This window comes from Pleurodeles waltl, unplaced genomic scaffold (assembly GCF_031143425.1).
Source record: "Pleurodeles waltl isolate 20211129_DDA unplaced genomic scaffold, aPleWal1.hap1.20221129 scaffold_69, whole genome shotgun sequence".
NCBI lineage: Eukaryota > Metazoa > Chordata > Amphibia > Caudata > Salamandridae > Pleurodeles > Pleurodeles waltl.
In genome coordinates, this window is record NW_027150390.1 from 1,059,329 (window position 1) to 1,182,469 (window position 123,141).

Here is a 123,141-nt window from a genome sequence, read left to right on the forward strand (position 1 = left end):
TTGGCAGCAAGGGAAAAACAGCAGGGTAGGGAAAGAAAACAGCTCCACGAAATTCACAGGAGATTGATAATAGCAGGACAAAAAAAGGGAATAATAACGTTCCAAGCAGGCTCAGAAAGAAGTGCGAGGGTCCCATCTTTCTTTAATGGTCATAACTGTGCATCATTTCCTTTTAAGTGTAGGGTTGATTCTCTGACCATCTGTCTCCCTGACTTTGAGCAGAGACCGATAGTTGAGCAGTCTCTTCCCACAAAAAGCTGGCACAAGCCTGCTGTTTTCCGCTCTGGCAGCGTGGAAACGAGAGAGTGGTCCTCACAAGAAAAAAAATCAATCCATGCTAGCAGAGGATGGTTTCGATCCATCGACCTCGGGGTTATGGGCCCAGCACGCTTCTGCTGCGCCACTCTGCTTCCTGTTCAAAATGCTGTGGTTATGCAGATCAGGAGCCTTCAGAGGAGTGGCATGGGATCGCTGGAGCTATTCTGGCAGGGCTCTCACCTCATTTGCCTAAGAATGTCACTAGGCATGCTGGGTGCAGAAAATCTTCGCCTTCCCCTCTCACAGTCAGTCATAGGGGAAAGTCAAGGCCCTCGCAGTCACTAGCCATGTCACGCCTTTGTCAAGACAGAAGCACCCCCACCCGCTCCTTCTCTGTGATCCTGCGCTACCATGCTCAGGTTTTGGCCTTACCTGGGAGCCAGAGGTGCACCCGGTGAGGGCTTGCCCGGTATGAGCGTTTGGGACGTGAGTGGACTTAGGACTGGAAGTTCTGTCCATTCAAAGCAGCCAACCTTCCTGCTGCAGACAGGGGCTGTTCCCTTGGGTTTCTTTCACCTTGCTCTCGGATAAATTTGGTTGTATGCTGCAGTTGCCTGCGATGACTACAAGGTGGCGCTGCTTTCAGGTAAGAGCACAAATATGCAGAAAATGTTGGGGACTTTTGCCACATTTATCGGTGGTGGGTCTCGCACATTTTTTCCAGGGAAGAGATATTGACCTGAAACACTTTTTACTGCAGAGATGCTGCAGTTCTAAAGGCTGGTCGGGCAGAAGGGCTTAGCCGTTTCATTGCCTGCCCCCCTGCAGCCCATTTATTACCAGCAGTTGTGAGTGGTGACTGCTGTTTGTAAAATATAAAAATTTCAGGACATAGAAAGTCGCAGACGGGGCTTTTGGGATGCCTGCCTATGTCTTTGTTTATTATTTATCTAATAGCTGAGTAATCTGGTCAAGATATTTCTCTTTTTTTTTAACATATTGCGTTAGAATAGCTACAGCTTGTTTAATGTATAAATATTAGCACTGCGTTGGCCAGGAATCGAACCCGGGTCAACTGCTTGGAAGGCAGCTATGCTCACCACTATACCACCAACGCTCTGTGGCATATGTTTTTTTTAAACTCTAGACATCACAACCCTGAGTTCAATGACTATATTGCACCAGTATCAGACGTATTTTTGGTTTACAGACCAACATGAAAATCAGGAAAAAAGTTCTTGCAACTGCTAAGGAACTGGAGATTGAAACCAATGCAAAAGCTGCGCAGAAAAGGAGAAAGGGAAAGCAGCAGTTCAAATCATTGAAATAAGCATATATTGGCAGCAAGGGAAAAACAGCAGGGTAGAGAAAGAGAACAGCTCCACAAAATTCACAGGAGATTGATAATAGCAGGACAAAAAAAGGGAATAATAACGTTCCAAGCAGGCTCAGAAAGAAGTGCGAGGGTCCCATCTTTCGTTAATGGTCATAACTGCATCATTTCCTATGAAGTGTAGGGTTGATTCTCTGACCATCTGTCTCCCTGACTTTGAGCAGAGACCGATAGTTGAGCAGTCTCTTCCCACAAAAAGCTGGCACAAGCCTGCTGTTTTCCGCTCTGGCAGCGTGGAAACGAGAGAGTGGTCCTCACAAGAAAAAAAATCAATCCATGCTAGCAGAGGATGGTTTCGATCAATCGACCTCTGGGTTATGGGCCCAGCACGCTTCCGCTGCGCCACTCTGCTTCCTGCTCAAAATGCTGTGGTTATGCAGATCAGGAGCCTTCAGAGGAGTGGCATGGGATCGCTGGAGCTATTCTGGCAGGGCTCTCACCTCATTTGCCTAAGAATGTCACAAGGCATGCTGGGTGCAGAAAATCTTCGCCTTCCCCTCTCACAGTCAGTCATAGGGGAAAGTCAAGGCCCTCTCAGTCACTAGCCATGTCACGCCTTTGTCAAGACAGAAGCACCCCCACCCGCTCCTTCTCTGTGATCCTGCGCTACCATGCTCAGGTTTTGGCCTTACCTGGGAGCCAGAGGTGCACCTGGTGAGGGCTTGCCCGGTATGAGCGTTTGGGAGTGTTCGGGACGTGAGTGGACTTAGGACTGGAAGTTCTGTCCATTCGAAACAGCCAACCTTCCTGCTGCAGACAGGGGCTGTTCCCTTGGGTTTCTTTCATTTTGCTCTCTGATAAATTTGGTTGTATGCTGCAGTTGCCTGCGATGACTACAAGGTGGCGCTGCTTTCAGGTAAGAGCACAAATATGCAGAAAATGTTGGGGACTTTTGCCACATTTATCGGTGGTGGGTCTCGCACATTTTTTCCAGGGGAGAGATATTGACCTGAAACACTTTTTACTGCAGAGATGCTGCAGTTCTAAAGGCTGGTCGGGCAGAAGGGCTTAGCCGTTTCATTGCCTGCCCTCCTGCAGCCCATTTATTACCAGCAGTTGTGAGTGGTGACTGCTGTTTGTAAAATATAAAAATTTCAGGACATAGAAAGTCGCAGACGGGGCTTTTAGGATGCCTGCCTATGTCTTTGTTTATTATTTATCTAATAGCTGAGTAATCTGGTCAAGATAGTTCTCTTTTTTTTAACATATTGCGTTAGAATAGCTACAGCTTGCTTAATGTATAAATATTAGCACTGCGTTGGCCAGGAATCAAACCCGGGTCAACTGCTTGGATGGCAGCTATGCTCACCACTATACCACCAACGCTCCGTGGCATATGTTTTTTTTAAACTCTAGACATCACAACCCTGAGTTCAATTACTATATTGCACCAGTATCAGAGGTATTTTTGGTTTACAGACCAACATGAAAATCAGGAAAAAAGTTCTTGCAACTGCTAAGGAACTGGAGATTGAAACCAATGCAAAAGCTGCGCAGAAAAGGAGAAAGGGAAAGCAGCAGTTCAAATCATTGAAATAAGCATATATTGGCAGCAAGGGAAAAACAGCAGGATAGAGAAAGAAAACAGCTCCACGAAATTCACAGGAGATTGATAATAGCAGGACAAAAAAAGGGAATAATAACGTTCCAAGCAGGCTCAGAAAGAAGTGCGAGGGTCCCATCTTTCTTTAATGGTCATAACTGTGCATCATTTCCTTTGAAGTGTAGGGTTGATTCTCTGACCATCTGTCTCCCTGACTTTGAGCAGAGACCGATAGTTGAACAGTCTCTTCCCACAAAAAGCTGGCACAAGCCTGCTGTTTTCCGCTCTGGCAGCGTGGAAACGAGAGAGTGGTCCTCACAAGAAAAAAAATCAATCCATGCTAGCAGAGGATGGTTTCAATCCATCAACCTCTGGGTTATGGGCCCAGCACGCTTCCGCTGCGCCACTCTGCTTCCTGCTCAAAATGCTGTGGTTATGCAGATCAGGAGCCTTCAGAGGAGTGGCATGGGATCGCTGGAGATATTCTGGCAGGGCTCTCACCTCATTTGCCTAAGAATGTCACAAGGCATGCTGGGTGCAGAAAATCTTCGCCTTCCCCTCTCACAGTCAGTCATAGGGGAAAGTCAAGGCCCTCGCAGTCACTAGCCATGTCACGCCTTTGTCAAGACAGAAGCACACCCACCCGCTCCTTCTCTGTGATCCTGCGCTACCATGCTCAGGTTTTGGCCTTACCTGGGAGCCAGAGGTGCACCGGGTGAGGGCTTGCCCGGTATGAGCGTTTGGGACGTGAGTGGACTTAGGACTGGAAGTTCTGTCCATTCAAAGCAACCAACCTTCCTGCTGCAGACAGGGGCTGTTCCCTTGGGTTTCTTTCACCTTGCTCTCGGATAAATTTGGTTGTATGCTGCAGTTGCCTGCGATGACTACAAGGTGGCGCTGCTTTCAGGTAAGAGCACAAATATGCAGAAAATGTTGGGGACTTTTGCCACATTTATCGGTGGTGGGTCTCGCACATTTTTTCCAGGGAAGAGATATTGACCTGAAACACTTTTTACTGCAGAGATGCTGCAGTTCTAAAGGCTGGTCGGGCAGAAGGGCTTAGCCGTTTCATTGCCTGCCCCCCTGCAGCCCATTTATTACCAGCAGTTGTGAGTGGTGACTGCTGTTTGTAAAATATAAAAATTTCAGGACATAGAAAGTCGCAGACGGGGCTTTTGGGATGCCTGCCTATGTCTTTGTTTATTATTTATCTAATAGCTGAGTAATCTGGTCAAGATATTTCTCTTTTTTTTTAACATATTGCGTTAGAATAGCTACAGCTTGTTTAATGTATAAATATTAGCACTGCGTTGGCCAGGAATCGAACCCGGATCAACTGCTTGGAAGGCAGCTATGCTCAAAACTATACCACCAACGCTCCGTGGCATATGTTTTTTTTAAACTCTAGACATCACAACCCTGAGTTCAATGACTATATTGCACCAGTATCAGAGGTATTTTTGGTTTACAGACCAACATGAAAATCAGGAAAAAAGTTCTTGCAACTGCTAAGGAACTGGAGATTGAAACCAATGCAAAAGCTGCGCAGAAAAGGAGAAAGGGAAAGCAGCAGTTCAAATCATTGAAATAAGCATATATTGGCAGCAAGGGAAAAACAGCAGGGTAGAGAAAGAGAACAGCTCCACGAAATTCACAGGAGATTGATAATAGCAGGACAAAAAAAGGGAATAATAACGTTCCAAGCAGGCTCAGAAAGAAGTGCAAGGGTCCCATCTTTCGTTAATGGTCATAACTGCATCATTTCCTTTGAAGTGTAGGGTTGATTCTCTGACCATCTGTCTCCCTGACTTTGAGCAGAGACCGATAGTTGAGCAGTCTCATCCCACAAAAAGCTGGCACAAGCCTGCTGTTTTCCGCTCTGGCAGCGTGGAAACGAGAGAGTGGTCCTCACAAGAAAAAAAATCAATCCAAGCTAGCAGAGGATGGTTTCGATCCATCGACCTCTGGGTTATGGGCCCAGCACGCTTCCGCTGCGCCACTCTGCTTCCTGTTGAAAATGCTGTGGTTATGCAGATCAGGAGCCTTCAGAGGAGTGGCATGGGATCGCTGGAGCTATTCTGGCAGGGCTCTCACCTCATTTGCCTAAGAATGTCACAAGGCATGCTGGGTGCAGAAAATCTTCGCCTTCCCCTCTCACAGTCAGTCATAGGGGAAAGTCAAGGCCCTCTCAGTCACTAGCCATGTCACGCCTTTGTCAAGACAGAAGCACCCCCACCCGCTCCTTCTCTGTGATCCTGCGCTACCATGCTCAGGTTTTGGCCTTACCTGGGAGCCAGAGGTGCACCCGGCGAGCGTTTGGGAGCGTTTGGGAGCGTTCGGGACGTGAGTGGACTTAGGAATGGAAGTTCTGTCCATTCGAAGCAGCCAACCTTCCTGCTGCAGACAGAGGCTGTTCCCTTGGGTTTCTTTCACCTTGCTCTCGGATAAATTTGGTTGTATGCTGCAGTTGCCTGCGATGACTACAAGGTGGCGCTGCTTTCAGGTAAGAGCACAAATATGCAGAAAATGTTGGGGACTTTTGCCACATTTATCGGTGGTGGGTCTCGCACATTTTTTCCAGGGGAGAGATATTGACCTGAAACACTTTTTACTGCAGAGATGCTGCAGTTCTAAAGGCTGGTCGGGCAGAAGGGCTTAGCCGTTTCATTGCCTGCCCCCCTGCAGCCCATTTATTACCAGCAGTTGTGAGTGGTGACTGCTGTTTGGAAAATATAAAAATTTCAGGATATAGAAAGTCGCAGACGGGGCTTTTGGAACGCCTGCCTATGTCTTTGTTTATTATTTATCTAATAGCTGAGTAATCTGGTCAAGATATTTCTCTTTTTTTTAACATATTGCGTTAGAATAGCTACAGCTTGCTTAATGTATAAATATTAGCACTGCGTTGGCCAGGAATCGAACCCAGGTCAACTGCTGGGAAGGCAGCTATGCTCACCACTATACCACCAACGCTACATGGCATATGTTTTTTTTAAACTCTAGACATCACAACCCTGAGTTCAATGACTATATTGCACCAGTATCAGAGGTATTTTTGGTTTACAGACCAACATGAAAATCAGGAAAAAAGTTCTTGCAACTGCTAAGGAACTGGAGATTGAAACCAATGCAAAAGCTGCGCAGAAAAGGAGAAAGGGAAAGCAGCAGTTCAAATCATTGAAATAAGCATATATTGGCAGCAAGGGAAAAACAGCAGGGTAGAGAAAGAAAACAGCTCCACGAAATTCACAGGAGATTGATAATAGCAGGACAAAAAAAGGGAATAATAACGTTCCAAGCAGGCTCAGAAAGAAGTGCGAGGGTCCCATCTTTCGTTAATGGTCATAACTGTGCATCATTTCCTTTGAAGTGTAGGGTTGATTCTCTGACCATCTGTCTCCCTGACTTTGAGCAGAGACCGATAGTTGAGCAGTCTCTTTCCACAAAAAGCTGGCACAAGCCTGCTGTTTTCCGCTCTGGCAGCGTGGAAACGAGAGAGTGGTCCTCACAAGAAAAAAAATCAATCCATGCTAGCAGAAGATGGTTTCGATCCATTAACCTCTGGGTTATGGGTCCAGCACGCTTCCGCTGCGCCACTCTGCTTCCTGCTCAAAATGCTGTGGTTATGCAGATCAGGAGCCTTCAGAGGAGTGGCATGGGATCGCTGGAGCTATTCTGGCAGGGCTCTCACCTCATTTGCCTAACAATGTCACAAGGCATGCTGGGTGCAGAAAATCTTCGCCTTCCCCTCTCACAGTCAGTCATAGGGGAAAGTCAAGGCCCTCTCAGTCACTAGCCATGTCACGCCTTTGTCAAGACAGAAGCACCCCCACCCGCTCCTTCTCTGTGATCCTGCGCTACCATGCTCAGGTTTTGGCCTTACCTGGGAGCCAGAGGTGCACCCGGTGAGGGCGAGTGTTTGGGAGCGTTCGGGACGTGAGTGGACTTAGGACTGGAAGTTCTGTCCATTCGAAGCAGCCAACCTTCCTGCTGCAGACAGAGGCTGTTCCCTTGGGTTTCTTTCACCTTGCTCTCGGATAAATTTGGTTGTATGCTGCAGTTGCCTGCGATGACTACAAGGTGGCGCTGCTTTCAGGTAAGAGCACAAATATGCAGAAAATGTTGGGGACTTTTGCCACATTTATCGGTGGTGGGTCTCGCACATTTTTTCCAGGGGAGAGATATTGACCTGAAACACTTTTTACTGCAGAGATGCTGCAGTTCTAAAGGCTGGTCGGGCAGAAGGGCTTAGCCGTTTCATTGCCTGCCCCCCTGCAGCCCATTTATTACCAGCAGTTGTGAGTGGTGACTGCTGTTTGGAAAATATAAAAATTTCAGGATATAGAAAGTCGCATATGGGGCTTTTGGAATGCCTGCCTATGTCTTTGTTTATTATTTATCTAATAGCTGAGTAATCTGGTCAAGATATTTCTCTTTTTTTTAACATATTGCGTTAGAATAGCTACAGCTTGCTTAATGTATAAATATTAGCACTGCGTTGGCCAGGAATCGAACCCGGGTCAACTGCTTGGAAGGCAGCTATGCTCACCACTATACCACCAACGCTACATGGCATATGTTTTTTTTTAAACTCTAGACATCACAACCCTGAGTTCAATGACTATATTGCACCAGTATCAGAGGTATTTTTGGTTTACAGACCAACATGAAAATCAGGAAAAAAGTTCTTGAACTGCTAAGGAACTGGAGATTGAAACCAATGCAAAAGCTGCGCAGAAAAGGAGAAAGGGAAAGCAGCAGTTCAAATCATTGAAATAAGCATATATTGGCAGCAAGGGAAAAACAGCAGGGTAGAGAAAGAAAACAGCTCCACGAAATTCACAGGAGATTGATAATAGCAGGACAAAAAAAGGGAATAATAACGTTCCAAGCAGGCTCAGAAAGAAGTGCGAGGGTCCCATCTTTCGTTAATGGTCATAACTGTGCATCATTTCCTTTGAAGTGTAGGGTTGATTCTCTGACCATCTGTCTCCCTGACTTTGAGCAGAGACCGATAGTTGAGCAGTCTCTTTCCACAAAAAGCTGGCACAAGCCTGCTGTTTTCCGCTCTGGCAGCGTGGAAACGAGAGAGTGGTCCTCACAAGAAAAAAAATCAATCCATGCTAGCAGAAGTTGGTTTCGATCCATTAACCTCTGGGTTATGGGCCCAGCACGCTTCCGCTGCGCCACTCTGCTTCCTGCTCAAAATGCTGTGGTTATGCAGATCAGGAGCCTTCAGAGGAGTGGCATGGGATCGCTGGAGCTATTCTGGCAGGGCTCTCACCTCATTTGCCTAACAATGTCACAAGGCATGCTGGGTGCAGAAAATCTTCGCCTTCCCCTCTCACAGTCAGTCATAGGGGAAAGTCAAGGCCCTCTCAGTCACTAGCCATGTCACGCCTTTGTCAAGACAGAAGCACCCCCACCCGCTCCTTCTCTGTGATCCTGCGCTACCATGCTCAGGTTTTGGCCTTACCTGGGAGCCAGAGGTGCACCCGGTGAGGGCTTGCCCGGTATGAGCGTTTGGGAGCGTTCGGGACGTGAGTGGACTTAGGACTGGAAGTTCTGTCCATTCAAAGCAGCCAACCTTCCTGCTGCAGACAGGGGCTGTTCCCTTGGGTTTCTTTCACCTTGCTCTCGGATAAATTTGGTTGTATGCTGCAGTTGCCTGCGATGACTACAAGGTGGCGCTGCTTTCAGGTAAGAGCACAAATATGCAGAAAATGTTGGGGACTTTTGCCACATTTATCGGTGGTGGGTCTCGCACATTTTTTCCAGGGGAGAGATATTGACCTGAAACACTTTTTACTGCAGAGATGCTGCAGTTCTAAAGGCTGGTCGGGCAGAAGGGCTTAGCCGTTTCATTGCCTGCCCCCCTGCAGCCCATTTATTACCAGCAGTTGTGAGTGGTGACTGCTGTTTGTAAAATATAAAAATTTCAGGACATAGAAAGTCGCAGACGGGGCTTTTGGGATGCCTGCCTATGTCTTTGTTTATTATTTATCTAATAGCTGAGTAATCTGGTCAAGATATTTCTCTTTTTTTTAACATATTGCGTTAGAATAGCTACAGCTTGCTTAATGTATAAATATTAGCACTGCGTTGGCCAGGAATCGAACCCGGGTCAACTGTTTGGAAGGCAGCTATGCTCACCACTATACCACCAACGCTCCGTGGCATATGTTTTTTTTAAACTCTAGACATCACAACCCTGAGTTCAATGACTATATTGCACCAGTATCAGAGGTATTTTTGGTTTACAGACCAACATGAAAATCAGGAAAAAAGTTCTTGCAACTGCTAAGGAACTGGAGATTGAAACCAATGCAAAAGCTGCGCAGAAAAGGAGAAAGGGAAAGCAGCAGTTCAAATCATTGAAATAAGCATATATTGGCAGCAAGGGAAAAACAGCAGGGTAGAGAAAGAAAACAGCTCCACGAAATTCACAGGAGATTGATAATAGCAGGACAAAAAAAGGGAATAATAACGTTCCAAGCAGGCTCAGAAAGAAGTGCGAGGGTCCCATCTTTCGTTAATGGTCATAACTGTGCATCATTTCCTTTGAAGTGTAGGGTTGATTCTCTGACCATCTGTCTCCCTGACTTTGAGCAGAGACCGATAGTTGAGCAGTCTCTTCCCACAAAAAGCTGGCACAAGCCTGCTGTTTTCCGCTCTGGCAGCGTGGAAACGAGAGAGTGGTCCTCACAAGAAAAAAATTCAATCCATGCTAGCAGAGGATGGTTTCGATCCATCGACCTCTGGGTTATGGGCCCAGCACGCTTCCGCTGCGCCACTCTGCTTCCTGCTCAAAATGCTGTGGTTATGCAGATCAGGAGCCTTCAGAGGAGTGGCATGGGATCGCTGGAGCTATTCTGGCAGGGCTCTCACCTCATTTGCCTAAGAATGTCACAAGGCATGCTGGGTGCAGAAAATCTTCGCCTTCCCCTCTCACAGTCAGTCATAGGGGAAAGTCAAGGCCCTCTCAGTCACTAGCCATGTCACGCCTTTGTCTAGACAGAAGCACCCCCACCCGCTACTTCTCTGTGATCCTGCGCTACCATGCTCAGGTTTTGGCCTTACCTGGGAGCCAGAGGTGCACCCGGTGAGGGCTTGCCCGGTATGAGCATTCGGGACGTGAGTGGACTTAGGACTGGAAGTTCTGTCCATTCGAAGCAGCCAACCTTCCTGCTGCAGACAGGGGCTGTTCCCTTGGGTTTCTTTCACCTTGCTCTCCGATAAATTTGGTTGTATGCTGCAGTTGCCTGCGATGACTACAAGGTGGCGCTGCTTTCAGGTAAGAGCACAAATATGCAGAAAATGTTGGGGACTTTTGCCACATTTATCGGTGGTGGGTCTCGCACATTTTTTCCAGGGGAGAGATATTGACCTGAAACACTTTTTACTGCAGAGATGCTGCAGTTCTAAAGGCTGGTCGGGCAGAAGGGCTTAGCCGTTTCATTGACTGCCCCCCTGCAGCCCATTTATTACCAGCAGTTGTGAGTGGTGACTGCTGTTTGTAAAATATAAAAATTTCAGGACATAGAAAGTCTCAGACGGGGCTTTTAGGATGCCTGCCTATGTCTTTGTTTATTATTTATCTAATAGCTGAGTAATCTGGTCAAGATATTTCTCTTTTTTTTTAAATATTGCGTTAGAATAGCTACAGCTTGCTTAATGTATAAATATTAGCACTGCGTTGGCCGGGAATCGAACCCGGGTCAACTGCTTGGAAGGCAGCTATGCTCACCACTATACCACCAACGCTCCGTGGCATATGTTTTTTTTAAACTCTAGACATCACAACCCTGAGTTGAATGACTATATTGCACCACTATCAGAGGTATTTTTGGTTTACAGACCAACATGAAAATCAGGAAAAAAGTTCTTGCAACTGCTAAGGAACTGGAGATTGAAACCAATGCAAAAGCTGCGCAGAAAAGGAGAAAGGGAAAGCAGCAGTTCAAATCATTGAAATAAGCATATATTGGCAGCAAGGGAAAAACAGCAGGGTAGAGAAAGAAAACAGCTCCACGAAATTCACAGGAGATTGATAATAGCAGGACAAAAAAAGGGAATAATAACGTTCCAAGCAGGCTCAGAAAGAAGTGCGAGGGTCCCATCTTTCTTTAATGGTCATAACTGTGCATCATTTCCTTTGAAGTGTAGGGTTGATTCTCTGACCATCTGTCTCCCTGACTTTGAGCAGAGACCGATAGTTGAGCAGTCTCTTCCCACAAAAAGCTGGCACAAGCCTGCTGTTTTCCGCTCTGGCAGCGTGGAAACGAGAGAGTGGTCCTCACAAGAAAAAAATTCAATCCATGCTAGCAGACGATGGTTTCGATCCATCGACCTCTGGGTTATGGGCCCAGCACGCTTCCGCTGCGCCACTCTGCTTCCTGCTCAAAATGCTGTGGTTATGCAGATCAGGAGCCTTCAGAGGAGTGGCATGGGATCGCTGGAGCTATTCTGGCAGGGCTCTAAACCTCATTTGCCTAAGAATGTCACAAGGCATGCTGGGTGCAGAAAATCTTCGCCTTCCCCTCTCACAGTCAGTCATAGTGGAAAGTCAAGGCCCTCTCAGTCACTAGCCATGTCACGCCTTTGTCAAGACAGAAGCACCCCCACCTGCTCCTTCTCTGTGATCCTGCGCTACCATGCTCAGGTTTTGGCCTTACCTGGGAGCCAGAGGTGCAACCGGTGAGGGCTTGCCCGGTATGAGCGTTTGGGAGCGTTCGGGACGTGAGTGGACTTAGGACTGGAAGTTCTGTCCATTCGAAGCAGCCAACCTTCATGCTGCAGACAGGGGCTGTTCCCTTGGGTTTCTTTCACCTTGCTCTCGGATAAATTTGGTTGTATGCTGCAGTTGCCTGCGATGACTACAAGGTGGCGCTGCTTTCAGGTAAGAGCACAAATATGCAGAAAATGTTGGGGACTTTTGCCACATTTATCGGTGGTGGGTCTCGCACATTTTTTCCAGGGGAGAGATATTGACCTGAAACACTTTTTACTGCAGAGATGCTGCAGTTCTAAAGGCTGGTCGGGCAGAAGGGCTTAGCCGTTTCAATGCCTGCCCCCCTGCAGCCCATTTATTACCAGCAGTTGTGAGTGGTGACTGCTGTTTGTAAAATATAAAAATTTCAGGACATAGAAAGTCGCAGACGGGGCTTTTGGGATGCCTGCCTATGTCTTTGTTTATTATTTATCTAATAGCTGAGTAATCTGGTCAAGATATTTCTCTTTTTTTTAACATATTGCGTTAGAATAGCTACAGCTTGCTTAATGTATAAATATTAGCACTGCGTTGGCCGGGAATCAAACCCAAGTCAACTGCTTGGAAGGCAGCTATGCTAACCACTATACCACCAACGCTCCATGGCATATGTTTTTTTTAAACTCTAGACATCACAACCCTGAGTTCAATGACTATATTGCACTAGTATCAGAGGTATTTTTGGTTTACAGACCAACATGAAAATCAGGAAAAAAGTTCTTGCAACTGCTAAGGAACTGGAGATTGAAACCAATGCAAAAGCTGCGCAGAAAAGGAGAAAGGGAAAGCAGCAGTTCAAATCATTGAAATAAGCATATATTGGCAGCAAGGGAAAAACAGCAGGGTAGAGAAAGAAAACAGCTCCACGAAATTCACAGGAGATTGATAATAGCAGGACAAAAAAAGGGAATAATAACGTTCCAAGCAGGCTCAGAAAGAAGTGCGAGGGTCCCATCTTTCGTTAATGGTCATAACTGTGCATCATTTCCTTTGAAGTGTAGGGTTGATTCTCTGACCATCTGTCTCCCTGACTTTGAGCAGAGACCGATAGTTGAGCAGTCTCTTTCCACAAAAAGCTGGCACAAGCCTGCTGTTTTCCGCTCTGGCAGCGTGGAAACGAGAGAGTGGTCCTCACAAGAAAAAAAATCAATCCATGCTAGCAGAAGATGGTTTCGATCCATTAACCTCTGGGTTATGGGTCCAGCACGCTTCCGCTGCGCCACTCTGCTTCCTGCTCAAAATGCTGTGGTTATGCAGATCAGGAGCCTTCAGAGGAGTGGCATGGGATCGCTGGAGCTATTCTGGCAGGGCTCTCACCTCATTTGCCTAACAATGTCACAAGGCATGCTGGGTGCAGAAAATCTTCGCCTTCCCCTCTCACAGTCAGTCATAGGGGAAAGTCAAGGCCCTCTCAGTCACTAGCCATGTCACGCCTTTGTCAAGACAGAAGCACCCCCACCCGCTCCTTCTCTGTGATCCTGCGCTACCATGCTCAGGTTTTGGCCTTACCTGGGAGCCAGAGGTGCACCCGGTGAGGGCGAGCGTTTGGGAGCGTTCGGGACGTGAGTGGACTTAGGACTGGAAGTTCTGTCCATTCGAAGCAGCCAACCGTCCTGCTGCAGACAGAGGCTGTTCCCTTGGGTTTCTTTCACCTTGCTCTCGGATAAATTTGGTTGTATGCTGCAGTTGCCTGCGATGACTACAAGGTGGCGCTGCTTTCAGGTAAGAGCACAAATATGCAGAAAATGTTGGGGACTTTTGCCACATTTATCGGTGGTGGGTCTCGCACATTTTTTCCAGGGGAGAGATATTGACCTGAAACACTTTTTACTGCAGAGATGCTGCAGTTCTAAAGGCTGGTCGGGCAGAAGGGCTTAGCCGTTTCATTGCCTGCCCCCCTGCAGCCCATTTATTACCAGCAGTTGTGAGTGGTGACTGCTGTTTGGAAAATATAAAAATTTCAGGATATAGAAAGTCGCAGACGGGGCTTTTGGAATGCCTGCCTATGTCTTTGTTTATTATTTATCTAATAGCTGAGTAATCTGGTCAAGATATTTCTCTTTTTTTTAACATATTGCGTTAGAATAGCTACAGCTTGCTTAATGTATAAATATTAGCACTGCGTTGGCCAGGAATCGAACCCGGGTCAACTGCTTGGAAGGCAGCTATGCTCACCACTATACCACCAACGCTACATGGCATATGTTTTTTTTTAAACTCTAGACATCACAACCCTGAGTTCAATGACTATATTGCACCAGTATCAGAGGTATTTTTGGTTTACAGACCAACATGAAAATCAGGAAAAAAGTTCTTGCAACTGCTAAGGAACTGGAGATTGAAACCAATGCAAAAGCTGCGCAGAAAAGGAGAAAGGGAAAGCAGCAGTTCAAATCATTGAAATAAGCATATATTGGCAGCAAGGGAAAAACAGCAGGGTAGAGAAAGAAAACAGCTCCACGAAATTCACAGGAGATTGATAATAGCAGGACAAAAAAAGGGAATAATAACGTTCCAAGCAGGCTCAGAAAGAAGTGCGAGGGTCCCATCTTTCGTTAATGGTCATAACTGTGCATCATTTCCTTTGAAGTGTAGGGTTGATTCTCTGACCATCTGTCTCCCTGACTTTGAGCAGAGACCGATAGTTGAGCAGTCTCTTTCCACAAAAAGCTGGCACAAGCCTGCTGTTTTCCGCTCTGGCAGCGTGGAAACGAGAGAGTGGTCCTCACAAGAAAAAAAATCAATCCATGCTAGCAGAAGTTGGTTTCGATCCATTAACCTCTGGGTTATGGGCCCAGCACGCTTCCGCTGCGCCACTCTGCTTCCTGCTCAAAATGCTGTGGTTATGCAGATCAGGAGCCTTCAGAGGAGTGGCATGGGATCGCTGGAGCTATTCTGGCAGGGCTCTCACCTCATTTGCCTAACAATGTCACAAGGCATGCTGGGTGCAGAAAATCTTCGCCTTCCCCTCTCACAGTCAGTCATAGGGGAAAGTCAAGGCCCTCTCAGTCACTAGCCATGTCACGCCTTTGTCAAGACAGAAGCACCCCCACCCGCTCCTTCTCTGTGATCCTGCGCTACCATGCTCAGGTTTTGGCCTTACCTGGGAGCCAGAGGTGCACCCGGTGAGGGCTTGCCCGGTATGAGCGTTTGGGAGCGTTCGGGACGTGAGTGGACTTAGGACTGGAAGTTCTGTCCATTCAAAGCAGCCAACCTTCCTGCTGCAGACAGGGGCTGTTCCCTTGGGTTTCTTTCACCTTGCTCTCGGATAAATTTGGTTGTATGCTGCAGTTGCCTGCGATGACTACAAGGTGGCGCTGCTTTCAGGTAAGAGCACAAATATGCAGAAAATGTTGGGGACTTTTGCCACATTTATCGGTGGTGGGTCTCGCACATTTTTTCCAGGGGAGAGATATTGACCTGAAACACTTTTTACTGCAGAGATGCTGCAGTTCTAAAGGCTGGTCGGGCAGAAGGGCTTAGCCGTTTCATTGCCTGCCCCCCTGCAGCCCATTTATTACCAGCAGTTGTGAGTGGTGACTGCTGTTTGTAAAATATAAAAATTTCAGGACATAGAAAGTCGCAGACGGGGCTTTTGGGATGCCTGCCTATGTCTTTGTTTATTATTTATCTAATAGCTGAGTAATCTGGTCAAGATATTTCTCTTTTTTTTAACATATTGCGTTAGAATAGCTACAGCTTGCTTAATGTATAAATATTAGCACTGCGTTGGCCAGGAATCGAACCCGGGTCAACTGTTTGGAAGGCAGCTATGCTCACCACTATACCACCAACGCTCCGTGGCATATGTTTTTTTTAAACTCTAGACATCACAACCCTGAGTTCAATGACTATATTGCACCAGTATCAGAGGTATTTTTGGTTTACAGACCAACATGAAAATCAGGAAAAAAGTTCTTGCAACTGCTAAGGAACTGGAGATTGAAACCAATGCAAAAGCTGCGCAGAAAAGGAGAAAGGGAAAGCAGCAGTTCAAATCATTGAAATAAGCATATATTGGCAGCAAGGGAAAAACAGCAGGGTAGAGAAAGAAAACAGCTCCACGAAATTCACAGGAGATTGATAATAGCAGGACAAAAAAAGGGAATAATAACGTTCCAAGCAGGCTCAGAAAGAAGTGCGAGGGTCCCATCTTTCGTTAATGGTCATAACTGTGCATCATTTCCTTTGAAGTGTAGGGTTGATTCTCTGACCATCTGTCTCCCTGACTTTGAGCAGAGACCGATAGTTGAGCAGTCTCTTCCCACAAAAAGCTGGCACAAGCCTGCTGTTTTCCGCTCTGGCAGCGTGGAAACGAGAGAGTGGTCCTCACAAGAAAAAAAATCAATCCATGCTAGCAGAGGATGGTTTCGATCCATCGACCTCTGGGTTATGGGCCCAGCACGCTTCCGCTGCGCCACTCTGCTTCCTGCTCAAAATGCTGTGGTTATGCAGATCAGGAGCCTTCAGAGGAGTGGCATGGGATCGCTGGAGCTATTCTGGCAGGGCTCTCACCTCATTTGCCTAAGAATGTCACAAGGCATGCTGGGTGCAGAAAATCTTCGCCTTCCCCTCTCACAGTCAGTCATAGGGGAAAGTCAAGGCCCTCTCAGTCACTAGCCATGTCACGCCTTTGTCTAGACAGAAGCACCCCCACCCGCTCCTTCTCTGTGATCCTGCGCTACCATGCTCAGGTTTTGGCCTTACCTGGGAGCCAGAGGTGCACCCGGTGAGGGCTTGCCCGGTATGAGCGTTCGGGACGTGAGTGGACTTAGGACTGGAAGTTCTGTCCATTCGAAGCAGCCAACCTTCCTGCTGCAGACAGGGGCTGTTCCCTTGGGTTTCTTTCACCTTGCTCTCGGATAAATTTGGTTGTATGCTGCAGTTGCCTGCGATGACTACAAGGTGGCGCTGCTTTCAGGTAAGAGCACAAATATGCAGAAAATGTTGGGGACTTTTGCCACATTTATCGGTGGTGGGTCTCGCACATTTTTTCCAGGGGAGAGATATTGACCTGAAACACTTTTTACTGCAGAGATGCTGCAGTTCTAAAGGCTGGTCGGGCAGAAGGGCTTAGCCGTTTCATTGACTGCCCCCCTGCAGCCCATTTATTACCAGCAGTTGTGAGTGGTGACTGCTGTTTGTAAAATATAAAAATTTCAGGACATAGAAAGTCGCAGACGGGGCTTTTAGGATGCCTGCCTATGTCTTTGTTTATTATTTATCTAATAGCTGAGTAATCTGGTCAAGATATTTCTCTTTTTTTTTAAATATTGCGTTAGAATAGCTACAGCTTGCTTAATGTATAAATATTAGCACTGCGTTGGCCGGGAATCGAACCCGGGCCAACTGCTTGGAAGGCAGCTATGCTCACCACTATACCACCAACGCTCCGTGGCATATGTTTTTTTTAAACTCTAGACATCACAACCCTGAGTTGAATGACTATATTGCACCACTATCAGAGGTATTTTTGGTTTACAGACCAACATGAAAATCAGGAAAAAAGTTCTTGCAACTGCTAAGGAACTGGAGATTGAAACCAATGCAAAAGCTGCGCAGAAAAGGAGAAAGGGAAAGCAGCAGTTCAAATCATTGAAATAAGCATATATTGGCAGCAAGGGAAAAACAGCAGGGTAGAGAAAGAAAACAGCTCCACGAAATTCACAGGAGATTGATAATAGCAGGACAAAAAAAGGGAATAATAACGTTCCAAGCAGGCTCAGAAAGAAGTGCGAGGGTCCCATCTTTCTTTAATGGTCATAACTGTGCATCATTTCCTTTGAAGTGTAGGGTTGATTCTCTGACCATCTGTCTCCCTGACTTTGAGCAGAGACCGATAGTTGAGCAGTCTCTTCCCACAAAAAGCTGGCACAAGCCTGCTGTTTTCCGCTCTGGCAGCGTGGAAACGAGAGAGTGGTCCTCACAAGAAAAAAATTCAATCCATGCTAGCAGACAATGGTTTCGATCCATCGACCTCTGGGTTATGGGCCCAGCACGCTTCCGCTGCGCCACTCTGCTTCCTGCTCAAAATGCTGTGGTTATGCAGATCAGGAGCCTTCAGAGGAGTGGCATGGGATCGCTGGAGCTATTCTGGCAGGGCTCTAAACCTCATTTGCCTAAGAATGTCACAAGGCATGCTGGGTGCAGAAAATCTTCGCCTTCCCCTCTCACAGTCAGTCATAGGGGAAAGTCAAGGCCCTCTCAGTCACTAGCCATGTCACGCCTTTGTCAAGACAGAAGCACCCCCACCCGCTCCTTCTCTGTGATCCTGCGCTACCATGCTCAGGTTTTGGCCTTACCTGGGAGCCAGAGGTGCAACCGGTGAGGGCTTGCCCGGTATGAGCGTTTGGGAGCGTTCGGGACGTGAGTGGACTTAGGACTGGAAGTTCTGTCCATTCGAAGCAGCCAACCTTCCTGCTGCAGACAGGGGCTGTTCCCTTGGGTTTCTTTCACCTTGCTCTCGGATAAATTTGGTTGTATGCTGCAGTTGCCTGCGATGACTACAAGGTGGCGCTGCTTTCAGGTAAGAGCACAAATATGCAGAAAATGTTGGGGACTTTTGCCACATTTATCGGTGGTGGGTCTCGCACATTTTTTCCAGGGGAGAGATATTGACCTGAAACACTTTTTAATGCAGAGATGCTGCAGTTCTAAAGGCTGGTCGGGCAGAAGGGCTTAGCCGTTTCAATGCCTGCCCCCCTGCAGCCCATTTATTACCAGCAGTTGTGAGTGGTGACTGCTGTTTGTATAATATAAAAATTTCAGGACATAGAAAGTCGCAGACGGGGCTTTTGGGATGCCTGCCTATGTCTTTGTTTATTATTTATCTAATAGCTGAGTAATCTGGTCAAGATATTTCTCTTTTTTTTAACATATTGCGTTAGAATAGCTACAGCTTGCTTAATGTATAAATATTAGCACTGCGTTGGCCGGGAATCAAACCCAAGTCAACTGCTTGGAAGGCAGCTATGCTAACCACTATACCACCAACGCTCCATGGCATATGTTTTTTTTAAACTCTAGACATCACAACCCTGAGTTCAATGACTATATTGCACTAGTATCAGAGGTATTTTTGGTTTACAGACCAACATGAAAATCAGGAAAAAAGTTCTTGCAACTGCTAAGGAACTGGAGATTGAAACCAATGCAAAAGCTGCGCAGAAAAGGAGAAAGGGAAAGCAGCAGTTCAAATCATTGAAATAAGCATATATTGGCAGCAAGGGAAAAACAGCAGGGTAGAGAAAGAAAACAGCTCCACGAAATTCACAGGAGATTGATAATAGCAGGACAAAAAAAGGGAATAATAACGTTCCAAGCAGGCTCAGAAAGAAGTGCGAGGGTCCCATCTTTCTTTAATGGTCATAACTGTGGATCATTTCCTTGAAGTGTAGGGTTGATTCTCTGACCATCTGTCTCCCTGACTTTGAGCAGAGACCTATAGTTGAGCAGTCTCTTCCCACAAAAAGCTGGCACAAGCCTGCTGTTTTCCGCTCTGGCAGCGTGGAAACGAGAGAGTGGTCCTCAAAAGAAAAAAAATCAATCCATGCAAGCAGAGGATGGTTTCAATCCATCGACCTCTGGGTTATGGGCCCAGCACGCTTCCGCTGCGCCACTCTGCTTCCTGTTCAAAATGCTGTGGTTATGCAGATCAGGAGCCTTCAGAGGAGTGGCATGGGATCGCTGGAGCTATTCTGGCAGGGCTCTCACTTCATTTGCCTAAGAATGTCACAAGGCATGCTGGGTGCAGAAAATCTTCGCCTTCCCCTCTCACAGTCAGTCATAGGGGAAAGTCAAGGCCCTCTCAGTCACTAGCCATGTCACGCCTTTGTCAAGACAGAAGCACCCCCACCCGCTCCTTCTCTGTGATCCTGCGCTACCATGCTCAGGTTTTGGCCCTACCTGGGAGCCAGAGGTGCACCCGGTGAGGGCGTGGCCGTTTGGGAGCGTTCGGGACGTGAGTGGACTTAGGACTGGAAGTTCTGTCCATTCGAAGCAGCCAACCTTCCTGCTGCAGACAGGGGCTGTTCCCTTGGGTTTCTTTCACCTTGCTCTCCGATAAATTTGGTTGTATGCTGCAGTTGCCTGCAATGACTACAAGGTGGCGCTGCTTTCAGGTAAGAGCACAAATATGCAGAAAATGTTGGGGACTTTTGCCACATTTATCGGTGGTGGGTCTCGCACATTTTTTCCAGGGGAGAGATATTGACCTGAAACACTTTTTACTGCAGAGATGCTGCAGTTCTAAAGGCTGGTCGGGCAGAAGGGCTTAGCCGTTTCATTGCCTGCCCCCCTGCAGCCCATTTATTACCAGCAGTTGTGAGTGGTGACTGCTGTTTGTAAAATATAAAAATTTCAGGACATAGAAAGTCGCAGACGGGGCTTTTGGGATGCCTGCCTATGTCTTTGTTTATTATTTATCTATTGGCTGAGTAATCTGGCCAAGATATTTCTCTTTTTTTTAACATATTGCGTTAGAATAGCTACAGCTTGCTTAATGTATAAATATTAGCACTGCGTTGGCCGGGAATCGAACCCGGGTCAACTGCTTGGAAGGCAGCTATGCTCACCACTATACCACCAACGCTCCGTGGCATATGTTTTTTTTAAACTCTAGACATCACAACCCTGAGTTCAATGACTATATTGCACCAGTATCAGAGGTATTTTTGGTTTACAGACCAACATGAAAATCAGGAAAAAAGTTCTTGCAACTGCTAAGGAACTGGAGATTGAAACCAATGCAAAAGCTGCGCAGAAAAGGAGAAAGGGAAAGCTGCAGTTCAAATCATTGAAATAAGCATATATTGGCAGCAAGGGAAAAACAGCAGGGTAGAGAAAGAAAACAGCTCCACGAAATTCACAGGAGATTGATAATAGCAGGACAAAAAAAGGGAATAATAACGTTCCAAGCAGGCTCAGAAAGAAGTGCGAGGGTCCCATCTTTCGTTAATGGTCATAACTGTGCATCATTTCCTTTGAAGTGTAGGGTTGATTCTCTGACCATCTGTCTCCCTGACTTTGAGCAGAGACCGATAGTTGAGCAGTCTCTTCCCACAAAAAGCTGGCACAAGCCTGCTGTTTTCCGCTCTGGCAGCGTGGAAACGAGAGAGTGGTCCTCACAAGAAAAAAAATCAATCCATGCTAGCAGAGGATGGTTTCGATCCATCGACCTCTGGGTTATGGGCCCAGCACGCTTCTGCTGCGCCACTCTGCTTCCTGTTGAAAATGCTGTGGTTATGCAGATCAGGAGCCTTCAGAGGAGTGGCATGGGATCGCTGGAGCTATTCTGGCAGGGCTCTCACCTCATTTGCCTAAGAATGTCACAAGGCATGCTGGGTGCAGAAAATCTTCGCCTTCCCCTCTCACAGTCAGTCATAGAGGAAAGTCAAGGCCCTCGCAGTCACTAGCCATGTAACGTCTTTGTCAAGACAGAAGCACCCCCACCCGCTCCTTCTCTGTGATCCTGCGCTACCATGCTCAGGTTTTGGCCTTACCTGGGAGCCAGAAGTGCACCCGGTGAGGGCTTGCCCGGTATGAGCGTTCGGGACGTGAGTGGACTTAGGACTGGAAGTTCTGTCCATTCGAACCAGCCAACCTTCCTGCTGCAGACAGGGGCTGTTCCCTCGGGTTTCTTTCACCTTGCTCTCGGATAAATTTGGTTGTATGCTGCAGTTGCCTGCGATGACTACAAGGTGGCGCTGCTTTCAGGTAAGAGCACAAATATGCAGAAAATGTTGGGGACTTTTGCCACATTTATCGGTGGTGGGTCTCGCACATTTTTTCCAGGGGAGAGATATTGACCTGAAACACTTTTTACTGCAGAGATGCTGCAGTTCTAAAGGCTGAGCGGGCAGAAGGGCTTAGCCGTTTCAATGCCTGCCCCCCTGCAGCCCATTTATTACCAGCAGTTGTGAGTGGTGACTGCTGTTTGTAAAATATAAAAATTTCAGGACATAGAAAGTCGCAGACGGGGCTTTTTGGATGCCTGCCTATGTCTTTGTTTATTATTTATCTAATAGCTGAGTAATCTGGTCAAGATATTTCTCTTTTTTTTAACATATTGCGTTAGAATAGCTACAGCTTGCTTAATGTATAAATGTTAGCACTGCGTTGGCTGGGAATCAAACCCAAGTCAACTGCTTGGAAGGCAGCTATGCTCACCACTATACCACCAACGCTCCATGGCATATGTTTTTTTAAAACTCTAGACATCACAACCCTGAGTTCAATGACTATATTGCACTAGTATCAGAGGTATTTTTGGTTTACAGACCAACATGAAAATCAGGAAAAAAGTTCTTGCAACTGCTAAGGAACTGGAGATTGAAACCAATGCAAAAGCTGCGCAGAAAAGGAGAAAGGGAAAGCAGCAGTTCAAATCATTGAAATAAGCATATATTGGCAGCAAGGGAAAAACAGCAGGGTAGAGAAAGAAAACAGCTCCACGAAATTCACAGGAGATTGATAATAGCAGGACAAAAAAAGGGAATAATAACGTTCCAAGCAGGCTCAGAAAGAAGTGAGAGGGTCCCATCTTTCTTTAATGGTCATAACTGTGCATCATTTCCTTTGAAGTGTAGGGTTGATTCTCTGACCATCTGTCTCCCTGACTTTGAGCAGAGACCGATAGTTGAGCAGTCTCTTCCCACAAAAAGCTGGCACAAGCCTGCTGTTTTCCGCTCTGGCAGCGTGGAAACGAGAGAGTGGTCCTCAAAAGAAAAAAAATCAATCCATGCTAGCAGAGGATGGTTTCGATCCATCGACCTCTGGGTTATGGGCCCATCACGCTTCCGCTGCGCCACTCTGCTTCCTGTTCAAAATGCTGTGGTTATGCAGATCAGGAGCCTTCAGAGGAGTGGCATGGGATCGCTGGAGCTATTCTGGCAGGGCTCTCACCTCATTTGCCTAAGAATGTCACAAGGCATGCTGGGTGCAGAAAATCTTCGCCTTCCCCTCTCACAGTCAGTCATAGGGGAAAGTCAAGGCCCTCTCAGTCACTAGCCATGTCACGCCTTTGTCAAGACAGAAGCACCCCCACCCGCTCCTTCTCTGTGATCCTGCGCTACCATGCTCAGGTTTTGGCCTTACCTGGGAGCCAGAGGTGCACCCGGTGAGGGCTTGCCCGGTATGAGCGTTTGGGAGCGTTCGGGACGTGAGTGGTCTTAGGACTGGAAGTTCTGTCCATTCGAAGCAGCCAACCTTCCTGCTGCAGACAGGGGCTGTTCCCTTGGGTTTCTTTCACCTTGCTCTCCGATAAATTTGGTTGTATGCTGCAGTTGCCTGCAATGACTACAAGGTGGCGCTGCTTTCAGGTAAGAGCACAAATATGCAGAAAATGTTGGGGACTTTTGCCACATTTATCGGTGGTGGGTCTCGCACATTTTTTCCAGGGGAGAGATATTGACCTGAAACACTTGTTACTGCAGAGATGCTGCAGTTCTAAAGGCTGGTCGGGCAGAAGGGCTTAGCCGTTTCATTGCCTGCCCCCCTGCAGCCCATTTATTACCAGCAGTTGTGAGTGGTGACTGCTGTTTGTAAAATATAAAAATTTCAGGACATAGAAAGTCGCAGACGGGGCTTTTGGGATGCCTGCCTATGTCTTTGTTTATTATTTATCTAATAGCTGAGTAATCTGGTCAAGATATTTCTCTTTTTTTTAACATATTGCGTTAGAATAGCTACAGCTTGCTTAATGTATAAATATTAGCACTGCGTTGGCCGGGAATCGAACCCGGGTCAACTGCTTGGAAGGCAGCTATGCTCACCACTATACCACCAACGCTCCGTGGCATAAGTTTTTTTTAAACTCTAGACATCACAACCCTGAGTTCAATAACTATATTGCACCAGTATCAGAGGTATTTTTGGTTTACAGACCAACATGAAAATCAGGAAAAAAGTTCTTGCAACTGCTAAGGAACTGGAGATTGAAACCAATGCAAAAGCTGCGCAGAAATGGAGAAAGGGAAAGCAGCAGTTCAAATCATTGAAATAAGCATATATTGGCAGCAAGGGAAAAACAGCAGGGTAGAGAAAGAAAACAGCTCCACGAAATTCACAGGAGATTGATAATAGCAGGACAAAAAAAGGGAATAATAACGTTCCAAGCAGCCTCAGAAAGAAGTGCGAGGGTCCCATCTTTCGTTAATGGTCATAACTGTGCATCATTTCCTTTGAAGTGTAGGGTTGATTCTCTGACCATCTGTCTCCCTGACTTTGAGCAGAGACCGATAGTTGAGCAGTCTCTTCCCACAAAAAGCTGGCACAAGCCTGCTGTTTTCCGCTCTGGCAGCGTGGAAACGAGAGAGTGGTCCTCACAAGAAAAAAAATCAATCCATGCTAGCAGAGGATGGTTTCGATCCATCGACCTCTGGGTTATGGGCCCAGCACGCTTCCGCTGCGCCACTCTGCTTCCTGCTCAAAATGCTGTGGTTATGCAGATCAGGAGCCTTCAGAGGAGTGGCATGGGATCGCTGGAGCTATTCTGGCAGGGCTCTCACCTCATTTGCCTAAGAATGTCACAAGGCATGCTGGGTGCAGAAAATCTTCGCCTTCCCCTCTCACAGTCAGTCATAGGGGAAAGTCAAGGCCCTCTCAGTCACTAGCCATGTCACGCCTTTGTCAAGACAGAAGCACCCCCACCCGCTCCTTCTCTGTGATCCTGCGCTACCATGCTCAGGTTTTGGCCTTACCTGGGAGCCAGAGGTGCACCCGGTGAGGGCGAGCGTTTGGGAGCGTTCGGGACGTGAGTGGACTTAGGACTGGAAGTTCTGTCCATTCGAAGCAGCCAACCTTCCTGCTGCAGACAGAGGCTGTTCCCTTGGGTTTCTTTCACCTTGCTCTCGGATAAATTTGGTTGTATGCTGCAGTTGCCTGCGATGACTACAAGGTGGCGCTGCTTTCAGGTAAGAGCACAAATATGCAGAAAATGTTGGGGACTTTTGCCACATTTATCGGTGGTGGGTCTCGCACATTTTTTCCAGGGGAGAGATATTGACCTGAAACACTTTTTACTGCAGAGATGCTGCAGTTCTAAAGGCTGGTCGGGCAGAAGGGCTTAGCCGTTTCATTGCCTGCCCCCCTGCAGCCCATTTATTACCAGCAGTTGTGAGTGGTGACTGCTGTTTGGAAAATATAAAAATTTCAGGATATAGAAAGTCGCAGACGGGGCTTTTGGGATGCCTGCCTATGTCTTTGTTTATTATTTATCTAATAGCTGAGTAATCTGGTCAAGATATTTCTCTTTTTTTTAACATATTGCGTTAGAATAGCTACAGCTTGCTTAATGTATAAATATTAGCACTGCGTTGGCCAGGAATCGAACCCGGGTCAACTGCTTGGAAGGCAGCTATGCTCACCACTATACCACCAACGCTACATGGCATATGTTTTTTTTTAAACTCTAGACATCACAACCCTGAGTTCAATGACTATATTGCAACAGTATCAGAGGTATTTTTGGTTTACAGACCAACATGAAAATCAGGAAAAAAGTTCTTGCAACTGCTAAGGAACTGGAGATTGAAACCAATGCAAAAGCTGCGCAGAAAAGGAGAAAGGGAAAGCAGCAGTTCAAATCATTGAAATAAGCATATATTGGCAGCAAGGGAAAAACAGCAGGGTAGAGAAAGAAAACAGCTCCACGAAATTCACAGGAGATTGATAATAGCAGGACAAAAAAAGGGAATAATAACGTTCCAGGCAGGCTCAGAAAGAAGTGCGAGGGTCCCATCTTTCGTTAATGGTCATAACTGTGCATCATTTCCTTTGAAGTGTAGGGTTGATTCTCTGACCATCTGTCTCCCTGACTTTGAGCAGAGACCGATAGTTGAGCAGTCTCTTTCCACAAAAAGCTGGCACAAGCCTGCTGTTTTCCGCTCTGGCAGCGTGGAAACGAGAGAGTGGTCCTCACAAGAAAAAAAATCAATCCATGCTAGCAGAAGTTGGTTTCGATCCATTAACCTCTGGGTTATGGTCCAGCACGCTTCCGCTGCGCCACTCTGCTTCCTGCTCAAAATGCTGTGGTTATGCAGATCAGGAGCCTTCAGAGGAGTGGCATGGGATCGCTGGAGCTATTCTGGCAGGGCTCTCACCTCATTTGCCTAACAATGTCACAAGGCATGCTGGGTGCAGAAAATCTTCGCCTTCCCCTCTCACAGTCAGTCATAGGGGAAAGTCAAGGCCCTCTCAGTCACTAGCCATGTCACGCCTTTGTCAAGACAGAAGCACCCCCACCCGCTCCTTCTCTGTGATCCTGCGCTACCATGCTCAGGTTTTGGCCTTACCTGGGAGCCAGAGGTGCACCCGGTGAGGGCGAGCGTTTGGGAGCGTTCGGGACGTGAGTGGACTTAGGACTGGAAGTTCTGTCCATTCGAAGCAGCCAACCTTCCTGCTGCAGACAGAGGCTGTTCCCTTGGGTTTCTTTTACCTTGCTCTCGGATAAATTTGGTTGTATGATGCAGTTGCCTGCGATGACTACAAGGTGGCGCTGCTTTCAGGTAAGAGCACAAATATGCAGAAAATGTTGGGGACTTTTGCCACATTTATCGGTGGTGGGTCTCGCACATTTTTTCCAGGGGAGAGATATTGACCTGAAACACTTTTTACTGCAGAGATGCTGCAGTTCTAAAGGCTGGTCGGGCAGAAGGGCTTAGCCGTTTCATTGCCTGCCCCCCTGCAGCCCATTTATTACCAGCAGTTGTGAGTGGTGACTGCTGTTTGGAAAATATAAAAATTTCAGGATATAGAAAGTCGCAGACGGGGCTTTTGGGATGCCTGCCTATGTCTTTGTTTATTATTTATCTAATAGCTGAGTAATCTGGTCAAGATATTTCTCTTTTTTTTAACATATTGCGTTAGAATAGCTACAGCTTGCTTAATGTATAAATATTAGCACTGCGTTGGCCAGGAATCGAACCCGGGTCAACTGCTTGGAAGGCAGCTATGCTCACCACTATACCACCAACGCTACATGGCATATGTTTTTTTTTAAACTCTAGACATCACAACCCTGAGTTCAATGACTATATTGCACCAGTATCAGAGGTATTTTTGGTTTACAGACCAACATGAAAATCAGGAAAAAAGTTCTTGCAACTGCTAAGGAACTGGAGATTGAAACCAATGCAAAAGCTGCGCAGAAAAGGAGAAAGGGAAAGCAGCAGTTCAAATCATTGAAATAAGCATATATTGGCAGCAAGGGAAAAACAGCAGGGTAGAGAAAGAAAACAGCTCCACGAAATTCACAGGAGATTGATAATAGCAGGACAAAAAAAGGGAATAATAACGTTCCAAGCAGGCTCAGAAAGAAGTGCGAGGGTCCCATCTTTCGTTAATGGTCATAACTGTGCATCATTTCCTTTGAAGTGTAGGGTTGATTCTCTGACCATCTGTCTCCCTGACTTTGAGCAGAGACCGATAGTTGAGCAGTCTCTTTCCACAAAAAGCTGGCACAAGCCTGCTGCTTTCCGCTCTGGCAGCGTGGAAACGAGAGAGTGGTCCTCACAAGAAAAAAAATCAATCCATGCTAGCAGAAGTTGGTTTCGATCCATTAACCTCTGGGTTATGGGCCCAGCACGCTTCCGCTGCGCCACTCTGCTTCCTGCTCAAAATGCTGTGGTTATGCAGATCAGGAGCCTTCAGAGGAGTGGCATGGGATCGCTGGAGCTATTCTGGCAGGGCTCTCACCTCATTTGCCTAACAATGTCACAAGGCATGCTGGGTGCAGAAAATCTTCGCCTTCCCCTCTCACAGTCAGTCATAGGGGAAAGTCAAGGCCCTCTCAGTCACTAGCCATGTCACGCCTTTGTCAAGACAGAAGCACCCCCACCCGCTCCTTCTCTGTGATCCTGCGCTACCATGCTCAGGTTTTGGCCTTACCTGGGAGCCAGAGGTGCACCCGGTGAGGGCTTGCCCGGTATGAGCGTTTGGGAGCGTTCGGGACGTGAGTGGACTTAGGACTGGAAGTTCTGTCCATTCGAAGCAGCCAACCTTCCTGCTGCAGACAGGGGCTGTTCCCTTGGGTTTCTTTCACCTTGCTCTCGGATAAATTTGGTTGTATGCTGCAGTTGCCTGCGATGACTACAAGGTGGCGCTGCTTTCAGGTAAGAGCACAAATATGCAGAAAATGTTGGGGACTTTTGCCACATTTATCGGTGGTGGGTCTCGCACATTTTTTCCAGGGGAGAGATATTGACCTGAAACACTTTTTACTGCAGAGATGTTGCAGTTCTAAAGGCTGGTCGGGCAGAAGGGCTTAGCCGTTTCATTGCCTGCCCCCCTGCAGCCCATTTATTACCAGCAGTTGTGAGTGGTGACTGCTGTTTGTAAAATATAAAAATTTCAGGACATAGAAAGTCGCAGACGGGGCTTTTGGGATGCCTGCCTATGTCTTTGTTTATTATTTATCTAATAGCTGAGTAATCTGGTCAAGATATTTCTCTTTTTTTTAACATATTGCGTTAGAATAGCTACAGCTTGCTTAATGTATAAATATTAGCACTGCGTTGGCCAGGAATCGAACCCGGGTCAACTGTTTGGAAGGCAGCTATGCTCACCACTATACCACCAACGCTCCGTGGCATATGTTTTTTTTAAACTCTAGACATCACAACCCTGAGTTCAATGACTATATTGCACCAGTATCAGAGGTATTTTTGGTTTACAGACCAACATGAAAATCAGGAAAAAAGTTCTTGCAACTGCTAAGGAACTGGAGATTGAAACCAATGCAAAAGCTGCGCAGAAAAGGAGAAAGGGAAAGCAGCAGTTCAAATCATTGAAATAAGCATATATTGGCAGCAAGGGAAAAACAGCAGGGTAGAGAAAGAAAACAGCTCCACGAAATTCACAGGAGATTGATAATAGCAGGACAAAAAAAGGGAATAATAACGTTCCAAGCAGGCTCAGAAAGAAGTGCGAGGGTCCCATCTTTCGTTAATGGTCATAACTGTGCATCATTTCCTTTGAAGTGTAGGGTTGATTCTCTGACCATCTGTCTCCCTGACTTTGAGCTGAGACCGATAGTTGAGCAGTCTCTTCCCACAAAAAGCTGGCACAAGCCTGCTGTTTTCCGCTCTGGCAGCGTGGAAACGAGAGAGTGGTCCTCACAAGAAAAAAAATCAATCCATGCTAGCAGAGGATGGTTTCGATCCATCGACCTCTGGGTTATGGGCCCAGCACGCTTCCGCTGCGCCACTCTGCTTCCTGCTCAAAATGCTGTGGTTATGCAGATCAGGAGCCTTCAGAGGAGTGGCATGGGATCGCTGGAGCTATTCTGGCAGGGCTCTCACCTCATTTGCCTAAGAATGTCACAAGGCATGCTGGGTGCAGAAAATCTTCGCCTTCCCCTCTCACAGTCAGTCATAGGGGAAAGTCAAGGCCCTCTCAGTCACTAGCCATGTCACGCCTTTGTCTAGACAGAAGCACCCCCACCCGCTCCTTCTCTGTGATCCTGCGCTACCATGCTCAGGTTTTGGCCTTACCTGGGAGCCAGAGGTGCACCCGGTGAGGGCTTGCCCGGTATGAGCGTTCGGGACGTGAGTGGACTTAGGACTGGAAGTTCTGTCCATTAGAAGCAGCCAACCTTCCTGCTGCAGACAGGGGCTGTTCCCTTGGGTTTCTTTCACCTTGCTCTCCGATAAATTTGGTTGTATGCTGCAGTTGCCTGCGATGACTACAAGGTGGCGCTGCTTTCAGGTAAGAGCACAAATATGCAGAAAATGTTGGGGACTTTTGCCACATTTATCGGTGGTGGGTCTCGCACATTTTTTCCAGGGGAGAGATATTGACCTGAAACACTTTTTACTGCAGAGATGCTGCAGTTCTAAAGGCTGGTCGGGCAGAAGGGCTTAGCCGTTTCATTGACTGCCCCCCTGCAGCCCATTTATTACCAGCAGTTGTGAGTGGTGACTGCTGTTTGTAAAATATAAAAATTTCAGGACATAGAAAGTCGCAGACGGGGCTTTTAGGATGCCTGCCTATGTCTTTGTTTATTATTTATCTAATAGCTGAGTAATCTGGTCAAGATATTTCTCTTTTTTTTAAAATATTGCGTTAGAATAGCTACAGCTTGCTTAATGTATAAATATTAGCACTGCGTTGGCCGGGAATCGATCCCGGGTCAACTGCTTGGAAGGCAGCTATGCTCACCACTATACCACCAACGCTCCGTGGCATATGTTTTTTTTAAACTCTAGACATCACAACCCTGAGTTGAATGACTATATTGCACCACTATCAGAGGTATTTTTGGTTTACAGACCAACATGAAAATCAGGAAAAAAGTTCTTGCAACTGCTAAGGAACTGGAGATTGAAACCAATGCAAAAGCTGCGCAGAAAAGGAGAAAGGGAAAGCAGCAGTTCAAATCATTGAAATAAGCATATATTGGCAGCAAGGGAAAAACAGCAGGGTAGAGAAAGAAAACAGCTCCACGAAATTCACAGGAGATTGATAATAGCAGGACAAAAAAAGGGAATAATAACGTTCCAAGCAGGCTCAGAAAGAAGTGCGAGGGTCCCATCTTTCTTTAATGGTCATAACTGTGCATCATTTCCTTTGAAGTGTAGGGTTGATTCTCTGACCATCTGTCTCCCTGACTTTGAGCAGAGACCGATAGTTGAGCAGTCTCTTCCCACAAAAAGCTGGCACAAGCCTGCTGTTTTCCGCTCTGGCAGCGTGGAAACGAGAGAGTGGTCCTCACAAGAAAAAAATTCAATCCATGCTAGCAGAGGATGGTTTCGATCCATCGACCTCTGGGTTATGGGCCCAGCACGCTTCCGCTGCGCCACTCTGCTTCCTGCTCAAAATGCTGTGGTTATGCAGATCAGGAGCCTTCAGAGGAGTGGCATGGGATCGCTGGAGCTATTCTGGCAGGGCTCTCACCTCATTTGCCTAAGAATGTCACAAGGCATGCTGGGTGCAGAAAATCTTCGCCTTCCCCTCTCACAGTCAGTCATAGGGGAAAGTCAAGGCCCTCTCAGTCACTAGCCATGTCACGCCTTTGTCAAGACAGAAGCACCCCCACCCGCTCCTTCTCTGTGATCCTGCGCTACCATGCTCAGGTTTTGGCCTTACCTGGGAGCCAGAGGTGCAACCGGTTAGGGCTTGCCCGGTATGAGCGTTTGGGAGCGTTCGGGACGTGAGTGGACTTAGTACTGGAAGTTCTGTCCATTCGAAGCAGCCAACCTTCCTGCTGCAGACAGGGGCTGTTCCCTTGGGTTTCTTTCACCTTGCTCTCGGATAAATTTGGTTGTATGCTACAGTTGCCTGCGATGACTACAAGGTGGCGCTGCTTTCAGGTAAGAGCACAAATATGCAGAAAATGTTGGGGACTTTTGCCACATTTATCGGTGGTGGGTCTCGCACATTTTTTCCAGGGGAGAGATATTGACCTGAAACACTTTTTACTGCAGAGATGCTACAGTTCTAAAGGCTGGTCGGGCAGAAGGGCTTAGCCGTTTCAATGCCTGCCCCCCTGCAGCCCATTTATTACCAGCAGTTGTGAGTGGTGACTGCTGTTTGTAAAATATAAAAAATTCAGGACATAGAAAGTCGCAGACGGGGCTTTTGGGATGCCTGCCTATGTCTTTGTTTATTATTTATCTAATAGCTGAGTAATCTGGTCAAGATATTTCTCTTTTTTTTAACATATTGCGTTAGAATAGCTACAGCTTGCTTAATGTATAAATATTAGCACTGCGTTGGCCGGGAATCAAACCCAAGTCAACTGCTTGGAAGGCAGCTATGCTCACCACTATACCACCAACGCTCCATGGCATATGTTTTTTTTAAACTCTAGACATCACAACCCTGAGTTCAATGACTATATTGCAACAGTATCAGAGGTATTTTTGGTTTACAGACCAACATGAAAATCAGGAAAAAAGTTCTTGCAACTGCTAAGGAACTGGAGATTGAAACCAATGCAAAAGCTGCGCAGAAAAGGAGAAAGGGAAAGCAGCAGTTCAAATCATTGAAATAAGCATATATTGCCAGCAAGGGAAAAACAGCAGGGTAGAGAAAGAAAACAGCTCCACGAAATTCACAGGAGATTGATAATAGCAGGACAAAAAAAGGGAATAATAACGTTCCAAGCAGGCTCAGAAAGAAGTGCGAGGGTCCCATCTTTCTTTAATGGTCATAACTGTGCATCATTTCCTTTGAAGTGTAGGGTTGATTCTCTGACCATCTGTCTCCCTGACTTTGAGCAGAGACCGATAGTTGAGCAGTCTCTTCCCACAAAAAGCTGGCACAAGCCTGCTGTTTTCCGCTCTGGCAGCGTGGAAACGAGAGAGTGGTCCTCAAAAGAAAAAAAATCAATCCATGCTAGCAGAGGATGGTTTCGATCCATCGACCTCTGGGTTATGGGCCCAGCACGCTTCCGCTGCGCCACTCTGCTTCCTGTTCAAAATGCTGTGGTTATGCAGATCAGGAGCCTTCAGAGGAGTGGCATGGGATCGCTGGAGCTATTCTGGCAGGGCTCTCACCTCATTTGCCTAAGAATGTCACAAGGCATGCTGGGTGCAGAAAATCTTCGCCTTCCCCTCTCACAGTCAGTCATAGGGGAAAGTCAAGGCCCTCTCAGTCACTAGCCATGTCACGCCTTTGTCAAGACAGAAGCACCCCCACCCGCTCCTTCTCTGTGATCCTGCGCTACCATGCTCAGGTTTTGGCCTTACCTGGGAGCCAGAGGTGCACCCGGTGAGGGCGTGCCCGGTATGAACGTTCGGGACGTGAGTGGACTTAGGACTGGAAGTTCTGTCCATTCGAAGCAGCCAACCTTCCTGCTGCAGACAGGGGCTGTTCCCTTGGGTTTCTTTCACCTTGCTCTCCGATAAATTTGGTTGTATGCTGCAGTTGCCTGCAATGACTACAAGGTGGCGCTGCTTTCAGGTAAGAGCACAAATATGCAGAAAATGTTGGGGACTTTTGCCACATTTATCGGTGGTGGGTCTCGCACATTTTTTCCAGGGGAGAGATATTGACCTGAAACACTTTTTACTGCAGAGATGCTGCAGTTCTAAAGGCTGGTCGGGAAGAAGGGCTTAGCCGTTTCATTGCCTGCCCCCCTGCAGCCCATTTATTACCAGCAGTTGTGAGTGGTGACTGCTGTTTGTAAAATATAAAAATTTCAGGACATAGAAAGTCGCAGACGGGGCTTTTGGGATGCCTGCCTATGTCTTTGTTTATTATTTATCTAATAGCTGAGTAATCTGGTCAAGATATTTCTCTTTTTTTTAACATATTGCGTTAGAATAGCTACAGCTTGCTTAATGTATAAATATTAGCACTGCGTTGGCCCGGAATCGAACCCGGGTCAACTGCTTGGAAGGCAGCTATGCTCACCACTATACCACCAACGCTCCGTGGCATATGTTTTTTTTAAACTCTAGACATCACAACCCTGAGTTCAATGACTATATTGCACCAGTATCAGAGGTATTTTTGGTTTACAGACCAACATGAAAATCAGGAAAAAAGTTCTTGCAACTGCTAAGGAACTGGAGATTGAAACCAATGCAAAAGCTGCGCAGAAAAGGAGAAAGGGAAAGCAGCAGTTCAAATCATTGAAATAAGCATATATTGGCAGCAAGGGAAAAACAGCAGGGTAGAGAAAGAAAACAGCTCCACGAAATTCACAGGAGATTGATAATAGCAGGACAAAAAAAGGGAATAATAACGTTCCAAGCAGCCTCAGAAAGAAGTGCGAGGGTCCCATCTTTCGTTAATGGTCATAACTGTGCATCATTTCCTTTGAAGTGTAGGGTTGATTCTCTGACCATCTGTCTCCCTGACTTTGAGCAGAGACCGATAGTTGAGCAGTCTCTTCCCACAAAAAGCTGGCACAAGCCTGCTGTTTTCCGCTCTGGCAGCGTGGAAACGAGAGAGTGGTCCTCACAAGAAAAAAAATCAATCCATGCTAGCAGAGGATGGTTTCGATCCATCGACCTCTGGGTTATGGGCCCTGCACACTTCCGCTGCGCCACTCTGCTTCCTGCTCAAAATGCTGTGGTTATGCAGATCAGGAGCCTTCAGAGGAGTGGCATGGGATCGCTGGAGCTATTCTGGCAGGGCTCTCACCTCATTTGCCTAAGAATGTCACAAGGCATGCTGGGTGCAGAAAATCTTCGCCTTCCCCTCTCACAGTCAGTCATAGGGGAAAGTCAAGGCCCTCTCAGTCACTAGCCATGTCACGCCTTTGTCAAGACAGAAGCACCCCCACCCGCTCCTTCTCTGTGATCCTGCGCTACCATGCTCAGGTTTTGGCCTTACCTGGGAGCCAGAGGTGCACCCGGTGAGGGCGAGCGTTTGGGAGCGTTCGGGACGTGAGTGGACTTAGGACTGGAAGTTCTGTCCATTCGAAGCAGCCAACCTTCCTGCTGCAGACAGAGGCTGTTCCCTTGGGTTTCTTTCACCTTGCTCTCGGATAAATTTGGTTGTATGCTGCAGTTGCCTGCGATGACTACAAGGTGGCGCTGCTTTCAGGTAAGAGCACAAATATGCAGAAAATGTTGGGGACTTTTGCCACATTTATCGGTGGTGGGTCTCGCACATTTTTTCCAGGGGAGAGATATTGACCTGAAACACTTTTTACTGCAGAGATGCTGCAGTTCTAAAGGCTGGTCGGGCAGAAGGGCTTAGCCGTTTCATTGCCTGCCCCCCTGCAGCCCATTTATTACCAGCAGTTGTGAGTGGTGACTGCTGTTTGGAAAATATAAAAATTTCAGGATATAGAAAGTCGCAGACGGGGCTTTTGGGATGCCTGCCTATGTCTTTGTTTATTATTTATCTAATAGCTGAGTAATCTGGTCAAGATATTTCTCTTTTTTTTTAACATATTGCGTTAGAATAGCTACAGCTTGCTTAATGTATAAATATTAGCACTGCGTTGGCCAGGAATCGAACCCGGGTCAACTGCTTGGAAGGCAGCTATGCTCACCACTATACCACCAACGCTACGTGGCATATGATTTTTTTAAACTCTAGACATCACAACCCTGAGTTCAATGACTATATTGCACCAGTATCAGAGGTATTTTTGGTTTACAGACCAACATGAAAATCAGGAAAAAAGTTCTTGCAACTGCTAAGGAACTGGAGATTGAAACCAATGCAAAAGCTGCGCAGAAAAGGAGAAAGGGAAAGCAGCAGTTCAAATCATTGAAATAAGCATATATTGGCAGCAAGGGAAAAACAGCAGGGTAGAGAAAGAAAACAGCTCCACGAAATTCACAGGAGATTGATAATAGCAGGACAAAAAAAGGGAATAATAACGTTCCAAGCAGGCTCAGAAAGAAGTGCGAGGGTCCCATCTTTCGTTAATGGTCATAACTGTGCATCATTTCCTTTGAAGTGTAGGGTTGATTCTCTGACCATCTGTCTCCCTGACTTTGAGCAGAGACCGATAGTTGAGCAGTCTCTTCCCACAAAAAGCTGGCACAAACCTGCTGTTTTCCGCTCTGGCAGCGTGGAAACGAGAGAGTGGTCCTCACAAGAAAAAAAATCAATCCATGCTAGCAGAAGTTGGTTTCGATCCATCAACCTCTGGGTTACGGGCCCAGCACGCTTCCGCTGCGCCACTCTGCTTCCTGCTCAAAATGCTGTGGTTATGCAGATCAGGAGCCTTCAGAGGAGTGGCATGGGATCGCTGGAGCTATTCTGGCAGGGCTCTCACCTCATTTGCCTAAGAATGTCACAAGGCATGCTGGGTGCAGAAAATCTTCGCCTTCCCCTCTCACAGTCAGTCATAGGGGAAAGTCAAGGCCCTCTCAGTCACTAGCCATGTCACGCCTTTGTCAAGACAGAAGCACCCCCACCCGCTCCTTCTCTGTGATCCTGCGCTACCATGCTCAGGTTTTGGCCTTACCTGGGAGCCAGAGGTGCACCCGGTGAGGGCTTGCCCGGTATGAGCGTTTGGGAGCGTTCGGGACGTGAGTGGACTTAGGACTGGAAGTTCTGTCCATTCGAAGCAGCCAACCTTCCTGCTGCAGACAGGGGCTGTTCCCTTGGGTTTCTTTCACCTTGCTCTCGGATAAATTTGGTTGTATGCTGCAGTTGCCTGCGATGACTACAAGGTGGCGCTGCTTTCAGGTAAGAGCACAAATATGCAGAAAATGTTGGGGACTTTTGCCACATTTATCGGTGGTGGGTCTCGCACATTTTTTCCAGGGGAGAGATATTGACCTGAAACACTTTTTACTGCAGAGATGCTGCAGTTCTAAAGGCTGGTCGGGCAGAAGGGCTTAGCCGTTTCATTGCCTGCCCCCCTGCAGCCCATTTATTACCAGCAGTTGTGAGTGGTGACTGCTGTTTGTAAAATATAAAAATTTCAGGACATAGAAAGTCGCAGACGGGGCTTTTGGGATGCCTGCCTATGTCTTTGTTTATTATTTATCTAATAGCTGAGTAATCTGGTCAAGATATTTCTCTTTTTTTTAACATATTGCGTTAGAATAGCTACAGCTTGCTTAATGTATAAATATTAGCACTGCGTTGGCCAGGAATCGAACCCGGGTCAACTGTTTGGAAGGCAGCTATGCTCACCACTATACCACCAACGCTCCGTGGCATATGTTTTTTTTAAACTCTAGACATCACAACCCTGAGTTCAATGACTATATTGCACCAGTATCAGAGGTATTTTTGGTTTACAGACCAACATGAAAATCAGGAAAAAAGTTCTTGCAACTGCTAAGGAACTGGAGATTGAAACCAATGCAAAAGCTGCGCAGAAAAGGAGAAAGGGAAAGCAGCAGTTCAAATCATTGAAATAAGCATATATTGGCAGCAAGGGAAAAACAGCAGGGTAGAGAAAGAAAACAGCTCCACGAAATTCACAGGAGATTGATAATAGCAGGACAAAAAAAGGGAATAATAACGTTCCAAGCAGGCTCAGAAAGAAGTGCGAGGGTCCCATCTTTCGTTAATGGTCATAACTGTACATCATTTCCTTTGAAGTGTAGGGTTGATTCTCTGACTATCTGTCTCCCTGACTTTGAGCAGAGACCGATAGTTGAGCAGTCTCTTCCCACAAAAAGCTGGCACAAGCCTGCTGTTTTCCGCTCTGGCAGCGTGGAAACGAGAGAGTGGTCCTCACAAGAAAAAAATTCAATCCATGCTAGCAGAGGATGGTTTCGATCCATCGACCTCTGGGTTATGGGCCCAGCACGCTTCCGCTGCGCCACTCTGCTTCCTGCTCAAAATGCTGTGGTTATGCAGATCAGGAGCCTTCAGAGGAGTGGCATGGGATCGCTGGAGCTATTCTGGCAGGGCTCTCACCTCATTTGCCTAAGAATGTCACAAGGCATGCTGGGTGCAGAAAATCTTCGCCTTCCCCTCTCACAGTCAGTCATAGGGGAAAGTCAAGGCCCTCTCAGTCACTAGCCATGTCACGCCTTTGTCTAGACAGAAGCACCCCCACCCGCTCCTTCTCTGTGATCCTGCGCTACCATGCTCAGGTTTTGGACTTACCTGGGAGCCAGAGGTGCACCCGGTGAGGGCTTGCCCGGCATGAGCGTTCGGGACGTGAGTGAACTTAGGACTGGAAGTTCTGTCCATTCGAAGCAGCCAACCTTCCTGCTGCAGACAGGGGCTGTTCCCTTGGGTTTCTTTCACCTTGCTCTCGGATAAATTTGGTTGTATGCTGCAGTTGCCTGCGATGACTACAAGGTGGCGCTGCTTTCAGGTAAGAGCACAAATATGCAGAAAATGTTGGGGACTTTTGCCACATTTATCGGTGGTGGGTCTCGCACATTTTTTCCAGGGGAGAGATATTGACCTGAAACACTTTTTACTGCAGAGATGCTGCAGTTCTAAAGGCTGGTGGGGCAGAAGGGCTTAGCCGTTTCATTGCCTGCCCCCCTGCAGCCCATTTATTACCAGCAGTTGTGAGTGGTGACTGCTGTTTGTAAAATATAAAAATTTCTGGACATAGAAAGTCGCAGATGGGGCTTTTAGGATGCCTGCCTATGTCTTTGTTTATTATTTATCTAATAGCTGAGTAATCTGGTCAAGATATTTCTCTTTTTTTTAACATATTGCGTTAGAATAGCTACAGCTTGCTTAATGTATAAATATTAGCACTGCGTTGGCCGGGAATCGAACCCGGGTCAACTGCTTGGAAGGCAGCTATGCTCACCACTATACCACCAACGCTCCGTGGCATATGTTTTTTTTAAACTCTAGACATCACAACCCTGAGTTCAATGACTATATTGCACCAGTATCAGAGGTATTTTTGGTTTACAGACCAACATGAAAATCAGGAAAAAAGTTCTTGCAACTGCTAAGGAACTGGAGATTGAAACCAATGCAAAAGCTGCGCAGAAAAGGAGAAAGGGAAAGCAGCAGTTCAAATCATTGAAATAAGCATATATTGGCAGCAAGGGAAAAACAGCAGGGTAGAGAAAGAAAACAGCTCCACGAAATTCACAGGAGATTGATAATAGCAGGACAAAAAAAGGGAATAATAACGTTCCAAGCAGGCTCAGAAAGAAGTGCGAGGGTCCCATCTTTCTTTAATGGTCATAACTGTGCATCATTTCCTTTGAAGTGTAGGGTTGATTCTCTGACCATCTGTCTCCCTGACTTTGAGCAGAGACCGATAGTTGAGCAGTCTCTTCCCACAAAAAGCTGGCACAAGCCTGCTGTTTTCCGCTCTGGCAGCGTGGAAACGAGAGAGTGGTCCTCACAAGAAAAAAATTCAATCCATGCTAGCAGAGGATGGTTTCGATCCATCGACCTCTGGGTTATGGGCCCAGCACGCTTCCGCTGCGCCACTCTGCTTCCTGCTCAAAATGCTGTGGTTATGCAGATCAGGAGCCTTCAGAGGAGTGGCATGGGATCGCTGGAGCTATTCTGGCAGGGCTCTCACCTCATTTGCCTAAGAATGTCACAAGGCATGCTGGGTGCAGAAAATCTTCGCCTTCCCCTCTCACAGTCAGTCATAGGGGAAAGTCAAGGCCCTCTCAGTCACTAGCCATGTCACGCCTTTGTCTAGACAGAAGCACCCCCACCCGCTCCTTCTCTGTGATCCTGCGCTACCATGCTCAGGTTTTGGCCTTACCTGGGAGCCAGAGGTGCACCCGGTGAGGGCTTGCCCGGTATGAGCGTTCGGGACGTGAGTGGACTTAGGACTGGAAGTTCTGTCCATTAGAAGCAGCCAACCTTCCTGCTGCAGACAGGGGCTGTTCCCTTGGGTTTCTTTCACCTTGCTCTCCGATAAATTTGGTTGTATGCTGCAGTTGCCTGCGATGACTACAAGGTGGCGCTGCTTTCAGGTAAGAGCACAAATATGCAGAAAATGTTGGGGACTTTTGCCACATTTATCGGTGGTGGGTCTCGCACATTTTTTCCAGGGGAGAGATATTGACCTGAAACACTTTTTACTGCAGAGATGCTGCAGTTCTAAAGGCTGGTCGGGCAGAAGGGCTTAGCCGTTTCATTGACTGCCCCCCTGCAGCCCATTTATTACCAGCAGTTGTGAGTGGTGACTGCTGTTTGTAAAATATAAAAATTTCAGGACATAGAAAGTCGCAGACGGGGCTTTTAGGATGCCTGCCTATGTCTTTGTTTATTATTTATCTAATAGCTGAGTAATCTGGTCAAGATATTTCTCTTTTTTTTAAAATATTGCGTTAGAATAGCTACAGCTTGCTTAATGTATAAATATTAGCACTGCGTTGGCCGGGAATCGATCCCGGGTCAACTGCTTGGAAGGCAGCTATGCTCACCACTATACCACCAACGCTCCGTGGCATATGTTTTTTTTAAACTCTAGACATCACAACCCTGAGTTGAATGACTATATTGCACCACTATCAGAGGTATTTTTGGTTTACAGACCAACATGAAAATCAGGAAAAAAGTTCTTGCAACTGCTAAGGAACTGGAGATTGAAACCAATGCAAAAGCTGCGCAGAAAAGGAGAAAGGGAAAGCAGCAGTTCAAATCATTGAAATAAGCATATATTGGCAGCAAGGGAAAAACAGCAGGGTAGAGAAAGAAAACAGCTCCACGAAATTCACAGGAGATTGATAATAGCAGGACAAAAAAAGGGAATAATAACGTTCCAAGCAGGCTCAGAAAGAAGTGCGAGGGTCCCATCTTTCTTTAATGGTCATAACTGTGCATCATTTCCTTTGAAGTGTAGGGTTGATTCTCTGACCATCTGTCTCCCTGACTTTGAGCAGAGACCGATAGTTGAGCAGTCTCTTCCCACAAAAAGCTGGCACAAGCCTGCTGTTTTCCGCTCTGGCAGCGTGGAAACGAGAGAGTGGTCCTCACAAGAAAAAAATTCAATCCATGCTAGCAGAGGATGGTTTCGATCCATCGACCTCTGGGTTATGGGCCCAGCACGCTTCCGCTGCACCACTCTGCTTCCTGCTCAAAATGCTGTGGTTATGCAGATCAGGAGCCTTCAGAGGAGTGGCATGGGATCGCTGGAGCTATTCTGGCAGGGCTCTCACCTCATTTGCCTAAGAATGTCACAAGGCATGCTGGGTGCAGAAAATCTTCGCCTTCCCCTCTCACAGTCAGTCATAGGGGAAAGTCAAGGCCCTCTCAGTCACTAGCCATGTCACGCCTTTGTCAAGACAGAAGCACCCCCACCCGCTCCTTCTCTGTGATCCTGCGCTACCATGCTCAGGTTTTGGCCTTACCTGGGAGCCAGAGGTGCAACCGGTTAGGGCTTGCCCGGTATGAGCGTTTGGGAGCGTTCGGGACGTGAGTGGACTTAGGACTGGAAGTTCTGTCCATTCGAAGCAGCCAACCTTCCTGCTGCAGACAGGGGCTGTTCCCTTGGGTTTCTTTCACCTTGCTCTCGGATAAATTTGGTTGTATGCTGCAGTTGCCTGCGATGACTACAAGGTGGCGCTGCTTTCAGGTAAGAGCACAAATATGCAGAAAATGTTGGGGACTTTTGCCACATTTATCGGTGGTGGGTCTCGCACATTTTTTCCAGGGGAGAGATATTGACCTGAAACACTTTTTACTGCAGAGATGCTGCAGTTCTAAAGGCTGGTCGGGCAGAAGGGCTTAGCCGTTTCAATGCCTGCCCCCCTGCAGCCCATTTATTACCAGCAGTTGTGAGTGGTGACTGCTGTTTGTAAAATATAAAAATTTCAGGACATAGAAAGTCGCAGACGGGGCTTTTGGGATGCCTGCCTATGTCTTTGTTTATTATTTATCTAATAGCTGAGTAATCTGGTCAAGATATTTCTCTTTTTTTTAACATATTGCGTTAGAATAGCTACAGCTTGCTTAATGTATAAATATTAGCACTGCGTTGGCCGGGAATCAAACCCAAGTCAACTGCTTGGAAGGCAGCTATGCTCACCACTATACCACCAACGCTCCATGGCATATGTTTTTTTTAAACTCTAGACATCACAACCCTGAGTTCAATGACTATATTGCACTAGTATCAGAGGTATTTTTGGTTTACAGACCAACATGAAAATCAGGAAAAAAGTATTTGCAACTGCTAAGGAACTGGAGATTGAAACCAATGCAAAAGCTGCGCAGAAAAGGAGAAAGGGAAAGCAGCAGTTCAAATCATTGAAATAAGCATATATTGCCAGCAAGGGAAAAACAGCAGGGTAGAGAAAGAAAACAGCTCCACGAAATTCACAGGAGATTGATAATAGCAGGACAAAAAAAGGGAATAATAACGTTCCAAGCAGGCTCAGAAAGAAGTGCGAGGGTCCCATCTTTCTTTAATGGTCATAACTGTGCATCATTTCCTTTGAAGTGTAGGGTTGATTTTCTGACCATCTGTCTCCCTGACTTTGAGCCGAGACCGATAGTTGAGCAGTCTCTTCCCACAAAAAGCTGGCACAAGCCTGCTGTTTTCCGCTCTGGCAGCGTGGAAACGAGAGAGTGGTCCTCAAAAGAAAAAAAATCAATCCATGCTAGCAGAGGATGGTTTCGATCCATCGACCTCTGGGTTATGGGCCCAGCACGCTTCCGCTGCGCCACTCTGCTTCCTGTTCAAAATGCTGTGGTTATGCAGATCAGGAGCCTTCAGAGGAGTGGCATGGGATCGCTGGAGCTATTCTGGCAGGGCTCTCACCTCATTTGCCTAAGAATGTCACAAGGCATGCTGGGTGCAGAAAATCTTCGCCTTCCCCTCTCACAGTCAGTCATAGGGGAAAGTCAAGGCCCTCTCAGTCACTAGCCATGTCACGCCTTTGTCAAGACAGAAGCACCCCCACCCGCTCCTTCTCTGTGATCCTGCGCTACCATGCTCAGGTTTTGGCCTTACCTGGGAGCCAGAGGTGCACCCGGTGAGGGCGTGCCCGGTATGAGCGTTCGGGACGTGAGTGGACTTAGGACTGGAAGTTCTGTCCATTCGAAGCAGCCAACCTTCCTGCTGCAGACAGGGGCTGTTCCCTTGGGTTTCTTTCACCTTGCTCTCCGATAAATTTGGTTGTATGCTGCAGTTGCCTGCAATGACTACAAGGTGGCGCTGCTTTCAGGTAAGAGCACAAATATGCAGAAAATGTTGGGGACTTTTGCCACATTTATCGGTGGTGGGTCTCGCACATTTTTTCCAGGGGAGAGCTATTGACCTGAAACACTTTTTACTGCAGAGATGCTGCAGTTCTAAAGGCTGGTCGGGCAGAAGGGCTTAGCCGTTTCATTGCCTGCCCCCCTGCAGCCCATTTATTACCAGCAGTTGTGAGTGGTGACTGCTGTTTGTAAAATATAAAAATTTCAGGACATAGAAAGTCGCAGACGGGGCTTTTGGGATGCCTGCCTATGTCTTTGTTTATTATTTATCTAATAGCTGAGTAATCTGGTCAAGATATTTCTCTTTTTTTTAACATATTGCGTTAGAATAGCTACAGCTTGCTTAATGTATAAATATTAGCACTGCGTTGGCCGGGAATCGAACCCGGGTCAACTGCTTGGAAGGCAGCTATGCTCACCACTATACCACCAACGCTCCGTGGCATATGTTTTTTTTAAACTCTAGACATCACAACCCTGAGTTCAATGACTATATTGCACCAGTATCAGAGGTATTTTTGGTTTACAGACCAACATGAAAATCAGGAAAAAAGTTCTTGCAACTGCTAAGGAACTGGAGATTGAAACCAATGCAAAAGCTGCGCAGAAAAGGAGAAAGGGAAAGCAGCAGTTCAAATCATTGAAATAAGCATATATTGGCAGCAAGGGAAAAACAGCAGGGTAGAGAAAGAAAACAGCTCCACGAAATTCACAGGAGATTGATAATAGCAGGACAAAAAAAGGGAATAATAACGTTCCAAGCAGCCTCAGAAAGAAGTGCGAGGGTCCCATCTTTCGTTAATGGTCATAACTGTGCATCATTTCCTTTGAAGTGTAGGGTTGATTCTCTGACCATCTGTCTCCCTGACTTTGAGCAGAGACCGATAGTTGAGCAGTCTCTTCCCACAAAAAGCTGGCACAAGCCTGCTGTTTTCCGCTCTGGCAGCGTGGAAACGAGAGAGTGGTCCTCACAAGAAAAAAAATCAATCCATGCTAGCAGAGGATGGTTTCGATCCATCGACCTCTGGGTTATGGGCCCAGCACGCTTCCGCTGCGCCACCCTGCTTCCTGCTCAAAATGCTGTGGTTATGCAGATCAGGAGCCTTCAGAGGAGTGGCATGGGATCGCTGGAGCTATTCTGGCAGGGCTCTCACCTCATTTGCCTAAGAATGTCACAAGGCATGCTGGGTGCAGAAAATCTTCGCCTTCCCCTCTCACAGTCAGTCATAGGGGAAAGTCAAGGCCCTCTCAGTCACTAGCCATGTCACGCCTTTGTCAAGACAGAAGCACCCCCACCCGCTCCTTCTCTGTGATCCTGCGCTACCATGCTCAGGTTTTGGCCTTACCTGGGAGCCAGAGGTGCACCCGGTGAGGGCGAGCGTTTGGGAGCGTTCGGGACGTGAGTGGACTTAGGACTGGAAGTTCTGTCCATTCGAAGCAGCCAACCTTCCTGCTGCAGACAGAGGCTGTTCCCTTGGGTTTCTTTCACCTTGCTCTCGGATAAATTTGGTTGTATGCTGCAGTTGCCTGCGATGACTACAAGGTGGCGCTGCTTTCAGGTAAGAGCACAAATATGCAGAAAATGTTGGGGACTTTTGCCACATTTATCGGTGGTGGGTCTCGCACATTTTTTCCAGGGGAGAGATATTGACCTGAAACACTTTTTACTGCAGAGATGCTGCAGTTCTAAAGGCTGGTCGGGCAGAAGGGCTTAGCCGTTTCATTGCCTGCCCCCCTGCAGCCCATTTATTACCAGCAGTTGTGAGTGGTGACTGCTGTTTGGAAAATATAAAAATTTCAGGATATAGAAAGTCGCAGACGGGGCTTTTGGGATGCCTGCCTATGTCTTTGTTTATTATTTATCTAATAGCTGAGTAATCTGGTCAAGATATTTCTCTTTTTTTTAAACATATTGCGTTAGAATAGCTACAGCTTGCTTAATGTATAAATATTAGCACTGCGTTGGCCAGGAATCGAACCCGGGTCAACTGCTTGGAAGGCAGCTATGCTCACCACTATACCACCAACTCTACGTGGCATATGATTTTTTTAAACTCTAGACATCACAACCCTGAGTTCAATGACTATATTGCACCAGTATCAGAGGTATTTTTGGTTTACAGACCAACATGAAAATCAGGAAAAAAGTTCTTGCAACTGCTAAGGAACTGGAGATTGAAACCAATGCAAAAGCTGCGCAGAAAAGGAGAAAGGGAAAGCAGCAGTTCAAATCATTGAAATAAGCATATATTGGCAGCAAGGGAAAAACAGCAGGGTAGAGAAAGAAAACAGCTCCACGAAATTCACAGGAGATTGATAATAGCAGGACAAAAAAAGGGAATAATAACGTTCCAAGCAGGCTCAGAAAGAAGTGCGAGGGTCCCATCTTTCGTTAATGGTCATAACTGTGCATCATTTCCTTTGAAGTGTAGGGTTGATTCTCTGACCATCTGTCTCCCTGACTTTGAGCAGAGACCGATAGTTGAGCAGTCTCTTCCCACAAAAAGCTGGCACAAACCTGCTGTTTTCCGCTCTGGCAGCGTGGAAACGAGAGAGTGGTCCTCACAAGAAAAAAAATCAATCCATGCTAGCAGAAGTTGGTTTCGATCCATCAACCTCTGGGTTACGGGCCCAGCACGCTTCCGCTGCGCCACTCTGCTTCCTGCTCAAAATGCTGTGGTTATGCAGATCAGGAGCCTTCAGAGGAGTGGCATGGGATCGCTGGAGCTATTCTGGCAGGGCTCTCACCTCATTTGCCTAAGAATGTCACAAGGCATGCTGGGTGCAGAAAATCTTCGCCTTCCCCTCTCACAGTCAGTCATAGGGGAAAGTCAAGGCCCTCTCAGTCACTAGCCATGTCACGCCTTTGTCAAGACAGAAGCACCCCCACCCGCTCCTTCTCTGTGATCCTGCGCTACCATGCTCAGGTTTTGGCCTTACCTGGGAGCCAGAGGTGCACCCGGTGAGGGCTTGCCCGGTATGAGCGTTTGGGAGCGTTCGGGACGTGAGTGGACTTAGGACTGGAAGTTCTGTCCATTCGAAGCAGCCAACCTTCCTGCTGCAGACAGGGGCTGTTCCCTTGGGTTTCTTTCACCTTGCTCTCGGATAAATTTGGTTGTATGCTGCAGTTGCCTGCGATGACTACAAGGTGGCGCTGCTTTCAGGTAAGAGCACAAATATGCAGAAAATGTTGGGGACTTTTGCCACATTTATCGGTGGTGGGTCTCGCACATTTTTTCCAGGGGAGAGATATTGACCTGAAACACTTTTTACTGCAGAGATGCTGCAGTTCTAAAGGCTGGTCGGGCAGAAGGGCTTAGCCGTTTCATTGCCTGCCCCCCTGCAGCCCATTTATTACCAGCAGTTGTGAGTGGTGACTGCTGTTTGTAAAATATAAAAATTTCAGGACATAGAAAGTCGCAGACGGGGCTTTTGGGATGCCTGCCTATGTCTTTGTTTATTATTTATCTAATAGCTGAGTAATCTGGTCAAGATATTTCTCTTTTTTTTAACATATTGCGTTAGAATAGCTACAGCTTGCTTAATGTATAAATATTAGCACTGCGTTGGCCAGGAATCGAACCCGGGTCAACTGTTTGGAAGGCAGCTATGCTCACCACTATACCACCAACGCTCCGTGGCATATGTTTTTTTTAAACTCTAGACATCACAACCCTGAGTTCAATGACTATATTGCACCAGTATCAGAGGTATTTTTGGTTTACAGACCAACATGAAAATCAGGAAAAAAGTTCTTGCAACTGCTAAGGAACTGGAGATTGAAACCAATGCAAAAGCTGCGCAGAAAAGGAGAAAGGGAAAGCAGCAGTTCAAATCATTGAAATAAGCATATATTGGCAGCAAGGGAAAAACAGCAGGGTAGTGAAAGAAAACAGCTCCACGAAATTCACAGGAGATTGATAATAGCAGGACAAAAAAAGGGAATAATAACGTTCCAAGCAGCCTCAGAAAGAAGTGCGAGGGTCCCATCTTTCGTTAATGGTCATAACTGTGCATCATTTCCTTTGAAGTGTAGGGTTGATTCTCTGACCATCTGTCTCCCTGACTTTGAGCAGAGACCGATAGTTGAGCAGTCTCTTCCCACAAAAAGCTGGCACAAGCCTGCTGTTTTCCGCTCTGGCAGCGTGGAAACGAGAGAGTGGTCCTCACAAGAAAAAAAATCAATCCATGCTAGCAGAGGATGGTTTCGATCCATCGACCTCTGGGTTATGGGCCCAGCACGCTTCCGCTGCGCCACTCTGCTTCCTGCTCAAAATGCTGTGGTTATGCAGATCAGGAGCCTTCAGAGGAGTGGCATGGGATCGCTGGAGCTATTCTGGCAGGGCTCTCACCTCATTTGCCTAAGAATGTCACAAGGCATGCTGGGTGCAGAAAATCTTCGCCTTCCCCTCTCACAGTCAGTCATAGGGGAAAGTCAAGGCCCTCTCAGTCACTAGCCATGTCACGCCTTTGTCAAGACAGAAGCACCCCCACCCGCTCCTTCTCTGTGATCCTGCGCTACCATGCTCAGGTTTTGGCCTTACCTGGGAGCCAGAGGTGCACCCGGTGAGGGCGAGCGTTTGGGAGCGTTCGGGACGTGAGTGGACTTAGGACTGGAAGTTCTGTCCATTCGAAGCAGCCAACCTTCCTGCTGCAGACAGAGGCTGTTCCCTTGGGTTTCTTTCACCTTGCTCTCGGATAAATTTGGTTGTATGCTGCAGTTGCCTGCGATGACTACAAGGTGGCGCTGCTTTCAGGTAAGAGCACAAATATGCAGAAAATGTTGGGGACTTTTGTCACATTTATCGGTGGTGTGTCTCGCACATTTTTTCCAGGGGAGAGATATTGACCTGAAACACTTTTTACTGCAGAGATGCTGCAGTTCTAAAGGCTGGTCGGGCAGAAGGGCTTAGCCGTTTCATTGCCTGCCCCCCTGCAGCCCATTTATTACCAGCAGTTGTGAGTGGTGACTGCTGTTTGGAAAATATAAAAATTTCAGGATATAGAAAGTCGCAGACGGGGCTTTTGGGATGCCTGCCTATGTCTTTGTTTATTATTTATCTAATAGCTGAGTAATCTGGTCAAGATATTTCTCTTTTTTTTAAACATATTGCGTTAGAATAGCTACAGCTTGCTTAATGTATAAATATTAGCACTGCGTTGGCCAGGAATCGAACCCGGGTCAACTGCTTGGAAGGCAGCTATGCTCACCACTATACCACCAACTCTACGTGGCATATGATTTTTTTAAACTCTAGACATCACAACCCTGAGTTCAATGACTATATTGCACCAGTATCAGAGGTATTTTTGGTTTACAGACCAACATGAAAATCAGGAAAAAAGTTCTTGCAACTGCTAAGGAACTGGAGATTGAAACCAATGCAAAAGCTGCGCAGAAAAGGAGAAAGGGAAAGCAGCAGTTCAAATCATTGAAATAAGCATATATTGGCAGCAAGGGAAAAACAGCAGGGTAGAGAAAGAAAACAGCTCCACGAAATTCACAGGAGATTGATAATAGCAGGACAAAAAAAGGGAATAATAACGTTCCAAGCAGGCTCAGAAAGAAGTGCGAGGGTCCCATCTTTCGTTAATGGTCATAACTGTGCATCATTTCCTTTGAAGTGTAGGGTTGATTCTCTGACCATCTGTCTCCCTGACTTTGAGCAGAGACCGATAGTTGAGCAGTCTCTTCCCACAAAAAGCTGGCACAAACCTGCTGTTTTCCGCTCTGGCAGCGTGGAAACGAGAGAGTGGTCCTCACAAGAAAAAAAATCAATCCATGCTAGCAGAAGTTGGTTTCGATCCATCAACCTCTGGGTTACGGGCCCAGCACGCTTCCGCTGCGCCACTCTGCTTCCTGCTCAAAATGCTGTGGTTATGCAGATCAGGAGCCTTCAGAGGAGTGGCATGGGATCGCTGGAGCTATTCTGGCAGGGCTCTCACCTCATTTGCCTAAGAATGTCACAAGGCATGCTGGGTGCAGAAAATCTTCGCCTTCCCCTCTCACAGTCAGTCATAGGGGAAAGTCAAGGCCCTCTCAGTCACTAGCCATGTCACGCCTTTGTCAAGACAGAAGCACCTCCACCCGCTCCTTCTCTGTGATCCTGCGCTACCATGCTCAGGTTTTGGCCTTACCTGGGAGCCAGAGGTGCACCCGGTGAGGGCTTGCCCGGTATGAGCGTTTGGGAGCGTTCGGGACGTGAGTGGACTTAGGACTGGAAGTTCTGTCCATTCGAAGCAGCCAACCTTCCTGCTGCAGACAGGGGCTGTTCCCTTGGGTTTCTTTCACCTTGCTCTCGGATAAATTTGGTTGTATGCTGCAGTTGCCTGCGATGACTACAAGGTGGCGCTGCTTTCAGGTAAGAGCACAAATATGCAGAAAATGTTGGGGACTTTTGCCACATTTATCGGTGGTGGGTCTCGCACATTTTTTCCAGGGGAGAGATATTGACCTGAAACACTTTTTACTGCAGAGATGCTGCAGTTCTAAAGGCTGGTCGGGCAGAAGGGCTTAGCCGTTTCATTGCCTGCCCCCCTGCAGCCCATTTATTACCAGCAGTTGTGAGTGGTGACTGCTGTTTGTAAAATATAAAAATTTCAGGACATAGAAAGTCGCAGACGGGGCTTTTGGGATGCCTGCCTATGTCTTTGTTTATTATTTATCTAATAGCTGAGTAATCTGGTCAAGATATTTCTCTTTTTTTTAACATATTGCGTTAGAATAGCTACAGCTTGCTTAATGTATAAATATTAGCACTGCGTTGGCCAGGAATCGAACCCGGGTCAACTGTTTGGAAGGCAGCTATGCTCACCACTATACCACCAACGCTCCGTGGCATATGTTTTTTTTAAACTCTAGACATCACAACCCTGAGTTCAATGACTATATTGCACCAGTATCAGAGGTATTTTTGGTTTACAGACCAACATGAAAATCAGGAAAAAAGTTCTTGCAACTGCTAAGGAACTGGAGATTGAAACCAATGCAAAAGCTGCGCAGAAAAGGAGAAAGGGAAAGCAGCAGTTCAAATCATTGAAATAAGCATATATTGGCAGCAAGGGAAAAACAGCAGGGTAGAGAAAGAAAACAGCTCCACGAAATTCACAGGAGATTGATAATAGCAGGACAAAAAAAGGGAATAATAACGTTCCAAGCAGGCTCAGAAAGAAGTGCGAGGGTCCCATCTTTCGTTAATGGTCATAACTGTACATCATTTCCTTTGAAGTGTAGGGTTGATTCTCTGACTATCTGTCTCCCTGACTTTGAGCAGAGACCGATAGTTGAGCAGTCTCTTCCCACAAAAAGCTGGCACAAGCCTGCTGTTTTCCGCTCTGGCAGCGTGGAAACGAGAGAGTGGTCCTCACAAGAAAAAAATTCAATCCATGCTAGCAGAGGATGGTTTCGATCCATCGACCTCTGGGTTATGGGCCCAGCACGCTTCCGCTGCGCCACTCTGCTTCCTGCTCAAAATGCCGTGGTTATGCAGATCAGGAGCCTTCAGAGGAGTGGCATGGGATCGCTGGAGCTATTCTGGCAGGGCTCTCACCTCATTTGCCTAAGAATGTCACAAGGCATGCTGGGTGCAGAAAATCTTCGCCTTCCCCTCTCACAGTCAGTCATAGGGGAAAGTCAAGGCCCTCTCAGTCACTAGCCATGTCACGCCTTTGTCTAGACAGAAGCACCCCCACCCGCTCCTTCTCTGTGATCCTGCGCTACCATGCTCAGGTTTTGGACTTACCTGGGAGCCAGAGGTGCACCCGGTGAGGGCTTGCCCGGCATGAGCGTTCGGGACGTGAGTGAACTTAGGACTGGAAGTTCTGTCCATTCGAAGCAGCCAACCTTCCTGCTGCAGACAGGGGCTGTTCCCTTGGGTTTCTTTCACCTTGCTCTCGGATAAATTTGGTTGTATGCTGCAGTTGCCTGCGATGACTACAAGGTGGCGCTGCTTTCAGGTAAGAGCACAAATATGCAGAAAATGTTGGGGACTTTTGCCACATTTATCGGTGGTGGGTCTCGCACATTTTTTCCAGGGGAGAGATATTGACCTGAAACACTTTTTACTGCAGAGATGCTGCAGTTCTAAAGGCTGGTGGGGCAGAAGGGCTTAGCCGTTTCATTGCCTGCCCCCCTGCAGCCCATTTATTACCAGCAGTTGTGAGTGGTGACTGCTGTTTGTAAAATATAAAAATTTCTGGACATAGAAAGTCGCAGACGGGGCTTTTAGGATGCCTGCCTATGTCTTTGTTTATTATTTATCTAATAGCTGAGTAATCTGGTCAAGATATTTCTCTTTTTTTTAACATATTGCGTTAGAATAGCTACAGCTTGCTTAATGTATAAATATTAGCACTGCGTTGGCCGGGAATCGAACCCGGGTCAACTGCTTGGAAGGCAGCTATGCTCACCACTATACCACCAACGCTCCGTGGCATATGCTTTTTTTAAACTCTAGACATCACAACCCTGAGTTCAATGACTATATTGCACCAGTATCAGAGGTATTTTTGGTTTACAGACCAACATGAAAATCAGGAAAAAAGTTCTTGCAACTGCTAAGGAACTGGAGATTGAAACCAATGCAAAAGCTGCGCAGAAAAGGAGAAAGGGAAAGCAGCAGTTCAAATCATTGAAATAAGCATATATTGGCAGCAAGGGAAAAACAGCAGGGTAGAGAAAGAAAACAGCTCCACGAAATTCACAGGAGATTGATAATAGCAGGACAAAAAAAGGGAATAATAACGTTCCAAGCAGGCTCAGAAAGAAGTGCGAGGGTCCCATCTTTCTTTAATGGTCATAACTGTGCATCATTTCCTTTGAAGTGTAGGGTTGATTCTCTGACCATCTGTCTCCCTGACTTTGAGCAGAGACCGATAGTTGAGCAGTCTCTTCCCACAAAAAGCTGGCACAAGCCTGCTGTTTTCCGCTCTGGCAGCGTGGAAACGAGAGAGTGGTCCTCACAAGAAAAAAATTCAATCATTGCTAGCAGAGGATGGTTTCGATCCATCGACCTCTGGGTTATGGGCCCAGCACGCTTCCGCTGCGCCACTCTGCTTCCTGCTCAAAATGCTGTGGTTATGCAGATCAGGAGCCTTCAGAGGAGTGGCATGGGATCGCTGGAGCTATTCTGGCAGGGCTCTCACCTCATTTGCCTAAGAATGTCACAAGGCATGCTGGGTGCAGAAAATCTTCGCCTTCCCCTCTCACAGTCAGTCATAGGGGAAAGTCAAGGCCCTCTCAGTCACTAGCCATGTCACGCCTTTGTCAAGACAGAAGCACCCCCACCCGCTCCTTCTCTGTGATCCTGCGCTACCATGCTCAGGTTTTGGCCTTACCTGGGAGCCAGAGGTGCACCCGGTGAGGGCGAGCGTTTGGGAGCGTTCGGGACGTGAGTGGACTTAGGACTGGAAGTTCTGTCCATTCGAAGCAGCCAACCTTCCTGCTGCAGACAGAGGCTGTTCCCTTGGGTTTCTTTCACCTTGCTCTCGGATAAATTTGGTTTTATGCTGCAGTTGCCTGCGATGACTACAAGGTGGCGCTGCTTTTTAGGTAAGAGCACAAATATGCAGAAAATGTTGGGGACTTTTGCCACATTTATCGGTGGTGGGTCTCGCACATTTTTTCCAGGGGAGAGATATTGACCTGAAACACTTTTTACTGCAGAGATGCTGCAGTTCTAAAGGCTGGTCGGGCAGAAGGGCTTAGCCGTTTCATTGCCTGCCCCCCTGCAGCCCATTTATTACCAGCAGTTGTGAGTGGTGACTGCTGTTTGTAAAATATAAAAATTTCAGGACATAGAAAGTCGCAGACGGGGCTTTTAGGATGCCTTCCTATGTCTTTGTTTATTATTTATCTAATAGCTGAGTAATCTGGTCAAGATATTTCTCTTTTTTTTAACATATTGCGTTAGAATAGCTACAGCTTGCTTAATGTATAAATATTAGCACTGCGTTGGCCGGGAATCAAACCCGGGTCAACTGCTTGGAAGGCAGCTATGCTCACCACTATACCACCAACGCTCCGTGGCATATGTTTTTTTTAAACTCTAGACAGCACAACCCTGAGTTCAATGACTATATTGCACCAGTATCAGAGGTATTTTTGGTTTACAGACCAACATGAAAATCAGGAAAAAAGTTCTTGCAACTGCTAAGGAACTGGAGATTGAAACCAATGCAAAAGCTGCGCAGAAAAGGAGAAAGGGAAAGCAGCAGTTCAAATCATTGAAATAAGCATATATTGGCAGCAAGGGAAAAACAGCAGGGTAGAGAAAGAAAACAGCTCCACGAAATTCACAGGAGATTGATAATAGCAGGACAAAAAAAGGGAATAATAACGTTCCAAGCAGGCTCAGAAAGAAGTGCGAGGGTCCCATCTTTCTTTAATGGTCATAACTGTGCATCATTTCCTTTGAAGTGTAGGGTTGATTCTCTGACCATCTGTCTCCCTGACTTTGAGCAGAGACCGATAGTTGAGCAGTCTCTTCCCACAAAAAGCTGGCACAAGCCTGCTGTTTTCCGCTCTGGCAGCGTGGAAACGAGAGAGTGGTCCTCACAAGAAAAAAATTCAATCCATGCTAGCAGAGGATGGTTTCGATCCATCGACCTCTGGGTTATGGGCCCAGCACGCTTCCGCTGCGCCACTCTGCTTCCTGCTAAAAATGCTGTGGTTATGCAGATCAGGAGCCTTCAGAGGAGTGGCATGGGATCGCTGGAGCTATTCTGGCAGGGCTCTCACCTCATTTGCCTAAGAATGTCACAAGGCATGCTGGGTGCAGAAAATCTTCGCCTTCCACTCTCACAGTCAGTCATAGGGGAAAGTCAAGGCCCTCTCAGTCACTAGCCATGTCACGCCTTTGTCAAGACAGAAGCACCCCCACCCGCTCCTTCTCTGTGATCCTGCGCTACCATGCTCAGGTTTTGGCCTTACCTGGGAGCCAGAGGTGCACCCGGTGAGGGCTTGCCCGGCATGAGCGTTCGGGACGTGAGTGGACTTAGGACTGGAAGTTCTGTCCATTCGAAGCAGCCAACCTTCCTGCTGCAGACAGGGGCTGTTCCCTTGGGTTTCTTTCACCTTGCTCTCGGATAAATTTGGTTGTATGCTGCAGTTGCCTGCGATGACTACAAGGTGGCGCTGCTTTCAGGTAAGAGCACAAATATGCAGAAAATGTTGGGGACTTTTGCCACATTTATCGGTGGTGGGTCTCGCACATTTTTTCCAGGGGAGAGATATTGACCTGAAACACTTTTTACTGCAGAGATGCTGCAGTTCTAAAGGCTGGTCGGGCAGAAGGGCTTAGCCGTTTCATTGCCTGCCCCCCTGCAGCCCATTTATTACCAGCAGTTGTGAGTGGTGACTGCTGTTTGTAAAATATAAAAATTTCAGGACATAGAAAGTCGCAGACGGGGCTTTTGGGATGCCTGCCTATGTCTTTGTTTATTATTTATCTAATAGCTGAGTAATCTGGTCAAGATATTTCTCTTTTTTTTAACATATTGCGTTAGAATAGCTACAGCTTGCTTAATGTATAAATATTAGCACTGCGTTGGCCGAGAATCGAACCCGGGTCAACTGCTTGGAAGGCAGCTATGCTCACCACTATACCACCAACGCTCTGTGGCATATGTTTTTTTTAAACTCTAGACATCACAACCCTGAGTTCAATGACTATATTGCACCAGTATCAGAGGTATTTTTGGTTTACAGACCAACATGAAAATCAGGAAAAAAGTTCTTGCAACTGCTAAGGAACTGGAGATTGACACCAATGCAAAAGCTGCGCAGAAAAGGAGAAAGGGAAAGCAGCAGTTCAAATCATTGAAATAAGCATATATTGGCAGCAAGGGAAAAACAGCAGGGTAGAGAAAGAAAACAGCTCCACGAAATTCACAGGAGATTGATAATAGCAGGACAAAAAAAGGGAATAATAACGTTCCAAGCAGCCTCAGAAAGAAGTGCGAGGGTCCCATCTTTCGTTAATGGTCATAACTGTGCATCATTTCCTTTGAAGTGTAGGGTTGATTCTCTGACCATCTGTCTCCCTGACTTTGAGCAGAGACCGATAGTTGAGCAGTCTCTTCCCACAAAAAGCTGGCACAAGCCTGCTGTTTTCCGCTCTGGCAGCGTGGAAACGAGAGAGTGGTCCTCACAAGAAAAAAAATCAATCCATGCTAGCAGAGGATGGTTTCGATCCATCGACCTCTGGGTTATGGGCCCAGCACGCTTCCGCTGTGCCACTCTGCTTCCTGCTCAAAATGCTGTGGTTATGCAGATCAGGAGCCTTCAGAGGAGTGGCATGGGATCGCTGGAGCTATTCTGGCAGGGCTCTCACCTCATTTGCCTAAGAATGTCACAAGGCATGCTGGGTGCAGAAAATCTTCGCCTTCCCCTCTCACAGTCAGTCATAGGGGAAAGTCAAGGCCCTCTCAGTCACTAGCCATGTCACGCCTTTGTCAAGACAGAAGCACCCCCACCCGCTCCTTCTCTGTGATCCTGCGCTACCATGCTCAGGTTTTGGCCTTACCTGGGAGCCAGAGGTGCACCCGGTGAGTGCGAGCGTTTGGGAGCGTTCGGGACGTGAGTGGACTTAGGACTGGAAGTTCTGTCCATTTGAAGCAGCCAACCTTCCTGCTGCAGACAGAGGCTGTTCCCTTGGGTTTCTTTCACCTTGCTCTCGGATAAATTTGGTTGTATGCTGCAGTTGCCTGCGATGACTACAAGGTGGCGCTGCTTTCAGGTAAGAGCACAAATATGCAGAAAATGTTGGGGACTTTTGCCACATTTATCGGTGGTGGGTCTCGCACATTTTTTCCAGGGGAGAGATATTGACCTGAAACACTTTTTACTGCAGAGATGCTGCAGTTCTAAAGGCTGGTCGGGCAGAAGGGCTTAGCCGTTTCATTGCCTGCCCCCCTGCAGCCCATTTATTACCAGCAGTTGTGAGTGGTGACTGCTGTTTGTAAAATATAAAAATTTCAGGATATAGAAAGTCGCAGACGGGGCTTTTGGGATGCCTGCCTATGTCTTTGTTTATTATTTATCTAATAGCTGAGTAATCTGGTCAAGATATTTCTCTTTTTTTTAACATATTGCGTTAGAATAGCTACAGCTTGCTTAATGTATAAATATTAGTACTGCGTTGGCCAGGAATCGAACCCGGGTCAACTGCTTGGAAGGCAGCTATGCTCACCACTATACCACCAACGCTCCGTGGCATATGTTTTTTTTAAACTCTAGACATCACAACCCTGAGTTCAATGACTATATTGCACCAGTATCAGAGGTATTTTTGGTTTACAGACCAACATGAAAATCAGGAAAAAAGTTCTTGCAACTGCTAAGGAACTGGAGATTGAAACCAATGCAAAAGCTGCGCAGAAAAGGAGAAAGGGAAAGCAGCAGTTCAAATCATTGAAATAAGCATATATTGGCAGCAAGGGAAAAACAGCAGGGTAGAGAAAGAAAACAGCTCCACGAAATTCACAGGAGATTGATAATAGCAGGACAAAAAAAGGGAATAATAACGTTCCAAGCAGGCTCAGAAAGAAGTGCGAGGGTCCCATCTTTCGTTAATGGTCATAACTGTGCATCATTTCCTTTGAAGTGTAGGGTTGATTCTCTGACCATCTGTCTCCCTGACTTTGAGCAGAGACCGATAGTTGAGCAGTCTCTTCCCACAAAAAGCTGGCACAAGCCTGCTGTTTTCCGCTCTGGCAGCGTGGAAACGAGAGAGTGGTCCTCACAAGAAAAAAAATCAATCCATGCTAGCAGAGGATGGTTTCGATCCATCGACCTCTGGGTTATGGGCCCAGCACGCTTCCGCTGCACCACTCTGCTTCCTGCTCAAAATGCTGTGGTTATGCAGATCAGGAGCCTTCAGAGGAGTGGCATGGGATCGCTGGAGCTATTCTGGCAGGGCTCTCACCTCATTTGCCTAAGAATGTCACAAGGCATGCTGGGTGCAGAAAATCTTCGCCTTCCCCTCTCACAGTCAGTCATAGCGGAAAGTCAAGGCCCTCTCAGTCACTAGCCATGTCACGCCTTTGTCAAGACAGAAGCACCCCCACCCGCTCCTTCTCTGTGATCCTGCGCTACCATGCTCAGGTTTTGGCTTTACCTGGGAGCCAGAGGTGCACCCGGTGAGGGCGAGCGTTTGGGAGCGTTTGGGACGTGAGTGGACTTAGGACTGGAAGTTCTGTCCATTCGAAGCAGCCAACCTTCCTGCTGCAGACAGAGGCTGTTCCCTTGGGTTTCTTTCACCTTGCTCTCGGATAAATTTGGTTGTATGCTGCAGTTGCCTGCGATGACTACAAGGTGGCGCTGCTTTCAGGTAAGAGCACAAATATGCAGAAAATGTTGGGGACTTTTGCCACATTTATCGGTGGTGGGTCTCGCACATTTTTTCCAGGGGAGAGATATTGACCTGAAACACTTTTTACTGCAGAGATGCTGCAGTTCTAAAGGCTGGTCGGGCAGAAGGGCTTAGCCGTTTCATTGCCTGCCCCCCTGCAGCCCATTTATTACCAGCAGTTGTGAGTGGTGACTGCTGTTTGTAAAATATAAAAATTTCAGGACATAGAAAGTCGCAGATGGGGCTTTTGGGATGCCTGCCTATGTCTTTGTTTATTATTTATCTAATAGCTGAGTAATCTGGTCAAGATATTTCTCTTTTTTTTAACATATTGCGTTAGAATAGCTACAGCTCGCTTAATGTATAAATATTAGCACTGCATTGGCCAGGAATCGAACCCGGGTCAACTGCTTGGAAGGCAGCTATGCTCACCACTGTACCACCAACGCTCCGTGGCATATGTTTTTTTTAAACTCTAGACATCACAACCCTGAGTTCAATGACTATATTGCACCAGTATCAGAGGTATTTTTGGTTTACAGACCAACATGAAAATCAGGAAAAAAGTTCTTGCAACTGCTAAGGAACTGGAGATTGAAACCAATGCAAAAGCTGCGCAGAAAAGGAGAAAGGGAAAGCAGCAGTTCAAATCATTGAAATAAGCATATATTGGCAGCAAGGGAAAAACAGCAGGGTAGAGAAAGAAAACAGCTCCACGAAATTCACAGGAGATTGATAATAGCAGGACAAAAAAAGGGAATAATAACGTTCCAAGCAGCCTCAGAAAGAAGTGCGAGGGTCCCATCTTTCGTTAATGGTCATAACTGTGCATCATTTCCTTTGAAGTGTAGGGTTGATTCTCTGACCATCTGTCTCCCTGACTTTGAGCAGAGACCGATAGTTGAGCAGTCTCTTCCCACAAAAAGCTGGCACAAGCCTGCTTTTTTCCGCTCTGGCAGCGTGGAAACGAGAGAGTGGTCCTCACAAGAAAAAAAATCAATCCATGCTAGCAGAGGATGGTTTCGATCCATCGACCTCTGGGTTATGGGCCCAGCACGCTTCCGCTGCGCCACTCTGCTTCCTGCTCAAAATGCTATGGTTATGCAGATCAGGAGCCTTCAGAGGAGTGGCATGAGATCGCTGGAGCTATTCTGGCAGGGCTCTCACCTCATTTGCCTAAGAATGTCACAAGGCATGCTGGGTGCAGAAAATCTTCACCTTCCCCTCTCACAGTCAGTCATAGGGGAAAGTCAAGGCCCTCTCAGTCACTAGCCATGTCACGCCTTTGTCAAGACAGAAGCACCCCCACCCGCTCCTTCTCTGTGATCCTGCGCTTCCATGCTCAGGTTTTGGCCTTACCTGGGAGCCAGAGGTGCACCCGGTGAGGGCTTGCCCGGTATGAGCGTTTGGGAGCGTTCGGGACGTGAGTGGACTTAGGACTGGAAGTTCTGTCCATTCGAAGCAGCCAACCTTCCTGCTGCAGACAGGGGCTGTTCCCTTGGGTTTCTTTCACCTTGCTCTCGGATAAATTTGGTTGTATGCTGCAGTTGCCTGCGATGACTACAAGGTGGCGCTGCTTTCAGGTAAGAGCACAAATATGCAGAAAATGTTGGGGACTTTTGCCACATTTATCGGTGGTGGGTCTCGCACATTTTTTCCAGGGGAGAGATATTGACCTGAAACACTTTTTACTGCAGAGATGCTGCAGTTCTAAAGGCTGGTCGGGCAGAAGGGCTTAGCCGTTTCATTGCCTTCCCCCCTGCAGCCCATTTATTACCAGCAGTTGTGAGTGGTGACTGCTGTTTGTAAAATATAAAAATTTCAGGACATAGAAAGTCGCAGACGGGGCTTTTGGGATGCCTGCCTATGTCTTTGTTTATTATTTATCTAATAGCTGAGTAATCTGGTCAAGATATTTCTCTTTTTTTTAACATATTGCGATAGAATAGCTACAGCTTGCTTAATGTATAAATATTAGCACTGCGTTGGCCGGGAATCGAACCCAGGTCAACTGCTTGGAAGGCAGCTATGCTCACCACTATATCACCAACGCTCTGTGGTATATGTTTTTTTTTAACTCTAGACATCACAACCCTGAGTTCAATGACTATATTGCACCAGTATCAGAGGTATTTTTGGTTTACAGACCAACATGAAAATCAGGAAAAAAGTTCTTGCAACTGCTAAGGAACTGGAGATTGAAACCAATGCAAATGCTGCGCAGAAAAGGAGAAAGGGAAAGCAGCAGTTCAAATAATTGAAATAAGCATATATTGGCAGCAAGGGAAAAACAGCATGGTAGAGAAAGAAAACAGCTCCACGAAATTCACAGGAGATTGATAATAGCAGGACAAAAAAAGGGAATAATAACGTTCCAAGCAGGCTCAGAAAGAAGTGCGAGGGTCCCATCTTTCTTTAATGGTCATAACTGTGCATCATTTCCTTTGAAGTGTCGGGTTGATTCTCTGACCATCTGTCTCCCTGACTTTGAGCAGAGACCGATAGTTGAGCAGTCTCTTCCCACTAAAAGCTGGCACAAACCTGCTGTTTTCCACTCTGGCAGCGTGGAAACGAGAGAGTGGTCCTCACAAGAAAAAAAATCAATCCATGCTAGCAGAGGATGGTTTCGATCCATCGACCTCTGGGTTATGGGCCCAGCACGCTTCCGCTGCGCAACTCTGCTTCCTGTTCAAAATGCTGTGGTTATGCAGATCAGGAGCCTTCAGAGGAGTGGCATGGGATCGCTGGAGCTATTCTGGCAGGGCTCTCACCTCATTTGCCTAAGAATGTCACAAGGCATGCTGGGTGCAGAAAATCTTCGCCTTCCCCTCTCACAGTCAGTCATAGGGGAAAGTCAAGGCCCTCTCAGTCACTAGCCATGTCACGTCTTTGTCAAGACAGAAGCACCCCCACCCGCTCCTTCTCTGTGATCCTGCGCTACCATGCTCAGGTTTTGGCCTTACCTGGGAGCCAGAGGTGCACCCGGTGAGGGCTTGCCCGGTATGAGCGTTTGGGAGCGTTCGGGACGTGAGTGGACTTAGGACTGGAAGTTCTGTCCATTCAAAGCAGCCAACCTTCCTGCTGCAGACAGGGGCTGTTCCCTTGGGTTTCTTTCACCTTGCTCTCGGATAAATTTGGTTTATGCTGCAGTTGCCTGCGATGACTACAAGGTGGCGCTGCTTTCAGGTAAGAGCACAAATATGCAGAAAATGTTGGGGACTTTTGCCACATTTATCGGTGGTGGGTCTCGCACATTTTTTCCAGGGGAGAGATATTGACCTGAAACACTTTTTACTGCAGAGATGCTGCAGTTCTAAAGGCTGGTCGGGCAGAAGGGCTTAGCCGTTTCATTGCCTTACCCCCCTGCAGCCCATTTATTACCAGCAGTTGTGAGTGGTGACTGCTGTTTGTAAAATATAAAAATTTCAGGACATAGAAAGTCGCAGACGGGGCTTTTGGGATGCCTGCCTATGTCTTTGTTTATTATTTATCTAATAGCTGAGTAATATGGTCAAGATATTTCTCTTTTTTTTAACATATTGTGTTAGAATAGCTACAGCTTGCTTAGTGTATAAATATTAGCACTGCGTTGGCCAGGAATCGAACCCGGGTCAACTGCTGGGAAGACAGCTATGCTCACCACTATACCACCAACGCTCCATGGCATGTGTTTTTTTTAAACTCTAGACATCACAACCCTGAGTTCAATGACTATATTGCACCAGTATCAGAGGTATTTTTGGTTTACAGACCAACATGAAAATCAGGAAAAAAGTTCTTGCAACTGCTAAGGAACTGGAGATTGAAACCAATGCAAAAGCTGCGCAGAAAAGGAGAAAGGGAAAGCAGCAGTTCAAATCATTGAAATAAGCATATATTGGCAGCAAGGGAAAAACAGCAGGGTAGAGAAAGAAAACAGCTCCACGAAATTCACAGGAGATTGATAATAGCAGGACAAAAAAATGGAATAATAACGTTTCAAGCAGCCTCAGAAAGAAGTGCGAGGGTCCCATCTTTCGTTAATGGTCATAACTGTGCATCATTTCCTTTGAAGTGTAGGGTTGATTCTCTGACCATCTGTCTCCCTGACTTTGAGCAGAGACCGATAGTTGAGCAGTCTCTTCCCACAAAAAGCTGGCACAAGCCTGCTTTTTTCCGCTCTGGCAGCGTGGAAACGAGAGAGTGGTCCTCACAAGAAAAAAAACATCAATCCATGCTAGCAGAGAATGGTTTCGATCCATCGACCTCAGGGTTATGGGCCCAGCACGCTTCCGCTGCGCCACTCTGCTTGCTGCTCAAAATGCTATGGTTATGCAGATCAGGAGCCTTCAGAGGAGTGGCATGGGATCGCTGGAGCTATTCTGGCAGGGCTCTCACCTCATTTGCCTAAGAATGTCACAAGGCATGCTGGGTGCAGAAAATCTTCACCTTCCCCTCTCACAGTCAGTCATAGGGGAAAGTCAAGGCCCTCTCAGTCACTAGCCATGTCACGCCTTTGTCAAGACAGAAGCACCCCCACCCGCTCCTTCTCTGTGATCCTACGCTACCATGCTCAGGTTTTGGCCTTACCTGGGAGCCAGAGGTGCACCCGGTGAGGGCTTGCCCGGTATGAGCGTTTGGGAGCGTTCGGGACGTGAGTGGACTTAGGACTGGAAGTTCTGTCCATTCGAAGCAGCCAACCTTCCTGCTGCAGACAGGGGCTGTTCCCTTGGGTTTCTTTCACCTTGCTCTCGGATAAATTTGGTTGTATGCTGCAGTTGCCTGCGATGACTACAAGGTGGCGCTGCTTTCAGGTAAGAGCACAAATATGCAGAAAATGTTGGGGACTTTTGCCACATTTATCGGTGGTGGGTCTCGCACATTTTTTCCAGGGGAGAGATATTGACCTGAAACACTTTTTACTGCAGAGATGCTGCAGTTCTAAAGGCTGGTCGGGCAGAAGGGCTTAGCCATTTCATTGCCTTCCCCCCTGCAGCCCATTTATTACCAGCAGTTGTGAGTGGTGACTGCTGTTTGTAAAATATAAAAATTTCAGGACATAGAAAGTCGCAGACGGGGCTTTTGGGATGCCTGCCTATGTCTTTGTTTATTATTTATCTAATAGCTGAGTAATCTGGTCAAGATATTTCTCTTTTTTTTAACATATTGCGATAGAATAGCTACAGCTTGCTTAATGTATAAATATTAGCACTGCGTTGGCCGGGAATCGAACCCAGGTCAACTGCTTGGAAGGCAGCTATGCTCACCACTATACCACCAACGCTCCGTGGCATATGTTTTTTTTTAACTCTAGACATCACAACCCTGAGTTCAATGACTATATTGCACCAGTATCAGAGGTATTTTTGGTTTACAGACCAACATGAAAATCAGGAAAAAAGTTCTTGCAACTGCTAAGGAACTGGAGATTGAAACCAATGCAAATGCTGCGCAGAAAAGGAGAAAGGGAAAGCAGCAGTTCAAATAATTGAAATAAGCATATATTGGCAGCAAGGGAAAAACAGCAGGGTAGAGAAAGAAAACAGCTCCACGAAATTCACAGGAGATTGATAATAGCAGGACAAAAAAAGGGAATAATAACGTTCCAAGCAGGCTCAGAAAGAAGTGCGAGGGTCCCATCTTTCTTTAATGGTCATAACTGTGCATCATTTCCTTTGAAGTGTCGGGTTGATTCTCTGACCATCTGTCTCCCTGACTTTGAGCAGAGACCGATAGTTGAGCAGTCTCTTCCCACAAAAAGCTGGCACAAGCCTGCTGTTTTCCACTCTGGCAGCGTGGAAACGAGAGAGTGGTCCTCACAAGAAAAAAAATCAATCCATGCTAGCAGAGAATGGTTTCGATCCATCGACCTCTGGGTTATGGGCCCAGCACGCTTCCGCTGCGCCACTCTGCTTCCTGTTCAAAATGCTGTGGTTATGCAGATCAGGAGCCTTCAGAGGAGTGGCATGGGATCGCTGGAGCTATTCTGGCAGGGCTCTCACCTCATTTGCCTAAGAATGTCACAAGGCATGCTGGGTGCAGAAAATCTTCACCTTCCCCTCTCACAGTCAGTCATAGGGGAATGTCAAGGCCCTCTCAGTCACTAGCCATGTCACGCCTTTGTCAAGACAGAAGCACCCCCTCCCGCTCCTTCTCTGTGATCCTGCGCTACCATGCTCAGGTTTTGGCCTTACCTGGGAGCCAGAGGTGCACCCGGTGAGGGTTTGCCCGGTATGAGCGTTTGGGAGCTTTCGGGACGTGAGTGGACTTAGGACTGGAAGTTCTGTCCATTCGAAGCAGCCAACCTTCCTGCTGCAGACAGGGGCTTTTCCCTTGGGTTTCTTTCACCTTGCTCTCGGATAAATTTGGTTGTATGCTGCAGTTGCCTGCGATGACTACAAGGTGGCGCTGCTTTCAGGTAAGAGCACAAATATGCAGAAAATGTTGGGGACTTTTGCCACATTTATCGGTGGTGGGTCTCGCACATTTTTTCCAGGGGAGAGATATTGACCTGAAACACTTTTTACTGCAGAGATGCTGCAGTTCTAAAGGCTGGTCGGGCAGAAGGGCTTAGCCGTTTCATTGCCTGCCCCCCTGCAGCCCATTTATTACCAGCAGTTGTGAGTGGTGACTGCTGTTTGTAAAATATAAAAATTTCAGGACATAGAAAGTCGCAGACGGGGCTTTTGGGATGCCTGCCTATGTCTTTGTTTATTATTTATCTAATAGCTGAGTAATCTGGTCAAGATATTTCTCTTTTTTTTAACATATTGCGATAGAATAGCTACAGCTTGCTTAATGTATAAATATTAGCACTGCGTTGGCCGGGAATCAAACCCGGGTCAACTGCTTGGAAGGCAGCTATGCTCACCACTATACCACCAACGCTCCATAGCAGATGGTTTTTTTAAACTCTAGACATCACAACCCTGAGTTCAATGACTATATTGCACCAGTATCAGAGGTATTTTTGGTTTACAGACCAACATGAAAATCAGGAAAAAAGTTCTTGCAACTGCTAAGGAACTGGAGATTGAAACCAATGCAAAAGCTGCGCAGGAAAGGAGAAAGGGAAAGCAGCAGTTCAAATCATTGAAATAAGCATATATTGGCAGCAAGGGAAAAACAGCAGGGTAGAGAAAGAAAACAGCTCCACGAAATTCACAGGAGATTGATAATAGCAGGACAAAAAAAGGGAATAATAACGTTCCAAGCAGGCTCAGAAAGAAGTGCGAGGGTCCCATCTTTCTTTAATGGTCATAACTGTGCATCATTTCCTTTGAAGTGTAGGGTTGATTCTCTGACCATCTGTCTCCCTGACTTTGAGCAGAGACCGATAGTTGAGCAGTCTCTTCCCACAAAAAGCAGGCACAAGCCTGCTGTTTTCCGCTCTGGCAGCGTGGAAACAAGAGAGTGGTCCTCACAAGAAAAAAAATCAATCCATGCTAGCACAGGATGGTTTCGATCCATCGACCTCTGGGTTATGGGCCCAGCACGCTTCAGCTGCGCCACTCTGCTTCCTGTTCAAAATGCTGTGGTTATGCAGATCAGGAGCCTTCAGAGGAGTGGCATGGGATCGCTGGAGCTATTCTGGCAGGGCTCTCACCTCATTTGCCTAAGAATGTCACAAGGCATGCTGGGTGCAGAAAATCTTCGCCTTCCCCTCTCACAGTCAGTCATAGGGGAAAGTCAAGGCCCTCTCAGTCACTAGCCATGTCACGCCTTTGTCAAGACAGAAGCACCCCCACCCGCTCCTTCTCTGTGATCCTGCGCTACCATGCTCAGGTTTTGGCCTTACCTGGGAGCCAGAGGTGCACCCGGTGAGGGCGAGCGTTTGGGAGGGTTTGGGACGTGAGTGGACTTAGGACTGGAAGTTCTGTCCATTCGAAGCAGCCAACCTTCCTGCTGCAGACAGGGGCTGTTCCCTTGGGTTTCTTTCACCTTGCTCTCGGATAAATTTGGTTGTATGCTGCAGTTGCCTGCGATGACTACAAGGTGGCGCTGCTTTCAGGTAAGAGCACAAATATGCAGAAAATGTTGGGGACTTTTGCCACATTTATCGGTGGTGGGTCTCGCAGATTTTTTCCAGGGGAGAGATATTGACCTGAAACACTTTTTACTGCAGAGATGCTGCAGTTCTAAAGGCTGGTCGGGCAGAAGGGCTTAGCCGTTTCATTGCCTGCCCCCCTGCAGTCCATTTATTACCAGCAGTTGTGAGTGGTGACTGCTGTTTGTAAAATATAAAAATTTCAGGACATAGAAAGTCGCAGACGGGGCTTTTGGGATGCCTGCCTATGTCTTTGTTTATTATTTATCTAATAGCTGAGTAATCTGGTCAAGATATTTCTCTTTTTTTTAACATATTGCGTTAGAATAGCTACAGCTTGCTTAATGTATAAATATTAGCACTGCGTTGGCCGGGAATCAAACCCCGGTCAACTGCTTGGAAGGCAGCTATGCTCACCACTATACCACCAACGCTCTGTGGCATATGTTTTTTTAAAACTCTAGACATCACAAACCTGAGTTCAATGACTATATTGCACCAGTATCAGAGGTATTTTTTCTTTACAGACCAACATGAAAATCAGGAAAAAAGTTCTTGCAACTGCTAAGGAACTGGAGATTGAAACCAATGCAAAAGCTGCGCAGAAAAGGAGAAAGGGAAAGCAGCAGTTCAAATCATTGAAATAAGCATATATTGGCAGCAAGGGAAAAACAGCAGGGTAGAGAAAGAAAACAGCTCCACGAAATTCACAGGAGATTGATAATAGCAGGACAAAAAAAGGGAATAATAACGTTCCAAGCAGGCTCAGAAAGAAGTGCGAGGGTCCCATCTTTCTTTAATGGTCATAACTGTGCATCATTTCCTTTGAAGTGTCGGGTTGATTCTCTGACCATCTGTCTCCCTGACTTTGAGCAGAGACCGATAGTTGAGCAGTCTCTTCCCACAAAAAGCTGGCACAAGCCTGCTGTTTTCCACTCTGGCAGCGTGGAAACGAGAGAGTGGTCCTCACAAGAAAAAAAATCAATCCATGCTAGCAGAGGATGGTTTCGATCCATCAACCTCTGGGTTATGGGCCCAGCACGCTTCCGCTGCGCCACTCTGCTTCCTGTTCAAAATGCTGTGGTTATGCAGATCAGGAGCCTTCAGAGGAGTGGCATGGGATCGCTGGAGCTATTCTGGCAGGGCTCTCACCTCATTTGCCTAAGAATGTCACAAGGCATGCTGGGTGCAGAAAATCTTCACCTTCCACTCTCACAGTCAGTCATAGGGGAAAGTCAAGGCCCTCTCAGTCACTAGCCATGTCACGCCTTTGTCAAGACAGAAGCACCCCCACCCGCTCCTTCTCTGTGATCCTGCGCTACCATGCTCAGGTTTTGGCCTTACCTGGGAGCCAGAGGTGCACCCGGTATGAGCGTTTGGGAGCTTTCGGGACGTGAGTGGACTTAGGACTGGAAGTTCTGTCCATTCGAAGCAGCCAACCTTCCTGCTGCAGACAGGGGCTTTTCCCTTGGGTTTCTTTCACCTTGCTCTCGGATAAATTTGTTTGTATGCTGCAGTTGCCTGCGATGACTACAAGGTGGCGCTGCTTTCAGGTAAGAGCACAAATATGCAGAAAATGTTGGGGACTTTTGCCACATTTATCGGTGGTGGGTCTCGCACATTTTTTCCAGGGGAGAGATATTGACCTGAAACACTTTTTACTGCAGAGATGCTGCAGTTCTAAAGGCTGGTCGGGCAGAAGGGCTTAGCCGTTTCATTGCCTGCCCCCCTGCAGCCCATTTATTACCACCAGTTGTGAGTGGTGACTGCTGTTTGTAAAATATAAAAATTTCAGGACATAGAAAGTCGCAGACGGGGCTTTTGGGATGCCTGTCTATGTCTTTGTTTATTATTTATCTAATAGCTGAGTAATCTGGTCAAGATATTTCTCTTTTTTTAACATATTGCGTTAGAATAGCTACAGCTTGCTTAATGTATAAATATTAGCACTGCGTTGGCCGGGAATCGAACCCGGGTCAACTGCTTGGAAGGCAGCTATGCTCACCACTATACCACCAACGCTCCGTGGCATATGTTTTTTTTAAACTCTAGACATCACAACCCTGAGTTCAATGACTATATTGCACCAGTATCAGAGGTATTTTTGGTTTACAGACCAACATGAAAATCAGGAAAAAAGTTCTTGCAACTGCTAAGGAACTGGAGATTGAAACCAATGCAAAAGCTGCGCCGAAAAGGAGAAAGGGAAAGCAGCAGTTCAAATCATTGAAATAAGCATATATTGGCAGCAAGGGAAAAACAGCAGGGTAGAGAAAGAAAACAGCTCCACGAAATTCACAGTAGATTGATAATAGCTGGACAAAAAAAGGGAATAATAACGTTCCAAGCAGCCTCAGAAAGAAGTGCGAGGGTCCCATCTTTCGTTAATGGTCATAACTGTGCATCATTTCCTTTGAAGTGTAGGGTTGATTCTCTGACCATCTGTCTCCCTGACTTTGAGCAGAGACCGATAGTTGAGCAGTCTCTTCCCACAAAAAGCTGGCACAAGCCTGCTTTTTTCCGCTCTGGCAGCGTGGAAACGAGAGAGTGGTCCTCACAAGAAAAAAATCAATCCATGCTAGCAGAGGATGGTTTCGATCCATCGACCTCTGGGTTATGGGCCCAGACGCTTCCGCTGCGCCACTCTGCTTCCTGCTCAAAATGCTATGGTTATGCAGATCAGGAGCCTTCAGAGGAGTGGCATGGGATCGCTGGAGCTATTCTGGCAGGGCTCTCACCTCATTTGCCTAAGAATGTCACAAGGCATGCTGGGTGCAGAAAATCTTCACCTTCCCCTCTCACAGTCAGTCATAGGGGAAAGTCAAGGCCCTCTCAGTCACTAGCCATGTCACGCCTTTGTCAAGACAGAAGCACCCCCACCCGCTCCTTCTCTGTGATCCTGCGCTACCATGCTCAGGTTTTGGCCTTACCTGGGAGCCAGAGGTGCACCCGCTGAGGGCTTGCCCGGTATGAGCGTTTGGGAGCGTTCGGGACGTGAGTGGACTTAGGACTGGAAGTTCTGTCCATTTGAAGCAGCCAACCTTCCTGCTGCAGACAGGGGCTGTTCCCTTGGGTTTCTTTCACCTTGCTCTCGGATAAATTTGGGTGTATGCTGCAGTTCCCTGCGATGACTACAAGGTGGCGCTGCTTTCAGGTAAGAGCACAAATATGCAGAAAATGTTGGGGACTTTTGCCACATTTTTCGGTGGTGGGTCTTGCACATTTTTTCCAGGGGAGAGATATTGACCTGAAACACTTTTTACTGCAGAGATGCTGCAGTTCTAAAGGCTGGTCGGGCAGAAGGGCTTAGCCGTTTCATTGCCTGCCCCCCTGCAGCCCATTTATTACCAGCAGTTGTGAGTGGTGACTGCTGTTTGTAAAATATAAAAATTTCAGGACATAGAAAGTCGCAGACGGTGCTTTTGGGATGCCTGCCTATGTCTTTGTTTATTATTTATCTAATAGCTGAGTAATCTGGTCAAGATATTTCTCTTTTTTTTAACATATTGCGATAGAATTGCTACAGCTTGCTTAATGTATAAATATTAGCACTGCGTTGGCCAGGAATCAAACCCGGGTCAACTGCTTGGAAGGCAGCTATGCTCACCACTATACCACCAACGGTCCATGGCATATGTTTTATTTAAACTCTAGACATCACAACCCTGAGTTCAATGACTATATTGCACTAGTATCAGAGGTATTTTTGGTTTACAGACCAACATGAAAATCAGGAAAAAAGTTCTTGCAACTGCTAAGGAACTGGAGATTGAAACCAATGCAAAAGCTGCGCAGAAAAGGAGAAAGCGAAAGCAGCAGTTCAAATCATTGAAATAAGCATATATTGGCAGCAAGGGAAAAACAGCAGGGTAGAGAAAGAAAACAGCTCCACGAAATTCACAGGAGATTGATAATAGCAGGACAAAAAAAGGGAATAATAACGTTCCAAGCAGGCTCAGAAAGAAGTGCGAGGGTCCCATCTTTCTTTAATGGTCATAACTGTGCATCATTTCCTTTGAAGTGTAGGGTTGATTCTCTGACCATCTGTCTCCCTGACTTTGAGCAGAGACCGATAGTTGAGCAGTCTCTTCCCACAAAAAGCTGGCACAAGCCTGCTGTTTTCCGCTCTGGCAGCGTGGAAACAAGAGAGTGGTCCTCACAAGAAAAAAAATCAATCCATGCTAGCAGAGGATGGTTTCGATCCATCGACCTCTGGGTTATGGGCCCAGCACGCTTCCGCTGCGCCACTCTGCTTCCTGTTCAAAATGCTGTGGTTATGCAGATCAGGAGCCTTCAGAGGAGTGGCATGGGATCGCTGGAGCTATTCTGGCAGGGCTCTCACCTCATTTGCCTAAGAATGTCACAAGGCATGCTGGGTGCAGAAAATCTTCGCCTTCCCCTCTCACAGTCAGTCATAGGGGAAAGTCAAGGCCCTCTCAGTCACTAGCCATGTCACGCCTTTGTCAAGACAGAAGCACCCCCACCCGCTCCTTCTCTGTGATCCTGCGCTACCATGCTCAGGTTTTGGCCTTACCTGGGAGCCAGAGGTGCACCCGGTGAGGGCTTGCCCGGTATGAGCGTTTGGGAGGGTTCGGGGCGTGAGTGGACTTAGGACTGGAAGTTCTGTCCATTCGAAGCAGCCAACCTTCCTGCTGCAGACAGGGGCTGTTCCCTTGGGTTTCTTTCACCTTGCTCTCGGATAAATTTGGTTGTATGCTGCAGTTGCCTGCGATGACTACAAGGTGGCGCTGCTTTCAGGTAAGAGCACAAATATGCAGAAAATGTTGGGGACTTTTGCCACATTTATCGGTGGTGGGTCTCGCAGATTTTTTCCAGGGGAGAGATATTGACCTGAAACACTTTTTACTGCAGAGATGCTGCAGTTCTAAAGGCTGGTCGGGCAGAAGGGCTTAGCCGTTTCATTGCCTGCCCCCCTGCAGTCCATTTATTACCAGCAGTTGTGAGTGGTGACTGCTGTTTGTAAAATATAAAAATTTCAGGACATAGAAAGTCGCAGACGGGGCTTTTGGGATGCCTGCCTATGTCTTTGTTTATTATTTATCTAATAGCTGAGTAATCTGGTCAAGATATTTCTCTTTTTTTTAACATATTGCGTTAGAATAGCTACAGCTTGCTTAATGTATAAATATTAGCACTGCGTTGGCCGGGAATCAAACCCGGGTCAACTGCTTGGAAGGCAGCTATGCTCACCACTATACCACCAACGCTCTGTGGCATATGTTTTTTTTAAACTCTAGACATCACAAACCTGAGTTCAATGACTATATTGCACCAGTATCAGAGGTATTTTTTCTTTACAGACCAACCTGAAAATCAGGAAAAAAGTTCTTGCAACTGCTAAGGAACTGGAGATTGAAACCAATGCAAAAGCTGCGCAGAAAAGGAGAAAGGGAAAGCAGCAGTTCAAATCATTGAAATAAGCATATATTGGCAGCAAGGGAAAAACAGCAGGGTAGAGAAAGAAAACAGCTCCACGAAATTCACAGGAGATTGATAATAGCAGGACAAAAAAAGGGAATAATAACGTTCCAAGCAGCCTCAGAAAGAAGTGCGAGGGTCCCATCTTTCTTTAATGGTCATAACTGTGCATCATTTCCTTTGAAGTGTAGGGTTGATTCTCTGACCATCTGTCTCCCTGACTTTGAGCAGAGACCGATAGTTGAGCAGTCTCTTCCCACAAAAAGCTTGCACAAGCTTGCTGTTTTCCACTCTGGCAGCGTGGAAACGAGAGAGTGGTCCTCACAAGAAAAAAAATCAATCCATGCTAGCAGAGGATGGTTTCGATCCATCGACCTCTGGGTTATGGGCCCAGCACGCTTCCGCTGCGCCACTCTGCTTCCTGCTCAAAATGCTGTGGTTATGCAGATCAGGAGCGTTCAGAGGAGTGGCATGGGATCGCTGGAGCTATTCTGGCAGGGCTCTCACCTCATTTGCCTAAGAATGTCACAAGGCATGCTGGGTGCAGAAAATCTTCGCCTTCCCCTCTCACAGTCAGTCATAGGGGAAAGTCAAGGCCCTCTCAGTCACTAGCCATGTCACGCCTTTGTCAAGACAGAAGCACCCCCACCCGCTCCTTCTCTGTGATCCTGCGCTTCCATGCTCAGGTTTTGGCCTTACCTGGGAGCCAGAGGTGCACCCGGTGAGGGCTTGCCCGGTATGAGCGTTTGGGAGCGTTCGGGACGTGAGTGGACTTAGGACTGGAAGTTCTGTCCATTCGAAGCAGCCAACCTTCCTGCTGCAGACAGGGGCTGTTCCCTTGGGTTTCTTTCACCTTGCTCTCGGATAAATTTGGTTGTATGCTGCAGTTGCCTGCGATGACTACAAGGTGGCGCTGCTTTCAGGTAAGAGCACAAATATGCAGAAAATGTTGGGGACTTTTGCCACATTTATCGGTGGTGGGTCTCGCACATTTTTTCCAGGGGAGAGATATTGACCTGAAACACTTTTTACTGCAGAGATGCTGCAGTTCTAAAGGCTGGTCGGGCAGAAGGGCTTAGCCGTTTCATTGCCTTCCCCCCTGCAGCCCATTTATTACCAGCAGTTGTGAGTGGTGACTGCTGTTTGTAAAATATAAAAATTTCAGGACATAGAAAGTCGCAGACGGGGCTTTTGGGATGCCTGCCTATGTCTTTGTTTATTATTTATCTAATAGCTGAGTAATCTGGTCAAGATATTTCTCTTTTTTTTAACATATTGCGATAGAATAGCTACAGCTTGCTTAATGTATAAATATTAGCACTGCGTTGGCCGGGAATCGAACCCAGGTCAACTGCTTGGAAGGCAGCTATGCTCACCACTATATCACCAACGCTCTGTGGTATATGTTTTTTTTTAACTCTAGACATCACAACCCTGAGTTCAATGACTATATTGCACCAGTATCAGAGGTATTTTTGGTTTACAGACCAACATGAAAATCAGGAAAAAAGTTCTTGCAACTGCTAAGGAACTGGAGATTGAAACCAATGCAAATGCTGCGCAGAAAAGGAGAAAGGGAAAGCAGCAGTTCAAATAATTGAAATAAGCATATATTGGCAGCAAGGGAAAAACAGCATGGTAGAGAAAGAAAACAGCTCCACGAAATTCACAGGAGATTGATAATAGCAGGACAAAAAAAGGGAATAATAACGTTCCAAGCAGGCTCAGAAAGAAGTGCGAGGGTCCCATCTTTCTTTAATGGTCATAACTGTGCATCATTTCCTTTGAAGTGTCGGGTTGATTCTCTGACCATCTGTCTCCCTGACTTTGAGCAGAGACCGATAGTTGAGCAGTCTCTTCCCACTAAAAGCTGGCACAAACCTGCTGTTTTCCACTCTGGCAGCGTGGAAACGAGAGAGTGGTCCTCACAAGAAAAAAAATCAATCCATGCTAGCAGAGGATGGTTTCGATCCATCGACCTCTGGGTTATGGGCCCAGCACGCTTCCGCTGCGCAACTCTGCTTCCTGTTCAAAATGCTGTGGTTATGCAGATCAGGAGCCTTCAGAGGAGTGGCATGGGATCGCTGGAGCTATTCTGGCAGGGCTCTCACCTCATTTGCCTAAGAATGTCACAAGGCATGCTGGGTGCAGAAAATCTTCGCCTTCCCCTCTCACAGTCAGTCATAGGGGAAAGTCAAGGCCCTCTCAGTCACTAGCCATGTCACGTCTTTGTCAAGACAGAAGCACCCCCACCCGCTCCTTCTCTGTGATCCTGCGCTACCATGCTCAGGTTTTGGCCTTACCTGGGAGCCAGAGGTGCACCCGGTGAGGGCTTGCCCGGTATGAGCGTTTGGGAGCGTTCGGGACGTGAGTGGACTTAGGACTGGAAGTTCTGTCCATTCAAAGCAGCCAACCTTCCTGCTGCAGACAGGGGCTGTTCCCTTGGGTTTCTTTCACCTTGCTCTCGGATAAATTTGGTTTATGCTGCAGTTGCCTGCGATGACTACAAGGTGGCGCTGCTTTCAGGTAAGAGCACAAATATGCAGAAAATGTTGGGGACTTTTGCCACATTTATCGGTGGTGGGTCTCGCACATTTTTTCCAGGGGAGAGATATTGACCTGAAACACTTTTTACTGCAGAGATGCTGCAGTTCTAAAGGCTGGTCGGGCAGAAGGGCTTAGCCGTTTCATTGCCTTACCCCCCTGCAGCCCATTTATTACCAGCAGTTGTGAGTGGTGACTGCTGTTTGTAAAATATAAAAATTTCAGGACATAGAAAGTCGCAGACAGGGCTTTTGGGATGCCTGCCTATGTCTTTGTTTATTATTTATCTAATAGCTGAGTAATATGGTCAAGATATTTCTCTTTTTTTTAACATATTGTGTTAGAATAGCTACAGCTTGCTTAGTGTATAAATATTAGCACTGCGTTGGCCAGGAATCGAACCCGGGTCAACTGCTGGGAAGACAGCTATGCTCACCACTATACCACCAACGCTCCATGGCATGTGTTTTTTTTAAACTCTAGACATCACAACCCTGAGTTCAATGACTATATTGCACCAGTATCAGAGGTATTTTTGGTTTACAGACCAACATGAAAATCAGGAAAAAAGTTCTTGCAACTGCTAAGGAACTGGAGATTGAAACCAATGCAAAAGCTGCGCAGAAAAGGAGAAAGGGAAAGCAGCAGTTCAAATCATTGAAATAAGCATATATTGGCAGCAAGGGAAAAACAGCAGGGTAGAGAAAGAAAACAGCTCCACGAAATTCACAGGAGATTGATAATAGCAGGACAAAAAAATGGAATAATAACGTTTCAAGCAGCCTCAGAAAGAAGTGCGAGGGTCCCATCTTTCGTTAATGGTCATAACTGTGCATCATTTCCTTTGAAGTGTAGGGTTGATTCTCTGACCATCTGTCTCCCTGACTTTGAGCAGAGACCGATAGTTGAGCAGTCTCTTCCCACAAAAAGCTGGCACAAGCCTGCTTTTTTCCGCTCTGGCAGCGTGGAAACGAAAGAGTGGTCCTCACAAGAAAAAAAATCAATCCATGCTAGCAGAGGATGGTTTCGATCCATCGACCTCTGGGTTATGGGCCCATCACGCTTCCGCTGCGCCACTCTGCTTCCTGCTCAAAATGCTATGGTTATGCAGATCAGGAGCCTTCAGAGGAGTGGCATGGGATCGCTGGAGCTATTCTGGCAGGGCTCTCACCTCATTTGCCTAAGAATGTCACAAGGCATGCTGGGTGCAGAAAATCTTCACCTTCCACTCTCACAGTCAGTCATAGGGGAAAGTCAAGGCCCTCTCAGTCACTAGCCATGTCACGCCTTTGTTAAGACAGAAGCACCCCCACCCGCTCCTTCTCTGTGATCCTGCGCTACCATGCTCAGGTTTTGGCCTTACCTGGGAGCCAGAGGTGCACCCGGTGAGGGCTTGCCCGGTATGAGCGTTTGGGAGCGTTGTGGACTTAGGACTGGAAGTTCTGTCCATTTGAAGCAGCCAACCTTCCTGCTGCAGACAGGGGCTGTTCCCTTGGGTTTCTTTCACCTTGCTCTCGGATAAATTTGGTTGTATGCTGCAGTTGCCTGCGATGACTACAAGGTGGCGCTGCTTTCAGGTAAGAGCACAAATATGCAGAAAATGTTGGGGACTTTTGCCACATTTATCGGTGGTGGGTCTCGCACATTTTTTCCAGGGGAGAGATATTGACCTGAAACACTTTTTACTGCAGAGATGCTGCAGTTCTAAAGGCTGGTCGGGCAGAAGGGCTTAGCCGTTTCATTGCCTGCCCCCCTGCAGCCCATTTATTACCAGCAGTTGTGAGTGGTGACTGCTGTTTGTAAAATATAAAAATTTCAGGACATAGAAAGTCGCAGACGGGGCTTTTGGGATGCCTGCCTATGTCTTTGTTTATTATTTATCTAATAGCTGAGTAATCTGGTCAAGATATTTCTCTTTTTTTTAACATATTGCGTTAGAATAGCTACAGCTTGCTTAATGTATAAATATTAGCACTGCGTTGGCCAGGAATCGAACCCGGGTCAACTGCTTGGAAGGCAGCTATGCTCACCACTATACCACCAACGCTCGTTGGCGTATGTTTTTTTTAAACTCTAGACATCACAACCCTGAGTTCAATGACTATATTGCACCAGTATCAGAGGTATTTTTGGTTTACAGACCAACATGAAAATCAGGAAAAAAGTTCTTGCAACTGCTAAGGAACTGGAGATTGAAACCAATGCAAAAGCTGCGCAGAAAAGGAGAAAGGGAAAGCAGCAGTTCAAATCATTTAAATAAGCATATATTGGCAGCAAGGGAAAAACAGCAGGGTAGAGAAAGAAAACAGCTCCACAAAATTCACAGGAGATTGATAATAGCAGGACAAAAAAAGGGAATAATAACGTTCCAAGCAGCCTCAGAAAGAAGTGCGAGGGTCCCATCTTTCGTTAATGGTCATAACTGTGCATCATTTCCTTTGAAGTGTAGGGTTGATTCTCTGACCATCTGTCTCCCTGACTTTGAGCAGAGACCGATAGTTGAGCAGTCTCTTCCCACAAAAAGCTGGCACAAGCCTGCTTTTTTCCGCTCTGGCAGCGTGGAAACGAGAGAGTGGTCCTCACAAGAAAAAAAATCAATCCATGCTAGCAGAGGATGGTTTCGATCCATCGACCTCTGGGTTATGGGCCCAGCACGCTTCCGCTGCGCCACTCTGCTTCCTGCTCAAAATGCTATGGTTATGCAGATCAGGAGCCTTCAGAGGAGTGGCATGAGATCGCTGGAGCTATTCTGGCAGGGCTCTCACCTCATTTGCCTAAGAATGTCACAAGGCATGCTGGGTGCAGAAAATCTTCACCTTCCCCTCTCACAGTCAGTCATAGGGGAAAGTCAAGGCCCTCTCAGTCACTAGCCATGTCACGCCTTTGTCAAGACAGAAGCACCCCCACCCGCTCCTTCTCTGTGATCCTGCGCTACCATGCTCAGGTTTTGGCCTTACCTGGGAGCCAGAGGTGCACCCGGTGAGGGCGAGCGTTTGGGAGCGTTCAGGACGTGAGTGGACTTAGGACTGGAAGTTCTGTCCATTCGAAGCAGCCAACCTTCCTGCTGCAGACAGGGGCTGTTCCCTTGGGTTTCTTTCACCTTGCTCTCGGATAAATTTGGTTGTATGCTGCAGTTGCCTGCGATGACTACAAGGTGGCGCTGCTTTCAGGTAAGAGCACAAATATGCAGAAAATGTTGGGGACTTTTGCCACATTTATCGGTGGTGGGTCTCGCACATTTTTTCCAGGGGAGAGATATTGACCTGAAACACTTTTTACTGCAGAGATGCTGCAGTTCTAAAGGCTGGTCGGGCAGAAGGGCTTAGCCATTTCATTGCCTTCTCCCCTGCAGCCCATTTATTACCAGCAGTTGTGAGTGGTGACTGCTGTTTGTAAAATATAAAAATTTCAGGACATAGAAAGTCGCAGACGGGGCTTTTGGGATGCCTGCCTATGTCTTTGTTTATTATTTATCTAATAGCTGAGTAATCTGGTCAAGATATTTCTCTTTTTTTTAACATATTGCGATAGAATAGCTACAGCTTGCTTAATGTATAAATATTAGCACTGCGTTGGCCGGGAATCGAACCCAGGTCAACTGCTTGGAAGGCAGCTATGCTCACCACTATACCACCAACGCTCCGTGGCATATGTTTTTTTTTAACTCTAGACATCACAACCCTGAGTTCAATGACTATATTGCACCAGTATCAGAGGTATTTTTGGTTTACAGACCAACATGAAAATCAGGAAAAAAGTTCTTGCAACTGCTAAGGAACTGGAGATTGAAACCAATGCAAATGCTGCGCAGAAAAGGAGAAAGGGAAAGCAGCAGTTCAAATAATTGAAATAAGCATATATTGGCAGCAAGGGAAAAACAGCAGGGTAGAGAAAGAAAACAGCTCCACGAAATTCACAGGAGATTGATAATAGCAGGACAAAAAAAGGGAATAATAACGTTCCAAGCAGGCTCAGAAAGAAGTGCGAGGGTCCCATCTTTCTTTAATGGTCATAACTGTGCATCATTTCCTTTGAAGTGTCGGGTTGATTCTCTGACCATCTGTCTCCCTGACTTTGAGCAGAGACCGATAGTTGAGCAGTCTCTTCCCACAAAAAGCTGGCACAAGCCTGCTGTTTTCCACTCTGGCAGCGTGGAAACGAGAGAGTGGTCCTCACAAGAAAAAAAATCAATCCATGCTAGCAGAGAATGGTTTCGATCCATCGACCTCTGGGTTATGGGCCCAGCACGCTTCCGCTGCGCCACTCTGCTTCCTGTTCAAAATGCTGTGGTTATGCAGATCAGGAGCCTTCAGAGGAGTGGCATGGGATCGCTGGAGCTATTCTGGCAGGGCTCTCATCTCATTTGCCTAAGAATGTCACAAGGCATGCTGGGTGCAGAAAATCTTCACCTTCCCCTCTCACAGTCAGTCATAGGGGAATGTCAAGGCCCTCTCAGTCACTAGCCATGTTACGCCTTTGTCAAGACAGAAGCACCCCCTCCCGCTCCTTCTCTGTGATCCTGCGCTACCATGCTCAGGTTTTGGCCTTACCTGGGAGCCAGAGGTGCACCCGGTGAGGGTTTGCCCGGTATGAGCGTTTGGGAGCTTTCGGGACGTGAGTGGACTTAGGACTGGAAGTTCTGTCCATTCGAAGCAGCCAACCTTCCTGCTGCAGACAGGGGCTTTTCCCTTGGGTTTCTTTCACCTTGCTCTCGGATAAATTTGGTTGTATGCTGCAGTTGCCTGCGATGACTACAAGGTGGCGCTGCTTTCAGGTAAGAGCACAAATATGCAGAAAATGTTGGGGACTTTTGCCACATTTATCGGTGGTGGGTCTCGCACATTTTTTCCAGGGGAGAGATATTGACCTGAAACACTTTTTACTGCAGAGATGCTGCAGTTCTAAAGGCTGGTCGGGCAGAAGGGCTTAGCCGTTTCATTGCCTGCCCCCCTGCAGCCCATTTATTACCAGCAGTTGTGAGTGGTGACTGCTGTTTGTAAAATATAAAAATTTCAGGACATAGAAAGTCGCAGACGGGGCTTTTGGGATGCCTGCCTATGTCTTTGTTTATTATTTATCTAATAGCTGAGTAATCTGGTCAAGATATTTCTCTTTTTTTTAACATATTGCGATAGAATAGCTACAGCTTGCTTAATGTATAAATATTAGCACTGCGTTGGCCGGGAATCAAACCCGGGTCAACTGCTTGGAAGGCAGCTATGCTCACCACTATACCACCAACGCTCCATAGCAGATGGTTTTTTTAAACTCTAGACATCACAACCCTGAGTTCAATGACTATATTGCACCAGTATCAGAGGTATTTTTGGTTTACAGACCAACATGAAAATCAGGAAAAAAGTTCTTGCAACTGCTAAGGAACTGGAGATTGAAACCAATGCAAAAGCTGCGCAGGAAAGGAGAAAGGGAAAGCAGCAGTTCAAATCATTGAAATAAGCATATATTGGCAGCAAGGGAAAAACAGCAGGGTAGAGAAAGAAAACAGCTCCACGAAATTCACAGGAGATTGATAATAGCAGGACAAAAAAAGGGAATAATAACGTTCCAAGCAGGCTCAGAAAGAAGTGCGAGGGTCCCATCTTTCTTTAATGGTCATAACTGTGCATCATTTCCTTTGAAGTGTAGGGTTGATTCTCTGACCATCTGTCTCCCTGACTTTGAGCAGAGACCGATAGTTGAGCAGTCTCTTCCCACAAAAAGCAGGCACAAGCCTGCTGTTTTCCGCTCTGGCAGCGTGGAAACAAGAGAGTGGTCCTCACAAGAAAAAAAATCAATCCATGCTAGCACAGGATGGTTTCGATCCATCGACCTCTGGGTTATGGGCCCAGCACGCTTCAGCTGCGCCACTCTGCTTCCTGTTCAAAATGCTGTGGTTATGCAGATCAGGAGCCTTCAGAGGAGTGGCATGGGATCGCTGGAGCTATTCTGGCAGGGCTCTCACCTCATTTGCCTAAGAATGTCACAAGGCATGCTGGGTGCAGAAAATCTTCGCCTTCCCCTCTCACAGTCAGTCATAGGGGAAAGTCAAGGCCCTCTCAGTCACTAGCCATGTCACGCCTTTGTCAAGACAGAAGCACCCCCACCCGCTCCTTCTCTGTGATCCTGCGCTACCATGCTCAGGTTTTGGCCTTACCTGGGAGCCAGAGGTGCACCCGGTGAGGGCGAGCGTTTGGGAGGGTTTGGGACGTGAGTGGACTTAGGACTGGAAGTTCTGTCCATTCGAAGCAGCCAACCTTCCTGCTGCAGACAGGGGCTGTTCCCTTGGGTTTCTTTCACCTTGCTCTCGGATAAATTTGGTTGTATGCTGCAGTTGCCTGCGATGACTACAAGGTGGCGCTGCTTTCAGGTAAGAGCACAAATATGCAGAAAATGTTGGGGACTTTTGCCACATTTATCGGTGGTGGGTCTCGCAGATTTTTTCCAGGGGAGAGATATTGACCTGAAACACTTTTTACTGCAGAGATGCTGCAGTTCTAAAGGCTGGTCGGGCAGAAGGGCTTAGCCGTTTCATTGCCTGCCCCCCTGCAGTCCATTTATTACCAGCAGTTGTGAGTGGTGACTGCTGTTTGTAAAATATAAAAATTTCAGGACATAGAAAGTCGCAGACGGGGCTTTTGGGATGCCTGCCTATGTCTTTGTTTATTATTTATCTAATAGCTGAGTAATCTGGTCAAGATATTTCTCTTTTTTTTAACATATTGCGTTAGAATAGCTACAGCTTGCTTAATGTATAAATATTAGCACTGCGTTGGCCGGGAATCAAACCCCGGTCAACTGCTTGGAAGGCAGCTATGCTCACCACTATACCACCAACGCTCTGTGGCATATGTTTTTTTAAAACTCTAGACATCACAAACCTGAGTTCAATGACTATATTGCACCAGTATCAGAGGTATTTTTTCTTTACAGACCAACATGAAAATCAGGAAAAAAGTTCTTGCAACTGCTAAGGAACTGGAGATTGAAACCAATGCAAAAGCTGCGCAGAAAAGGAGAAAGGGAAAGCAGCAGTTCAAATCATTGAAATAAGCATATATTGGCAGCAAGGGAAAAACAGCAGGGTAGAGAAAGAAAACAGCTCCACGAAATTCACAGGAGATTGATAATAGCAGGACAAAAAAAGGGAATAATAACGTTCCAAGCAGGCTCAGAAAGAAGTGCGAGGGTCCCATCTTTCTTTAATGGTCATAACTGTGCATCATTTCCTTTGAAGTGTCGGGTTGATTCTCTGACCATCTGTCTCCCTGACTTTGAGCAGAGACCGATAGTTGAGCAGTCTCTTCCCACAAAAAGCTGGCACAAGCCTGCTGTTTTCCACTCTGGCAGCGTGGAAACGAGAGAGTGGTCCTCACAAGAAAAAAAATCAATCCATGCTAGCAGAGGATGGTTTCGATCCATCAACCTCTGGGTTATGGGCCCAGCACGCTTCCGCTGCGCCACTCTGCTTCCTGTTCAAAATGCTGTGGTTATGCAGATCAGGAGCCTTCAGAGGAGTGGCATGGGATCGCTGGAGCTATTCTGGCAGGGCTCTCACCTCATTTGCCTAAGAATGTCACAAGGCATGCTGGGTGCAGAAAATCTTCACCTTCCACTCTCACAGTCAGTCATAGGGGAAAGTCAAGGCCCTCTCAGTCACTAGCCATGTCACGCCTTTGTCAAGACAGAAGCACCCCCACCCGCTCCTTCTCTGTGATCCTGCGCTACCATGCTCAGGTTTTGGCCTTACCTGGGAGCCAGAGGTGCACCCGGTATGAGCGTTTGGGAGCTTTCGGGACGTGAGTGGACTTAGGACTGGAAGTTCTGTCCATTCGAAGCAGCCAACCTTCCTGCTGCAGACAGGGGCTTTTCCCTTGGGTTTCTTTCACCTTGCTCTCGGATAAATTTGTTTGTATGCTGCAGTTGCCTGCGATGACTACAAGGTGGCGCTGCTTTCAGGTAAGAGCACAAATATGCAGAAAATGTTGGGGACTTTTGCCACATTTATCGGTGGTGGGTATCGCACATTTTTTCCAGGGGAGAGATATTGACCTGAAACACTTTTTACTGCAGAGATGCTGCAGTTCTAAAGGCTGGTCGGGCAGAAGGGCTTAGCCGTTTCATTGCCTGCCCCCCTGCAGCCCATTTATTACCACCAGTTGTGAGTGGTGACTGCTGTTTGTAAAATATAAAAATTTCAGGACATAGAAAGTCGCAGACGGGGCTTTTGGGATGCCTGTCTATGTCTTTGTTTATTATTTATCTAATAGCTGAGTAATCTGGTCAAGATATTTCTCTTTTTTTAACATATTGCGTTAGAATAGCTACAGCTTGCTTAATGTATAAATATTAGCACTGCGTTGGCCGGGAATCGAACCCGGGTCAACTGCTTGGAAGGCAGCTATGCTCACCACTATACCACCAACGCTCCGTGGCATATGTTTTTTTTAAACTCTAGACATCACAACCCTGAGTTCAATGACTATATTGCACCAGTATCAGAGGTATTTTTGGTTTACAGACCAACATGAAAATCAGGAAAAAAGTTCTTGCAACTGCTAAGGAACTGGAGATTGAAACCAATGCAAAAGCTGCGCCGAAAAGGAGAAAGGGAAAGCAGCAGTTCAAATCATTGAAATAAGCATATATTGGCAGCAAGGGAAAAACAGCAGGGTAGAGAAAGAAAACAGCTCCACGAAATTCACAGTAGATTGATAATAGCTGGACAAAAAAAGGGAATAATAACGTTCCAAGCAGCCTCAGAAAGAAGTGCGAGGGTCCCATCTTTCGTTAATGGTCATAACTGTGCATCATTTCCTTTGAAGTGTAGGGTTGATTCTCTGACCATCTGTCTCCCTGACTTTGAGCAGAGACCGATAGTTGAGCAGTCTCTTCCCACAAAAAGCTGGCACAAGCCTGCTTTTTTCCGCTCTGGCAGCGTGGAAACGAGAGAGTGGTCCTCACAAGAAAAAAATCAATCCATGCTAGCAGAGGATGGTTTCGATCCATCGACCTCTGGGTTATGGGCCCAGACGCTTCCGCTGCGCCACTCTGCTTCCTGCTCAAAATGCTATGGTTATGCAGATCAGGAGCCTTCAGAGGAGTGGCATGGGATCGCTGGAGCTATTCTGGCAGGGCTCTCACCTCATTTGCCTAAGAATGTCACAAGGCATGCTGGGTGCAGAAAATCTTCACCTTCCCCTCTCACAGTCAGTCATAGGGGAAAGTCAAGGCCCTCTCAGTCACTAGCCATGTCACGCCTTTGTCAAGACAGAAGCACCCCCACCCGCTCCTTCTCTGTGATCCTGCGCTACCATGCTCAGGTTTTGGCCTTACCTGGGAGCCAGAGGTGCACCCGCTGAGGGCTTGCCAGGTATGAGCGTTTGGGAGCGTTCGGGACGTGAGTGGACTTAGGACTGGAAGTTCTGTCCATTTGAAGCAGCCAACCTTCCTGCTGCAGACAGGGGCTGTTCCCTTGGGTTTCTTTCACCTTGCTCTCGGATAAATTTGGGTGTATGCTGCAGTTCCCTGCGATGACTACAAGGTGGCGCTGCTTTCAGGTAAGAGCACAAATATGCAGAAAATGTTGGGGACTTTTGCCACATTTTTCGGTGGTGGGTCTTGCACATTTTTTCCAGGGGAGAGATATTGACCTGAAACACTTTTTACTGCAGAGATGCTGCAGTTCTAAAGGCTGGTCGGGCAGAAGGGCTTAGCCGTTTCATTGCCTGCCCCCCTGCAGCCCATTTATTACCAGCAGTTGTGAGTGGTGACTGCTGTTTGTAAAATATAAAAATTTCAGGACATAGAAAGTCGCAGACGGTGCTTTTGGGATGCCTGCCTATGTCTTTGTTTATTATTTATCTAATAGCTGAGTAATCTGGTCAAGATATTTCTCTTTTTTTTAACATATTGCGATAGAATTGCTACAGCTTGCTTAATGTATAAATATTAGCACTGCGTTGGCCAGGAATCAAACCCGGGTCAACTGCTTGGAAGGCAGCTATGCTCACCACTATACCACCAACGGTCCATGGCATATGTTTTATTTAAACTCTAGACATCACAACCCTGAGTTCAATGACTATATTGCACTAGTATCAGAGGTATTTTTGGTTTACAGACCAACATGAAAATCAGGAAAAAAGTTCTTGCAACTGCTAAGGAACTGGAGATTGAAACCAATGCAAAAGCTGCGCAGAAAAGGAGAAAGCGAAAGCAGCAGTTCAAATCATTGAAATAAGCATATATTGGCAGCAAGGGAAAAACAGCAGGGTAGAGAAAGAAAACAGCTCCACGAAATTCACAGGAGATTGATAATAGCAGGACAAAAAAAGGGAATAATAACGTTACAAGCAGGCTCAGAAAGAAGTGCGAGGGTCCCATCTTTCTTTAATGGTCATAACTGTGCATCATTTCCTTTGAAGTGTAGGGTTGATTCTCTGACCATCTGTCTCCCTGACTTTGAGCAGAGACCGATAGTTGAGCAGTCTCTTCCCACAAAAAGCTGGCACAAGCCTGCTGTTTTCCGCTCTGGCAGCGTGGAAACAAGAGAGTGGTCCTCACAAGAAAAAAAATCAATCCATGCTAGCAGAGGATGGTTTCGATCCATCGACCTCTGGGTTATGGGCCCAGCACGCTTCCGCTGCGCCACTCTGCTTCCTGTTCAAAATGCTGTGGTTATGCAGATCAGGAGCCTTCAGAGGAGTGGCATGGGATCGCTGGAGCTATTCTGGCAGGGCTCTCACCTCATTTGCCTAAGAATGTCACAAGGCATGCTGGGTGCAGAAAATCTTCGCCTTCCCCTCTCACAGTCAGTCATAGGGGAAAGTCAAGGCCCTCTCAGTCACTAGCCATGTCACGCCTTTGTCAAGACAGAAGCACCCCCACCCGCTCCTTCTCTGTGATCCTGCGCTACCATGCTCAGGTTTTGGCCTTACCTGGGAGCCAGAGGTGCACCCGGTGAGGGCTTGCCCTGTATGAGCGTTTGGGAGGGTTCGGGGCGTGAGTGGACTTAGGACTGGAAGTTCTGTCCATTCGAAGCAGCCAACCTTCCTGCTGCAGACAGGGGCTGTTCCCTTGGGTTTCTTTCACCTTGCTCTCGGATAAATTTGGTTGTATGCTGCAGTTGCCTGCGATGACTACAAGGTGGCGCTGCTTTCAGGTAAGAGCACAAATATGCAGAAAATGTTGGGGACTTTTGCCACATTTATCGGTGGTGGGTCTCGCAGATTTTTTCCAGGGGAGAGATATTGACCTGAAACACTTTTTACTGCAGAGATGCTGCAGTTCTAAAGGCTGGTCGGGCAGAAGGGCTTAGCCGTTTCATTGCCTGCCCCCCTGCAGTCCATTTATTACCAGCAGTTGTGAGTGGTGACTGCTGTTTGTAAAATATAAAAATTTCAGGACATAGAAAGTCGCAGACGGGGCTTTTGGGATGCCTGCCTATGTCTTTGTTTATTATTTATCTAATAGCTGAGTAATCTGGTCAAGATATTTCTCTTTTTTTTAACATATTGCGTTAGAATAGCTACAGCTTGCTTAATGTATAAATATTAGCACTGCGTTGGCCGGGAATCAAACCCGGGTCAACTGCTTGGAAGGCAGCTATGCTCACCACTATACCACCAACGCTCTGTGGCATATGTTTTTTTTAAACTCTAGACATCACAAACCTGAGTTCAATGACTATATTGCACCAGTATCAGAGGTATTTTTTCTTTACAGACCAACCTGAAAATCAGGAAAAAAGTTCTTGCAACTGCTAAGGAACTGGAGATTGAAACCAATGCAAAAGCTGCGCAGAAAAGGAGAAAGGGAAAGCAGCAGTTCAAATCATTGAAATAAGCATATATTGGCAGCAAGGGAAAAACAGCAGGGTAGAGAAAGAAAACAGCTCCACGAAATTCACAGGAGATTGATAATAGCAGGACAAAAAAAGGGAATAATAACGTTCCAAGCAGCCTCAGAAAGAAGTGCGAGGGTCCCATCTTTCTTTAATGGTCATAACTGTGCATCATTTCCTTTGAAGTGTAGGGTTGATTCTCTGACCATCTGTCTCCCTGACTTTGAGCAGAGACCGATAGTTGAGCAGTCTCTTCCCACAAAAAGCTTGCACAAGCTTGCTGTTTTCCACTCTGGCAGCGTGGAAACGAGAGAGTGGTCCTCACAAGAAAAAAAATCAATCCATGCTAGCAGAGGATGGTTTCGATCCATCGACCTCTGGGTTATGGGCCCAGCACGCTTCCGCTGCGCCACTCTGCTTCCTGCTCAAAATGCTGTGGTTATGCAGATCAGGAGCGTTCAGAGGAGTGGCATGGGATCGCTGGAGCTATTCTGGCAGGGCTCTCACCTCATTTGCCTAAGAATGTCACAAGGCATGCTGGGTGCAGAAAATCTTCGCCTTCCCCTCTCACAGTCAGTCATAGGGGAAAGTCAAGGCCCTCTCTGTCACTAGCCATGTCACGTCTTTGTCAAGACAGAAGCACCCCCACCCGCTCCTTCTCTGTGATCCTGCGCTACCATGCTCAGGTTTTGGCCTTACCTGGGAGCCAGAGGTGCACCCGGTGAGGGCTTGCCCGGTATGAGCGTTTGGGAGCGTTCGGGACGTGAGTGGACTTAGGACTGGAAGTTCTATCCATTCAAAGCAGCTAACCTTCCTGCTGCAGACAGGGGCTGTTCCCTTGGGTTTCTTTCACCTTGCTCTCGGATAAATTTGGTTGTATCCTGCAGTTGCCTGCGATGACTACAAGGTGGCGCTGCTTTCAGGTAAGAGCACAAATATGCAGAAAATGTTGGGGACTTTTGCCACATTTATCGGTGGTGGGTCTCGCACATTTTTTCCAGGGGAGAGATATTGACCTGAAACACTTTTTACTGCAGAGATGCTGCAGTTCTAAAGGCTGGTCGGGCAGAAGGGCTTAGCCGTTTCATTGCCTGCCCCCCTGCAGCCCATTTATTACCAGCAGTTGTGAGTGGTGACTGCTGTTTGTAAAATATAAAAATTTCAGGACATAGAAAGTCGCAGACGGGGCTTTTGGGATGCCTGCCTATGTCTTTGTTTATTATTTATCTAATAGCTGAGTAATCTGGTCAAGATATTTCTCTTTATTTTAACATATTGCGTTAGAATAGCTACAGCTTGCTTAATGTATAAATATTAGCACTGCGTTGGCCGGGAATCGAACCCGGGTCAACTGCTTGGAAGGCAGCTATGCTCACCACTATACCACCAACGCTCCGTGGCATATGTTTTTTTTAAACTCTAGACATCACAACCCTGAGTTCAATGACTATATTGCACCAGTATCAGAGGTATTTTTGGTTTACAGACCAACATGAAAATCAGGAAAAAAGTTCTTGCAACTGCTAAGGAACTGGAGATTGAAACCAATGCAAAAGCTGTGCAGAAAAGGAGAAAGGGAAAGCAGCAGTTCAAATCATTGAAATAAGCATATATTGGCAGCAAGGGAAAAACAGCAGGGTAGAGAAAGAAAACAGCTCCACGAAATTCACAGGAGATTGATAATAGCAGGACAAAAAAAGGGAATAATAACGTTCCAAGCAGCCTCAGAAAGAAGTGCGAGGGTCCCATCTTTCGTTAATGGTCATAACTGTGCATCATTTCCTTTGAAGTGTAGGGTTGATTCTCTGACCATCTGTCTCCCTGACTTTGAGCAGAGACCGATAGTTGAGCAGTCTCTTCCCACAAAAAGCTGGCACAAGCCTGCTTTTTTCCGCTCTGGCAGCGTGGAAACGAGAGAGTGGTCCTCACAAGAAAAAAAATCAATCCATGCTAGCAGAGGATGGTTTCGATCCATCGACCTCTGGGTTATGGGCCCAGCACGCTTCCGCTGCGCCACTCTGCTTCCTGCTCAAAATGCTATGGTTATGCAGATCAGGAGCCTTCAGAGGAGTGGCATGGGATCGCTGGAGCTATTCTGGCAGGGCTCTCACCTCATTTGCCTAAGAATGTCACAAGGCATGCTGGGTGCAGAAAATCTTCACCTTCCCCTCTCACACTCAGTCATAGGGGAAAGTCAAGGCCCTCTCAGTCACTAGCCATGTCACGCCTTTGTCAAGACAGAAGCACCCCCACCCGCTCCTTCTCTGTGATCCTGCGCTACCATGCTCAGGTTTTGGCATTACCTGGGAGCCAGAGGTGCACCCGGTGAGGGCTTGCCCGGTATGAGCGTTTGGGAGCGTTCGGGACGTGAGTGGACTTAGGACTGGAAGTTCTGTCCATTCGAAGCAGCCAACCTTTCTGCTGCAGACAGGGGCTGTTCCCTTGGGTTTCTTTCACCTTGCTCTCGGATAAATTTGGTTGTATGCTGCAGTTGCCTGCGATGACTACAAGGTGGCGCTGCTTTCAGGTAAGAGCACAAATATGCAGAAAATGTTGGGGACTTTTGCCACATTTATCAGTGGTGGGTCTCACACATTTTTTCCAGGGGAGAGATATTGACCTGAAACACTTTTTACTGCAGAGATGCTGCAGTTCTAAAGGCTGGTCGGGCAGAAGGGCTTAGCCGTTTCATTGCCTGCCCCCTGCAGCCCATTTATTAGCAGCAGTTGTGAGTGGTGACTGCTGTTTGTAAAATATAAAAATTTCAGGACATAGAAAGTCGCAGACAGGGCTTTTGGGATGCCTGCCTATGTCTTTGTTTATTATTTATCTAATAGCTGAGTAATCTGGTCAAGATATTTCTCTTTTTTTTAACATATTGCGATAGAATAGCTACAGCTTGCTTAATGTATAAATATTAGCACTGCGTGGGCCAGGAATCGAACCCGGGTCAACTGCTTGGAAGGCAGCTATGCTCACCACTATACCACCAACGCTCCGTGGCATATGTTTTTTTTAATCTCTAGACATCACAACCCTGAGTTCAATGACTATATTGCACCAGTATCAGAGGTATTTTTGGTTTACAGACCAACATGAAAATCAGGAAAAAAGTTCTTGCAACTGCTAAGGAACTGGAGATTGAAACCAATGCAAATGCTGCGCAGAAAAGGAGAAAGGGAAAGCAGCAGTTCAAATAATTGAAATAAGCATATATTGGCAGCAAGGGAAAAACAGCAGGGTAGAGAAAGAAAACAGCTCCACAAAATTCACAGGAGATTGATAATAGCAGGACAAAAAAAGGGAATAATAACGTTCCAAGCAGGCTCAGAAAGAAGTGCGAGGGTCCCTTCTTTCTTTAATGGTCATAACTGTGCATCATTTCCTTTGAAGTGTCGGGTTGATTCTCTGACCATCTGTCTCCCTGACTTTGAGCAGAGACCGATAGTTGAGCAGTCTCTTCCCACAAAAAGCTGGCACAAGCCTGCTGTTTTCCACTCTGGCAGCGTGGAAACGAGAGAGGGGTCCTCACAAGAAAAAAAATCAATCCATGCTAGCAGAGGATGGTTTCGATCCATCGACCTCTGGGTTATGGGCCCAGCACGCTTCCGCTGCGCCACTCTGCTTCCTGTTCAAAATGCTGTGGTTATGCAGATCAGGAGCCTTCAGAGGAGTGGCATGGGATCGCTGGAGCTATTCTGGCAGGGCTCTCACCTCATTTGCCTAAGAATGTCACAAGGCATGCTGGGTGCAGAAAATCTTCGCCTTCCCCTCTCACAGTCAGTCATAGGGGAAAGTCAAGGCCCTCTCAGTCACTAGCCATGTCACGTCTTTGTCAAGACAGAAGCACCCCCACCCGCTCCTTCTCTGTGATCCTGCGCTACCATGCTCAGGTTTTGGCCTTACCTGGGAGCCAGAGGTGCACCCGGTGAGGGCTTGCCCCGTATGAGCGTTTGGGAGCGTTCAGGACGTGAGTGGATTTAGGACTGGAAGTTCTGTCCATTCGAAGCAGCCAACCTTCCTGCTGCAGACAGGGGCTGTTCCCTTGGGTTTCTTTCACCTTGCTCTCGGATAAATTTGGTTGTATGCTGCAGTTGCCTGCGATGACTACAAGTGGCGCTGCTTTCAGGTAAGAGCACAAATATGCAGAAAATGTTGGGGACTTTTGCCACATTTATCGGTGGTGGGTCTCGCACATTTTTTCCAGGGGAGAGATATTGACCTGAAACACTTTTTACTGCAGAGATGCTGCAGTTCTAAAGGCTGGTCGGGCAGAAGGGCTTAGCCGTTTCATTGCCTGCCCCCCTGCAGCCCATTTATTACCAGCAGTTGTGAGTGGTGACTGCTGTTTGTAAAATATAAAAATTTCAGGACATAGAAAGTCGCAGACTGGGCTTTTGGGATGCCTGCCTATGTCTTTGTTTATTATTTATCTAATAGCTGAGTAATCTGGTCAAGATATTTCTCTTTTTTTTAACATATTGCGATAGAATTGCTACAGCTTGCTTAATGTATAAATATTAGCACTGCGTTGGCCGGGAATCAAACCCGGGTCAATTGCTTGGAAGGCAGCTATGCTCACCACTATACCACCAACGGTCCATGGCATATGTTTTATTTAAACTCTAGACATCACAACCCTGAGTTCAATGACTATATTGCACCAGTATCAGAGGTATTTTTGGTTTACAGACCAACATGAAAATCAGGAAAAAAGTTCTTGCAACTGCTAAGGAACTGGAGATTGAAACCAATGCAAAAGCTGCGCAGAAAAGGAGAAACGGAAAGCAGCAGTTCAAATCATTGAAATAAGCATATATTGGCAGCAAGGGAAAAACAGCAGGGTAGAGAAAGAAAACAGCTCCACGAAATTCACAGGAGATTGATAATAGCAGGACAAAAAAAGGGAATAATAACGTTCCAAGCAGGCTCAGAAAGAAGTGCGAGGGTCCCATCTTTCTTTAATGGTCATAACTGTGCATCATTTCCTTTGAAGTGTAGGGTTGATTCTCTGACCATCTGTCTCCCTGACTTTGAGCAGAGACCGATAGTTGAGCAGTCTCTTCCCACAAAAAGCTGGCACAAGCCTGCTGTTTTCCGCTCTGGCAGCGTGGAAACAAGAGAGTGGTCCCCACAAGAAAAAAAATCAATCCATGCTAGCAGAGGATGGTTTAGATCCATCGACCTCTGGGTTATGGGCCCAGCACGCTTCCGCTGCGCCACTCTGCTTCCTGTTCAAAATGCTGTGGTTATGCAGATCAGGAGCCTTCAGAGGAGTGGCATGGGATCGCTGGAGCTATTCTGGCAGGGCTCTCACCTCATTTGCCTAAGAATGTCACAAGGCATGCTGGGTGCAGAAAATCTTCGCCTTCCCCTCTCACAGTCAGTCATAGGGGAAAGTCAAGGCCCTCTCAGTCACTAGCCATGTCACGCCTTTGTCAAGACAGAAGCACCCCCACCCGCTCCTTCTCTGTGATCCTGCGCTACCATGCTCAGGTTTTGGCCTTACCTGGGAGCCAGAGGTGCACCCGGTGAGGGCTTGCCCGGTATGAGCGTTCGGGACGTGAGTGGACTTAGGACTGGAAGTTCTGTCCATTCGAAGCAGCCAACCTTCCTGCTGCAGACAGGGGCTGTTCCCTTGGGTTTCTTTCACCTTGCTCTCGGATAAATTTGGTTGTATGCTGCAGTTGCCTGCGATGACCACAAGGTGGCGCTGCTTTCAGGTAAGAGCACAAATATGCAGAAAATGTTGGGGACTTTTGCCACATTTTTCGGTGGTGGGTCTCGCACATTTTTTCCAGGGGAGAGATATTGACCTGAAACACTTTTTACTGCAGAGATGCTGCAGTTCTAAAGGCTGGTCGGGCAGAAGGGCTTAGCAGTTTCATTGCCTGCCCCCCTGCAGCCCATTTATTACCAGCAGTTGTGAGTGGTGACTGCTGTTTGTAAAATATAAAAATTTCAGGACATAGAAAGTCGCAGACGGGGCTTTTGGGATGCCTGCCTATGTCTTTGTTTATTATTTATCTAATAGCTGAGTAATCTGGTCAAGATATTTCTCTTTTTTTTAACATATTGCGATAGAATTGCTACAGCTTGCTTAATGTATAAATATTAGCACTGCGTTGGCCGGGAATCAAACCCGGGTCAACTGCTTGGAAGGCAGCTATGCTCACCACTATACCACCAACGGTCCATGGCATATGTTTTATTTAAACTCTAGACATCACAACCCTGAGTTCAATGACTATATTGCACCAGTATAAGAGGTATTTTTGGTTTACAGACCAACATGAAAATCAGGAAAAAAGTTCTTGCAACTGCTAAGGAACTGGAGATTGAAACCAATGCAAAAGCTGCGCAGAAAAGGAGAAAGGGAAAGCAGCAGTTCAAATCATTGAAATAAGCATATATTGGCAGCAAGGGAAAAACAGCAGGGTAGAGAAGGAAAACAGCTCCACGAAATTCACAGGAGATTGATAATAGCAGGACAAAAAAAGGGAATAATAACGTTCCAAGCAGCCTCAGAAAGAAGTGCGAGGGTCCCATCTTTCGTTAATGGTCATAACTGTGCATCATTTCCTTTGAAGTGTAGGGTTGATTCTCTGACCATCTGTCTCCCTGACTTTGAGCAGAGACCGATAGTTGAGCAGTCTCTTCCCACAAAAAGCTGGCACAAGCCTGCTGTTTTCCACTCTGGCAGCGTGGAAACGAGAGAGGGGTCCTCACAAGAAAAAAAATCAATCCATGCTAGCAGAGGATGGTTTCGATCCATTGACCTCTGGGTTATGGGCCCAGCACGCTTCCGCTGCGCCACTCTGCTTCCTGTTCAAAATGCTGTGGTTATGCAGATCAGGAGCCTTCAGAGGAGTGGCATGGGATCGCTGGAGCTATTCTGGCAGGGCTCTCACCTCATTTGCCTAAGAATGTCACAAGGCATGCTGGGTGCAGAAAATCTTCGCCTTCCCCTCTCACAGTCAGTCATAGGGGAAAGTCAAGGCCCTCTCTGTCACTAGCCATGTCACGTCTTTGTCAAGACAGAAGCACCCCCACCCGCTCCTTCTCTGTGATCCTGCGCTACCATGCTCAGGTTTTGGCCTTACCTGGGAGCCAGAGGTGCACCCGGTGAGGGCTTGCCCGGTATGAGCGTTTGGGAGCGTTCGGGACGTGAGTGGACTTAGGACTGGAAGTTCTATCCATTCAAAGCAGCTAACCTTCCTGCTGCAGACAGGGGCTGTTCCCTTGGGTTTCTTTCACCTTGCTCTCGGATAAATTTGGTTGTATCCTGCAGTTGCCTGCGATGACTACAAGGTGGCGCTGCTTTCAGGTAAGAGCACAAATATGCAGAAAATGTTGGGGACTTTTGCCACATTTATCGGTGGTGGGTCTCGCACATTTTTTCCAGGGGAGAGATATTGACCTGAAACACTTTTTACTGCAGAGATGCTGCAGTTCTAAAGGCTGGTCGGGCAGAAGGGCTTAGCCGTTTCATTGCCTGCCCCCCTGCAGCCCATTTATTACCAGCAGTTGTGAGTGGTGACTGCTGTTTGTAAAATATAAAAATTTCAGGACATAGAAAGTCGCAGACGGGGCTTTTGGGATGCCTGCCTATGTCTTTGTTTATTATTTATCTAATAGCTGAGTAATCTGGTCAAGATATTTCTCTTTATTTTAACATATTGCGTTAGAATAGCTACAGCTTGCTTAATGTATAAATATTAGCACTGCGTTGGCCGGGAATCGAACCCGGGTCAACTGCTTGGAAGGCAGCTATGCTCACCACTATACCACCAACGCTCCGTGGCATATGTTTTTTTTAAACTCTAGACATCACAACCCTGAGTTCAATGACTATATTGCACCAGTATCAGAGGTATTTTTGGTTTACAGACCAACATGAAAATCAGGAAAAAAGTTCTTGCAACTGCTAAGGAACTGGAGATTGAAACCAATGCAAAAGCTGTGCAGAAAAGGAGAAAGGGAAAGCAGCAGTTCAAATCATTGAAATAAGCATATATTGGCAGCAAGGGAAAAACAGCAGGGTAGAGAAAGAAAACAGCTCCACGAAATTCACAGGAGATTGATAATAGCAGGACAAAAAAAGGGAATAATAACGTTCCAAGCAGCCTCAGAAAGAAGTGCGAGGGTCCCATCTTTCGTTAATGGTCATAACTGTGCATCATTTCCTTTGAAGTGTAGGGTTGATTCTCTGACCATCTGTCTCCCTGACTTTGAGCAGAGACCGATAGTTGAGCAGTCTCTTCCCACAAAAAGCTGGCACAAGCCTGCTTTTTTCCGCTCTGGCAGCGTGGAAACGAGAGAGTGGTCCTCACAAGAAAAAAAATCAATCCATGCTAGCAGAGGATGGTTTCGATCCATCGACCTCTGGGTTATGGGCCCAGCACGCTTCTGCTGCGCCACTCTGCTTCCTGCTCAAAATGCTATGGTTATGCAGATCAGGAGCCTTCAGAGGAGTGGCATGGGATCGCTGGAGCTATTCTGGCAGGGCTCTCACCTCATTTGCCTAAGAATGTCACAAGGCATGCTGGGTGCAGAAAATCTTCACCTTCCCCTCTCACACTCAGTCATAGGGGAAAGTCAAGGCCCTCTCAGTCACTAGCCATGTCACGCCTTTGTCAAGACAGAAGCACCCCCACCCGCTCCTTCTCTGTGATCCTGCGCTACCATGCTCAGGTTTTGGCATTACCTGGGAGCCAGAGGTGCACCCGGTGAGGGCTTGCCCGGTATGAGCGTTTGGGAGCGTTCGGGACGTGAGTGGACTTAGGACTGGAAGTTCTGTCCATTCGAAGCAGCCAACCTTTCTGCTGCAGACAGGGGCTGTTCCCTTGGGTTTCTTTCACCTTGCTCTCGGATAAATTTGGTTGTATGCTGCAGTTGCCTGCGATGACTACAAGGTGGCGCTGCTTTCAGGTAAGAGCACAAATATGCAGAAAATGTTGGGGACTTTTGCCACATTTATCAGTGGTGGGTCTCACACATTTTTTCCAGGGGAGAGATATTGACCTGAAACACTTTTTACTGCAGAGATGCTGCAGTTCTAAAGGCTGGTCGGGCAGAAGGGCTTAGCCGTTTCATTGCCTGCCCCCTGCAGCCCATTTATTAGCAGCAGTTGTGAGTGGTGACTGCTGTTTGTAAAATATAAAAATTTCAGGACATAGAAAGTCGCAGACAGGGCTTTTGGGATGCCTGCCTATGTCTTTGTTTATTATTTATCTAATAGCTGAGTAATCTGGTCAAGATATTTCTCTTTTTTTTAACATATTGCGATAGAATAGCTACAGCTTGCTTAATGTATAAATATTAGCACTGCGTTGGCCAGGAATCGAACCCGGGTCAACTGCTTGGAAGGCAGCTATGCTCACCACTATACCACCAACGCTCCGTGGCATATGTTTTTTTTAATCTCTAGACATCACAACCCTGAGTTCAATGACTATATTGCACCAGTATCAGAGGTATTTTTGGTTTACAGACCAACATGAAAATCAGGAAAAAAGTTCTTGCAACTGCTAAGGAACTGGAGATTGAAACCAATGCAAATGCTGCGCAGAAAAGGAGAAAGGGAAAGCAGCAGTTCAAATAATTGAAATAAGCATATATTGGCAGCAAGGGAAAAACAGCAGGGTAGAGAAAGAAAACAGCTCCACAAAATTCACAGGAGATTGATAATAGCAGGACAAAAAAAGGGAATAATAACGTTCCAAGCAGGCTCAGAAAGAAGTGCGAGGGTCCCTTCTTTCTTTAATGGTCATAACTGTGCATCATTTCCTTTGAAGTGTCGGGTTGATTCTCTGACCATCTGTCTCCCTGACTTTGAGCAGAGACCGATAGTTGAGCAGTCTCTTCCCACAAAAAGCTGGCACAAGCCTGCTGTTTTCCACTCTGGCAGCGTGGAAACGAGAGAGGGGTCCTCACAAGAAAAAAAATCAATCCATGCTAGCAGAGGATGGTTTCGATCCATCGACCTCTGGGTTATGGGCCCAGCACGCTTCCGCTGCGCCACTCTGCTTCCTGTTCAAAATGCTGTGGTTATGCAGATCAGGAGCCTTCAGAGGAGTGGCATGGGATCGCTGGAGCTATTCTGGCAGGGCTCTCACCTCATTTGCCTAAGAATGTCACAAGGCATGCTGGGTGCAGAAAATCTTCGCCTTCCCCTCTCACAGTCAGTCATAGGGGAAAGTCAAGGCCCTCTCAGTCACTAGCCATGTCACGTCTTTGTCAAGACAGAAGCACCCCCACCCGCTCCTTCTCTGTGATCCTGCGCTACCATGCTCAGGTTTTGGCCTTACCTGGGAGCCAGAGGTGCACCCGGTGAGGGCTTGCCCCGTATGAGCGTTTGGGAGCGTTCAGGACGTGAGTGGACTTAGGACTGGAAGTTCTGTCCATTCGAAGCAGCCAACCTTCCTGCTGCAGACAGGGGCTGTTCCCTTGGGTTTCTTTCACCTTGCTCTCGGATAAATTTGGTTGTATGCTGCAGTTGCCTGCGATGACTACAAGTGGCGCTGCTTTCAGGTAAGAGCACAAATATGCAGAAAATGTTGGGGACTTTTGCCACATTTATCGGTGGTGGGTCTCGCACATTTTTTCCAGGGGAGAGATATTGACCTGAAACACTTTTTACTGCAGAGATGCTGCAGTTCTAAAGGCTGGTCGGGCAGAAGGGCTTAGCCGTTTCATTGCCTGCCCCCCTGCAGCCCATTTATTACCAGCAGTTGTGAGTGGTGACTGCTGTTTGTAAAATATAAAAATTTCAGGACATAGAAAGTCGCAGACTGGGCTTTTGGGATGCCTGCCTATGTCTTTGTTTATTATTTATCTAATAGCTGAGTAATCTGGTCAAGATATTTCTCTTTTTTTTAACATATTGCGATAGAATTGCTACAGCTTGCTTAATGTATAAATATTAGCACTGCGTTGGCCGGGAATCAAACCCGGGTCAATTGCTTGGAAGGCAGCTATGCTCACCACTATACCACCAACGGTCCATGGCATATGTTTTATTTAAACTCTAGACATCACAACCCTGAGTTCAATGACTATATTGCACCAGTATCAGAGGTATTTTTGGTTTACAGACCAACATGAAAATCAGGAAAAAAGTTCTTGCAACTGCTAAGGAACTGGAGATTGAAACCAATGCAAAAGCTGCGCAGAAAAGGAGAAACGGAAAGCAGCAGTTCAAATCATTGAAATAAGCATATATTGGCAGCAAGGGAAAAACAGCAGGGTAGAGAAAGAAAACAGCTCCACGAAATTCACAGGAGATTGATAATAGCAGGACAAAAAAAGGGAATAATAACGTTCCAAGCAGGCTCAGAAAGAAGTGCGAGGGTCCCATCTTTCTTTAATGGTCATAACTGTGCATCATTTCCTTTGAAGTGTAGGGTTGATTCTCTGACCATCTGTCTCCCTGACTTTGAGCAGAGACCGATAGTTGAGCAGTCTCTTCCCACAAAAAGCTGGCACAAGCCTGCTGTTTTCCGCTCTGGCAGCGTGGAAACAAGAGAGTGGTCCCCACAAGAAAAAAAATCAATCCATGCTAGCAGAGGATGGTTTAGATCCATCGACCTCTGGGTTATGGGCCCAGCACGCTTCCGCTGCGCCACTCTGCTTCCTGTTCAAAATGCTGTGGTTATGCAGATCAGGAGCCTTCAGAGGAGTGGCATGGGATCGCTGGAGCTATTCTGGCAGGGCTCTCACCTCATTTGCCTAAGAATGTCACAAGGCATGCTGGGTGCAGAAAATCTTCGCCTTCCCCTCTCACAGTCAGTCATAGGGGAAAGTCAAGGCCCTCTCAGTCACTAGCCATGTCACGCCTTTGTCAAGACAGAAGCACCCCCACCCGCTCCTTCTCTGTGATCCTGCGCTACCATGCTCAGGTTTTGGCCTTACCTGGGAGCCAGAGGTGCACCCGGTGAGGGCTTGCCCGGTATGAGCGTTCGGGACGTGAGTGGACTTAGGACTGGAAGTTCTGTCCATTCGAAGCAGCCAACCTTCCTGCTGCAGACAGGGGCTGTTCCCTTGGGTTTCTTTCACCTTGCTCTCGGATAAATTTGGTTGTATGCTGCAGTTGCCTGCGATGACCACAAGGTGGCGCTGCTTTCAGGTAAGAGCACAAATATGCAGAAAATGTTGGGGACTTTTGCCACATTTTTCGGTGGTGGGTCTCGCACATTTTTTCCAGGGGAGAGATATTGACCTGAAACACTTTTTACTGCAGAGATGCTGCAGTTCTAAAGGCTGGTCGGGCAGAAGGGCTTAGCAGTTTCATTGCCTGCCCCCCTGCAGCCCATTTATTACCAGCAGTTGTGAGTGGTGACTGCTGTTTGTAAAATATAAAAATTTCAGGACATAGAAAGTCGCAGACGGGGCTTTTGGGATGCCTGCCTATGTCTTTGTTTATTATTTATCTAATAGCTGAGTAATCTGGTCAAGATATTTCTCTTTTTTTTAACATATTGCGATAGAATTGCTACAGCTTGCTTAATGTATAAATATTAGCACTGCGTTGGCCGGGAATCAAACCCGGGTCAACTGCTTGGAAGGCAGCTATGCTCACCACTATACCACCAACGGTCCATGGCATATGTTTTATTTAAACTCTAGACATCACAACCCTGAGTTCAATGACTATATTGCACCAGTATCAGAGGTATTTTTGGTTTACAGACCAACATGAAAATCAGGAAAAAAGTTCTTGCAACTGCTAAGGAACTGGAGATTGAAACCAATGCAAAAGCTGCGCAGAAAAGGAGAAAGGGAAAGCAGCAGTTCAAATCATTGAAATAAGCATATATTGGCAGCAAGGGAAAAACAGCAGGGTAGAGAAGGAAAACAGCTCCACGAAATTCACAGGAGATTGATAATAGCAGGACAAAAAAAGGGAATAATAACGTTCCAAGCAGCCTCAGAAAGAAGTGCGAGGGTCCCATCTTTCGTTAATGGTCATAACTGTGCATCATTTCCTTTGAAGTGTAGGGTTGATTCTCTGACCATCTGTCTCCCTGACTTTGAGCAGAGACCGATAGTTGAGCAGTCTCTTCCCACAAAAAGCTGGCACAAGCCTGCTGTTTTCCACTCTGGCAGCGTGGAAACGAGAGAGGGGTCCTCACAAGAAAAAAAATCAATCCATGCTAGCAGAGGATGGTTTCGATCCATTGACCTCTGGGTTATGGGCCCAGCACGCTTCCGCTGCGCCACTCTGCTTCCTGTTCAAAATGCTGTGGTTATGCAGATCAGGAGCCTTCAGAGGAGTGGCATGGGATCGCTGGAGCTATTCTGGCAGGGCTCTCACCTCATTTGCCTAAGAATGTCACAAGGCATGCTGGGTGCAGAAAATCTTCGCCTTCCCCTCTCACAGTCAGTCATAGGGGAAAGTCAAGGCCCTCTCAGTCACTAGCCATGTCACGTCTTTGTCAAGACAGAAGCACCCCCACCCGCTCCTTCTCTGTGATCCTGCGCTACCATGCTCAGGTTTTGGCCTTACCTGGGAGCCAGAGGTGCACCCGGTGAGGGCTTGCCCGGTATGAGCGTTTGGGAGCGTTCGGGACGTGAATGGACTTAGGACTGGAAGTTCTGTCCATTCAAAGCAGCCAACCTTCCTGCTGCAGACAGGGGCTGTTCCCTTGGGTTTCTTTCACCTTGCTCTCGGATAAATTTGGTTGTATGCTGCAGTTGCCTGCGATGACTACAAGTGGCGCTGCTTTCAGGTAAGAGCACAAATATGCAGAAAATGTTGGGGACTTTTGCCACATTTATCGGTGGTGGGTCTCGCACATTTTTTCCAGGGGAGAGATATTGACCTGAAACACGTTTTACTGCAGAGATGCTGCAGTTCTAAAGGCTGGTCGGGCAGAAGGGCTTAGCCGTTTCATTGCCTGCCCCCCTGCAGCCCATTTATTACCAGCAGTTGTGAGTGGTGACTGCTGTTTGTAAAATATAAAAATTTCAGGACATAGAAAGTCGCAGACAGGGCTTTTGGGATGCCTGCCTATGTCTTTGTTTATTATTTATCTAATAGCTGAGTAATCTGGTCAAGATATTTCTCTTTTTTTTAACATATTGCGATAGAATTGCTACAGCTTGCTTAATGTATAAATATTAGCACTGCGTTGGCCGGGAATCAAACCCGGGTCAACTGCTTGGAAGGCAGCTATGCTCACCACTATACCACCAACGGTCCATGGCATATGTTTTATTTAAACTCTAGACATCACAACCCTGAGTTCAATGACTATATTGCACCAGTATCAGAGGTATTTTTGGTTTACAGACCAACATGAAAATCAGGAAAAAAGTTCTTGCAACTGCTAAGGAACTGGAGTTTGAAACCAATGCAAAAGCTGCGCAGAAAAGGAGAAACGGAAAGCAGCAGTTCAAATCATTGAAATAAGCATATATTGGCAGCAAGGGAAAAACAGCAGGGTAGAGAAAGAAAACAGCTCCACGAAATTCACAGGAGATTGATAATAGCAGGACAAAAAAAGGGAATAATAACGTTCCAAGCAGGCTCAGAAAGAAGTGCGAGGGTCCCATCTTTCTTTAATGGTCATAACTGTGCATCATTTCCTTTGAAGTGTAGGGTTGATTCTCTGACCATCTGTCTCCCTGACTTTGAGCAGAGACCGATAGTTGAGCAGTCTCTTCCCACAAAAAGCTGGCACAAGCCTGCTGTTTTCCGCTCTGGCAGCGTGGAAACAAGAGAGTGGTCCCCACAAGAAAAAAAATCAATCCATGCTAGCAGAGGATGGTTTAGATCCATCGACCTCTGGGTTATGGGCCCAGCACGCTTCCGCTGCGCCACTCTGCTTCCTGTTCAAAATGCTGTGGTTATGCAGATCAGGAGCCTTCAGAGGAGTGGCATGGGATCGCTGGAGCTATTCTGGCAGGGCTCTCACCTCATTTGCCTAAGAATGTCACAAGGCATGCTGGGTGCAGAAAATCTTCGCCTTCCCCTCTCACAGTCAGTCATAGGGGAAAGTCAAGGCCCTCTCAGTCACTAGCCATGTCACGCCTTTGTCAAGACAGAAGCACCCCCACCCGCTCCTTCTCTGTGATCCTGCGCTACCATGCTCAGGTTTTGGCCTTACCTGGGAGCCAGAGGTGCACCCGGTGAGGGCTTGCCAAGTATGAGCGTTCGGGACGTGAGTGGACTTAGGACTGGAAGTTCTGTCCATTCGAAGCAGCCAACCTTCCTGCTGCAGACAGGGGCTGTTCCCTTGGGTTTCTTTCACCTTGCTCTCGGATAAATTTGGTTGTATGCTGCAGTTGCCTGCGATGACCACAAGGTGGCGCTGCTTTCAGGTAAGAGCACAAATATGCAGAAAATGTTGGGGACTTTTGCCACATTTTTCGGTGGTGGGTCTCGCACATTTTTTCCAGGGGAGAGATATTGACCTGAAACACTTTTTACTGCAGAGATGCTGCAGTTCTAAAGGCTGGTCGGGCAGAAGGGCTTAGCAGTTTCATTGCCTGCCCCCCTGCAGCCCATTTATTACCAGCAGTTGTGAGTGGTGACTGCTGTTTGTAAAATATAAAAATTTCAGGACATAGAAAGTCGCAGACGGGGCTTTTGGGATGCCTGCCTATGTCTTTGTTTATTATTTATCTAATAGCTGAGTAATCTGGTCAAGATATTTCTCTTTTTTTTAACATATTGCGATAGAATTGCTACAGCTTGCTTAATGTATAAATATTAGCACTGCGTTGGCCGGGAATCAAACCCGGGTCAACTGCTTGGAAGGCAGCTATGCTCACCACTATACCACCAACGGTCCATGGCATATGTTTTATTTAAACTCTAGACATCACAACCCTGAGTTCAATGACTATATTGCACCAGTATCAGAGGTATTTTTGGTTTACAGACCAACATGAAAATCAGGAAAAAAGTTCTTGCAACTGCTAAGGAACTGGAGATTGAAACCAATGCAAAAGCTGCGCAGAAAAGGAGAAAGGGAAAGCAGCAGTTCAAATCATTGAAATAAGCATATATTGGCAGCAAGGGAAAAACAGCAGGGTAGAGAAGGAAAACAGCTCCACGAAATTCACAGGAGATTGATAATAGCAGGACAAAAAAAGGGAATAATAACGTTCCAAGCAGCCTCAGAAAGAAGTGCGAGGGTCCCATCTTTCGTTAATGGTCATAACTGTGCATCATTTCCTTTGAAGTGTAGGGTTGATTCTCTGACCATCTGTCTCCCTGACTTTGAGCAGAGACCGATAGTTGAGCAGTCTCTTCCCACAAAAAGCTGGCACAAGCCTGCTTTTTTTCCGCTCTGGCAGCGTGGAAACGAGAGAGTGGTCCTCACAAGAAAAAAAATCAATCCATGCTAGCAGAGGATGGTTTCGATCCATCGACCTCTGGGTTATGGGCCCAGCACGCTTCCGCTGCGCCACTCTGCTTCCTGCTCAAAATCCTATGGTTATGCAGATCAGTAGCCTTCAGAGGAGTGGCATGGGATCGCTGGAGCTATTCTGGCAGGGCTCTCACCTCATTTGCCTAAGAATGTCACAAGGCATGCTGGGTGCAGAAAATCTTCACCTTCCCCTCTCACAGTCAGTCATAGGGGAAAGTCAAGGCCCTCTCAGTCACTAGCCATGTCACGCCTTTGTCAAGACAGAAGCACCCCCACCCGCTCCTTCTCTGTGATCCTGCGCTACCATGCTCAGGTTTTGGCCTTACCTGGGAGCCAGAGGTGCACGCAGTGAGGGCTTGCCCGGTATGAGCGTTTGGGAGCGTTCGGGACGTGAGTGGACTTAGGACTGGAAGTTCTGTCCATTCGAAGCAGCCAACCTTCCTGCTGCAGACAGGGGCTGTTCCCTTGGGTTTCTTTCACCTTGCTCTCGGATAAATTTGGTTGTATGCTGCAGTTGCCTGCGATGACTACAAGGTGGCGCTGCTTTCAGGTAAGAGCACAAATATGCAGAAAATGTTGGGGACTTTTGCCACATTTATCGGTGGTGGGTCTCGCACATTTTTTCCAGGGGAGAGATATTGACCTGAAACACTTTTTACTGCAGAGATGCTGCAGTTCTAAAGGCTGGTCGGGCAGAAGGGCTTAGCCATTTCATTGCCTGCCCCCCTGCAGCCCATTTATTACCAGCAGTTGTGAGTGGTGACTGCTGTTTGTAAAATATAAAAATTTCAGGACATAGAAAGTCGCAGACGGGGCTTTTGGGATGCCTGCCTATGTCTTTGTTTATTATTTATCTAATAGCTGAGTAATCTGGTCAAGATATTTCTCTTTTTTTTAACATATTGCGTTAGAATAGCTACAGCTTGCTTAATGTATAAATATTAGCACTGCGTTGGCCGGGAATCGAACCCGGGTCAATTGCTTGGAAGGCAGCTATGCTCACCACTATACCACCAACGCTCCATGGCATATGTTTTTTTTAAACTCTAGACATCACAACCCTGAGGTCAATGACTATATTGCACCAGTATCAGAGGTATTTTTGGTTTACAGACCAACATGAAAATCAGGAAAAAAGTTCTTGCAACTGCTAAGGAACTGGAGATTGAAACCAATGCAAAAGCTGCGCAGAAAAGGAGAAAGGGAAAGCAGCAGTTCAAATCATTGAAATAAGCATATATTGGCAGCAAGGGAAAAACAGCAGGGTAGAGAAAGAAAACAGCTCCACGAAATTCACAGGAGATTGATAATAGCAGGACAAAAAAAGGGAATAATAACGTTCCAAGCAGCCTCAGAAAGAAGTGCGAGGGTCCCATCTTTCGTTAATGGTCATAACTGTGCATCATTTCCTTTGAAGTGTAGGGTTGATTCTCTGACCATCTGTCTCCCTGACTTTGAGCAGAGACCGATAGTTGAGCAGTCTCTTCCCACAAAAAGCTGGCACAAGCCTGCTGTTTTCCACTCTGGCAGCGTGGAAACGAGAGAGTGGTCCTCACAAGAAAAAAAATCAATCCATGCTAGCAGAGGATGGTTTCGATCCATCGACCTCTGGGTTATGGGCCCAGCACGCTTCCGCTGCGCCACTCTGCTTCCTGTTCAAAATGCTGTGGTTATGCAGATCAGGAGCCTTCAGAGGAGTGGCATGGGATCGCTGGAGCTATTCTGGCAGGGCTCTCACCTCATTTGCCTAAGAATGTCACAAGGCATGCTGGGTGCAGAAAATCTTCACCTTCCCCTCTCACAGTCAGTCATAGGGGAAAGTCAAGGCCCTCTCAGTCACTAGCCATGTCACGCCTTTGTCAAGACAGAAGCACCCCCACCCGCTCCTTCTCTGTGATCCTGCGCTACCATGCTCAGGTTTTGGCCTTACCTGGGAGCCAGAGGTGCACCCGGTGTGGGCTTGCCCGGTATGAGCGTTTGGGAGCGTTTGGTACGTGAGTGGACTTAGGACTGGAAGTTCTGTCCATTCGAAGCAGCCAACCTTCCTGCTGCAGACAGGGGCTGTTCCCTTGGGTTTCTTTCACCTTGCTCTCGGATAAATTTGGTTGTATGCTGCAGTTGCCTGCGATGACTACAAGGTGGCGCTGCTTTCAGGTAAGAGCACAAATATGCAGAAAATGTTGGGGACTTTTGCCACATTTATCGGTGGTGGGTCTCGCACATTTTTTCCAGGGGAGAGATATTGACCTGAAACACTTTTTACTGCAGAGATGCTGCAGTTCTAAAGGCTGGTCGGGCAGAAGGGCTTAGCCGTTTCATTGCCTGCCCCCCTGCAGCCCATTTATTACCAGCAGTTGTGAGTGGTGACTGCTGTTTGTAAAATATAAAAATTTCAGGACATAGAAAGTCGCAGACGAGGCTTTTGGGATGCCTGCCTATGTCTTTGTTTATTATTTATCTAATAGCTGAGTAATCTGGTCAAGATATTTCTCTTTTTTTTAACATATTGCGTTAGAATAGCTACAGCTTGCTTAATGTATATATATTAGCACTGCGTTGGCCAGGAATCGAACCCGGGCCAACTGCTTGGAAGGCAGCTATGCTCACCACTATACCACCAACGCTCTGTGGCATATGTTTTTTTTAAACTCTAGACATCACAAACCTGAGTTCAATGACTATATTGCACCAGTATCAGAGGTATATTTTTTTTACAGACCAACATGAAAATCAGGAAAAAAGATCTTGCAACTGCTAAGGAACTGGAGATTGAAACCAATGCAAATGCTGCGCAGAAAAGGAGAAAGGGAAAGCAGCAGTTCAAATAATTGAAATAAGCATGTATTGGCAGCAAGGGAAAAACAGCAGGGTAGAGAAAGAAAACAGCTCCACGAAATTCACAGGAGATTGATAATAGCAGGACAAAAAAAGGGAATAATAACGTTCCAAGCAGGCTCAGAAAGAAGTGCCAGGGTCCCATCTTTCTTTAATGGTCATAACTGTGCAAAATTTCCTTTGAAGTGTAGGGTTGATTCTCTGACCATCTGTCTCCCTGACTTTGAGCAGAGACCGATAGTTGAGCAGTCTCTTCCCACAAAAAGCTGGCACAAGCCTGCTGTTTTCCGCTCTGGCAGCGTGGAAACAAGAGAGTGGTCCTCACAAGAAAAAAAATCAATCCATGCTAGCAGAGGATGGTTTCGATCCATCGACCTCTGGGTTATGGGCCCAGCACGCTTCCGCTGCGCCACTCTGCTTCCTGTTCAAAATGCTGTGGTTATGCAGATCAGGAGCCTTCAGAGGAGTGGCATGGGATCGCTGGAGCTATTCTGGCAGGGCTCTCACCTCATTTGCCTAAGAATGTCACAAGGCATGCTGGGTGCAGAAAATCTTCGCCTTCCCCTCTCACAGTCAGTCATAGGGGAAAGTCAAGGCCCTCTCAGTCACTAGCCATGTCACGCCTTTGTCAAGACAGAAGCACCCCCACCCGCTCCTTCTCTGTGATCCTGCGCTACCATGCTCAGGTTTTGGCCTTACCTGGGAGCCAGAGGTGCACCCGATGAGGGCTTGGCCGGTATGAGCGTTCGGGAGCGTTCGGGACATGAGTGGACTTAGGACTGGAAGTTCTGTCCATTCGAAGCAGCCAACCTTCCTGCTGCAGACAGGGGCTGTTCCCTTGGGTTTCTTTCACCTTGCTCTCCGATAAATTTGGTTGTATGCTGCAGTTGCCTGCGATGACTACAAGGTGGCGCTGCTTTCAGGTAAGAGCACAAATATGCAGAAAATGTTGGGGACTTTTGCCACATTTATCGGTGGTGGGTCTCGCACATTTTTTCCAGGGGAGAGATATTGACCTGAAACACTTTTTACTGCAGAGATGCTGCAGTTCTAAAGGCTGGTCGGGCAGAAGGGCTTAGCCGTTTCATTGCCTGCCCCCCTGCAGCCCATTTATTACCAGCAGTTGTGAGTGGTGACTGCTGTTTGTAAAATATAAAAATTTCAGGACATAGAAAGTCGCAGACAGGGCTTTTGGGATGCCTGCCTATGTCTTTGTTTATTATTTATCTAATAGCTGAGTAATCTGGTCAAGATATTTCTCTTTTTTTTAACATATTGCGATAGAATTGCTACAGCTTGCTTAATGTATAAATATTAGCACTGCGTTGGCTGGGAATCAAACCCGGGTCAACTGCTTGGAAGGCAGCTATGCTCACCACTATACCACCAACGGTCCATGGCATATGTTTTATTTAAACTCTAGACATCACAACCCTGAGTTCAATGACTATATTGCACCAGTATCAGAGGTATTTTTGGTTTACAGACCAACATGAAAATCAGGAAAAATGTTCTTGCAACTGCTAAGGAACTGGAGATTGAAACCAATGCAAAAGCTGCGCAGAAAAGGAGAAACGGAAAGCAGCAGTTCAAATCATTGAAATAAGCATATATTGGCAGCAAGGGAAAAACAGCAGGGTAGAGAAAGAAAACAGCTCCACGAAATTCACAGGAGATTGATAATAGCAGGACAAAAAAAGGGAATAATAACGTTCCAAGCAGGCTCAGAAAGAAGTGCGAGGGTCCCATCTTTCTTTAATGGTCATAACTGTGCATCATTTCCTTTGAAGTGTAGGGTTGATTCTCTGACCATCTGTCTCCCTGACTTTGAGCAGAGACCGATAGTTGAGCAGTCTCTTCCCACAAAAAGCTGGCACAAGCCTGCTGTTTTCCGCTCTGGCAGCGTGGAAACAAGAGAGTGGTCCCCACAAGAAAAAAAATCAATCCATGCTAGCAGAGGATGGTTTCGATCCATCGACCTCTGGGTTATGGGCCCAGCACGCTTCCGCTGCGCCACTCTGCTTCCTGTTCAAAATGCTGTGGTTATGCAGATCAGGAGCCTTCAGAGGAGTGGCATGGGATCGCTGGAGCTATTCTGGCAGGGCTCTCACCTCATTTGCCTAAGAATGTCACAAGGCATGCTGGGTGCAGAAAATCTTCGCCTTCCCCTCTCACAGTCAGTCATAGGGGAAAGTCAAGGCCCTCTCAGTCACTAGCCATGTCACGCCTTTGTCAAGACAGAAGCACCCCCACCCGCTCCTTCTCTGTGATCCTGCGCTACCATGCTCAGGTTTTGGCCTTACCTGGGAGCCAGAGGTGCACCCGGTGAGGGCTTGCCCGGTATGAGCGTTCGGGACGTGAGTGGACTTAGGACTGGAAGTTCTGTCCATTCGAAGCAGCCAACCTTCCTGCTGCAGACAGGGGCTGTTCCCTTGGGTTTCTTTCACCTTGCTCTCGGATAAATTTGGTTGTATGCTGCAGTTGCCTGCGATGACCACAAGGTGGCGCTGCTTTCAGGTAAGAGCACAAATATGCAGAAAATGTTGGGGACTTTTGCCACATTTTTCGGTGGTGGGTCTCGCACATTTTTTCCAGGGGAGAGATATTGACCTGAAACACTTTTTACTGCAGAGATGCTGCAGTTCTAAAGGCTGGTCGGGCAGAAGGGCTTAGCCATTTCATTGCCTGCCCCCCTGCAGCCCATTTATTACCAGCAGTTGTGAATGGTGACTGCTGTTTGTAAAATATAAAAATTTCAGGACATAGAAAGTCGCAGACGGGGCTTTTGGGATGCCTGCCTATGTCTTTGTTTATTATTTATCTAATAGCTGAGTAATCTGGTCAAGATATTTCTCTTTTTTTTAACATATTGCGTTAGAATAGCTACAGCTTGCTTAATGTATAAATATTAGCACTGCGTTGGCCGGGAATCGAACCCGGGTCAATTGCTTGGAAGGCAGCTATGCTCACCACTATACCACCAACGCTCCATGGCATATGTTTTTTTTAAACTCTAGACATCACAACCCTGAGGTCAATGACTATATTGCACCAGTATCAGAGGTATTTTTGGTTTACAGACCAACATGAAAATCAGGAAAAAAGTTCTTGCAACTGCTAAGGAACTGGAGATTGAAACCAATGCAAAAGCTGCGCAGAAAAGGAGAAAGGGAAAGCAGCAGTTCAAATCATTGAAATAAGCATATATTGGCAGCAAGGGAAAAACAGCAGGGTAGAGAAAGAAAACAGCTCCACGAAATTCACAGGAGATTGATAATAGCAGGACAAAAAAAGGGAATAATAACGTTCCAAGCAGCCTCAGAAAGAAGTGCGAGGGTCCCATCTTTCGTTAATGGTCATAACTGTGCATCATTTCCTTTGAAGTGTAGGGTTGATTCTCTGACCATCTGTCTCCCTGACTTTGAGCAGAGACCGATAGTTGAGCAGTCTCTTCCCACAAAAAGCTGGCACAAGCCTGCTGTTTTCCACTCTGGCAGCGTGGAAACGAGAGAGTGGTCCTCACAAGAAAAAAAATCAATCCATGCTAGCAGAGGATGGTTTCGATCCATCGACCTCTGGGTTATGGGCCCAGCACGCTTCCGCTGCGCCACTCTACTTCCTGTTCAAAATGCTGTGGTTATGCAGATCAGGAGCCTTCAGAGGAGTGGCATGGGATCGCTGGAGCTATTCTGGCAGGGCTCTCACCTCATTTGCCTAAGAATGTCACAAGGCATGCTGGGTGCAGAAAATCTTCACCTTCCCCTCTCACAGTCAGTCATAGGGGAAAGTCAAGGCCCTCTCAGTCACTAGCCATGTCACGCCTTTGTCAAGACAGAAGCACCCCCACCCGCTCCTTCTCTGTGATCCTGCGCTACCATGCTCAGGTTTTGGCCTTACCTGGGAGCCAGAGGTGCACCCGGTGTGGGCTTGACCGGTATGAGCGTTTGGGAGCGTTTGGTACGTGAGTGGACTTAGGACTGGAAGTTCTGTCCATTCGAAGCAGCCAACCTTCCTGCTGCAGACAGGGGCTGTTCCCTTGGGTTTCTTTCACCTTGCTCTCGGATAAATTTGGTTGTATGCTGCAGTTGCCTGCGATGACTACAAGGTGGCGCTGCTTTCAGGTAAGAGCACAAATATGCATAAAATGTTGGGGACTTTTGCCACATTTATCGGTGGTGGGTCTCGCACATTTTTTCCAGGGGAGAGATATTGACCTGAAACACTTTTTACTGCAGAGATGCTGCAGTTCTAAAGGCTGGTCGGGCAGAAGGGCTTAGCCATTTCATTGCCTGCCCCCCTGCAGCCCATTTATTACCAGCAGTTGTGAGTGGTGACTGCTGTTTGTAAAATATAAAAATTTCAGGACATAGAAAGTCGCAGACGAGGCTTTTGGGATGCCTGCCTATGTCTTTGTTTATTATTTATCTAATAGCTGAGTAATCTGGTCAAGATATTTCTCTTTTTTTTAACATATTGCGTTAGAATAGCTACAGCTTGCTTAATGTATATATATTAGCACTGCGTTGGCCGGGAATCGAACCCAGGTCAACTGCTTGGAAGGCAGCTATGCTCACCACTATACCACCAACGCTCCGTGGCATATGTTTTTTTTAAACTCTAGACATCACAAACCTGAGTTCAATGACTATATTGCACCAGTATCAGAGGTATTTTTGGTTTACAGACCAACATGAAAATCAGGAAAAAAGTTCTTGCAACTGCTAAGGAACTGGAGATTGAAACCAATGCAAATGCTGCGCAGAAAAGGAGAAAGGGAAAGCAGCAGTTCAAATAATTGAAATAAGCATATATTGGCAGCAAGGGAAAAACAGCAGGGTAGAGAAAGAAAACAGCTCCACGAAATTCACAGGAGATTGATAATAGCAGGACAAAAAAAGGGAATAATAACGTTCCAAGCAGGCTCAGAAAGAAGTGCCAGGGTCCCATCTTTCTTTAATGGTCATAACTGTGCATCATTTCCTTTGAAGTGTAGGGTTGATTCTCTGACCATCTGTCTCCCTGACTTTGAGCAGAGACCGATAGTTGAGCAGTCTCTTCCCACAAAAAGCTGGCACAAGCCTGCTGTTTTCCGCTCTGGCAGCGTGGAAACAAGAGAGTGGTCCTCACAAGAAAAAAAATCAATCCATGCTAGCAGAGGATGGTTTCGATCCATCGACCTCTGGGTTATGGGCCCAGCACGCTTCCGCTGCGCCACTCTGCTTCCTGTTCAAAATGCTGTGGTTATGCAGATCAGGAGCCTTCAGAGGAGTGGCATGGGATCGCTGGAGCTATTCTGGCAGGGCTCTCACCTCATTTGCCTAAGAATGTCACAAGGCATGCTGGGTGCAGAAAATCTTCGCCTTCCCCTCTCACATTCAGTCATAGGGGAAAGTCAAGGCCCTCTCAGTCACTAGCCATGTCACGCCTTTGTCAAGACAGAAGCACCCCCACCCGCTCCTTCTCTGTGATCCTGCGCTACCATGCTCAGGTTTTGGCCTTACCTGGGAGCCAGAGGTGCACCCGATGAGGGCTTGGCCGGTATGAGCGTTCGGGAGCGTTCGGGACATGAGTGGACTTAGGACTGGAAGTTCTGTCCATTCGAAGCAGCCAACCTTCCTGCTGCAGACAGGGGCTGTTCCCTTGGGTTTCTTTCACCTTGCTCTCCGATAAATTTGGTTGTATGCTGCAGTTGCCTGCGATGACTACAAGGTGGCGCTGCTTTCAGGTAAGAGCACAAATATGCAGAAAATGTTGGGGACTTTTGCCACATTTATCGGTGGTGGGTCTCGCACATTTTTTCCAGGGGAGAGATATTGACCTGAAACACTTTTTACTGCAGAGATGCTGCAGTTCTAAAGGCTGGTCGGGCAGAAGGGCTTAGCCGTTTCATTGCCTGCCCCCCTGCAGCCCATTTATTACCAGCAGTTGTGAGTGGTGACTGCTGTTTGTAAAATATAAAAATTATAGGACATAGAAAGTCGCAGACGGGGCTTTTGGGATGCCTGCCTATGTCTTTGTTTATTATTTATCTAATAGCTGAGTAATCTGGTCAAGATATTTCTCTTTTTTTTAACATATTGCGTTAGAATAGCTACAGCTTGCTTAATGTATAAATATTAGCACTGCGTTGGCCGGGAATCGAACCCGGGTCAACTGCTTGGAAGGCAGCTATGCTCACCACTATACCACCAACGCTCCGTGACATATGTTTTTTTTAAACTCTAGACATCACAAACCTGAGTTCAATGACTATATTGCACCAGTATCAGAGGTATTTTTGGTTTACAGACCAACATGAAAATCAGGAAAAAAGTTCTTGCAACTGCTAAGGAACTGGAGATTGAAACCAATGCAAAAGCTGCGCAGAAAAGGAGAAAGGGAAAGCAGCAGTTCAAATCATTGAAATAAGCATATATTGGCAGCAAGGGAAAAACAGCAGGGTAGAGAAAGAAAACAGCTCCACGAAATTCACAGGAGATTGATAATAGCAGGACAAAAAAAGGGAATAATAACGTTCTAAGCAGGCTCAGAAAGAAGTGCGAGGGTCCCATCTTTCTTTAATGGTCATAACTGTGCATCATTTCCTTTGAAGTGTAGGGTTGATTCTCTGACCATCAGTCTCCCTGACTTTGAGCAGAGACCGATAGTTGAGCAGTCTCTTCCCACAAAAAGCTGGCACAAGCCTCCTGTTTTCCGCTCTGGCAGCGTGGAAACGAGAGAGTGGTCCTCACAAGAAAAAAATTCAATCCATGCTAGCAGAGGATGGTTTCGATCCATCGACATCTGGGTTATGGGCCCAGCACGCTTCAGCTGCGCCACTCTGCTTCCTGCTCAAAATGCTGTGGTTATGCAGATCAGGAGCCTTCAAAGGAGTGGCACGGGATCGCTGGAGCTATTCTGGCAGGGGTCTCACCTCATTTGCCTAAGAATGTCACAAGGCATGCTGGGTGCAGAAAATCTTCGCCTTCCCCTCTCACAGTCAGTCATAGGGGAAAGTCAAGGCCCTCTCAGTCACTAGCCATGTCACGCCTTTGTCAAGACAGAAGCACCCCCACCCGCTCCTTCTCTGTGATCCTGCGCTAGCATGCTCAGGTTTTGGCCTTACCTGGGAGCCAGAGGTGCACCCTGTGAGGGCTTGCCCGGTATGAGCTTTTGGGAGCGTTCGGGACGTGAGTGGACTTAGGACTGGAAGTTCTGTCCATTCGAAGCTGCCAACCTTCCTGCTGCAGACAGGGGCTGTTCCCTTGGGTTTCTTTCACCTTGCTCTCGGATAAATTTGGTTGTATGCTGCAGTTGCCTGCGATGACTACAAGGTGGCGCTGCTTTCAGGTAAGAGCACAAATATGCAGAAAATGTTGGGACTTTTGCCACATTTATCGGTGGTGGGTCTCGCACATTTTTTCCAGGGGAGAGATATTGACCTGAAACACTTTTTACTGCAGAGATGCTGCAGTTCTAAAGGCTGGTCGGGCAGAAGGGCTTAGCCGTTTCATTGCCTGCCCCCCTGCAGCCCAATTATTACCAGCAGTTGTGAGTGGTGACTGCTGTTTGTAAAATATAAACATTTCAGGACATAGAAAGTCGCAGACGGGGCTTTTGGGATGCCTGCCTATGTCTTTGTTTATTATTTATCTCATAGCTGAGTAATCTGGTCAAGATATTTCTCTTTTTTTTAACATATTGCGTTAAAATAGCTACAGCTTGCTTAATGTATAAATATTAGCACTGCGTTGGCCGGGAATCGAACCCGGGTCAATTGCTTGGAAGGCAGATATGCTCACCACTATACCACCAACGCTCCGTGACACATGTTTTTTTTAAACTCTAGACATCACAACCCTGAGTTGAATGACTATATTGCACCAGTATCAGAGGTATTTTTGGTTTACAGACCAACATGAAAATCAGGAAAAAAGTTCTTGCAACTGCTAAGGAACTGGAGATTGAAACCAATGCAAAAGCTGCGCAGAAAAGGAAAAAGGGAAAGCAGCAGTTCAAATCATTGAAATAAGCATATATTGGCAGCAAGGGAAAAACAGCAGGGTAGAGAAAGAAAACAGCTCCACGAAATTCAAAGGAGATTGATAATAGCAGGACAAAAAAAGGGAATAATAACGTTCCAAGCAGGCTCAGAAAGAAGTGCGAGGGTCCCATCTTTCTTTAATGGTCATAACTGTGCATCATTTCCTTTGAAGTGTAGGGTTGATTCTCTGACCATCTGTCTCCCTCACTTTGAGCAGAGACCGATAGTTGAGCAGTCTCTTCCCACAAAATGCTGGCACAAGCCTGCTGTTTTCCACTCTGGCAGCGTGGAAACGAGAGAGTGGTCCTCACAAGAAAAAAAATCAATCCATGCTAGCAGAGGATGGTTTCTATCCATCGACCTCTGGGTTATGGGCCCAGCACGCTTCCGCTGCGCCACTCTGCTTCCTGTTCAAAATGCTGTGGTTATGCAGATCAGGAGCCTTCAGAGGAGTGGCATGGGATCGCTGGAGCTATTCTGGCAGGGCTCTCACCTCATTTGCCTAAGAATGTCACAAGGCATGCTGGGTGCAGAAAATCTTCGCCTTCCCCTCTCACAGTCAGTCATAGGGGAAAGTCAAGGCCCTCTCAGTCACTAGCCATGTCACGTCTTTGTCAAGACAGAAGCACCCCCACCCGCTCCTTCTCTGTGATCCTGCGCTACCATGCTCAGGTTTTGGCCTTACCTGGGAGCCAGAGGTGCACCCGGTGAGTGCTTGCCCGGTATGAGCGTTTGGGAGCGTTCGGGACGTGAGTGGACTTAGGACTGGAAGTTCTGTCCATTCAAAGCAGCCAACCTTCCTGCTGCAGACAGGGGCTGTTCCCTTGGGTTTCTTTCACCTTGCTCTCGGATAAATTTGGTTGTATGCTGCAGTTGCCTGCGATGACTACAAGGTGGCGCTGCTTTCAGGTAAGAGCACAAATATGCAGAAAATGTTGGGGACTTTTGCCACATTTATCGGTGGTGGGTCTCGCACATTTTTTCCAGGGGAGAGATATTGACCTGAAACACTTTTTACTGCAGAGATGCTGCAGTTCTAAAGGCTGGTCGGGCAGAAGGGCTTAGCCGTTTCATTGCCTGCCCCCCTGCAGCCCATTTATTACCAGCAGTTGTGAGTGGTGACTGCTGTTTGTAAAATATAAAAATTATAGGACATAGAAAGTCGCAGACGGGGCTTTTGGGATGCCTGCCTATGTCTTTGTTTATTATGTATCTAATAGATGAGTAATCTGGTCAAGATATTTCTCTTTTTTTTAACATATTGCGTTAGAATAGCTACAGCTTGCTTAATGTATAAATATTAGCACTGCGTTGGCCGGGAATCGAACCCGGGTCAACTGCTTGGAAGGCAGCTATGCTCACCACTATACCACCAACGCTCCGTGGCATCTGTTTTTTTTGAAACTCTAGACATCACAAACCTGAGTTCAATGACTATATTGCACCAGTATCAGAGGTATTTTTGGTTTACAGACCAACATGAAAATCTGGAAAAAAGTTCTTGCAACTGCTAAGGAACTGGAGATTGAAACCAATGCAAAAGCTGCGCAGAAAAGGAGAAAGGGAAAGCAGCAGTTCAAATCATTGAAATAAGCATATATTGGCAGCAAGGGAAAAACAGCAGGGTAGAGAAAGAAAACAGCTCCACGAAATTCAAAGGAGATTGATAATAGCAGGACAAAAAAAGGGAATAATAACGTTCCAAGCAGGCTCAGAAAGAAGTGCGAGGGTCCCATCTTTCTTTAATGGTCATAACTGTGCATCATTTCCTTTGAAGTGTAGGGTTGATTCTCTGACCATCTGTCTCCCTCACTTTGAGCAGAGACCGATAGTTGAGCAGTCTCTTCCCACAAAAAGCTGGCACAAGCCTGCTGTTTTCCGCTCTGGCAGCGTGGAAACAAGAGAGTGGTCCTCACAAGAAAAAAAATCAATCCATGCTAGCAGAGGATGGTTTCGATCCATCGAGCTCTGGGTTATGGGCCCAGCACGCTTCCGCTGCGCCACTCTGCTTCCTGTTCAAAATGCTGTGGTTATGCAGATCAGGAGCCTTCAGAGGAGTGGCATGGGATCGCTGGAGCTATTCTGGCAGGGCTCTCACCTCATTTGCCTAAGAATGTCACAAGGCATGCTGGGTGCAGAAAATCTTCGCCTTCCCCTCTCACAGTCAGTCATAGGGGAAAGTCAAGGCCCTCTCAGTCACTAGCCATGTCACGCCTTTGTCAAGACAGAAGCACCCCCACCCGCTCCTTCTCTGTGATCCTGCGCTACCATGCTCAGGTTTTGGCCTTACCTGGGAGCCAGAGGTGCACCCGATGAGGGCTTGGCCGGTATGAGCGTTTGGGAGCGTTCGGGACGTGAGTGGACTTAGGACTGGAAGTTCTGTCCATTCGAAGCAGCCAACCTTCCTGCTGCAGACAGGGGCTGTTCCCTTGGGTTTCTTTCACCTTGCTCTCCGATAAATTTGGTTGTATGCTGCAGTTGCCTGCGAAGACTACAAGGTGGCGCTGCTTTCAGGTAAGAGCACAAATATGCAGAAAATGTTGGGGACTTTTGCCACATTTATCGGTGGTGGGTCTCGCACATTTTTTCCAGGGGAGAGATATTGACCTGAAACACTTTTTACTGCAGAGATGCTGCAGTTCTAAAGGCTGGTCGGGCAGAAGGGCTTAGCCGTTTCATTGCCTGCCCCCCTGCAGCCCATTTATTACCAGCAGTTGTGAGTGGTGACTGCTGTTTGTAAAATATAAAAATTATAGGACATAGAAAGTCGCAGACGGGGCTTTTGGGATGCCTGCCTATGTCTTTGTTTATTATTTATCTAATAGCTGAGTAATCTGGTCAAGATATTTCTCTTTTTTTTAACATATTGCGTTAGAATAGCTACAGCTTGCTTAATGTATAAATATTAGCACTGCGTTGGCCGGGAATCGAACCCGGGTCAACTGCTTGGAAGGCAGCTATGCTCACCACTATACCACCAACGCTCCGTGGCATATGTTTTTTTTAAACTCTAGACATCACAAACCTGAGTTCAATGACTATATTGCACCAGTATCAGAGGTATTTTTGGTTTACAGACCAACATGAAAATCAGGAAAAAAGTTCTTGCAACTGCTAAGGAACTGGAGATTGAAACCAATACAAAAGCTGCGCAGAAAAGGAGAAAGGGAAAGCAGCAGTTCAAATCATTGAAATAAGCATATATTGGCAGCAAGGGAAAAACAGCAGGGTAGAGAAAGAAAACAGCTCCACGAAATTCACAGGAGATTGATAATAGCAGGACAAAAAAAGGGAATAATAACGTTCTAAGCAGGCTCAGAAAGAAGTGCGAGGGTCCCATCTTTCTTTAATGGTCATAACTGTGCATCATTTCCTTTGAAGTGTAGGGTTGATTCTCTGACCATCAGTCTCCCTGACTTTGAGCAGAGACCGATAGTTGAGCAGTCTCTTCCCACAAAAAGCTGGCACAAGCCTCCTGTTTTCCGCTCTGGCAGCGTGGAAACGAGAGAGTGGTCCTCACAAGAAAAAAATTCAATCCATGCTAGCAGAGGATGGTTTCGATCCATCGACATCTGGGTTATGGGCCCAGCACGCTTCAGCTGCGCCACTCTGCTTCCTGCTCAAAATGCTGTGGTTATGCAGATCAGGAGCCTTCAAAGGAGTGGCACGGGATCGCTGGAGCTATTCTGGCAGGGGTCTCACCTCATTTGCCTAAGAATGTCACAAGGCATGCTGGGTGCAGAAAATCTTCGCCTTCCCCTCTCACAGTCAGTCATAGGGGAAAGTCAAGGCCCTCTCAGTCACTAGCCATGTCACGCCTTTGTCAAGACAGAAGCACCCCCACCCGCTCCTTCTCTGTGATCCTGCGCTAGCATGCTCAGGTTTTGGCCTTACCTGGGAGCCAGAGGTGCACCCGGTGAGGGCTTGCCCGGTATGAGCGTTTGGGAGCGTTCGGGACGTGAGTGGACTTAGGACTGGAAGTTCTGTCCATTCGAAGCAGCCAACCTTCCTGCTGCAGACAGGGGCTGTTCCCTTGGGTTTCTTTCACCTTGCTCTCGGATAAATTTGGTTGTATGCTGCAGTTGCCTGCGATGACTACAAGGTGGCGCTGCTTTCAGGTAAGAGCACAAATATGCAGAAAATGTTGGGGACTTTTGCCACATTTATCGGTGGTGGGTCTCGCACATTTTTTCCAGGGGAGAGATATTGACCTGAAACACTTTTTACTGCAGAGATGCTGCAGTTCTAAAGGCTGGTCGGGCAGAAGGGCTTAGCCGTTTCATTGCCTGCCCCCCTGCAGCCCATTTATTACCAGCAGTTGTGAGTGGTGACTGCTGTTTGTAAAATATAAACATTTCAGGACATAGAAAGTCGCAGACGGGGCTTTTGGGATGCCTGCCTATGTCTTTGTTTATTATTTATCTAATAGCTGAGTAATCTGGTCAAGATATTTCTCTTTTTTTTAACATATTGCGTTAAAATAGCTACAGCTTGCTTAATGTATAAATATTAGCACTGCGTTGGCCGGGAATCGAACCCGGGTCAATTGCTTGGAAGGCAGATATGCTCACCACTATACCACCAACGCTCCGTGACACATGTTTTTTTTAAACTCTAGACATCACAACCCTGAGTTGAATGACTATATTGCACCAGTATCAGAGGTATTTTTGGTTTACAGACCAACATGAAAATCAGGAAAAAAGTTCTTGCAACTGCTAAGGAACTGGAGATTGAAACCAATGCAAAAGCTGCGCAGAAAAGGAGAAAGGGAAAGCAGCAGTTCAAATCATTGAAATAAGCATATATTGGCAGCAAGGGAAAAACAGCAGGGTAGAGAAAGAAAACAGCTCCACGAAATTCAAAGGAGATTGATAATAGCAGGACAAAAAAAGGGAATAATAACGTTCCAAGCAGGCTCAGAAAGAAGTGCGAGGGTCCCATCTTTCTTTAATGGTCATAACTGTGCATCATTTCCTTTGAAGTGTAGGGTTGATTCTCTGACCATCTGTCTCCCTCACTTTGAGCAGAGACCGATAGTTGAGCAGTCTCTTCCCACAAAAAGCTGGCACAAGCCTGCTGTTTTCCACTCTGGCAGCGTGGAAACGAGAGAGTGGTCCTCACAAGAAAAAAAATCAATCCATGCTAGCAGAGGATGGTTTCTATCCATCGACCTCTGGGTTATGGGCCCAGCACGCTTCCGCTGCGCCACTCTGCTTCCTGTTCAAAATGCTGTGGTTATGCAGATCAGGAGCCTTCAGAGGAGTGGCATGGGATCGCTGGAGCTATTCTAGCAGGGCTCTCACCTCATTTGCCTAAGAATGTCACAAGGCATGCTGGGTGCAGAAAATCTTCGCCTTCCCCTCTCACAGTCAGTCATAGGGGAAAGTCAAGGCCCTCTCAGTCACTAGCCATGTCACTTCTTTGTCAAGACAGAAGCACCCCCACCCGCTCCTTCTCTGTGATCCTGCGCTACCATGCTCAGGTTTTGGCCTTACCTGGGAGCCAGAGGTGCACCCGGTGAGTGCTTGCCCGGTATGAGCGTTTGGGAGCGTTCGGGACGTGAGTGGACTTAGGACTGGAAGTTCTGTCCATTCAAAGCAGCCAACCTTCCTGCTGCAGACAGGGGCTGTTCCCTTGGGTTTCTTTCACCTTGCTCTCGGATAAATTTGGTTGTATGCTGCAGTTGCCTGCGATGACTACAAGGTGGCGCTGCTTTCAGGTAAGAGCACAAATATGCAGAAAATGTTGGGGACTTTTGCCACATTTATCGGTGGTGGGTCTCGCACATTTTTTCCAGGGGAGAGATATTGACCTGAAACACTTTTTACTGCAGAGATGCTGCAGTTCTAAAGGCTGGTCGGGCAGAAGGGCTTAGCCGTTTCATTGCCTGCCCCCCTGCAGCCCATTTATTACCCACAGTTGTGAGTGGTGACTGCTGTTTGTAAAATATAAAAATTTCAGGACATAGAAAGTCGCAGACGGGGCTTTTGGGATGCCTGCCTATGTCTTTGTTTATTATTTATCTAATAGCTGAGTAATCTGGTCAAGATATTTCTCTTTTTTTTTACATATTGCGTTAGAATAGCTGCAGCTTGCTTAATGTATAAATATTAGCACTGCGTTGGCCAGGAATCGAACCCGGGTCAACTGCTTGGAAGGCAGCTATGCTCACCACTATACCACCAACTCTCCGTGGCATATGTTTTTTTTAAACTCTAGACATCACAACCCTGAGTTAAATGACTATATTGCACCAGTATCAGAGGTATTTTTGGTTTACAGACCAACATGAAAATCAGGAAAAAAGTTCTTGCAACTGCTAAGGAACTGGAGATTGAAACCAATGCAAAAGCTGCGCAGAAAAGGAGAAAGGGAAAGCAGCAGTTCAAATCATTGAAATAAGCATATATTGGCAGCAAGGGAAAAACAGCAGGGTAGAGAAAGAAAACAGCTCCACGAAATTCACAGGAGATTGATAATAGCAGGACAAAAAAAGGGAATAATAACGTTCCAAGCAGCCTCAGAAAGAAGTGCGAGGGTCCCATCTTTCGTTAATGGTCATAACTGTGCATCATTTCCTTTGAAGTGTAGGGTTGATTCTCTGACCATCTGTCTCCCTGACTTTGAGCAGAGACCGATAGTTGAGCAGTCTCTTCCCACAAAAAGCTGGCACAAGCCTGCTTTTTTTCCGCTCTGGCAGCGTGGAAACGAGAGAGTGGTCCTCACAAGAAAAAAAATCAATCCATGCTAGCAGAGGATGGTTTCGATCCATCGACCTCCGGGTTATGGGCCCAGCACTATTCCGCTGCGCCACTCTGCTTCCTGCTCAAAATGCTATGGTTATGCAGATCAGGAGCCTTCAGAGGAGTGGCATGGGATCGCTGGAGCTATTCTGGCAGGGCTCTCACCTCATTTGCCTAAGAATGTCACAAGGCATGCTGGGTGCAGAAAATCTTCACCTTCCCCTCTCACAGTCAGTCATAGGGGAAAGTCAAGGCCCTCTCAGTCACTAGCCATGTCACGCTTTTGTCAAGACAGAAGCACCCCCACCCGCTCCTTCTCTGTGATCCTGCGCTACCATGCTCAGGTTTTGGCCTTACCTGGGAGCCAGAGGTGCACCGAGTGAGGGCTTGCCCGGTATGAGCGTTTGGGAGCGTTCGGGACGTGAGTGGACTTAGGACTGGAAGTTCTGTCCATTCGAAGCAGCCAACCTTCCTGCTGCAGACAGGGGCTGTTCCCTTGGGTTTCTTTCACCTTGCTCTCGGATAAATTTGGTTGTATGCTGCAGTTGCCTGCGATGACTACAAGGTGGCGCTGCTTTCAGGTAAGAGCACAAATATGCAGAAAATGTTGGGGACTTTTGCCACATTTATCGGTGGTGGGTCTCGCACATTTTTTCCAGGGGAGAGATATTGACCTGAAACACTTTTTACTGCAGAGATGCTGCAGTTCTAAAGGCTGGTCGGGCAGAAGGGCTTAGCCGTTTCATTGCCTGCCCCCCTGCAGCCCATTTATTACCAGCAGTTCTGAGTGGTGACTGCTGTTTGTAAAATATAAAAATTTCAGGACATAGAAAGTCGCAGACGGGGCTTTTGGGATGCCTGCCTATGTCTTTGTTTATTATTTATCTAATAGCTGAGTAATCTGGTCAAGATATTTCTCTTTTTTTTAACATATTGCGTTAGAATAGCTACAGCTTGCTTAATGTATAAATATTAGCACTGCGTTGGCAGGGAATCGAACCTGGGTCAACTGCTTGGAAGGCAGCTATGCTCACCACTATACCACCAACGCTCCGTGGCATATGTTTTTTTTAAACTCTAGACATCACAAACCTGAGTTCAATGACTATATTGCACCAGTATCAGAGGTATTTTTGGTTTACAGACCAACATGAAAATCAGGAAAAAAGTTCTTGCAACTGCTAAGGAACTGGAGATTGAAACCAATGCAAAAGCTGCGCAGAAAAGGAGAAAGGGAAAGCAGCAGTTCAAATCATTGAAATAAGCATATATTGGCAGCAAGGGAAAAACAGCAGGGTAGAGAAAGAAAACAGCTCCACGAAATTCACAGGAGATTGATAATAGCAGGACAAAAAAAGGGAATAATAACGTTCCAAGCAGGCTCAGAAAGAAGTGCGAGGGTCCCATCTTTCTTTAATGGTCATAACTGTGCATCATTTCCTTTGAAGTGTAGGGTTGATTCTCTGACCAACTGTCTCCCTGACTTTGAGCAGAGACCGATAGTTGAGCAGTCTCTTCCCACAAAAAGCTGGCACAAGCCTGCTGTTTTCCACTCTGGCAGCGTGGAAACGAGAGAGTGGTCCTCACAAGAAAAAAAATCAATCCATGCTAGCAGAGGATGGTTTCGATCCATCGACCTCTGGGTTATGGACCCAGCACGCTTCTGCTGCGCCACTCTGCTTCCTGTGCAAAATGCTGTGGTTATGCAGATCAGGAGCCTTCAGAGGAGTGGCATGGGATCGCTGGAGCTATTCTGGCAGGGCTCTCACCTCATTTGCCTAAGAATGTCAAAAGGCATGCTGGGTGCAGAAAATCTTTGCCTTCCCCTCTCACAGTCAGTCATAGGGGAAAGTCAAGGCCCTCTCAGTCACTAGCCATGTCACGTCTTTGTCAAGACAGAAGCACCCCCACCCGCTCCTTCTCTGTGATCCTGCGCTACCATGCTCAGGTTTTGGCCTTACCTGGGAGCCAGAGGTGCACCCGGTGAGGGCTTTCCCGGTATGAGCGTTTGGGAGCGTTCGGGACGTGAGTGGACTTAGGACTGGAAGTTCTGTCCATTCAAAGCAGCCAACCTTCCTGCTGCAGACAGGGGCTGTTCCCTTGGGTTTCTTTCACCTTGCTCTCGGATAAATTTGGTTGTATGCTGCAGTTGCCTGCGATGACTACAAGGTGGCGCTGCTTTCAGGTAAGAGCACAAATATGCAGAAAATGTTGGGGACTTTTGCCACATTTATCGGTGGTGGGTCTCGCACATTTTTTCCAGGGGAGAGATATTGACCTGAAACACTTTTTACTGCAGAGATGCTGCAGTTCTAAAGGCTGGTCGGGCAGAAGGGCTTAGCCGTTTCATTGCCTGCCCCCCTGCAGCCCATTTATTACCACCAGTTGTGAGTGGTGACTGCTGTTTGTAAAATATAAAAATTTCAGGACATAGAAAGTCGCAGACGGGGCTTTTGGGATGCCTGCCTATGTCTTTGTTTATTATTTATCTAATAGCTGAGTAATCTGGTCAAGATATTTCTCTTTTTTTTAACATATTGCGTTAGAATAGCTACAGCTTGCTTAATGTATAAATATTAGCACTGCGTTGGCCGGGAATCGAACCCGGGTCAACTGCTTGGAAGGCAGCTATGCTCACCACTATACGACCAACGCTCCGTGGCATATGTTTTTTTTAAACTCTAGACATCACAACCCTGAGTTCAATGACTATATTGCACCAGTATCAGAGGTATTTTTGGTTTACAGACCAACATGAAAATCAGGAAAAAAGTTCTTGCAACTGCTAAGGAACTGGAGATTGAAACCAATGCAAAAGATGCGCAGAAAAGGAGAAAGGGAAAGCAGCAGTTCAAATCATTGAAATAAGCATATATTGGCAGCAAGGGAAAAACAGCAGGGTAGAGAAAGAAAACAGCTCCACGAAATTCACAGGAGATTGATAATAGCAGGACAAAAAAAGGGAATAATAACGTTCCAAGCAGCCTCAGAAAGAAGTGCGAGGGTCCCATCTTTCGTTAATGGTCATAACTGTGCATCATTTCCTTTGAAGTGTAGGGTTGATTCTCTGACCATCTGTCTCCCTGACTTTGAGCAGAGACCGATAGTTGAGCAGTCTCTTCCCACAAAAAGCTGGCACAAGCCTGCTTTTTTTCCGCTCTGGCAGCGTGGAAACGAGAGAGTGGTCCTCACAAGAAAAAAAATCAATCTATGCTAGCAGAGGATGGTTTCGATCGATCGACCTCTGGGTTATGGGCCCAGCACGCTTCCGCTGCGCAACTCTGCTTCCTGCTCAAAATGCTATGGTTATGCAGATCAGTAGCCTTCAGAGGAGTGGCATGGGATCGCTGGAGCTATTCTGGCAGGGCTCTCACCTCATTTGCCTAAGAATGTCACAAGGCATGCTGGGTGCAGAAAATCTTCACCTTCCCCTCTCACAGTCAGTCATAGGGGAAAGTCAAGGCCCTCTCAGTCACTAGCCATGTCACGCCTTTGTCAAGACAGAAGCACCCCCACCCGCTCCTTCTCTGTGATCCTGCGCTACCATGCTCAGGTTTTGGCCTTACCTGGGAGCCAGAGGTGCACCCAGTGAGAGCTTGCCCGGTATGAGCGTTTGGGAGCGTTCGGGACGTGAGTGGACTTAGGACTGGAAGTTCTGTCCATTCGAAGCAGCCAACCTTCCTGCTGCAGACAGGGGCTGTTCCCTTGGGTTTCTTTCACCTTGCTCTCGGATAAATTTGGTTGTATGCTGCAGTTGCCTGCGATGACTACAAGGTGGCGCTGCTTTCAGGTAAGAGCACAAATATGCAGAAAATGTTGGGGACTTTTGCCACATTTATCGGTGGTGGGTCTCGCACATTTTTTCCAGGGGAGAGATATTGACCTGAAACACTTTTTACTGCAGAGATGCTGCAGTTCTAAAGGCTGGTCGGGCAGAAGGGCTTAGCCGTTTCATTGCCTGCCCCCCTGCAGCCCATTTATTACCAGCAGTTGTGAGTGGTGACTGCTGTTTGTAAAATATAAACATTTCAGGACATAGAAAGTCGCAGACGGGGCTTTTGGGAAGCCTGCCTATGTCTTTGTTTATTATTTATCTAATAGCTGAGTAATCTGGTCAAGATATTTCTCTTTTTTTTAACATATTGCGTTAGAATAGCTACAGCTTGCTTAATGTATAAATATTAGCACTGCGTTGGCCGGGAATCAAACCCGGGTCAATTGCTTGGAAGGCAGCTATGCTCACCACTATAGCACCAACGCTCCGTGGCACATGTTTTTTTTAAACTCTAGACATCACAACCCTGAGTTCAATGACTATATTGCACCAGTATCAGAGGTATTTTTGGTTTACAGACCAACATGAAAATCAGGAAAAAAGTTCTTGCAACTGCTAAGGAACTGGAGATTGAAACCAATGCAAAAGCTGCGCAGAAAAGGAGAAAGGGAAAGCAGCAGTTCAAATCATTGAAATAA

The 123,141-nt window shown here is 46.9% G+C and overlaps 26 non-coding genes across 26 annotated transcripts; all 26 read right to left on the minus strand.

Moving 5' to 3' along the window:
• Positions 1-10,886: 10,886 nt before the first annotated feature.
• Positions 10,887-10,958, minus strand: TRNAG-UCC (transfer RNA glycine (anticodon UCC)). Its single transcript has one exon. It is a non-coding gene; the product is annotated as a tRNA-Gly (tRNA).
• A 6,325-nt stretch (positions 10,959-17,283) lies between these two features.
• On the minus strand, positions 17,284-17,355 carry TRNAG-UCC (transfer RNA glycine (anticodon UCC)). Its single transcript has one exon. It is a non-coding gene; the product is annotated as a tRNA-Gly (tRNA).
• Positions 17,356-20,482: 3,127 nt separating this feature from the next.
• On the minus strand, positions 20,483-20,554 carry TRNAG-UCC (transfer RNA glycine (anticodon UCC)). Its single transcript has one exon. It is a non-coding gene; the product is annotated as a tRNA-Gly (tRNA).
• Positions 20,555-23,680: 3,126 nt separating this feature from the next.
• TRNAG-UCC (transfer RNA glycine (anticodon UCC)) lies at positions 23,681-23,752 on the minus strand. The gene has a single exon. It is a non-coding gene; the product is annotated as a tRNA-Gly (tRNA).
• A 6,313-nt stretch (positions 23,753-30,065) lies between these two features.
• TRNAG-UCC (transfer RNA glycine (anticodon UCC)) lies at positions 30,066-30,137 on the minus strand. Its single transcript has one exon. It is a non-coding gene; the product is annotated as a tRNA-Gly (tRNA).
• A 7,918-nt stretch (positions 30,138-38,055) lies between these two features.
• On the minus strand, positions 38,056-38,127 carry TRNAG-UCC (transfer RNA glycine (anticodon UCC)). The gene has a single exon. It is a non-coding gene; the product is annotated as a tRNA-Gly (tRNA).
• A 1,522-nt stretch (positions 38,128-39,649) lies between these two features.
• On the minus strand, positions 39,650-39,721 carry TRNAG-UCC (transfer RNA glycine (anticodon UCC)). The gene has a single exon. It is a non-coding gene; the product is annotated as a tRNA-Gly (tRNA).
• Positions 39,722-42,847: 3,126 nt separating this feature from the next.
• TRNAG-UCC (transfer RNA glycine (anticodon UCC)) lies at positions 42,848-42,919 on the minus strand. The gene has a single exon. It is a non-coding gene; the product is annotated as a tRNA-Gly (tRNA).
• A 7,918-nt stretch (positions 42,920-50,837) lies between these two features.
• Positions 50,838-50,909, minus strand: TRNAG-UCC (transfer RNA glycine (anticodon UCC)). The gene has a single exon. It is a non-coding gene; the product is annotated as a tRNA-Gly (tRNA).
• Positions 50,910-52,431: 1,522 nt separating this feature from the next.
• TRNAG-UCC (transfer RNA glycine (anticodon UCC)) lies at positions 52,432-52,503 on the minus strand. Its single transcript has one exon. It is a non-coding gene; the product is annotated as a tRNA-Gly (tRNA).
• Positions 52,504-57,211: 4,708 nt separating this feature from the next.
• TRNAG-UCC (transfer RNA glycine (anticodon UCC)) lies at positions 57,212-57,283 on the minus strand. Its single transcript has one exon. It is a non-coding gene; the product is annotated as a tRNA-Gly (tRNA).
• Positions 57,284-62,025: 4,742 nt separating this feature from the next.
• On the minus strand, positions 62,026-62,097 carry TRNAG-UCC (transfer RNA glycine (anticodon UCC)). Its single transcript has one exon. It is a non-coding gene; the product is annotated as a tRNA-Gly (tRNA).
• A 1,532-nt stretch (positions 62,098-63,629) lies between these two features.
• Positions 63,630-63,701, minus strand: TRNAG-UCC (transfer RNA glycine (anticodon UCC)). The gene has a single exon. It is a non-coding gene; the product is annotated as a tRNA-Gly (tRNA).
• Positions 63,702-66,810: 3,109 nt separating this feature from the next.
• Positions 66,811-66,882, minus strand: TRNAG-UCC (transfer RNA glycine (anticodon UCC)). The gene has a single exon. It is a non-coding gene; the product is annotated as a tRNA-Gly (tRNA).
• Positions 66,883-70,016: 3,134 nt separating this feature from the next.
• On the minus strand, positions 70,017-70,088 carry TRNAG-UCC (transfer RNA glycine (anticodon UCC)). The gene has a single exon. It is a non-coding gene; the product is annotated as a tRNA-Gly (tRNA).
• Positions 70,089-76,411: 6,323 nt separating this feature from the next.
• TRNAG-UCC (transfer RNA glycine (anticodon UCC)) lies at positions 76,412-76,483 on the minus strand. The gene has a single exon. It is a non-coding gene; the product is annotated as a tRNA-Gly (tRNA).
• A 1,532-nt stretch (positions 76,484-78,015) lies between these two features.
• TRNAG-UCC (transfer RNA glycine (anticodon UCC)) lies at positions 78,016-78,087 on the minus strand. The gene has a single exon. It is a non-coding gene; the product is annotated as a tRNA-Gly (tRNA).
• Positions 78,088-81,196: 3,109 nt separating this feature from the next.
• On the minus strand, positions 81,197-81,268 carry TRNAG-UCC (transfer RNA glycine (anticodon UCC)). The gene has a single exon. It is a non-coding gene; the product is annotated as a tRNA-Gly (tRNA).
• Positions 81,269-84,402: 3,134 nt separating this feature from the next.
• TRNAG-UCC (transfer RNA glycine (anticodon UCC)) lies at positions 84,403-84,474 on the minus strand. Its single transcript has one exon. It is a non-coding gene; the product is annotated as a tRNA-Gly (tRNA).
• Positions 84,475-86,006: 1,532 nt separating this feature from the next.
• On the minus strand, positions 86,007-86,078 carry TRNAG-UCC (transfer RNA glycine (anticodon UCC)). The gene has a single exon. It is a non-coding gene; the product is annotated as a tRNA-Gly (tRNA).
• Positions 86,079-92,410: 6,332 nt separating this feature from the next.
• Positions 92,411-92,482, minus strand: TRNAG-UCC (transfer RNA glycine (anticodon UCC)). Its single transcript has one exon. It is a non-coding gene; the product is annotated as a tRNA-Gly (tRNA).
• An 11,134-nt stretch (positions 92,483-103,616) lies between these two features.
• Positions 103,617-103,688, minus strand: TRNAG-UCC (transfer RNA glycine (anticodon UCC)). The gene has a single exon. It is a non-coding gene; the product is annotated as a tRNA-Gly (tRNA).
• A 4,730-nt stretch (positions 103,689-108,418) lies between these two features.
• Positions 108,419-108,490, minus strand: TRNAG-UCC (transfer RNA glycine (anticodon UCC)). Its single transcript has one exon. It is a non-coding gene; the product is annotated as a tRNA-Gly (tRNA).
• A 1,532-nt stretch (positions 108,491-110,022) lies between these two features.
• TRNAG-UCC (transfer RNA glycine (anticodon UCC)) lies at positions 110,023-110,094 on the minus strand. The gene has a single exon. It is a non-coding gene; the product is annotated as a tRNA-Gly (tRNA).
• Positions 110,095-113,229: 3,135 nt separating this feature from the next.
• TRNAG-UCC (transfer RNA glycine (anticodon UCC)) lies at positions 113,230-113,301 on the minus strand. Its single transcript has one exon. It is a non-coding gene; the product is annotated as a tRNA-Gly (tRNA).
• A 1,533-nt stretch (positions 113,302-114,834) lies between these two features.
• On the minus strand, positions 114,835-114,906 carry TRNAG-UCC (transfer RNA glycine (anticodon UCC)). Its single transcript has one exon. It is a non-coding gene; the product is annotated as a tRNA-Gly (tRNA).
• Positions 114,907-123,141: the final 8,235 nt, after the last annotated feature.